This window comes from Perna viridis, chromosome 1 (assembly GCF_037379345.1).
Source record: "Perna viridis isolate PV_CMFRI_1.1 ecotype Kerala chromosome 1, ASM3737934v1, whole genome shotgun sequence".
NCBI classification, from domain to species: Eukaryota; Metazoa; Mollusca; class Bivalvia; order Mytilida; family Mytilidae; genus Perna; species Perna viridis.
Genome location: NC_142445.1, coordinates 54,784,232 through 54,888,912, shown reverse-complemented (window position 1 = coordinate 54,888,912; position 104,681 = coordinate 54,784,232). Strand labels below are relative to the sequence as shown.

Below are 104,681 nucleotides of genomic sequence, written 5' to 3'. Positions count from 1 at the left end.
TACAAAAATCAGACAATAAGTGATCGATCCATGCATTTCAAAACCCACCAACTTTACTTTTATTTCCTATTCAGAATCAGTTACAGACCACATAATCAGTCTTAGTTTTTCATTTGGGGATTGCGCTTTTGAGATAAAATTTATATAGATTGTACATTAAATTAGCACTTTGCAAGAGTTATCGTTCTTGATTTGGTTGATTTTAGTGGGAGGTTAAAATGCATTTTCTCAAAAGTACAGATCTAAATACAGAAAGGACTATTGCCACATGAAAATATATCATCTGATCCATGGGTTTTTCTACACCATGAATCAGTTTACCATAGTCAGTGTCTGAATTTTATATGGACTGGTACTTAATTAATGATGTATTCAGTATTTATCTTCTCGTTCCAGGCGATTATTTCTCAGTTTCAAAGTGACAATAATAACTTGTTTCATAAAAAGAGGAATTTACTACTCTACTCCAGCAGTGCTAGAGGTTGTCTGGCAAGCTATTTTCTGACTTGGTGCCATATCCTAACGTTGGAGTATGGAGGAACGGAATTCCAACCTCATACATCGTAAGAGTAACATTTCACCTGTAATTTAATTCAAATACCGTTCTCCAAACCAGCTTTTATATATTCAAGTACATTTGAATAGCATATTAGCGTTCTATTAAGCAAAAGTAATGCATAATTAAACTTGTTCAAGGCCATTTAGGTGAAAAAAAATAGTAACACCCTCCCCCACCCCCACCCCAAAAAAAAATTTGCCTATCATGCAAATATGAAAGAAAATTATCGTTTACAATGTACATCATACGCAATTTGTACATAGTTTAGATGTACCCATTGTGCATATATAATGAAGATATTAATAACATTTCCTCCATGGCGATAGGCTCTAAAATCTCCGGTCACTGTGACTATAAAATAATTGAAAGGAGAATTTTCATGATTTCAATATTAAAGCCATTCAGTCCGTGAGTAGTTTTCTGATATCATTATTGAAACATGGGTGTCATCCTGGTTTGCATACATTTAATTACCATACTAATTAAATTGTAAAATACACAAAAAAGACAATGGGTTCATACACCTTGAAGACCTATAGTTTGTTTTAAATATGTACAATGAAATGCATAATATTTTTTTTTTACCTGCAGAAAATATATTTTGGCATTCTGTTGAGTTTTGTTTTAGTATTGATTGCGTGTTTTATTTAATTTGTACATTTGTCTTTCATTTCTAATAATCCTATAAAAAACAAGTAAAACATTATTTTTTAATAAATATTTTAATAACAAAATCAACAACACAAGATAAGGGACAAGACAATTCATTTTCAGATAGCTTGAATCACAACAAATAAAATAAATAATTTGCACAAACTAAGAATACATATACAACATTTAAGACCCATTGTATCAGTTGCAGCATTAAAATAAATATAAAATCAGGTTAAATTATCAGAAATGACAAAGCATGAAATATATTACAATGTTTGTATCGTATAAAAGTTCACTAATTAAGATGCAGTAAGGGAGAAGCGGCATCTGCGTACTAGTCTGTCACAGTCATAATCCGCTGCTGATATCTGTCTTTGAGTTGCTGTAGTTGTGTGTTGATGCGTCGGTAAACTGGTCTTTTGGGTGGACGAGCTCCTCCTGCTGAGTACTGGATCACTGTAATTTCTGTCATGGCCTGGGTAGTCTGTAGTAAGTCAATTATCTCGTAGATGTTTGGGTGAGCATGTCGGACTTTTTTCTTGATTTTTTTGTGCTAGCCCTCTAAATGGTTTGTAGTGCGAGGTCCTTCTGTCTGGTAGTGGTTCCATAAAAATCTGTTGTTCTCAACCCAGTGTTCGGCAACGTAGACGGTAAATGTAGTAGTATCGGGTATGTCGTCTGCGTTGTCAATGTCTTGTAGTGCATTGAACCAGACGTTTTCTACTTCATGCTGGGGGACGAGTGGTAGTACTGCAGCCCGTCTTACAAGTTTAGTGGTGTCGGTGTTGTCTTTATAGTAGGTCTGGAGTCCACACTTTTGAGTCTTGCGCCAGATGCATTGCGTGTAGTGGAAGAAACATCCTTTGATGGTCACACCTGGAAATACAGTAGTGGCGGCGTTATTGGTGGCAATCTCGTAGTCGATGAATACAGTCTGAGGCTGAAGTACAAATTGAATGTTGAGTTGGCGAGATATCTCTTTGATGTGGCTGTAGAATCTGATGTAGGTTGTCTGGTCTTTGCCCGGTAGTAAGCCAAATACTAGTGGAAACATGGAACCGTCGATCATAGCATGGATAGTGTATAGTTGATGAAGGGCATGTGTAAAAGGTGCCATCGCAGAATATAGTATCAGCAGCAGCCAGGTGTCTCAGGTTATTGGTAGTTGAAAATATAAGCATGCGTGGGTTGTCATCAGGCAGTAGAAATTGTTCCCCAGCAGTAGTTGTACACCATTTGTCTTGGAGGTTGATGTCTATGGTAGTTTTTGGTAACGCGGGTCTGGTCAGTGATCTCTGGTGGTAAAGTGAAGTTTTAATTGAGTAATATGTAGGTAGCTGCTCTACTATCTGCCTGGTATCGTCGTACCACTCTAGTGTGCGTATTTTCACTGCTTCCTCCTCGTAGATTGTTGGTACGGGTGTGACCTCGGATTTAGATCGGTCTTTCATTGTCTGTATTACCCTCATGACATCAATTTTGGATTGGTTGCTTGGGTGGTTGTGTTGGTATCCACGTTTGACCAGATGGCCATCATGCGTGTTGACTGTAGCAGAACATGTGTTGATGACACATCGCCAATATATGGGTAATCGTGTGTTCTTACAGTTACCCAGGATATTGATAACACCCAGTCTATCACATGTGATGAATGATTGACACACGTATACGTCACCTAGGCTGAAATGGTTTGTTCCTCGAATGCCAACATCCTTTGATCTACTGGCAATTTACCTGTAAAATTTTGTTGGTGTTCAAGGAATAGGTGTCAGTGGTTATCACAACAAAGGTGCATGCTTATCAAAACATTAATACTAATTAACAGATAGGTAAATTACAGGTGACTTATTCAGTTCATATTTCAGATAGTTATTCCAGTTGTTAAAATCTGGGGTTTTTTTTGTTGTTTTTTTTTCTTGCTGTTTCTACTCAAGCATCACAAAATCACAGTAGACTTTTGAATTATTTTTGTAGTCCAATAACTTGAAGATATTTCAATCGAACATTCCAGTTATGTAGGAATACTAGAACTGGAATAGTTACTAAGTATGAAGTTTTTGTTCAATTTAATAAAATATTTGTAATTGCAACACAATGTAAAAAAATCTGTTTTTGCTGTAAGTGGTTTTAGGACTATACTCTTTATTACTATAAATTGATATCACATGAGGCAGAAAATGTAGAAAATAAAAATATATTCATATTAATTAGTTAAAATGTTAGAATCAAATAAGTTCAGAGTTCGGAATAATGTTAAATTTCTTTAATATCTCTGTATATAATTTATACATTTCTGAAATAAAAGTTTAAAAAATGTTAATTTTATTATATTTTTACAAATTTTAATAATTCAATTTTATTATATTCTTACATATTTTTAAAAATCTGCTGTTTTCCATATAAAAAGGTATATTAATTTATATATTAATTAATCTCAACAGTTAAATACTTATAAAACATTTTGATTGTTATAAAAACACATATTGTTATAATATAAACATCTATTGAAATATTTTTGTTGGCATTCAAGGAATAGATAACATAAAATGTTGGCATTCAAGGAAGACACCGCTGAAATTATCCATTTTGTGGAAACGTATATTTTGTTTATTCAGACTATCGAAAAAATAAATGTTAAGGGAATAAATCAATGGTTAATATCTCTATGTTTTATCTCTTGTTTAAAATGTCAATGGAAATCCATTTTTAACTTTTAAAAAAAAATTGGTTATAAGATATAATAAAATGATATACAAAGTTAAGGATTACTCTGAAATTCCTAAAAATCCAATATATAAATTCACAAAACAATTCGATTAAAGACAACAAAAATTTCTCTATCAACTCAAACAGCTTAAATATTTTTTTTTGATTGACTGAATGAGAAAATAATTATAATATCCTTGAAAACCATTAGTTCTTATTTGTTAACTTAGCATTTTTGAATCGGTGGGGGGTATAGGCATGTCAATCATTCATTGTAGTTGCTTCTTTGAAACCTTACAGGCTATTAATATAATGACAACAAATAAAATCAAATTAAAACTGTGACATTTGAAACAAAAGCTACAATATTCTGGAAAAATGAGTGATAATCTGTAATGCTGAACATTTTCTTCTTAATATTTTGTCGTCGTTAGGATATTTGAGCAGAGATATTAAGCATCTATGCTAGACAATGTGATTGATACATAAATACCTTAATAATAAATGCCAGAAACACATTGTGTACAGTTTAAAATATGCTGTAAACGATCAAAGCTTGTTTGGAGAACGGTATGTAAAAAATAGCCCATTTCAGCTAGTGAAATGGGAGAAAACGAAAATATGAAATTTCGAAAATTCCTCACTTTATGAAAAAGTCATTTTTGTCACCATGAAAATGAGGACTAATCGCCTGAAATGAACAGATACGTCGAATAGATTAATAATTGAAAAATCAGTAAGATACTGTATAAAAGAATTGTATCATACAAAATATTAATTTTGAAAAATGACAACAACGTGTGATACAGATTCTGAAAATCCCCCTTTTTACGATTTTATAATAATTGTAACCCCAAAAGGATTATCTAAGAGTCTTAGTTGATCTGATATGTTAGATACATCATTTTCTTAATTATGAATGCCTGAAACATGTTTCACTGTAATGAAAATTTTGTTTGACACTGAGACCAGTTTTCTTGATGTTGGGGTAACATACTTAACTTTTATTTTTTAAATGATTTTACGGTCGGCATTCCAATGGGAACAAATTTTTACGGTCGGCATTCCAATGGGAACAAATTATGCTCCTTTACTAGCTGACCTATTCCTTCACTCTTATGAGGTTGACTTTATAGCTGATCTGATCAGAAAGAAAGAATATTGTTTGGCTAGATCCTTCAATCTCAGTTTCCGCTATATAGATCACGTGTTATCTTTAAACAATCCTAATTTTTGGGATTTGATACATCGCATCTACCCAAAAGAACTTGAGATAAAAGATACTACAGACACTGTGAAGTCAGCCTCATATCTTGACCTACACTTAGAAATCGATGGTAAAGGAAAACTATTGACCAAACTTTACGACAAACGTGATGACTTCATTCAGAATTGTCAACTTTCCTTTCATCTGTGGCAACATCCTTTCGGCTCCTGTGTATGGAGTGTTCATATCACAACTCATACGTTATGCCAGAGCTTGCCGAAACTACGCAGACTTTTTGTATCGCGCTAGAACTCTAACAAATAGGCTTCTGGAACAGGGTTATGTTGCTACAAGATTGAAGTCATCACTACAGAAGTTTTATGGTCGTTATCATGAACTCGTGGATCGTTATGGTGTATCCATCAGCACCATGAAAACTGATTTATTCAACGGGTCATAGTTTTTCTTTCCTCGTTTGTCTACCCCGGACTTGACTTTTTATGAGCAACTCGGCGGGTGTTTCTAGAAAAGCAGAGGACGCTTACCCTACCGGTGCATCTGGTCCATGCTCCCAGTTTTTAGTGGAGTCCGAGTTGCCCATTTACTTTTGTTACTTTGTAATCCCCCGCTTGCGGGGTAGGGCAATTATAGTGATAGGGGTGTCCGTCCTTCCTTCCTTCCGTTACGTAAGGGTTGACCTACATCTTATCCGATCCGTAACTACTACTACGCCACTTACTTGAATTGGACGAAACTTTCAGAGATCTTTCTTTCATATTACCATTGTGTACCTCGAATATAAGGTTTTGATCCAAATTAATTTGGGGGCTTCACACAACAAAAAATGGCCAGGACTTCGCCATTTAAAAAGAATAACCAAGGGATCCAAGACTCTAGCGGAAATTAAAAGAATATTGTCCAGGGACAAAGACAAGTCAAATATGGGGATCCGTCTCCCCGCTACTCCTCCTTTACCGTACCACTGAATGGGATTTAATGAAACTTACTAACAGTCTTTATGAAGTAATGAATATCATATTCATTGTGCACCGTTTTTTGTTTTGTTTTGTATTGTTTTTTTTTCTTTCAAGATTTGGGTCCAAATCAATTTGGTTGTCAAAAGTTGCATGTTATATAAAATGGAAGAGTGGGGTATTAATTAAGTGAACAATGCTTACAGTTCTTCTAGTTTTTACTAGTGATCTGGGGTGTCCATCCTTCATTCCTACCGTCTGTCTTGCAGAGAGATGGTCATCTCTTATCCTTTACTCTTACAGCACTGCATGAAATTCAGTGAAACTCACAGAATATTTACTACATACTGTAATACCCGCTCTGCCACTACTAGTTTAGATTTTGATGCAATAAGTTAGGAGGCTCCACCAATGATCTTTGTAGTAGATTTATTTAACTCCTTGGTTCTACATAACCATGAACTTTGTCATTTATTAATATGGGGAAATGGGGGGACCCATCTCTTAACCATTACTCCTCCTACACCACTGAATGAAATTTAATGAAACTTTCGCATAATTTTATTACATACGCCCATTGTGCATCTATTTAAAAGTTTGGTCATAAATATTTTGGAGGCCATAAGGTGCATGCTATTAAATGGGTGAGTGGTAATATCAAGCTGTTGAGCATTGCTCACAGTTTCTCTAGTTTATTATCAGTTATGGAACTTAAAACACCAATTTCTTTCTTTTTTTTGGGGGGGGGGGAGTATTTCATGTGCTTTAAATATGATTAAACATTTTTATGGGACTGCAAAAATAGCGGTCGTACATGTAATAGCCCAGTCATCGTCATCTGGAGACACTTTGTTTCCGTGAGATAACTTTAGATGTTGTTAATCATTGTTCTGAAACTTTGATATGATTTTTTACTAACCATTAAAGGTAGGTTCCAAATATATTTGGACTTAGTGGCCCCTAATGTTTTTTTTTTTGTTTTTTTTTTAAAGAGGCAAAAAGGGTAAAAATAGGTGTTAATACCCATGCAAAATGTTTTTTTTTCTATTTCTATTCTTTTTTTATTGTGTTCCTTATTTAAAATTGACTTTTTTTTTTGGTCTGGTTTTGAAAATTTTAATTGAATTTATTGTTTTTATTTGTTGTGTCCAAATTTTTAAGTCCGTTAGTTTTTAATTGCATTCTGATGTAAATCACAGATTTTCAGTTCCAGGAGTTTGCATATATAAAACTGAGGTTATTACTACAACTTGTAAATGTACTAGTCTTATTGGTCAAGGGTATTGGTCAATATCCAGATAAAAAATAGAACTATACACCCACTTTAAGTGGGGGAAATAGTAATAAGGATGTCCATTCTCCCTTACCTTTTCCCATTACCTATCAAGTTTGTGAGCATTGCAGTTTTTTTGTTTGTGTTGATTTCACATCTGTTTGGTAAAACAAGTACAGGTAAATGCCTAATGAAACAACAGAACTCAACAATCTTCCATAGTTCTAGGAAAATAGAATGATTTTAGTAGAAATTATAATATTTAATGGTAATACAAATACTGTACCTATATTGATGAAGTAAACTAACATCTCTAGAATCATAAATTTACTATAAAAAAATCAAACATACATCTAATAAACAATATATACATAATAGAAATCAATAAAAAGAGCTGCAGACATTGTATTAAGGTAAACACTGTCTCATTTTAGTTCAAAATGAAAATATGGTAAAGAATACATATATTATGCTTGTTTTATGGTGACTGCTTATGTACCCTGTTAAAAGTAAAAAGTTGAAATGGATTATCTTAAAAGTAAATCATACTTTCTGAATCAGGTACACTCTGAGGTACAGTAACTCATAACTACTAAAATCAATTCAGGAGACAAACCATATGAGACCATCCAGATGGTATAAAATAAAACCATAAATGTATATTGATGAGGCTTACCCTTGATCACCCTGACTACCCTTTATCAGTGTATAGCCTACAACCATTTCATAAACTTTTCTTGATGAATGGACCAATACAACTTGATGTTAAGGAGTGGGACTTTTGAATTTGTATGATCACTATTATCACTGATGTCATGAAAGTGGTCAGTACTGTCTCATATTAAAACTGTAACACAATATATATAATAACAAATAATCAAGTGTAAGTTTTTGTAAGAATCAGGCAAAATGGGAAAAATCAGAAACATGCATGTCAAAAACACACCGATCTGACAATATAATTTCACTCAAGGATGCCTCCTCTATTTGAAAAGACCATTTTAATTTGATATCTGCCTGATTCTTACGAAGACTGACACTAAAAAGAATTGAACCGAATCTAGAGTATGCTTATGATTAACTCCCTTTAATGTCTGCAAATAAGAAGCATAAGTCAGGTAGATTTGGAAATAAGAGAAGTACATCATGGTATAGCTACTTTACAAATATGAATTCATTCTTTCTGTAATGAATTGAAAAAAAAAATAAGTATAATTGTCCTTTTTTTATTTTGATAGAAACATTTGAAAGATTGAAAAAAAAAAAAAAAAAAAAATTGCACACATCAATTAATAGTTATTTTTGGATCAGCTTAATTTGTTAAATCTTGTTATTGTACATCAATTACAGAGAACTGCATTTAAAAATACATGTTCATATCAAATAATTCAGAAAAATATCAACTTTGATTTAAAAACATTGCCCTAATTAAATTGTTCCTTTTCACACTCTTAGAAGACCAGAAATGAAAAAGCTAATAAAAATTAACCGCCTCCACTCCTTTCCCCCTCCCCCCGCCAAAAAAAAGGAAGATAAATGCTTCGACAAAAACATAGATCATATTAACTAAACTGTTTGCAAACTCAGTTACAATGCCAATATAAAAAAAATAGGTCAAACTTTCACATTTTAAAAGCTTAGGAAAATGCTTTAGGACAACAATATATAAAGAATGAAATACAACTGTTCTTTAAATGGAACACAACAAATGTTCAAATCATATTTCATACAAGCACCATTCACACATTAAGCATTGAAGCATCATCTTTAACAAAGCTGACATAAGATATGTAACCATAAATATAGATTTATACAAATACATGTTACAAAGTTCAAGATTAAATATACATTTGATTGATTATTGCATTGTGAACAGTTTTTACCCATAATTTAACATTTATTTATCACCAAATAACATTATCTTCATACTAGAATGGTTTCTCGTTACACTTATCCAGTCATTTCAAGTATATTTAACGGGATATTCTTTTCATTGTTTATTCCATTGGAAGGTTCCCTGTATTTTCATTGTCTCCCATGGTATGCCCGTCTTCATATCCCTGCATAGAATGATATCTCTGTACTACCATTAGCCAATCAACCACATCTTCTATCCTCTGTGGTCCATGATGACCTGTTACTCTTAAGAACCCATCTGTATAAAAATACAAATTTCATCTTACAATAAGCACTATGAAGAAAGGTACACATAGCTGCTGATAGGCAAAGTTAAAACATGACCTGTGAGTTGAAATCAGAGCATGTGCTCCTGTTTGTACAGTAAATAGTAAGTTGATTTGTCATCAAGATAAAACTTGCACATACCTTACAACCCACTACAATGAAGCTACATACAAAATTTTACAAATCACTCACAAGAAGCATTTCCAGGTTCCCTGTAGATGAAGGCAAAATATAACCAAATTAAAAACTTTTTGTGATATTTTAAAAAAAATTAGATTATAGAGAACTGTAAAGGGCAATAAAAATCTCATAAATTTCTTAGTCCATGGTCTATAATATCTATAAAATCATTAGAGCAGTCACTGAGCAGTGCCCTAGAAAACATGAAATATAACACAACACATACTCAATAAAAAAAATCATCACAATATTTTCAATCCTGTGGAATGAGTGACAGGCCCAAGGAGAAAGAAAGTACAACTCTATATCCCCTTGAGCTTTGCCAATACGGGGTAAAATACAATCTTATATATAGAAAACATCTGTCATATAAAACCTGCTTTTCATAAGACTTAGAGATACCATTTCCAAGTGCCTTACCTTCAGGTGCTACTTGTGTATTCCTTCTGACAACATTCCTCAGCCATCCAACAGAGTTATGTGCCAGCAAATCAACAGAACGAGAATCTGAGAAGGCATCATTGTCGTCTTCCTCATTCACATAGTCATGGGCCTGAGCTGTACACACTTTCCCTGTAATGCACAAGTTTTTTTTTTATTGTCATAAATGTTTTAAAACAGCTTTAATATACAATCATACCAAATTAAAATTACTCTTATTATATTAATAAATCAACTTCATTGCAAATTGAATATAATGCAAAGTTATTGAAAACAAAATTTAGACATGTAAAAGAGTAATTTGAAAAAAAAAATTATCACATGTGGTGCAACAGTTTTGTAATCAGTAATCATTCAGTTAAAAATGCTTGTCAGAGAAATAGAAATTTTCATGGAGATATTACTTTCATGATTTGTTGGGTCAAATAATTTGCACGGGTGTAACTAAATTTTCATGGGCAGACATTTTTACATCTGAAACAAATAAAAAAAAAATCATGGGGTTATTTTCAAGATATTGCATGTCCATAAATGTAGCAAAAATAGTTCCAATGTAAACATTTCCCTATTTACATTATACAGGGCTTATATGACTGTACCTTTATATTTACAAGCCATCCGGGCATAAGCAAATATCTTGGTAAACAGATTAAGTGGTGCAGGCGTAGCTGATGTCTTATTCATGTTCCGTATCAGTTTAGCTCGACCAAATTTCCATTCTGTATCTGACTGTTGTTGGATTCTTTGGTATGTATCAGACATCATTGCAATCAACAAGTTAATCAAAACAATTAATGTGATCATCATATATGTCCCAAACACAATTTTTGCTAGGATGAGTACCCATTCTGGGTTCCTATATATGGTTGGTAATGCATCAGGGTCTACAAGTCCAAAAAGAGAGAAGAAAAGCAGTCCAAATGTATCAACAGGAGACATGTAACCAGCATCAGGTTCACCATTTCCAACACCAGTTCCCAATGTTGGGTCTGGATCCTTTGGTGCATATACAGGCTGATAGATGGCTGATAAATGTAATGTAAATCCAAGCATGAATATTAATAATATCACAAGGAATCTGGTCAGATCCTTCAATAAGTCTCTGATGATTATAGCCCATGGACCAAACAAATGGTGGAAAGACAGGAAGTCTAGTAATTGTACGAAGCTCATCAATAAAGCCCAAGCGAGGATTTGATTTCTGATGTATAATAAGACTAACCGAGTGTCATAATCAAAAGCAAATGCAATGACATGTACGAATATTCCAATTGCACTGACCGCTATTGAGATAACCTTGAGCCAACCAAGACCACCTCTATCACCAGGGTTAGTCAATTCCGACACTAGTAAACCTGACAACCATGCTAATAACAACCACTCATACCAGTGAGGAATCAATGATGCTGATTGGTAGATAGGAGTTAATGGATACACTACAGTCAGTGAAAACAAGAACATCAAGTATAGATGGGAAACTAAATATGCCATAAATTTGATTATTGGTATTTTGTTATATTTTTGTTTCAGTGGTAAAGACACAATAATCCACACAATCGGTATAAACAAGAACACAACAAATAACATCACAATTTTCCATGTTGTCCATTTCAGATTTCCCATCCAAACGTCAGATAAATATTTCTGTACCGATGGGTGTGACACAACTTCTTTTTGTTCATGTTCAATCAAAACATCTAAAAATGGAGTCCCATGACTATCTACTGATTTCAGAATCTGGCCTGCACTATTAGAACTAGCAGCAATTGCAGTCAGTTCAGTAGCCATGTTTTCACAATAATCACCTGCTACCATTAAGTCTCTAGATCTTTCTTTCTCTTTGATTGCAAGCAGACGGAAGCTACTAGACATTTTGGCAGCAGTCTCCACTGGAGCAGGTGACAGGAGAATAAATTCTTCTAAGCATTTGTTCTTTGTCAGTTTTCCACAAACCATTAGGTCAAAGACAAACTGAAAAAGTACGGTGCAAAAACACAAGTAACTATTTTACCTTGTAAGATTTGGTATTAATGCTTTTACAACAAAATAACATTCTGTATCTGACTGCTGTTTGATTCTCTGTTAAAGTACTTGGTTATAACCAGATGGATATATACTGCTGTGTTAAATTTCAATACATTTCAAAGATCTTGCAAATACCACTAAACATTAATTAATACTCTCTATGAAGCCCTGGTATGTTGTTATATACAATCAGCATGCATGACCTTTATTCACTTTAATAAAACATTTTTTTAGAATCTTTTAATGTTCACAATAACATAGAGACGAAGGGACTTTATTCTCTCTTTTATCATATAGTTATTGTTGTCATTGTGAAAAACCAACAACAAATTTTATATTGTACTTTGGACAGAGAATTGGGTCATACCTTTTTGTCATCCATTAAATGCTGTGTATTATGGTCCTTTCTCAGTAGATAACTCAGAACTTCTGAGTGATTCATTGCAGCAGCATGACATATGGACACTTTACCATCCTTTGTTTCAAATTTTGGAGAGGCTCCACTTTCTACCAACAATTTGACCACATTCAAATACCCAGCCTTGGCAGAAAAATGCAGTGATGTCCAGCCATTTTTATCACAAGCATTAATGTCCGCTCCCTGACCCAGCAGAAGAGCCACCATGTCAAGGTGGCCATTCGCAGCAGCCAGGTGTAGGGCTGTTCTCCCTCGTTTGTCCTTTAGTTGTAACTGGGATGTAGACTTACTCAGAAGTAGACTTACAACTGAGGTATGTCCTCCCTGGGCTGCCAAGTGCAGTGGAATAGCTCCCTATAGTAGAAAAATTATTTTTTATCTACAGTTTTTTAAACATTTTTAAAAAATCAGCTTTAAATTTCAATGTGAAATAATTTCTTTAAGACCAATGAATATGTATTTCAATACTATTTTGCAAGAAAAATGTGCTTCATACCAATATAAATCAGAAGACAATACCAACATATAATACTGACCTGTGCATTTGTAGATACATCTGCCTGTACACCTGGGGAATTAAGTAACAACCTGACTAGACCTTCATGTCCAGATTGGGCAGCTAAATGTAAAGGAGTTAACCCAGACTGAAAGAAAACATTGAAAACTTTAAAAACATTGAATTTAATTTGCTCCACATTCAAACACTGATTTTAAATTTGACAAATATATTAATTAACCTACCAAAACTTCCAGGGTGTAATAACCTGGTAAAACAAAGAAATAAAGAATCCTAAACCATTTCCATGGGTTGGCTATAAAATACTGAACTGTTCCAGAGGTTAGGCAATACATAACCATTCAAGGAGGTAGACATAGGGTAAGGAACACAACTCTTACAAATCATTGAACATCTGTATTCAGCATTTTACATCAATCTATTGAAAGCATCAAAGTAACTTGGACTGATTTCATTCTATTTCAAATGAAAGCTTGATAGGCTTTTGTGAAATTGAAAATGATACAAACATATCATTGATTTCAAGAATTATTTCCCTTACCTTAGTCTACCCCCTTAAACAAGTACCAGTAAAATCCATTTTAATACATGGGCATGGATTTGTTCTGGCGATGCTCATTCAATAGACATTTTACATATTTATTGAATGAAAGCCATTCTAGCAAGTTTTTCAAAGGGACATAACCCACCAACACCCGACAACCTGGTTGGGGTCTCATTGGGGAAAGGGAAAACAGTTAACATTTTTCCTGGAAACTTAAACTATTTTCACTTCGGTAAGTACCCGAATGGCTTGAAATAAGTTATTTGAAGTATCCAAGTACTTACCATGGTTCTAACAAATTTGATATTTGATTTTGAAGTCTACTGCTGTCCATTGCTCCAAATTGACAGTAAACTAGTCTGTCAGATGACAAATATGTAGAACATTACTCCCCTTTGCTTAAAATCTCAAATAACAAAGCCAAAGTAAGGAATATGAAAAAGGACTATTCAAGATTTTGTTCTGATATTTTATGCATTTGTCTCCACTATCCTTATTTTGTCTTCACCTTTCAATATTCTATCAATCCCAACCATGAATTCCACTGAACAAAACATAAAACTAAGAACATGAGTAAAACTTTTCAAAAGGAGTACTGTATTGTTCCCTTTGTAATCTTTAAGTTAAGTCCAGAAATATGATTCATAGGGTTTAAACAAAGAGTTTAAGGTGCTTCTATAGGTGCTCCAGTTGCAGTATATTGTTGCAAAATTTGAATAGCAGTGTTACAAAACTGTGACTCAAAGATCTGTGTTAAGTCAAATTCTAGTGCATGCAAATTATATTTCAAATTGATCAGCAGTACTTCAAAGAATATAATACCCTGTAATGTTACAAAAATTTCAGGATTAAATTGGAACACTAAAACTGTACATAACCCACATATATAAATATGAAACTATTATAGGTAAATATATCTCAGATTATACTTTAAAATGATTGGGTGCTTAAATATTATTTTCTAGTAGCATTTTAGCAACTAAACAAATGTGCAGCCACTACTGACAAGCATAATATAATATTATCACTTCTATGTATAAATCACAAAATCTTAGAAAGGAACAAATTCTTAAAAATGATACTTAAGGATTTAAGAAACAATATTGTGAAAGGGGAGGGGTGTAGTAGAGAAAATGTGACCCGGTCTTACCTGGACACTATTTAACCATCTTAGAGCAAACTTTTTCTGAAAACAGATTTTCCTCATCAAAAACAAATTCTATGTTTTGTCAGTATCTCATAAATCCAGAAATCCATAAGAGGAACTTAATCATACGGTCATCTCAAAGATTTGTCAAACTTTGGCATTTTACTCAAAAAGTTGGGTTCAGTCCTATGAAATGTTATTGATTTCTGAACTAAAGTGGTCATTGCGGAAACTTGATTGTATGTTTTAAATAAATGTTCTCAGGGCTTGCAATTTCCCTGCAGAAACTGGTCCTAATACTTCACAAATAAATATGGGGAAAACCAAGTTTACCAACTCAATTATAAAGCCTAAAAGTGGTCACATCTCTTGTTAGAAAATAACTGTTTAATAACATTACTTAGGAACTCCACTTAAATTGTTTATAATTGTGGAAAAGGGAGACAATCCTCGTGCATTTCATTAAAAGGTCTCACTAACCACTGCTAACATTTCCATTACTTTACATGTTAAACAAGTAATTTTCAAAATTTCACTGTGAATTCACAGGACAAATGACATCTTAAAGTTGCATACCACTGCGAAGCTTGGAAGAAAAGGCTTTCAAAATCATTATGCTAATGGTACAATGATTGTAGAAATTCTTCACAAAATTTACTTGAATAAATAATACTGAAAATCCACATTTTTACCTTTTCTGCTAACTGACAGCATGGAGGCAAATTACTCGCATATGTAAACAATATTCATACACTTTTGCAGTAAATTACTAGTATGATTTTAAAGTACACATTCTCAGCTTTATTTCGACTACTTTTGATCAGAATACACACAAATAATGCAATTACAATGCATAGATCATAGATCTAGGTTCAGTGTGTTTTTGGTACTACATAGGGAGGGGGGTTGCCATTTGATCCAGAAGTGGTTAGTGAGACCAAAGTTTATGCTAATTGTGTTAGATTCTTATGTTACATCAATAAATGATTATTCTCTCATGGGACATCAATGTATGTCACTTATCACTTGATTGCAAAATCCAATAAGATTTGACCTAAAGAGATGGTTTCACAGTTTTCAGTCATCATTACCAGATCTTATAAGGCAAATTAAGAACTTTAATTTGGTAAAAAAATAGTTTTTATTTTCTACTTTCTTTAAGATAAATTCTTGAAGCAGACAATCCTCCATACTTGTATTCTAGTTGAATGTGATTTGATAGGATTTAGATAAAACCAATATTTACCTCTGACCCAAAATCCTTAAAACCTCCTGTATCCCCTCCAACAGGTGGTTCACTCTTCACAGTAGCTGGAACTTTGGTCAGCATCTCCCTAACGAAATCTACTTGGCCGAAATGAGCTGCTACATGGAGGGCAGATAAACCAGTCTGAAAGACAATAAATAAATGATAATCTACCCACAAAACTATAAAATTGCAATAACTATACATATGTATTAATTTTTCAAAGGTCTTTTTGTTAATCATAAGATAGTTGTATTTTTTTACATACTTTCAAGATGAAAATATACATGAAAAATTGTGAGCAAAGCTCACTTGATGACACCACCCCAACCCCACCCCTAGAAGCCATATAGAAAACCCTATCAGTGATTTACGGCATTCAGACTTAAAAACTAAACAGGAGGTGCACACCAGAATCACCTGATAAAGAATTTGTGAAAGTTTCATCAAATTCCATCAAGTAGTTCAGAGGAGTTGCAGATTTGAAGATGGTTCCCCTTGGTCAAATAATAGTGAGCATGAAGTGAGGTCAACAGCAAAATGTGTGTATGTGAAAAAAGCATTCTTGAGATGGTCCCCAGTGATAGCTATCAACCTAAAAGGAATATGTACAGTAGACAGCAGAAACAGCCATATAATAAAAGTTCTGCACCAAGAAAATCAGAAATTTACACTCCACTGGTTCAATATACAAAAATATATAAGTTTTATTTTTTATTATTACATGTACAAATATACAGTTGTTTTCAATGCATCCCTTTAATATTTTCCTGCTTCATGAAATATTCATGAAAAAGTTTGGGAAAGGTTGCATGCACTGACAAGTGTATTTACACATCTTCGCTGTTCCACTTGCTGTTCAAGAACCTTAACCTGCCTCGGAAAAAACACAGCATTGTTCAAATCAAAGCATAACTTTGATAAAATAGGGAAGGCAATCATATTTGGAATTTCTGTAAAACTGTCAGTTGTGCTTATGTCACAGGTTATGTGTAAAACATTCCCACCATCCATGGAGAACTGTTATCATTCCGGACTATATACATTTTCTGAACTGGATCCGCTTAATCAAAAAATGATATAGCCAGAGTTAAAGGTGAGGGTTCAAGAATGTTGAATCTCTTGGTGCTCGCTTCTACAGGCAATATATATGCATACACCATATTAATGCCCATGGTTTGCATTAGGTAACCCCAAAAGCCATTCAGACAGAAGAACAAAAATAGGAATGGATTTGAAGATGCCCCACCCTCCCTTGGTCAACCAATGATAAAGTCCATTGTTTGCATCAGGAAACCCCAAAAGTCATTCAGATGAAAAAACAAAATAGGAAATGCACAATGGCATCATACACAAGTAATAAAGAATCAATGAAAGTTTTCAGATAGACAAATGGACAGATACCATGATCACTACATACCTCCCTCTTTTCAACCAAGGTGTATTAATATAAGGCTACAGGTATTAATTGATGTTACATCAGATAATTTCAACAAATCTTTACTTCTTTGATCAGAAGAAAAGAATAGTTGATTTGAATAAATCCTCTTTTCATTTTCATACCTTCTTACTGGTGATTCTCAAAGAAACATGACCTTTAAGTACTTCCAAAACACCAACATGACCATGTTTTCCTGCTAAATGAATAGCTGTCATACCATCCTGTCCAAATGTTATAGAATTAGTAAAGGAAGGATGAAAAGATGCTAAATAAATATACTGAATTGTCTAGGAAGGATATAATATGTATGAGTTTCTTGTTAAATTGGCCAGCTGAACTTAAAAAAAGACTTTTTTATTGTTTGACTTAGCTTTCAATTTAAATGACACGAATTATCTCCCTTAACATGACACTGTATCTTTAAAATCAATGTGACAGAAAAATTGGAAGTATTATAGTATACCAACACTATGTAGGCTTTAAATAATCCTTTAAATTAATATACCAGAACAAAAATGAATATTCTTCCTCCCATACTTTTTTCCCTTTAAGCTTAACTGGGCTGTAACAGTTAGACATCTTACACTTACTGCATTCTCATCAACAGCTGATGCCCCTGCTTCCAGTAAAACCTGAATGACCTCTTTGTGACCTCCAGCCGCAGCAAGATGTAACGCTGTAGAATCGTTGGTCTACAAAAGATAAAACACATTCATGATACAAATGTTGAAAAGACAGAAAAAATGTTAAGATTCTTCTAATATTTCTTTTTTTTTATCTGTAATCAGTTAAATCTAAAACCTTTTAGTGAGAGTTAGTTGTGTTGTGAAATTTCAATTTTCTACCATATCACATTTCATTATTATTGAATTTTATGAAAGTGCCAGTAGCGTATTTTATTAAACCACTGATCAGTTTATAAATCTATCATTATGTAGATCCATACCTGCTTCTTTGTACTTCAAAGTTGGAATATGGCATGCATTATTAGTATATAAATGTTGTGAATTTGTATTTTCGTCTATTTTACTTTTAATTTATACTTTACTTCCCGTATTTTGCTAGTGACGTTGTATGTTTGTTACATTGAAGCTGAGGGAGAATGTAAATGACTTTTGTATGCTGTGGACATGTTTTGTCTGCGTGTGATGTTTTTGAATGATTTATGTCCAAATTAACTGTTTATGTATTTGATCTTGATGTTAATGTGAGGATACAACCAAATAAATGTTTATGTTTTTTTCTATATTGGCTTATTCACATGTCACGACCCCTTGACCCGAATGATAATTTTTTACAATGCAACACAACACAATTTTGCAACAATAAACATTATCAGTGGATTATAATTACCCTGTTTCTAGCAGTAGTGACAACTTGCTTGTTGAACCTCATCAGTTCTTTGACAACAGCTACACTACCCTTTGCAGCAGCAATGTGTGCACAAGTCATTCCATTCTAAAAGTAAATCAATTAAACAATTTCAAACTGCAATATCTTTGAATGTAAAAGCCATTTTAAGTACTTCCATTTTTGAACTCAGATTATTCAGACTATAGGTTATTTAATAAATCTTTCTTCACTGATATCCATAAAAGAAAATCCTTATTTATATTTCTACAAATTATTTCCCATAACACCTTGCATAGCAGCTTTTATAGATGAGGAATAAAATAATTTCTAACATTTTTATATGGCATTTCTTGGTAGTTCAGGTCTGGGACAACATGAAGTTTTTTGAAATATTATGTAGATATAAAATTTGAGTTTATTTCTCCTTAAATGTGCTTCCATAGAAAACAAGCATTATCTTTCCTCCTTATCAACAATGCAACAAACAACACAAGGACATAATTTGGACGATTATGGGATGGATAAGTTGGTAAAACAGGAATGAACAGACATGGGGCAGAGGAGGATAGGGGAATGATATTACAGTGAATTCAAACCAAGTTTCTATTTCAAATGATCAATTTGTGAATATCTTTATTGATCCACAGTTACACAAAGAAACAAAATAATGATTTTCATGTTTCCATTTACGTAATATCATAAACAACTGTTAATAATTATTTCCATAATAAGATGGCTTTATAATTTATGAGTTTGGTTTCAGCTGTTGAAATATTGGAATTTCTTATGAATTCACTGTAATTATACACTGACTAAGAATCATCATTTAAAACTTTATCACAATGTTTAAGAATAATTACAAGATTAAAGTGTTTTAATAAGAGAAAAAGTTCAATTCCAATTATAAATATGTTTAAATATTCTATTCTTTCATTCTTAAATAAATATTCTACTGTAAAAATAAAAAAGTAAAACTATTAGCACTTTAAAGTAAACTTTTACATGAAACTAATTGACAAGCCTAGTTTTAAAAGTACATAGTCTAAAATAGCAATGCACATAGTAAAAACTTCTCCAATTAAGCAGCTCTTAAAAAAACTTATGGGGACTATAACATAATGACGTAAACAAAACTGACGTGCAGCATACTTACTTCATCCTATGAAGAAAAATCAATGTCAAAAAATGAGGTTTTTTTTTAATTTTCAAACATAAAATTAAATGAAATTGATACTTTAAAAGTTTGCATTTCATTCTAAAATTGAGTAGAAACCAATAGAAGATTATTTCAGAAAACTAATTTGTCCGTGTTTAATAGCATTGGCTAAAATTATTTCTATACACGGCTATTGAAGAAAGCCATTGATTTACAACTGAAGTTTCTCACTCCAATACCATTAACTATAAATGTCTACATGCTTCAGTAAGGTGTACAAATACAGCTTTCATGTAAATGTTCAATTTGACTGGAACATATAAATCAAATGGTTTGAGGCGAATAATAAAAGCTTCCTTTAAACATTTAAATGCAGTTGTATTTTTCCATTTGATCTTCTAAGTGTTTGACAACTTGCATGACTTTTGTAGTTTGTATTTATCCACAAATCTAAACCCTAAAATGTAAATTTAGCCACTAAACAAAGCATAATTAACCACAATAAAACTCCTTAACTGGTCTTAACCTGATAAAGCAATGGTTAGAAAAAAAACAATAACTCTTAATTATTTAGATTACTATTTGGAAATGTCAAGTCAACATGGCTTCAATCACAAACAACAAAGAAAATCTTGACACATCAAATAAGCATCACTTCTATAAATACCACTTATATTTCAAGTACTTACAGTATTGGCCATGGTAACTAATTCAGGACGATATTTTAGGAAAAGTTTGACCACATCAGAGTGATCATTCTCAGCAGCCAAATGTAAAGGGGTCTGACCATGCTGAAATTGAGAAAAACACAATATAAACATGAAATAATTACATTGTATTCAGGAATTTGTCTTTCAAGTAGTATATGTATGGATATTGCTCCTGCTGTTCTTCAAGAAATTAATACCTCTGAACTTAAATGTATATAAAGTTTCCAGGATCACCCATTTGTCGATTACTAATTAACATACCTGTTAAACTTTGGAACAATTTAAGTGGGAGATTCTTCCCCATTGACACTGTCTAAATTAGGAGATTTTTACTTAAAAGCAATTTCTTATGTAAAAAGTCAATTATTTTGTTATTTTTTTTTTACAGAAACTAAAGTAATTTTCACAAAAAACCTTCCTTAAATGTTACATTTGTATGTGGAAAATTCTAATTTGTTAATTGATTTTGTGGGGGGTGGTTAACAGGTACGTTAGCAAGGTGAACAGAAACTATAAGTGATATTAGCAGTAAGTTATTTTATACTGGGATGTCAACAAAGAACACAAAATAGCAGTCATACCACATCAGTAGCATTAGCATCTGCCTTCATGTTCAGTAATGTACTACACACTTCCATTTGACCACTCTGGGCTGCCATATGTAAAGGAGTTCTTTTGGCCTGCAATTACAGTACAACACTTAGAAGTAAGTAAACATAACTGATTGTGCTACACCAAAAAGCAAATACACATTAAACTTTGGCTTTGAGAATGTTCTTTTCAAAAATAGTTATAAAATGTAATCAAGTTACAGTTAATTCAATCAAAACAGGGGAATATTTCTTAAAAAGTAAATAAAATTTTGTGAGATTTTAAAAGATTTAGTGTTTCATTAATTTCATCCAGAAACCAACAAAATAACAGACTGACGGACAAACAGACGAATATGATAATCACTAAACATCCCTCTCTCATGGAGTAAGGATATAACAAGAGACTGTCAAATTGACAGCAAAGTCCAATTATTTGTTAAAAAAATTCCAGGACTCAAAAAAGTTAATCGCAAAAATTATGAAAAATAAAACACACTTTCCTTTTTTTCTAGAAAAAACATATTTGAGTTTGAAAAGATCCTGTTAAAGGTACAGCACTACCAAGTTTTATCATATTCCTGGCCAGCCACTGACCCCATCCTACATTACTTTATTCATAAAATTTCCTCTTGAAAACCCAATTGAAATCTTTCATTTTCATCTCTCATTTTTGGTCATAATAAAACTACAGGGTCATTTGTCACTGATTTATGTGATGTTACTGTTTAGAAAACATTAATGAATGAAGAATTAAACCAATGACTATATACAGGTATATCATTTAACCATACCAGCGACAGAGCATCAATAGTAGCTCCATGTGTTTCTATTAGAAGTTTGACAAGTTTGTTGTAACCATTCTGTGCTGACAGATGTAGAGGTGTTACTCCCTGTTTAGATTTAGCATTAACAAAAGCTTTGTGCCACAACAAAACATCAGCAACTTGGTCATGTCCATTCTCTGCTGCCAAATGCAACGCTGCTTTGCCATGGTACTGAAGGTAAATTGTCTCATAGTTAAATCAAGACTACAAACTATATTACTACAAAGAAGTGATGACCTTCAGTAAATCTTTATTGTCCTGCTTTAAACCAAGTTACTTTTGAAAATCAGATTTCCGTTGCAAAATACAGCTATGTTTATGGCATGAATATTATATCGTAATAAATCAACATTAAAAAATTTAAAGTTGGGTTTATATGATGTCAGTGTCCATATATTCTTTCAGTGTCTGGTCCCACAGACTATGTTTCCTGCACCAGGTTAATTTGTAAGTCCCAATCGCATGTCCGTCTCCTTTTCGCTGCCATTTCCAAAAACCATGTGCTATTTAACCTTTTAACCTAGCAGTGATGCCACAACAGAGTTGAAATTAATTCAACTTGCTTGCGATGGTCTGCGATTTGCTTAACGATAATGATTCAACAGTATTTCAAGCGTTACCGCACGATGTTGTGCACCATCACATACTTTTGCAGTGGTAAGGTAGTGACTTACCAAGCAATAGAAAAAGTTGCTGCACAGCTCTTCACTATCGAAGTATAAACCCACCTTTACTCTGATGGATAAGTAAAAACCTGTACTTAAAAGGGTCTTACATTTTTGTTGAGTTTTAACATTAAAATGTCCCATAACAAGATTTAATACAAAATTCTGCCAAAAGAGTATGCAGAATATTGAGAAAGTCAAAGGATAGCAACTTGTGGCAAGTCTATTGGTCAAGACTATGTCATTAAACAAAATCTCATGCAACAACACTGGAAGGAAATGTTAATTACTTTTTAAATCTTGTACAAGTTTCCTCTTAAAAAGCCTTAACAATCTGCTTAAATGCAGAACAAAGTACTATTAAAATACACATACTTCATCAAAAACATCTACTCTGGCATGATGCTGTAGTAATATTTTGACAATGTTGATGTGACCCTGTTCACTAGCTACTAACAAGGGAGACCATCCATTCTGTAAAGGAATGACGCTAATATTAAGATAATATATGAAAATGTATCTGAACGTAAATTTTAATACTAATTTCATGATTTGCATACCCATTAACCTTGGGGACAGATCACGTGTGAGATTCTTCTCCAATGACAGTCTCATGTGGGAGATTTTTACATAAAAGATTATTTTTTAGTTAAAAATTCATTCATTAAGTAGCACTCCAAATAAGAATCATGCAAAATGCAATTCATGGTTAGAAAGTCTACATATTTTTATTTTTGATATTTTGTTTAAAAAATTTCATAGTAAACAGAAAGTAACATGCGGCATTTAATATAAACCTTGATCATAGAAAATAAAAAAATGTATAGAATGCACTGTAGAATTCAAAATTAAGGGAGATAACACTGTAAATGACACTAAAATACAATAGAAACTGTTTTGAAATGAATAATTATACATTTCATCAAATAGACCTATAAAGCAACTTATTAACAGAAATGAAAATGTGTAACCTAGTATTTTGGGGTGTATCAAACATTACAGAATACGCATGATTCTTACAAAGACTGCTACTTAAATATTTTTCACAGAAAATATAGTTATCTCAACTAAAATCCTCCCACAAATGTGGGAGGTTCTACTTTTTTAAATACATTTAGAGGAAGTCCTATCCCTCATGTGGAATAGTAAATAGGTAAGAATTTGTTTAAAATCTTTATTTGTTATGACACTGTAACTCAAGACAATTCATTAACTTATATTTGTATCAAATTCTCATTAGTTTAAATTCTTATTTTGTAATAATTCATGACTTGAAGATTCTATCAACAAAACTGGAAAAATTATTTTTAAATAGACAAAAATTAATCAAACAATCCAAATCATTTCATATTCATGGTGTCTAATATTCTGAAGTTTTTTTTTTGTTTTTTGTTTTAGTTTTTAATATGACATCATATACTGGTAATACAGACAAATGAAACAAGAGACAAGGAGATTGGAGGACGCCTTAATTGCTCACCAGGATATATTAAAGGCTATAGTTTGTTTGTTCTTATGATTAGACTTACATAGCCTAGGTAGGTCATTCCATTCAAAATACATTTATAACCCCCTAAAAAGCAAAAAAAAATTTAGTTGGATCTCTGATGAGCAATACTTGTTAAGTCATATACATTTTGTACTGAGTGTTTTTTCTATTTGAAATTATTTTGGAGAAAGAAACCAAAACCAAGAAAAACATTGAAGTTTTTGCCTAGCAATTTAACTTCTAAAGAAAGTTATAATACACATAGATTTTTTAGGGGGCCAAACTCCCAGAACCACATTATTTTTATGATCCTCTAATAGTTAAGAAATAGGTTAAAAATATCAATTTGGAAACTTTAAACCAGTGTTCTGAAAATACCCATGGCTGAAATGTTTGAAACATCATCAAAAAAATGAAGACACCAAAGGATGCTTTTCATTCAATTTGGTTTTAACAACATCACCAAAAGTTATTACAGAAACAAAGTGCTAGCAATAATAGCAATAACTCACATGGACCTTCCTTTGGTCCTGGTGAGCTAAAATAGTTGAATACGTAGAATTTTAAAAAAAATTAAAAAAATGGATACATGCACTGTCAATATTCGATAGTGATAATTAACATGAGTTACATTGACAAACATATTAAATATTCATAAAAACTCTAACTGTTCTTGATTTCTGTGTCTTCAGGGAGCAAGCTTGTTATTCAGGACATTTCTGTTATAAATGTTTTGTGATGCATATCAATATGAAGGAAGTCAATGTTGCAGTACTATGTATACCATTCACTTGTGTGGGTTCATTGATATGTTTACAGTGCAACCAATTAAAGGGGAAAATCAAGATGTATTATACATTTGCTATGAGTTTGACTTTCATGAATTTGTTAAAGAAAATCTGTTCATTTTGACACAGTGTCACTGACTTAAATGGCTTTGTTTTTGTCTCCTGCGCTTAATATTGCCATTTCATTGTGGTTTTTAATAGGCATTTCTGTCTACTTTTACCTAATTTATTGACCCATGCAGGTCTGGGTGTCAAAGGAATAGGCCTGCAGTAGCGCTAAGCTTGTCGTAAAAGGCAACTAAATAGTGTTCAGAACCTTAGCCAGGGGTTAGAGCACTCTGCCCACAGAGCAACTGGGTTGTGTGCCCCAGGTGGTAGAACGGGGTACCCCTGGTGTGTTACATGCTGAGGTTGTCAGGCTATAATACGGGAAACCTGACCGCAAACCATAGTGGTGCACCCTGTTGGGAAAGATGCCACGTTCCTCGCACGTTAAAAAACCCTACTGTGGTATTCTCCTGAGTAGGAACCATAGGGCTCCGCCACAGGATGCTAAATTGCCTGACCCTACCCACCTCTCCCTATTTCCAGTGGCAACGAAAATTTGTCAACCCATTATCCTTGTGTCCCATCCCATTTTTCATTTCATCATCATTTCATGTTCATTTTATCATCCACTTCATGTTCATTGCCTGAATATAGCTGAAATATTGCTGCTCTGGCGTTAATCCCAACAAACAAACAAACAAACAAACCTTATTTATCACATTGGTTTATGTTAAACAATAGATATTGTCATACTGACAATCTGAAATCATTCAATATGTAAAAAACATCTGTTTTAAAGCATATGATATTGCACAATTCCCCTTAAGCCAGTTTAATTTTGGCCTCATTGGATTTAGTTCCATTCACTAAGGTTTTGATTTCATAAGTCAGTTAATTCTGATATGGTGACTCTGATTTGGCTCTGTTTTTTGGTGCTGATTTTGCCAATAAATTGTGATGATTTTATCTTTTATCAATTCTAAGGAGAGGATGCTTATCTTATAGCTTAGCTGGCCGAGTCGTCTAGGGCGCTGGACTTTGTGCAGGCGATGTTGCCATAGATGTCACAGTGGTACAAGTTAGAGTCCCGTGGAGGAACGACAAAAAACTGCATCGCAAATTTGACAGTTCTAACATCGTTGGGAATTTTTCAGACCCTTCTATACGTTTAAATTATATTCCATGTATCAATTTGATCTGATGGAGCAGTGTAGCAAAAATCTGCTCCCTAATGTAATATTAAATGAACGATACTATATTTCATGTCTGCCTAAAATGCAACAATTTTTTCCAACACAGTCGGTATAGTTTCGCTTTTACCCTTTGACCTTAAAGACACTTCCATGGAAACACAAGTCACCTGATCACAATTCTGTTTGCCGATTGCCCAAATACTGATAACTTAGTGGTGTTCGAAAAACTGTATCGAAAATTGAAATTGCCTGCCATGTGTTATTTCCTGAATGAAATGTAGAATATTGTAACTAAAAAGAATAAAATTTTAGTGCATCAGCTATCTTTTTTTAAAGATAGTACTTGTTTTGTATTACCTTATGTAATAAATAGATTGTTGTCCCCTTTCTAGATACCTACAGATAATTTGTCTACAATGCATTTGGTAAGTTGAAAAAGGACTATTTTTTTTTAATAGTTACTGGTTCTCTCAAAATAGGAAATAAATATTCCTTTGATCTTTTCAAATAAAAAAAGCAGGATGAAAAATGTTCAAAACCGCAAAAAAACACATTGTGTACTGTGTCAACCTTAACTTATCAATATTAAAAATTGCAAATGGTATTCTCTTAGAATCTTAATGAATTCTAAAACATAATAAATAACCTTGCATTAATATCCTTGGTAACAATATACAATACTTCATTTGTGTAACATAGTCTGACACATTACTGTGTTTTCATAAATATTCAAGTTGAAACTGTTTGATGAAAATTTTAAGAAATGATTCATGGAATAAATATACAGCAATTTTATCACATTTCTTTTTATTTTTGCTTTCATATTTTATCCTCCATGGAGAAATGAGAATGCTATCATATACAATGTATTACATCTATTCTAATGGGAAATTTATTTGCCAGTTAAAAAAAGGTGATCTTTGATGTTTGTATGTCAAGTGCATTTGGTAATTAAATCATGGATGACACTAATTCAAGGACTACCAGCATTAATATTAAACTGGATCTGATATTAGTAAACTAGATTAACTAAAATCTAAATATACTGAAAAACTTTCTAAAGTAACAAATGTTTTCCAATCAGATCACAACAACAATGCATTCTGAGTCAAAGTGAAATCTGAAAATTTCAGCCCAGATTTAATTTGGATAGGTTTCATTTCTACCAAATTACATCAGTATCTTATCACCACACTTACCAAAAATCCTACTGAGGCTGAACTTAAAATATGTTTAGTAAAGACCCAAAGGTTTCATACAACACTATCATTTCTGCCTAGTAGTTGCTAAGAAATTTTTAACATACACTGTTTATTCATTTAAGTGTAACCATTTGTAAGAATCAGGCAAAATTGCACAGAAATTTTTCAATCAAATGTTAGAAAAAAATAGGTTTTTACAGAGTTATCTGCCCCTGAAATGTTCTTTTTTTAGTGCATTTCAATGAAATAATAACTCAATGCACCAGCATGATATGGAAAATATTGTCTTTTTTCCTTGATTCTAATGGTGCAAATAGTCAAATTACACATTCAAACTGAGGGTTTCTTTTTTCATACCATGTTACACCCATTGCCCGCTTCTTACAAAGACTGACGTACAAGATACCAAATTATATCACTCTGTTGAATGATGAAAATATGACTGAATATTTTAAATGTTTTGTATATTTAATGATCATGTAAATGATTGCAAGTCAATGCATATCAATTATTCTAAAGAATCTATGGAACAGAATGATGAAAAATATTTGTTCTTGAATTGTCACATGAAACTTCTAAATGTTGACCCTTGAACTTGACCCTTTTTTTTTTACCTTTGATTGTTTATTGACAGCTCTCTGGACACCTAAGGCACCAATGTGTTTCACTATTTCCAGCAGTATATCTTCATTCCCTGCCCTTGCACAGTAATGGAGAGGAGTCTCAAATGTCTGGAAGAAACATTGATCATTATAACCATTACCGGTAACTATAAATGCAACATGAAAAAGCAACAGCTGTGCTGAAGCACATTATATGTGGTTTTTTTTTGCATATGAAGTCCTATATTACTGTAGTGAAAAAATTGTAAAAACAATGAAAAATAATGCACACTATGCCTTGCTAGGAATACCCACGCAACCATTTCTGATAAACCTGGAGAAGGGAGACAGATTACAAGTCACTATGCAAAGCAATATATTCAAAATATCTGAACATTCCCTCGAAAAGAAGCTGAGAAATATGTTAAAAAATTTCCATTATGCATCACCTAAAAAATTACTTACTTGCATAGTAACCAGGAAGAAGGTAAGCACAGAACCTGGAAAGGGGAGACACAGTACAAGGCACCATGCAAAAGCTAGGAAATCTATTATGGAAAAGTGTAACAGACAGATGAACAAACTGGTGGATTTACAAGGTAATTACAATATATCCCCAAATCTAATAAAAAGGGAAACTTAATTCAATTAAACAGTGTAATAAAAACACTGAAAATCCCTCAAGGATTTATGAGTTTTTGTAAAATGTGAGAACAGACAGACAGACAAACAACAGTTATACTATTCTCCTTATACATAATACAATATTTAAAAGACAAGTGTACAAAAATGTCAAAGGCAGGAAAAGTGGAAAAGTGCTTTTCGTATGAGTATATCATATCAGACTTTTCCTTTCACAAATTTATACATTGTGGTAAAAACTGGTTTAAGAATCTTTAAGTAATATCATAAAATATGATATTGTAATGTTGGGGGACTTTTGTGATTGTAGTCACCATGTTATTATGTTAGGGTTGTAGTCTTTACCATTATAGAATATTTTCCTTATATTATAACTGCACTGGTAGCATGGCAATATCCTCAAAGGTAGCTAAACAGTAAGGCACTCTGATTCCAACTATCATGAAATGACATACTTGTTTTATAAAGAACATTAGCCATTAAACTTAATGTACTTTTTATTATTGACAAATAGAATAAATATAACAAATAACTATTAATAAAATCCCACCAGAGCATTAGAGAATTATCAGGGAACCCCCTATTTGGCTTGTTTATAAATAGTAAAGATGGCTACTACAGCAGAACAGGATTATTATTCTCGTGAGAACTCTGTCAGGACAGCAGGTCGTTATCAATACTACAATCATATATATATGGGGTACGTATACAGGGAAATTATATATCCTGGTTGTAGATTGCAAAAGACTGTGCCGGAATATTTTGGTTTATAATGTAGGATTCTTAAGTATCAAGCACTGGTAACTGCTCACAGTCTCGGTCTCTTCAGCCAATGTCCTTAGTCTTCCTCAGTGTCCAAGAAGCAGACCATGTTGGGTGTTTTATACTTCCTTGGGAACTCTTCAGGTTACTTATTGGTTGAGTGCCTCCAGTCATGGTAATGGATGCTGTACATGTGCGAAAGTGATGGATGAAGGCTACAGGAAGAGGATGGCTACGCCCAGTGATTTAACCCTACATAGTACAATAAAAGGAAATGGCCTTCACGGAACCTTTTCTGGGGTTACAATATATTCCTTACACATAAAATGGCTAATGAAAAATGGAACAAGAATGGGATGGACTAACTAAAGAGGGGTCCTAACAATGGGGGGAAACAGTGACGAAAAATTTGTACTTATGAACTTTCCCAAAGTACATAATACCGGTAACAAACAATAGCATACACAAATATATAAAATAAGGAAATTGTTAGTGTTTACATCATTCTCATAATTGTTCTACTGAAGCTATAAAGAAAAAAAGAAAAGAGAGTGCTTGAGTGAAACGCAAGGTTATCGAAACCTTTACAAATAGTCTAACAGTGTTACCTTATGTTACACTATCACCATTAAATACTCACATGAGTTATATGCTCAATGTGTTTGTACAATATATCAATTACTACTCACCAGTTTGGTATGTATATTGGTATCCCCATTGTATTCTAGCAGTAATTTGATCATGTCTGTGTCTTCCATGTCATCATGAGCCATATTCTTTGTCAGCTCTGCAGCATAGTGCACTGGAGTTTCCCCTTCCTATAGTAGAAACATTCGTTTCAACAGTAAGAATGTCATTTTTTACTCAATTTGGTTCTTCAGAAAATTAAAGCATAACTTCTGGTTTTTTCTTTACTTTTGGAATTACCAGCTTATCTAACAGAAACAGAAATGGTATTACTATGAATTTTACCTTTTGATTAAGATCCTGAAAATATTCAAAATTTATTAGCATTGTTTTAGTGATGAGAAGACCTATTATTGAATCCATATCAAACACATTAGGCCATCTCTATACTAAAAGCATGGTTTGAGAGAGTTGATGATTCACACTTCTACTAATACTGTATTTATGTAGATATAATTTTATTTCCCTTTTAAACTAACATACCCAGTTTTGTTGATTAACCAGCATTACAGCATCTATTCTTGACCTAGTCTCACTCACAATGCGCAGAAGTTCTTGAGCCACAGATAGGTGGCAGTGCCTGACTGCTACATGCAAAGGGGTCTCACCAATCTGGAAAACAAAACTATATATTAATCTAAAAGAATCTTTAGTTAAAAGTATTTGCAACATAAAATGAAACTTTCTCTATTTCTAAAATGCTCAGAAAATAGACAGGACGATATGGCTGAAATCATGATTCATGGACTTCAATTAGATATGTCTGTTTTATTGACAAATAGTAGTGTGTTGAAAGTATTATTAAATAAATCATTAGAATGTTTCACAAATTAAGAGTAATATTTCTTCCACCTTAGACTGTTGTGTAGGATCTCCCCCTTCCTCCAGTAAGGCTATAACCATTTGTAACTGTCCATGTCTAGCTGCTATGTGCATGGCAGATTCACCATTCTGTTTGAAGATAAAAAAAATTAAAGATGTATCACTGAAACAAAAACACAGTCTGATTCAATTACAACAATGATTTGTAATCATCATAAATTTTCTTTTTTTGCTACTATCAATAATGCAGTACATTTATGAGGAAAGTCGTTATCTATTTTGGTCTGTAACCCGATAGCTGTACACAGAAACATTCAAGACTATAAATACAAAGCAACCTTCACAAGACAGATAAGCATCATATGACAAAAATACTTCACTTGATCCAGAATACTTTTAGTAGGATCAAAACTCTCTGTTAATTTTATGCACAACTACATATTCTGTCATCACTATATAACAGGTTTAATGAAATTCTGTTCAGCAGTTTAAGAGGAGCTGAGATGAAAAAAAGAAGACTGATGGAAGAACAAGTCAAAACATTATACCCTCCACAACTACCGTGTGTGGTGTATAAAAAAAGCAGTCATTTTTTTTTTAAATGTTTTGCCATTTACTTGTAGCATCTGCAGTTCTGGGGGGGGGGTAGGGGCATAATGGTCAACAATAAAACTATGAAATAAAGCCTGTATTTCTGTTTTACCTCTCTTGTAGCATTAACATCAGCTCCACTTTTTAATAACATTTCAGCACATTTCTCACCCTCCCTGGTCCTGGCTGCTATATGAAGAGGAGTTTCCTGAGCCTAAAAATTAACATAAAGTACTTCTAAGCCTCAGAATACAAAATTTTCAAAATGAGTTTTACAGAATTTCTTCACTAAGATTGGTTTGTTGGATTTGAATACCAGAAGTTCTAACTCAATTTAAATCATCAATTGACTTTCTATGAAAATAAGACAAAATTTGCATATCACATTTCTCCAGAAATGTCAAATTTATAAAACAAGTCTGTTTAATCTAACATTTTAAACAAATAACCCATATACCAACTTTAGTAAAATTTCCATTTTTTTTTAAAATGATCCTCTGTTTTGCAAAGTACATGTTACAACCAACTAACATTTGGAACATAATACTTACTTTTCCTCCTTTAAGTTCAACCTGTGCACCAAATCCAAGCAGTGTTTGTACAACTTGTGGCTTACAACACTCCACAGCCAGATGTAAGGCAGTTGATCCATCCTACAGATACATTGTATGTATACATATAGAATTAGTACTGTTGGCTTTTGTAAAAGTATGACACTTTCATTGATAACTTGTTCTTTGTTAATATGAACACATGTCGGTGGCATATTGGTAGTAATATGAGAGCGTCTAAATTTTGAACATGGGAAAACTCAAAATCTGATATTTTTATTATTGAAAGGGCAGCAGTACTGTAGGTACAAACTTAAACAGGGGGAATTATGTTACTGCATACATTCCAATAAATAAATATACAGGTTATTGTACTTGAAACATTTATATTTTTATAAGGAAATGTGACAAATACTGACCTTAGTTTTGGCATCAGGAGTTGCCCCTTTCTGGAGTAATGCTCTCACGACATTGGTATGACCTTTCATAGCTGCCGCGTGTAAACAAATGGCTCCAGACTGTAAATCACAAACAGGTTCATCATCACCAACATTCAAACAACAGTTCTTCATTTTAAACATGGTTAAAATCAAAAGAAACTAAAACAAGGTATATCTCATCACAACCATTCTTCATATACTGACCTTGTGTTAATGCACAAATTTGATACCAAAGAATTTAATGCCTAATTTTCCATAGCTGTACAAGTCCTGAATACAAATGTCTAGATTAACACTAAAAGGTATATTAACCTGATTCTGCCATACAAATTCTTAGTTTATTGACCTTACCTAGCCATCACCATACCTTAGATTTTGTGGTAGAAGAAAAAACAGTTGTAACTTTTATGCTATTTATCTATGGAATTGTACTGGAGCAGTTTGTGATAGTGAATCCCCAAAAACAATAGATTAGCCATGATTTAAAATCACGGAAACACAACTTCAAGTTTCTTAGATTGTTTAATTACAAAACGCAAGAATCAACGAACAAATTTTGGCTGAGAATTCTTTAATATGACCGTTGAACTTCCTCAAATGAACATATTTTTCAATCATAAAAGGTGATGTACATGACCAAATATCAAGCTTACCATTTTACTTATATGTTGTAGAGGCTTGAAAAAAAAACATGAAAAATTCAATTATAGGAGGTCACAGTAGTAGTCAATATACCTTATTTGGCATTTGTAGGGGAACCCCCTTTCTGAGGAAGGTCAAGGTTGTATCTGGGTGGCCATGTGTAGAAGCAATGTGCATCAGGGTGCTGCCGTCTTTGGTCCTGGCAGCAATGGAGGCTTTACATTTGTCTACTAGTAAATCTACAATTGTTGTATGTCCTCTCTCTGCTGCTAAGTGTACTGGCACTCTGTCCATCTGAAAACGAAGAAAAAGTACCTCTTCACTGGAGGAGTCTATGAACTAAGAAAGAACAAGACATTCATTCATTCATGTAGTCTATAACCTAAAAAACATATACAAGATATATCACAGGATACAAGATTTAAAAATCTTAAATGCATTATCAACAATATTCTTTTGTAATAAAGTTCAGATTTTAACCTTCATAATCAAAACTCAATTCATTGATGTTGTTCCATCTTCATTTCCATTGATAATGTCAGATTATAGATTATAAAGACACCTGTACAAACTGAAAAAAATCCATCTCTCAAATATATAATATATCCAATACACACCATATCAGAGAGATTAGGATTTGCTTTCATCTGGTATAGATACTTCACCAACATTTCATCACCTTCCCAGGCACTTATGTGGAGGGCAGTATGTCCGTCATACTGGAAAAAAAAAAACACGAATTCAGCACATATGATATTGTTAACTACTTTTATTGCTTGGTATCAGCTATTGTATTTTTATGGAACTCAAAATAATGGTTCAGTTGTTTCATGAAGTATTGACTTAACTATCTATGCATTAAAAGAACATTTTTGACAAGAGGTCCTGGATTTTTAAAAAAAATGAAGAAGGTATCTGTTATCCAACAAAACTTTAAAATATTTACAAAAGCTTGTAAGCTTAAACGAAAAAGATTTCAGTTTACTGATTCAATGTTGCCCTTTGACATGTAAAGTGCTGAAGAGAGTGAAAAGTATACTACTAGCAGTAGACCTTGGTTGTTAACATACATTTTTGGCATCAATAGATATTCCACTCTCTACCAGCATCCTGACGAGATCAATGTCACGTCTTCTACAAGCAATGTGTAAAACTGTGTCACCATTGTCCTGAATATTGAATGAAAATTACATTGGTTTCAAAATACAGAAAAAAAATGTATATTAACAGCTCTGCTTAAAGCACATATCTGCCCCATATTTTGACCTCTTATTACTCTGAAATGCAAAAAAAAGAAAACCAAGGAACAATCTTTTCTGTAGACACTGTAAGCATACTATTTTTCGTGGTGTACTTATTTTTGCTATTTTCGCAGTGGACATAAAACTGCAAAAAATAGAACCCAAGAAATTGATTTTAAACATAATATAATGCTAATCATTTTTTTAAATTGCAAAAATTGATACCTGCTAATATATTTACTTGACAGAATCTGCAAAAATTAATATGTTTACAGTAATTTAGTAACAAATGTCTAATACTTAAAGTGGCACTGCATTTCATATGTGGCATCTAGATTGACAGACAGGCAGACAGACATTAGCAATACACAATAAAAAAATACAACTTAAAAGAAGGGCATATAAAAACTCTGAGGTTAAATGGATAAGATCAATGGACAGATCACTTAAGCTCATATCACTTACTATCACTTAAGTTCATATCACTTACTCCCATAATTCTATACTATCAGGTTAGTATATATGATACAATCCTAAACTCAAAGAAGTGTAACTAAAACCTTGGAACAGTGACAGTTTCAATCTTCACCACAGAATCACACTTGTTATGCAGGTAAACTCTTTTACGGGTCACAGTAATGTTATGTCGACCAGATTATTATTGTTATTATTATTATAATTATTATTATTATTATTAAAACTTATTATTTTAGCACTATAGGTACTGAGAATTATATCCAACACAGTTAAAATGAAAACTTCTCAAAAGAATACTAAGTTTAAAACAAAAACCATGATTTCAATGTTTAACACTAACTCATGCTGAATCAAGATAATTAAAAAAATAGTATAAAGGTCACACACACCTCATGCTACCAATTTTAGCATGTATTAAGTCAAACTGTGCTAAGGTACATATTTTTTAGTTATCAAATTTCAAAATTACATTAACAGCAATGAGATGCTTATTCTAATACTGTACTGTCTGTTATATATCATATAATATTTAAATATTTAATATTTTACTAATGAAAAGTGTTCAATATTATTGAAATAGGATGGATTTATTTGTTTTATATTTAAAATTGAATAAATTCAGATGTAACAATGTTCACTAAAATCCATTTTATCTAAGCTTCAATTTTCAAAACAAATAAGTTTGTATCATATTGAAATATCAATGAACATATTTTCTTATGATAATAAACCATGGACACAAGCTTTATTAAGTGTTAGTACTTGTAAAAATCTGGCAGTAGGTGAAACATGGTATGAAAAAAAACAACATTTTTTTATATAGTAATTTGACTATTGAAGATTCCCCATATCATGCTGGATCATTGAGTTACAATTTTATTGAAATGCACTGAAAATGAACATTTCAAGGGCAGATAATGCTGCCAAAAACTTCATTTCTCCAAGATTCTATTGAAAAAATTCTGAACAAATCCAATGATGCACAGATCAAATAATGGTCTTTTCAAATAGGGGAAGTATCCTTGAGTGACATTACATTGTCAGATTGATGGGGTCTCAACATGCACGTTTCAGATTTTTTACATGTTGCCCGATTCTTACAGGGACTGACGCTTAATTCTATAACTTTATATATTGTATGCGTATTACATGATGTAAAGATCTCCAAAAACCTAATTAAGAACAGAGAATGAAGTTTGTGATACAGCATTGTATACCTCCCACTGATTTCTGTCAATACGTGCCATTCCTGTCATTTCCGTTTATTATCAATCAAAACTCAATTAATTGCTATATTATTGAATATACATCAATAAAACAATAATAAACAATTACATATTATTTAGGAGTATTAGAATTAAGACAAGTCCCCATTTTTAAACAAGTTGATTAATAAAAACAATATTTGAATACTACATACATCAATTATATAAATGCAATTAAACTTGAGATTTCACAAAGCAATCACCGTAATTCTTAAACACGTCAATAATGGTACTTAACATACACCTCCTGAAATGTGTAACATTCCCATTTTAGCGTGCTTCATGTACGTGTATCGTGTGCTTCGTGTGTGTGTTTCTTGGGATCGTGTATTGTGGGCTTCATGTGCGTGTGCCTTTCGTGTGCGCATTTCGTGCTTCATTCTTCATGTATCGTGCAACTGTTCTGTTTTCTGATTGGATGATAAAAATAGCTCCTAAGGTACATCAATTTTACGGAATATCGTTGTAATTTCGTTTTCTATGCCAAAATCAGTATTCCTTTTACACTGAAAGGATAATATTTTGTCAGGAGTCAATACTTGTAGGAATTAATTGGTTTCAAACATATGAACATTATTTGCACATGTAATAAAATACTGTAAATATCAATTGAATGGCCTTCCGGAATGGTTCAGGGAAAATTTCCTGAACTACCGATACAACTGTTTATGATTTCATGGCGATCATTCCCTAGTGGTAATAGTTAGTCTTTTGAGAACAAAAATTGAGTATATATTACCCCAATTTTATGAAATTTCAATATTTTCATACTCCCAGACCAGTGAAAATGTTTTTACAATGTACCGTGTATGACAAAATGGACATATTTCATATCAACAGTGTAACATTATTTTTTTTAGACTACTAAGATGGTATTGCATTAGTTGAAATGGCTTAATTATTTCAAAATTAAGAGTACTATTTACCAATATTTTATGCAATTTTGGTACTTTTGTCCTCCTGGAACAAGGAAAATGTGTTCCCAATGATCCATATACAACAAATATGGACATTTTTCAAATAAAAATTACTTCCTTTTCATATTTAGAGCAATAAGATAGTATCGCATAAGCAAAAAATACCCTTTTATCTTAAAATTGAGTACATTTTACCCCAACTTTATGAAATTTCAATTTTTTCATACTCAGAGACTAATGAAAATGTTTTTGCAATGTACCATGTACAATAAAATGGACATTTTTCATATCAACAATGCAATATTTTCTTTTTTAGACCAATAAAATGGTATCGCATTAGTTAAAACATCTTAATTATTTAAAAAAAGAGTACTTTTTACCAATACTTTATGAAATTTTGGTATTTTTGTTCTCCTGAAACAAGGAAAATGCTTTCCCCATGATCCATATACGACAGATATGGACTTTTTTTACACATTAAAATGATTCTATTTATTTCATATTCAAAGCAACATGATTGTATTGTAAAAACACTTCATCAGCTAAATATTTTTAGAATTTTTCTTCAATTTTAAAAAAAAAGACTTTCAACATTTTCATACTTCCAGACCAATGAGAATGTTTTTCGCAATATACGATCTATAACAAAAATTAACGTGATTTTATAACAAGACATTAAAAATTGTGTATATCAAATGTGTTTATTAAAGCATAATGCACATTAATGTAAAATTACATGTAAGATGTTAGCAATCAACAAAATACCACGAACATGTACACTGTATATTATGAATTATTATTAGTTTCGTTTAGCAAGTTAGATTTTGAAATATACCAATTACTGAGAAGAATACTTCCAGCGGACACGATCGTACATTTATCGTTGCTTCGTGCAACATGTTTCATGTGGCTTTCGTGTATCATGTGCTTTGTGTGCATGTTTCGTGGGATCATGTTTCTTGTTTCGTGTACTTCTTGTGGGTGGGATTGGGAACGTTACATGCTTCAGGAGGTGTAAGATATACTTGAGTAACTGTACAATATATTTTACTGTATGAAATATAACTCAAATCCAATAAAAAAGCACTGGAGCTACAGACAGATCACATAGGCCAAAAATCTAGCAAAAATAAATTATAGTACATTTATATTTATTTCAAAATATATTAAGCCACAATGGAATAAAAAAAAATAAAACAATAATCCTCACTTTAATAGGTGCACGCATCATCTATTAAAGAATCTAAACATTAGCAAAGTTCTTTTGTCATGTCAATGTGGACTACATTGTTAGTATCCCATAAGATCAGTTAATAAAAAGCTTCGCAGAGTGCAGCATGATATGAACACAGTGGTGGTACCCTGAATAGTTGGAGCAAGTGTGTACACAATACTAGTTCTTGACAGACTTACGAATTAGACTTATAATTCATTATGGATACATCAATTGGTTTGGACACTATTGAAAATTTTTTTTTTTTGGCCCCTTTGACCCCTTATTACTCGAAAACCGTAAGAGATATCTGAATCTGATTTAATAAAATGCAGGCGGGGATTATTATGAGGAATCCAATGAAAAAAAATTTGAAATCGGACCAAAAATAAAAAGTCAATTTTTGGAGTGTTGCCCCTTTAATCTCTTATAATTTAAAAACAGTAAGAGATATCTGAAATCTGATTTAAAAAAAACACCAGCAGGGACTTTTATGTGAAATCTAATAAAAAATATTTTTTTAAATCAAACCAAAAATAAAAAAGTCCATTGTTTGGGGTGTGACCCCTTTGACCCCTTATAATTCCAAAAATGCAAGAGATATCTGAATGTGACTTTAAAAATGCAGACAGAGATTTAAATGAGAATCTAATAAAATAAGAATTTTTGAAATTAGAACAAAAATAAAAAAAGTTGAACTTTGTCCCCTATAACTTGATTATTGCCCAAAACACATAAAATCTGCTGCTACATTAATTTACCAGAATTATATAAGGAACATAAGACAAAAAGAATTAACTAAAATTAAGAAAAAGAAACATGCTACATTGGCTTTAATATAAAACCTATTTTCACCCCTTTTGGCCCCTTTGTCAAAGACGGTAGGGGCCACAAAGGCCAAATTAAATAGGAATCCTTCTTTAGTGGTAAGTAAAATCATATCAAAATTTCAGAACAATTGGTTGACCACAACTAAAGTTATCACATGGAAATGTAGAGTGCCCAGACAACAACAACTGCCGTAACATTATATGATCAAAATTTTTTCACAGTCGTATAAAAAACAAGGATCAAGTTTTCCATTCTGAATTATTTTTACCTAGACTATGGCCATGAAATCAATATAGCTTGAACAATTGTCAATTTTTTTTCTGTTTTACTGTTTTTTCTAAACTTTAAAAACACACCGACATGTTGCCATCAGCATTCTCAGTCACTCAAACTTGAAATATAACTCATTAAGTCATTACAGTTTAGGTTACAAAATTTTTAAAAAAAGGTTCAAAACCAATACAAAAGGGTAACCATATTTAAAACAAAATTTATCCCTCATGCTGTCATTTGTCAATATATAGAATTGTCTTACTTTCCTGCTTAAAATCAATTAAAAGACATTAATTACAGCTTACAAGCAATGCATCAATGTCTTTTATATAAAATCACAAATACGAAAATAGATAAAATAAAAGAGAGTTTCCACATTAAAGCAGGTAGTGTCCACAGGTATTGACAACATATTGATGTGATTTATTTCATTGAGTTTTTGACAAAGAATTGGTGTACACAGCAAGCATCATAAATCTTCTGGCCTATTTTTTTTAATAAAGTTCTGCCAATAAATTGGAAATGAATGGACCTACATTTTTTTCAGTTTATGACTATGAAAAGTATGAAAGCATAATTTGGGCCATCAAAATAAAATGATGTATGAGAGATGAATATGACACATCAAAGTGTAAGTAGACAAGATCTCAATTCTATCAATGCAATGTAATACACATGACTGTATAATTAGTAAGCATTATAGGATTTGTCAAATATAGGCCATGAAATCAAACATAATGGACTAAAGTTTAATTACTGAAATAGGGAAACATTAGTAATCAAAACAGTTCTACAGAGAGGTTAGTCTAATTCTAGAGCAATATCTCTGTAAAAGCCCATGCAATTGATCCATTCAGAGAAAACAAGATGTTAAAACCCATCAGAAGACAGACAACAGAGCATGATGTTATTAAGCCGACCTTGGACCTTTGCTCCAGTGAAATCCAACAATATGTGTAACATTAACTTTTAATAGAAAATTTACCCTGTTTAAAGAAAATTGAAAAACACAATATTGATCAAGTGGAATATGATTCTACTGAAACCTGAATGTGATAACTAAAACTATAAACAAAATATTTAAAACGGTCATCTTATACAAAGCAATTATTTACTGCTACATAAACAATAATTTTCATGCATAAAACTGTTTTCATAACAAAATCTCATTTACTTTAATTTGAATGTCCATTGAAATTTCTCTACAGCATCTGAAGATCTTCTCATATTACACCTAAGAAAATTTACAATATTAGCTAGTTTACATCAAAACAAATATAGCATATGGATTTCCCATACATTTGAAGAACATATCTAACTTTCACACAGGTCCATAATCTATCTGACAGGCCTTATCTGATTTCCAATCACACTTTCAAAGCCCGTAAAATTAACGATATTGGTGCAATGAACATTAACATTGGCAGGAATCAAGATTTCTGTGATTCAGAAAATGTTGTATCACATGTCTCCATCAGAGAAAAAACCATTAGGGTGGGAGATACTCAAAATGCCAAATGGTACAAAACCATTTCAATTATCCTTGAACATGTTTGGGTAGTTACTACATTGGTATAATCATATCGTTTTGATTCACTGGCTTCATTTCTTGCGACTGATTATTTAAAGGTCAATTCTGAAATTTAGAATGTTTTCTGTTTACAAGCACAATGGAAAAATTATGTCTAATTCAGTAAGTTGTCAAGCAATACAAACATAATCAACAAGGGACAACTTCAATTATAAACATTATTCCTACCTTTTAAGCAAAATCCCACCTACTGAAAACTTTTTAACCTATTTTTTCTAACTTATCTACTTTACTCTTACCAATTCAAAAAATGTAATAGATTGAATAAAAAGCTCATACTCTGATCGCCATGAAAATAAAAGAATAGTCCTTCAGGTCCCGTCTTAGATTTATTAATGTAATATGCAGTATAAATTTTGTTCAAATCCATTGGCAAAGGTGGGTATGAAGCCACTTACAAGTCAAATATGAAGTTGTAGGAGTTGTGATTTGTACAGGAAGTTGAAATTGGAAAGCAACCAAAATGGCTCACAACATATGCCCCATCATGTATATAAAGCCACACACCAAATTTCAAATTGATCCACCCATTTGGAGTGGCTATAATTGCATTGAAAATTTGGACAGATGGAAAGGCGATTCCAACATACCAACTACTCATATTTTTAAGGGGATAAGCCTTCCAGTATCAGTTGGTCATTGTTGCTTTCCTAAACTGTTTGACAGATTCATTGCAGTAACCTTTTGTATTAATTTTATTCAAATCTGTTGCATACCAGCTAATATGTGGGGCATCTCCTACATTTCAACTATTTCATGTGAGACTTTGCAAAACATGCTTTTTTGAGCTAAATCTATAAGGTAAATTATTTTTAAAAGTGGGAGACTTTAGCCTCCTATGCAGGAGACACACTCAAATATGGGAGCGTTAACAGGTATGCTGTTGAGAAATGTAGGCTTGAAAGTATACTTACAACACCAAACATTTGGTGAAATTCCAATTTCCAAGGAAGATAACTCTCACTATATTATTTTGTCATTGTTAATTTTCAAATTTATCCAAGAAATTTACGGCAATAATTATCAACCTTTGGTATTAAAATCCTTTGAGAAATGTAGGCCTAAAAGGTGTGTAAGACATACAGCTGCACAGATGTGTAAGACATACAGCGGTACAGATACACAAACCGACAGAGGCACTGCATTTCAAAGTCCTGGAAAAGAACAAATTTCCCAAATGAGTTTAACAAATCAATATACAGACCATTAAACCCCATCCTGATATATAAGTATGTATCACTCCACTATCTCTGCTATCCTGGATTCATAAATATTCACCATGAATGCACACAACACATTCATATAAAACATGAGTTAATGACTCATGAGGTTTCTTCCAAAGTACTTAACTAATTTACATAAAAGTCAGGACTGGTTTCATACTCATCTTTAGCCTTAAAATGAGAATACACTATACAGACAATTATGATGTCATTTATTTACATACCATTAGTGGGAAAATATATAATACCAACTTTCATGAACTGTTGAAAGCTGAAGCACACCACCTTACTGCAGTGATACTCCAATTTCCTATTATTGAGTTAATGACTCATTCTTGTGACACAAGATGAGAGATTTCAATTAATACAAGGGGCATATAAAATGAATCATACATGGTTTTTACACAAAAAAAATGGGCCATTGACCACTGCATCTCTATCTTATTGGGTACTTATTGCAAATGGCCCATGACCTCTCCTAAAATAATCCCAGCACTGGTCTGTCCTTACCTCTTTATGGGCAGACAGCTGTTGTTCAGGTTGCTGTGTTAAAAGTTCTCTACAGACAGAAACATTCCCTACTTCTGCAGCATAGAACAGTGGTATGGCTCCATTCTGTAAAATATTACATGAATCTAAACCAGGATGGTACTCAAACTGTACAGTGCTGATCTACATGTATAATATTAGGCCATAAGATTCAATGCAAAACAGTCATATTTATTCCAGTTTCTGGGGAGCATATGCTGAGCTCACTCTTGCCTATAGAGAGCACATTCTAGGTACATGAAACCAATATCCTATGACCTGTTAGTGCTGGCAATAAACTAAATACCTAATAAATATCTATAAAACTATTGTTTCAATTAAAAAAAAAAATCTTTTTAATAATTTAACAGACAAGTAGCGTTATGAGTAAAAGTTAAGTATGGTACAAACATTCTAATACATTATAAATCAGACATACTCTATCAGTATTAAGTCGAGTTTCTTTCCCCGCTGACTTTAGTAAGTATTGTACCACAGTAACTGCTCCCGAGGTTCTGGCACATGCCATGTGTAATGGCAGCTGATCTTTAGGCTGAAAAAGATAATATACTGGTGTAAATACTGGCCAAATAAAAACCCTTAACATCAATAATGGGACACTAAAGAGTATCCAAGTACATGGAAGTGAAAATATGAAACAAAGACAATCTACATACACAATGTAGCATACAGAATAAAATACATGTACATAAATACTGGAAATATGCAAAAATAACTCAAGTACAAGCAATATGAAGTTATATAAAAACCAGCAGTAACATCAAGTGCTCTGGAAGGGTAAGCATGCCCTGCATTGTCACACTGCAAGTGAGTAAATCTGGTAAGAGTCTAGCTTGGCTACAATAATGTTACTCAATGATATACTTTCAAAACAAAGTTGCAAATAGGTCCCATAAATAACAATGGAGTGATCCACACATAGGCAATTTCATTCAATTTAACCAAGTTACACGATGTAAATAAAGTAAATAATATGAAACTTGTGGAAAATTATCAGAAATAGACAAATTAAAGGTTAATGATAAAAAAATCACCATTACACATGGTCAATACACAACTATGAATACTGAAAATTGATCTTGAACTAGACATAATACAGTGATAAATTATGTGAAAATCAACTAACCCAGAATCAAGAACTCTAGATTACAAAGGAAACGTATCTCTGTCCTATGTCAACCTTACCTAACAGTAGTGTCATAAATAACTTGCAAAAGAGAAAATACCGTTGTGACGGAGTCAAAAACCTAGCTTTTGTAATAGTATGTCAAAGGAACTACATCACTGCAGGTAGTAAGTGCCAAATTCAGTGGGTTGTCAACCAGGTAAGACATGGAAATCTTGGATAAGATATCTCGTCTCGTCTCTTAGGTATATGTCAATGTTTCCATAGAACACCAAAAATTCAGCAAAAATTGTCATTGCTTGCATCCTTAAAAGGTCATAAAGCAGACCAGTACAGTAGATTACAGGAGTATTAAAGAACAAAAGCATGATTATTAGTATATAAAAAAATAAATTTCATTTTAAGATGAAACAGTTTTAAACACATGTATTCATGTTCAATAAGTTCAAGGGATTTTGTCAAATGCACAACTTGCTCATATTAAGGTTTAAAAGAATCTTTTGGATTTACTGGCTTGGCTAGACTGAGAGTATCCCTAACACAAATCTTTTGTTCTGCTAAAAAAGCAATACTTTGACTGTATGTACCTAAACCAAAACAAGGGGCTCCCAGAAGCCCAAATCGCCAACCTGGTTGAATTTTGCCTTTCAAAGGCAATAAATTTAACAAGAAGTTGTCCAACAATTTTGACTCAAGAAATCTTTGGTAGGGCTTATCATAAAGATCATTTCAACAATTGAAAGTTTCTTTTAATCTATCATAGTTTTTATGATATTGACTGAAAACTGTTTAAAAAAGTCCTTTTCCCCTTTCAAGGGCAATAACTCTTACAAGGAGTCATCTGACAACTTTTATCCCTGAAGACTTTTGTAGTCCTAATAATAAGGATAATTTCAGCTATGGAAAGAATTTGGCTAAACCTAAAGGGTTTGGAGATATATGTGAAAAACTACTGTCTGACCCCTATGTTCTATTTTTAGTAATGGCGGCCATGTTTTTCGAGGAATCAAAAATCCACACCCCAGTTGTATGCAGGGTACCCCAAGGAACATTTATACTAAGTTTGGTTCTGATAATCAGTCAAGTAGTTTCAGAGGAGAAGGATTTTGTATAATTGTTAACGACGACAGACTTCAAGTGATGGCAATAGCTCACATGGCCTTCGGCCAGGTGAGCTTAAAATTACAGATAAATGATCTGGTTATGAAAGACATCCTTACAATGCAAATTTTGAAAAACTTAAAAAGTCTAAAATTTCTGAAAAAAAAAATGATCATAAATGTGAGATATGCAGAATTTCAAATGTTACATTTCTATGGTGACATTACATGTTTTTCATCATATCCCTTAGGATTTCATTTAATTTTTCCTAAAGAACAATGCACCTATGATATGATGATCCTATTGATAAAAGAGTGCAGCAACATTTGATACTATTTAGTATTCAATGTACAACTAAACAAGATGTTGCATGGTACATTGTGTCAAGGATATCCCCACTTAACAATTTCAGTCAAACCCAGGAAAGGGAACATGGTACAAAGCAATACATATATTAACATCTACGCATTTCGTCAATTAGAAGCTGAGACAGACAAAACGATTGCAATATATCAGAGTGGGTAAAATATGGTTTAATAAAAAGAACAACTAGTTTTAAATATCTAAAGTACAGCACTTTCACAACAATATGTCTAAAATAAAATTAAGAGAAAAGAAAAAAATGTAATGGAATTCATTAACAGTTCATAACATATATGTTGAACCCATGTTATTAAAATTATCAATAAGATCAAATGCTCTTTATTGCAATAAATATGGATTTCTCAAAATGTCAAAATATTTCAACACAAACAGAGCTTTATTTTAGTTTATAGAACAATTAAATATTAACAGAATACCATAGAAAATAAAACATAACCCTAATAAAATCTAAAATAGAAACCCATGGGAACATAAACACTACAATGTAGTAGATCAAATGCCACATTTACAGACATAAATAATGGTATAACTCTTGCTTTAAACTACTAACAAAAACAACAGAAAATAAGTGCAATTCAGAAAGACCCATGCTCCCTGATGGGTTAAGAACACAGAAGATCTTGTGGGGAAATTTGCCCTATTTTCAACCAGATTTTATTCAACTAAACTTGAGGAAAGACAGCTAACATACTGTTCATTGTATTGAAAGGTAAAAAAGTCATACAAATACTGTAAACATATTAATTTTCAAAGTTGTTAATTTTCCTGGAAAGTGGAGATATTCACTGGTATAAATTTTTCATGGTTTCAAAAAATGATTAGCATCATATAGTGTTAAATTTTTTTTTTTTTTTGAAAACTGTTTTTCACACTTTCTGTCCACTGTGAAAATAGAGAAACTTGTACACTGCAAAAAAACACTTACAGCATTTCATCATAAACTAGAAATACTGAGCAGGTCCACAACAAAGAGAATACCTACAGCTTCAAATGCAGTTAAATGTTCAATTATATCACCTTGGAGTCTTCTGGCAGTAACTTTTCTCCTTTATGCATATCTACATATGATGCCCAACCTTACTATAAAATTAATCAAAATCCCTTGAGTGCTTTAGGAGGAGTTCAGTTTACGGGATTGTAACATGTAAAACCCATCTCCATTTTGAGTACTCCAACAGTAAGTATACTCCTTCATGCACATCTACATACATTGTATGAGGCCCAATCTTCTTTTAAATTTCATCACATTCCCTTGAGCAGTTTATGAGGAGTTGCTCTTACAAGAATTGTGGACAGACAGACAGACAGAGGCAATGATTCCAATATATCACCAAAACTTTGTTTGCAGGGGGTATAAAACAGAACTGTAAAGCTGTATGAAATACTGGTAATCTCAAACAATAAAAAACTGAAAATTGTATCTTTTTTTTGTGTGTTTTCAGAGCCCATATGGCCATGCATACCCTATCAATAAATTCTTTCATTAAAAATTAAGATGTACATGTATATCTAATGAATGTATCTATGTATAATCACAATGCTGATAATTTGTTGATAAATTATGCTTATGTTTCAAGGAAAGCAGCCATTTTCATCCTTTACATATATTTGGGATCAACAAACCTCAATGATGAGATCATAATGTTCTTTTCCACATGCCTTCAAATTGTGTTATTATCATAGCAATAGGACCTGCACAATTCAGCAATATTCCATACAGTTGATTTGGCCTTAAACAGGCCTCACCAGATGTAACCCCATAATTATACATAAATATGAAAAAGCTGCAATTTAAATGCTGGCAATAGTGTAATTTTTTCTTTATTTCCACAATATTTTTAAAATGTATTATTAGAAATTTCAAATGCAGAAACATTTTTGCAAAAAGGGAAATATTTGTACATTGAGGGATAAATAAGGAAAACAATCCTAAAGGATAAGGGTGCACTATACAGTTACATTTAGGCCCACGGTTTCACACACCAAGTTGACCCAGTCAAATTTTGTAAAACTTAAAATTAAAAGTTCAAATTTGGTGGATATATTGCTTAAATGTTGTTAAACATTTATACATAGACAGATGTAATATATGTTATGGTAAACAGGTGTAATTTAAATGAAGAATGTTATCCGGAACGTTTCAGTCCCCTGCCGTATTAGGTTCTCTCCTCAGCATCAGATGGCTGATTTTCAAAATACCTAATTTCGCATGAACTTTTGGAATTGTAAGAGAATGAATCGAAAAAGGTGTTACTATTTTTACCCTTTTCCCACCTACTCCATGCATGTTTTCATCCTGTGCTAGTGTCTAAATGCCTGATATTTTATAAAACAGTATTTGGCTGCTAGTTTTAGGAAAGGCACCCCTGAACTGTACTAAAACTCAGTACCATTTTTTTTTCAGTATGTTACTATGGCTACCGGATTTTATAACAATTATCACTAAATTACTTATAAATGACTTGAACCTCGACACACCAAGGATTACAAAAATATGTACTTTTTTAATGACAAAACACTTGAAATTTCTGTTTGGACTGCCTCAAAACAGCTTTATTTCAACAAAATGAGAAAATTTTCAGAATTGACCAAACCATATAGTACTACCAAAATAATCACAGGCAGAAGATGGACACTCCACTGTACATTGTAGTTGGGATAATGAAACAATTGGAGTAGATGCCCATTTCTGTATCAGGTAGAGAAAAAGCACTTCATTCACAATGTTGTCATAAAAACCTTATGGTTACATTACAGCCAACTGAATGCACATAAAGATGAAGAACTTTTTAAAATTCATCTTAAAGAAAATGTAAACAAGTCACTTGATCAATAGAAATTGCCTACTCATTGGTCAACCATCATATTTCTTTACTATTGAGTCTGTCAATTACTTGATATTTTGATGTTTGTTTTAAATCATATAACTAAATTTAAAGAAATTGATTGAACCAATTCTCACCAAAAGGTAATAGGTAAAAAATTAGAGTATATCATCAAATCATAATAAAAAAACAAATACCAGTTTATTGAACTTAATATTTGATAAATTTCTCACTCCAAAGTAAATAAAATACATCATGCTAAGTCCATTAAAATTATGCTGGATTTTACAAACATGGTCAATGATCCTGCACTAAAGCTCTTTATATAGCAGTAAAATTCATTGTTAAATAGAACATCCTGCATCTATTGAGTGCAACTCAAATAAATACATCATAGATTTTTTAATGCACATGTGAAGTTTCTATAACATCCGAGAGAATCCCCCAGGAGATATAAAATGACTTCTTTTTTAAGTAATTTTCTGGTATTTTTTTTTTTGCTTTCAATGAGATTTCAATTTGGAGTTAATTGAAAAAGTTGTTGAAGTACCAGACTAAAGTCTGAGCAAGATTACTAAATATTTTCATTGATTTACTATGACAACAAAGATACTATCTAGATTTTTGCGCATTGAGAAAGACTCATCAAAATGTAGGTTTTTTTTAATATGGTAACTATTTTACTTCTCAATGCTATTTACAAATGCATTTGTATAATTGTAGGCTTCCATTTAAAGCAAATTAAGTGCCTCCAACTCTCAAGCATTCTACAATAGGCTGTTAAAGTTTTGGAAATCCCATACATATGCAGTTTTATATTCTAAGTTGCCAAGTTGTCTAAAATTTCAGTAATGTGTGGAAAACATTTAAACTACATAATTTTAAGTATTTTTTCAAATATTTGCCTTGTTTCAGAGATTTCAAAGCACTGGGGTCAAAATATAACTACAGTCAAAAGATACATGTACTTAGTCCATGGGTAGATCAAAGAAATACATGTACAGAAAATCTCTTCCAAAATGGGAAAAGCTTTATCAGGTATTAACTGGCCTATATTGATTAAGGTTGACACAAATCAAAAACAAAATTATACAATGAAGTTACAAATGATTTGGCTTTTGTTCCCCAAATTTAAGTTTGAAACTTAAGTTTGAACACAAGAGCTCTGCAAATGGAACCTGAAAAGTAAAAACAGACATACAGTGAAACTTGTCCAAACCAGACCCTCAGAAAATCGGTCTTCCCTTCAAACCAACTGTTTTCAAAAGTCACGGCCAATATACCTTAAAACCTGTGTGTTTTGTCTTCAATAGACCGGCCACCCCTTAAAACCGTACATGGGCCGGTTTTTCACAGTTTTAGTTACATATTTCAAATAAAAACAACATCTCAATTTCGGCCGCCCCCGTTTATTGTTCACCTGTAATAAATGTGTCAACAAAACTGTAAATGATTATGTAATATTATATAATTAATAATTCATTCACTGTCCGGGTTGCAATTCATCAGTGGACAGATGATAATTGAAGAGGACAGTAGTTTAAACAACAAAATTAATCCAGACATTACATTTTGTCACTGGTTGGCTGTTAATTGGTGCTTACACATGTCATACAACCAGGGTCGTTTAATAGTACGATCTTTACGATATTCTAACTGTCAATTAATGTGACCTGTGCCCAAACAAAAACAACAAAGGGGTGAAATTATTAGACTTTGTTGATAGGTAATATACGAAAATACAAATAATTAATTACCATCAATAGCCCTTTGATCTTTAATACTCATTCTTTCAAAACCATGAACATTATTTTGCTGGCAGGACTGTTTGTGAAGTCAAATCATTTACAAATGATGCAAGCTTTGAAATGTAATAAAAGGCCAAAAGTTTAGAATTGGCTTTAAACATGTCTTGACCAACAAACTGACAAGGTGTAGGGTTATAGAAAACATTATTGGAAACAGCTCTTAGAATGCATTGTTGTTTTTCACAAAACCGGCCACCCCTAAAAACAGGCCATTTTTTCTTGTCCCAGTGCTGGCCGGTTTGGAGAAGTTTCACTGTATTTCCATTCATCATTGATCTACATTGAATAGCATGTAAAATAACAAGTACTATCTTTAAAAAGAGATAGCCGACGCAGTAAAATTTGTCCTTTTTACTTATAAATTTCATCAGGAAATAACGAATGGCACGCAATTTCAATTTCCTTTTCCAAACCCCATTAAATTATCAGTATTTGGCCAATCTGGAAACAGAATTTTGATCAGGTGACTTGCGTTTCCATGGAAGAGGGTCTTTAAGGTCAAACGGTAAAAAGCGAAACTATAATGACTGCGTCGGAAAAAACAATGTAGATGCATTGCATAAGAGCCAAAACAATGTAGGACCATCTTTCTAGGATGAAGAACTTTAAGTTAAACTATTAATATGAACATTTTTACAGATAACTTTCTGTAAATGAACTAAAATACTGTTCCAAATCAATGAAATGTATAAAGAAAAAAAACAGCTGAAGTATTAAAATGAACTTTAAAAATTTCTAAACAATCTGAAAGTCAAGATTTTCTCTAAAAGTTTTTCTCAGTTACTCAACTATCAAACAGCTACACAAGAAAAAAATTGATACTTTGTTGAAAATGTAAAAGATTTGAACAAAAATCAATTTGGACACAAATGAAATTGGACCAAGCAGATGTACTGTAAATAAGTTTAGATAAAAGTAACAGAGATCAAACTATGCAATTTTAAAGGAATTAAACTACAAGAATATTATTGTGTATTGAATTCAGAGCAATCTATTTATCGATACCATTTTGATGAAGAAGCAGCAGGAGTAGGCATATCAACATATCATTTCAGATAAAGTAGTGAAATTCAGTGAGAAGGCAATCATCCCACATCACTGAGTTCATATAAACAGCTATGATACATACTTCTAGCATTGAGAGCTAATTTAAGTCAATACAATAAAACAGTATTGGTTTCTAAATATCACAGGAGATGTGTTGATCAGAGCAGCCCAAAACATCTCAAAACAAAAACAATTCTTGTTTGAATGTAAGCCTAACTGCAGGGTTAAACATGAAACCTTAGTATAAGGTCAAACATGTACTCTTAGAGACAAGCTTAGAGACAGAGTAAGTCATGTTGGCTTAGAGACAAACTTAGCGACTTGGTTAGAAATGTAAGCCAAGAGATGTAAGCTTACAGACTGAGTAAGATAAGTAAGCTCAGAGACAGGGTCAGATATGTAAGCTTAGAGACACGGTTATATATGCAAACCTACAGACAGGGTTAAATACGTTAACTTACAGACAAGGTTTGATATTTAACTTTCAGGTCAGGATCATATATTTAAGCTTTAAAGACATGATAAGACATGTAAGTTTTAGAGACAGGATTAGATAAGTAAAATTAGAGACAGGGTCAGATATGTGCACTTTGAGACAAGCTTAAAGTAAGGGCTAGATATAAGAGCTGGGAGGCAGGGTTAGTCATGGCAGTTTAAAGACAAGCTTAGAGACATTGTTAGATATGTAAGCTTAGAGACAGGGTTAGACATATAAGTTATAGAGACAGAGTTAGACATGTAAGCTTAATGACAGGGTTAGATATGTAAGCTTACTGACAGTATAAGATATGTGAGATTACTGACAGGGTTAGATATGTGAGCTTACTGACTGGGTTAGATATGTAAGCTTACTAGCAGGGTTACGTATGTAAGCTTACTGACAGGGTTAAATATGTAAGCTTACTCTGACAATGATGTTAGGCATGTAAGCTTACTGGCAGTGTTAGATATATAAGTTTACTACTCTTACAAAATCCTAGCATAAGGAATTTAAAGGGTTTTTTTTAATGCTTATCTAAGTTAAAGTTTTCATTTGCTCTACGTTGGTTATCAATTCAGAGTCTGTTTTACTATGTCTATACTTCAACATTTAAGGATTAACCTTGATAATGGTTTTCATTATTTTATTATATTTTTAATCAAAACCTAACTTGTTCAACTGGTAGACTTCATTTTGTCTTAAAACTATTTTTTTTATCTAAAATTTCTCTTTTTTTCTTACATCAAGTAAAAGTACACCACCAGTAAACTTAATTTTTGAATTAAAAAAGTCAAGATTTCCAGGGAAAAGTACTGTCAGTTTATGGCAGTGGTAATTGATTCAAAGAAAGTTAATCAAAAGATATGAAAATTTAAAAGGTCAAACTGATAAGAAAAAATTTATTCAGAATAGTTGGGTTGCCTTTAACAATGTCAGCTGCCGACAAGTCCTTTGAAAGAAAGCTGGCATTCTTTCAGCCTCAGTCATTAATATATATATAAAGGTCAGTACGACAATGGGCATCAGCTACTAGGCCATTGTCATGACAAACCTTTAACATGCCACTTCCATCATTCATGCCAATAGTCATTTCTAATCAATGAATGAACATTAAACAGAAATAATGGGAGACTAATTGCTCGTAAAATTTCTGTGTTATTGTGACAGGAAGTTTGTAAATTACAATAATCTTAGACTGATCCTTTAACTTAACCAGGAACCAGTGCACGCAGTACTTTATCAATGATTTCTCTATCATGGTATTACCGATCTAGAAGTTTCATCTCACATTTGTCAAATAGATCTACAAGATTTATGCAAACTGATAAAATAAAATTCCAATTAAATGCAAATTGTTGTGCAATTTTTAAGAGGTACCAATGACACTGTCGATGGTTGTGCAAATAATCAAGAAATTATAACTTCCCAGTAAAATAGCAGCAACATATCCCTCATTCTGGGTTGCTACATAGAAACTGTACAAGGTACAAAACAGACTCCTTGATCGTTTCAGATATTGGTGGTAATTGGTGGACAAAATTACAACAAATAAACAAAATCATATGTTTAAATATATTTGTAGTGTAAAGTAAAATAACAGATTTTATTTGACCAGCCTCAAAGGCATTTAGGAGAACAATTTTAAGCCATCATCATAATAAACCAAAGAGGAAAACAGTAGACTGTATTCCTAAGGCAGTTACTCTACAAAAAATAGGTATATACTAGATTATTATAGTGGTCAAACAGGAACCAGCTCATGACCCAAAAATTTGGAAAATCATACCCTGTCAGTGACATTCAATGGTAAAATGCAAATACTACTATACTGTTATACTTTCATCACTGATTAATTAGGGTTTGTGTTAAACAGAGGGTGATTAGTAGACACTGTGCATGACCAGTTATTTATACATTCCACACAGATAAAATGAATAAAAAGTTTCTTGGAGAACAACAAATGCAGTGGTCAAACCCTGAACAATTGGGAAAGTGTGGACACAATATATGGCACAAAACTTGAAATTCAATTAAAATTTTCAAAGTGAGACCAAAATAATAAAAAAGTCAATTTTTTTAACTGTGGCCCCTTTGACTCCTTATAACCCGAAAACTGTAAGAGATATTTGAAATCGGATTGAAAAATGTAGGCAGGGACTTTCATAAGGTATCCAAAAAAAAACTTTGAAATCGGACCAAAAATCAAAAATCAATTTTTTGGGTGTGGCCCTTTTGACGCTTTTCAACTCGAAATCCATAAAAGATATTTGAAATCTAATGGCAGGGATTTTCATAAGGAATCCAATAAATCAGTAATATGTATTTTTTGGGCCTTAATCAGTCCAAATTTGATCATTGTGGTATATAGTAGAACAATATCAAAGACATTCCTAAGATTTTACCAGAGTTGTGGCGTTCAATTCTATTGAATGCTTCTTTCAGATCCCTTTTTGGTCCTCAATTCTAAAACAGTTGGAGTTATCACCTCCTCAAGTAATACCAACCTTCCTTTTGTAGTGTGTAACCTTTTCATAAAATTTTACAAAAATCAACCAACTAAGACTCAAGTTATTGCACGAAAACAAAGTGTCTATGGACGATGAAGATGGCAGCACCATACGAATGTACCACTGCAAATTTTTTGCAGTCATATAAAAAGTAATCCTGGTATTAACAAGGGTAAAAATTGCATTCTTAATCATGACAGGTAATTTGTGTAAAAAAAACCTATTTTGCAACACACACATACTACAATTTCTAATGGAAATAACACAACCCCCATCCCTATGAGGTACTTACTCCACCAGGGATATTGCATTCAGCTTTCCTGTTGAGCAGTAGTTTGACAATGTCATCCTTGGCAAATGATGCAGCAAAATGAAGACATGTTCTACCATCCTATAAATAGAAATAATACTTTGAAATGCATGTAGATGCTTCCTTTCATGTAGGATCATAATATAATATAAAAGTATCAGAACCATTTCACAAAGTGTGCATTTGAACACAGCGAAACTATACATATCAATTTGAGCTCTCATATTTTTGGCAAACCAAAAAACAAGAGGCTCCCTGGAGCCTAAATCGCTCACCTGGTTGAATTTTGCCTCTCAAGGGCAATAAATTTAACAAGAAGTTGTCCAACAATTTTGACTCACAAAGACTTTGGAAGGACTTATCATAAGATCTTTTCAACAATTGAAAGTTTCTTTTAATCTATCATAGTTTTCAAGATATTGACTGAAAACTGTTAAAAAAGTCATTTTTCCCCTTTCAAGAGCAATAACTCTTACAAAGAGTCATCTGACAACCTTTATCCCTGAAGACTTTGGTAGTACTAATACACATGTAATATGGATCATTTCAGCTATTGAAAGAATTTGGCTAAACCTGACAGTTTTGGATGTATGCGAAAAACCACCGTCTCACCCCTATGTTCTATTTTCAGTAATGGCTGCCATGTATTTTGACGATCAAAAATCCCCACATCATTTTTATGCAGGATACACCAAGGAACATTTGTACCAAGTTTGGTTTCAATTGATCGAATAATGTCAGAGGAGAAGATTTTTTAAAGAAATATTAAAAATAGCAAAAATCGTTGAAAAAGGGCAAAATCTCCAACATGACTCATCAGTTCAAAACCAAAATTTGACCAGAGATAGATCTCATCGTGCTGAACACTTTTATCCACGTCGAAATTTAGCTAAACCTAATGGTTTTGGAGATATATGCAAAAATCTGCTGTCTGACCACTATGTTCTACTTTAAGTAATGGAGGCCATGTTTTTCGATGAATCAAAAATCCCCACATCCGTTCTATGCACGATACCCCAAGGAACATTCATACCAAGTTTGGTTTCAACTGGTCAAGTACTGTCAGAGGAGAAGATTTTTGAAAGAAATAACATTAAAAGTAGCAAAAAACGTTGAAAAAGGGCGACAACTACACAGCTTAGGTCTCACTAACGGCTTCCGGGTCAAATGGTCACTCCCTATGTAGTACAAAAAACACACTGAACCTAGACCTATGCATTGTAAGTGCAGTACTTGTGTGTATTCTGATTAAAAGGAGTCAATATAAAGCTGAGAATGTGTACTTTAAAATCATGTATGTAATTTACTACAAAAGTGTATGAATATTGTTTACATGTGTGAGTAATTTGCCTCCATGCTGTCAGTTAGCAAAAAAGATAAAGATGTCGATTTTCAGTATTTTTTATTCAAGTAAATTTTGTGAAGAATTTCTACAGACATCGTACTATTAGAGTAATGATTTTGAAAGCCTTATTTTCTAGGCTTTGCAATGGTATGCAACTTTAAGGTGTCATTTGTCTTGGGTATTCACAGTGAAACATTGAAAATTACTGGTTTAACATGTAAAGTAATGGAAACATTAGAAGTGTTAGTGAGACCTTAACAGACTGAAACTAAAATTTGACTGCAGATAGATCTCATCATGCTGAACACTTTTATCTATGTCAAAATTTAGCTAAACTTAACAGTTTTGGAGATATATGCAAAAAACTATTGTCTGACCTCGCTGTTCTATTTTTAGTAACAGTGGCCCTGTTTTTCGATGAATAAAAAATCCCAACATCAGTTCTTTGCAGGACACCCCAAGAAACAGTCATACCAAGTCTGGTTCTAATTGGTCAAGTAGTGTCAGAGAAGAAAAGTTTTGTATAATTGTAAACAACAATGACAATGGATGCCAAGTGATGGCAATAGCTCACATGGCCTTTGGTCAAGTGAGCTAAAAAATAAGTGCCTGGAATGCTAGATATTAAGTTGGTTGAAATGGATATTTGATAAAAATAAGCCTTGCCTAATGTTACAAGAAACAAATATTGCTGTTATCAGACCACAAACATTTTAATCAATTCCCCATTCTCAACCAATTTATACATTAAAGAATATTCTCAAACAAGTTTTCTGGCACCATAAGTGTTAATGTAAGAAAAAACAGAAGTTACATGCTCTAAACAAATGATATGTTTTATTGTTTGTTTGTTTGGTTTTTTTTTTATCACTTGTCATTAATTATTAATACTATTTTCCATTTAACAATGGGATTTATGTCAACATTTAAATGCAGAAATTTAATACTGTCTGAACCCTACAAACAATAGCAAAAGAAAGACTGTGTTATTAACTCGGTTACCAGCAATTTATTAGAATGTTTTTTTCAAGTTCATGACAAACTTCACTTTCATCTAGATACAATTCAAGTCACATTAAACTGATGTCACTATACAAATAAAGCTGAACCTTTTACAATTAGCATTGTTTTAATACATCCAATTTAGAACCAGACAAAATGAAGTAGTTGTTAATCAAACAGAATATCCATTGCAAATTTTAATTAAGTCGTTTCAACACCAAACCTTGTCCAAAGCAAATCAAAATACATGTAATCAGAATTTATTTTATCCACAATGAAAATTAAAACACCTTTAAAAAAAAGGGTTTAACCACCCCCCCCCCTAAAGTAACTGCAAGTAAAAAAGGTGTTAAATTGGAGTCTTGCATGAGAACAAACATCAATATGTTGGTTTTCAGAATAGAATAAAATAAAAGGCAAATATTATTATACCTCCAAATAACCATGCAAAATTGATTAAAACTTGTTTTAATGATATGTCAGGGATTTGTTGACAAGCTATCCTTGCTACTGCATGAGAATATGAGAAAATATTTAACTGCTAAAACATTATTCAGAAAATCAGCTAAAACATACAGAAATTTTAGTCAATATTTGAACAAAGTGTAAGTCACAAGACTTTAAATAAATTTGATCAATAGAACAAAATAAATAAGTTAGTCTTATGAATCTTGATAATTTGTTTTGGAAAATGAAATTGCAAATGCACATACATGTATTTGTACATCAGTGTCAACAATTGATATAAATGTACTTCAATTCAAGAGTAGAATAGATAATGGAATATATAAGGCACAAAAAGTTCAAATATGTCCATCTTAATTTTAACTGGTAAGTTAAATGTACATGTAATAAAAAGCTAAAACAAAATTTTTATCCATAAAGATCACCCCATTTCCATTAAAAACCAAGTTTACTCATGTAAGAGCATGAAGCAGATAAAACATTACGCAACATAGTAAATGTTTCCCATTTCTAGAAACACCTGCTGAGTCATGAAACTATGTTGTGTAGAGTAAGGCTATGAAAACAAAATCCAGAAAAAAAAGCAAATTAATTCAAAAGACAAACTCACTACAGTGATCTATAACTGAACAATTTGTCATCTTAATAGAAAGTATGAATTTTAATATGCTACCTTTAATACATCATGTACAGCAGAGTCTGTAAGTTAGTGTAACGAGTGATCATACACTCTGTACAGAAGAGCCTGTAAGTTAGTGTAAATAGTGCACATACATCCTATACAGCAGAGCCTGTAAGTTAGTGTAAATAGTGCACATACATCCTATACAGCAGAGCCTGTAAGTTAGTATAAATAATGCTCATACATCCTGTACAGCAGAGCCTGTAGGTTAGTGTAAATAGTGCTCAAACATTCTGTACAGCAGAGCAGTAAATCAGACAGAACATTATAGGTCTGCAGCACCATGTGTACCAAATTTGACATTTTCTTGGCCTTCATTATTTTCTGCTTCTTTTTTTTTGTTACATACATGTTCTTTATGATGATATTTATTTACTAGTCCTTTATAGAGCCTCGGTTTCAACATATTACTCTTTTCATCTCCCTACTTTACTATTTCTGGGAATTTCAAATTTCTGATTCTGTATTCTGAACTTCCAGATTAATGAAAACATCTTAAATTTATATGCCAATTTCATGCAATGACAAAATTACAAATACATATTGTCAGTAATGCATGCAATATTTGTTGCCATTTACACACATCTATTAATTGTTTTTTTTAAAAGTCAGTCCAACATTTGTACTACATTAAAACATGAAAAAAATATTCAGATTAAATGAAAATATCTGATAATGAATAGCACCTTATCTATTTATTCAAATTCACATTCAGAGACAGCATTAAAGTACAATAAAATTGTATTCATCAAACTGTAAAATACATTATCATTGTGATGAATATTTCAAGGAACATGTGAAGTATTGCATAACATTGTTTCATTTCACTAATTAAAAATATTTATTTTAAAAAATGTATTCTCATATCCAATAAATTTCCAAATCATCCAATTAATCTTCTATATATCTTTCTGATGCTGTCATATAGAGATACATTTAAATAAATATTTAAGCACTTTTCTTATCAGAAAAAATATTGACATGGGGACCTAGCACTCGTACAGCAACCATTTCATCTTTCTATCCGTATAACACATAAACTGGTAAAAACTAGTTTTTATTTAACTTTCAAATTATGAATATGAGTTTTTCCCACAATCTAGAATGTTTACATGAAGAAAATTTTGCCAATTTAACTGTTTAATTTGAATGTCCCTACTGGCAATAACCAAATATTAATCTTGATTGACTTGGAATAATGGAAAAATAATTATGCTTAGTTATCTTAGTTCTACAATGGTCATAAATGCTTCATTAATTCTAAATTAAAAAAAAACAGATACATAATGTCATTGACTTAGAAACAACACTTGTTAATTTTCACTGCTGAAGTCAATAAAATTAATGCAGCGAGATAAAAAATGAAGCCTTGCCATTTATCTCTACCAATACATCAATACGATTGTACAGATAAAAAAACTGGTGCATTCTACAAAAATATGCCCCACTGAGTGTAATTAATCATTAAAGTCCATTTTCTTCTGGTTTGGTCAATTACAGTATACATTTTGTAATCCATACAGAGATACTTGCAGCTTTAGTTTATACAGACAGGGTCATGGCAGTAAAATGTTGCTGAATTTTTGCTAAGAAAGACTAAGAGGATAGTTTAGGTCAAAAATATAAACTTAACTTTGAGCTGTTCAATTTTAATGAAGTTGTCGTTTTGTTTTTCTTAACTTAAAACAATACATTTTAATAAAAAAAAAAATTATTGTTTCTTAAATGGCAAAAGTAGAGTTTAAATTTTTACTCCATTGTTTAAAAAAAAAGACTTACTGTTGTTCAAAATGAAGAAATGGAAAATTTTCATTTGATTTCATCTAAGAACCTTGTATTAAATTCTTCCATATCATTTGATATATATATCTTTTATAAACAGAAAGAATCTGTTCACTGAAGCTTTATGGCTTGGGCCGAACAAACTAAACCATCAAACTAATGGCTCTAAAGAGCTTGAATAGATCATCCGGAAAATGAGAAATCTTATGTCCATATTTATTGTTTAAGCAAAAAAGTGTCTTTCAGCCAATTATGGTTTTCAAGATGTAAGCTAAAACTGCAACCCAAAAATCCTTTTCACAATTCAAAGACAATCACTGTTATAAGCAGTCATGCAACTTCAATCCAAAAGTGCCTTTTGTAGGAATTATCACAAAACTCATTTTATCAATAAAAGTTTTTTTTTCTTCAAATGGTTTCTAAAGTAGCAGTCAAAATATGCAACACAAAACAAAAAAAACTTGAGTTTGCCTTATTAGGGCAATAACTAATAACAACTTTTATTCTATGGAGACTTTTGTAAAGTTTTCCAAACTGAAGAGTTTTTTCTCTCAGTTTTGGATAAATATGTTGAGTTCCTAACTTTATCCTTGCAATCTAAAATTAGAAATGTCTGGTACGTTTTAGGATAGCCAATACAATTAATAAGGATAGCCAATACAAGAGTACAGGTAAACAGTCGAAGAATGCTGATGACTTATTGTGGTTACAATCCAGTTTCAGAGTAGAAGATTTTTTCAAGAAAGCGAACAACAACAGAAAATAATGGACATAAATTTATGACAATAGCTCAAATGAACTTCAGTCCTGGGGATTCAAAAAGGATCATAAAACAAAAGCAATTACACAGAATATATAAAACCAAGGAACCCTTATAAAATTCTCAAAATTTTTATAACTTCAAATATTAAAACAGGAAAAATACTCAGAAAGCAATACTATTCAATACATAATAATGAAAATTTGCTCATTAGAAATGTTTTATAAATACTAAGGACTATATTATTTCTTTTCACTTTTTTCAGAAAAATATTTTCTCTCCATTAGTGCATATAACTCAGTCAATGATATTTTTCCAGATCATATCTTTATCCACCTTAAAAAGGTTACTTTAACTTAGCTACATGTAGTTAAAAATGTTGCCTGTTCTACAGACTTACATTGGGTCCGTTACTTTTCATTTCTAAGCTTAACAAGTACGTGATTCCCCACAATCTGAAAACTTTTTTCTATGTATGACACAAATATACCTTTCTGCCTTTCAATTCAACAACAAACAAAACAAAAGGCCCTTTGTATACTATATTCATATTAAATAGTAACTGGTCATTGATAGAAACATGTGCCTGTGGAATGAACATCAAATGAATACAATTACACAATCAATTTATCATGGTGAAAGGAACATCTTTATAATGTCATTATAAGGTAGATCACAACAACATCAGGTCAACAAGTCCAGATTCATAAATAAGTAAAAGGTTTGACCATAGTCTACAGGTCAGTCGGTACTTATATAAATTGTAACGGAGGTGTTGCTGTTCCTTTATGTTCTAGAAGTCTAGGTATTAACATTCGTCACATGTTATCTTTGTCACTAGAAAATTCAGTCGTCTGACAACTTCTGATTAACTACGCAGTGTAATTTACCAGTAGTTTTTATAATGATATTGGATGAGCTGCTTTCAAATACCTCTTTTAATTAAATTTCTGAAATCATAGCGTTACCGATAATAACATTAGACATTACAGCATTCTGCAAGAGACAGTAGTCAGAATCTAATCACTTGATTAGTTGCTAGGATGGTTTACAAATATTTTTTTAATTGAAACGATTCAGATACAATCACAAAACCTATTAGTTGTATTTGATTGGTTGATTTTTCCGTTGGTGTTTTCAACGTAAATATCTAAGGTTTTTCGTCCATAAAATGGCAATGGAAAAAAAAAAATGGATGTATTAGTAGTGCCATTCTAGTCTTACAGTGAAGCACAGCTAATGTTTGGAAGGCTATGAACCAGAAGCCTTAACAATACTTTTGGGACTGATAACCCATATTCAGCCGAATAAATGAACTTAAAGTAATTATTTCCCGCATAAAAAATAAGTTAAACTCATTTTCCAGCATAGATATTATGTTTTAGTACAAATAATAAGATTAACTCCCACTGAATAAAGATAAGTAAAAGGTAGGCAATTCTGTGTTTTAAAAATGGGTACAAAGAACAAAGTAAATTGAATAAAAAAGACTTTCAGAGCAAAAGTTTTTTTTAAGTAATTTTAAGTCATTTAAAATTTTGAGGAAATGGCAAAAAAAGCTAGAAAAATATTATCTGAAATATGGAAAAAATAATCACAAAATAAAATGGAATTGAGAGCTTTGCAGAATGCAGCATGATACAACCTTTGCAACTGCCTTTAATCCCTGAACACCTAAGAGATAAAAATCTGATAGAAAAAGTGGACAGAATCCAATCAAAAATACAGAAAAGCATTTTCATAAGGAATTCAATTAAAGCATTTTTTTTAAAAAACTGACCAAAAATTAAGAAGTATTTTTGGACATAGCCTACTTGGCCACTTAAAACTTGAAAACCGTAATAGATATCTGAAAACTGATTGAAAAATGCAGGCAGGGATAATCAGGAAGTATCTGATAAAGAAATTTCAAAATCAGACCAAAACAAATTAGAGGATCTAGAGAGCCTGAATAGCTCACCTGGTCAAAAACAATTGTTTTTAAAGCCTTCTAAAGCAGTTTAACTCAAAATTGGACTCTTGATCCTACTGCACTACTGTCTTAAGAATCATTTAATTAATACGGAGCATCTTAGTTTTCCAACTGTTTTTCAAATTATAAAATAAATCTCTCAAGGTCAGTTTTGGTTCTTCAAGGGCAATAACTACAACATTGGGGTCAACAGATCTTTCTGAAAATTTTACATAGGTCTACCCCATCATGCTAACCAATTTTACTCCCTTCCAAATTTTAGCTAAATCTAACTGTTCTTTGTTATTTGCAAAATTCTGCAATTTGACCACTGTGATCTATTTTTTTAAAGTAATTTTTTGTTTTTTTTTTGGCCACGTTTTTCTTCAAATAGGGATCGTTAAAATTTCCCTCAGGAATATTCATGCAAAGTTGATAACAATCTGTCCAGTAATTTCAGAGGACAAGATGTCTTAATTAAAGAGTTATGATGACAACTACGATGGACACAGTGATGGCAATAGCTCAAATGGCCCTTGGGCTAGGTGAGCTAAAAAGTTTATTTTTTGAGGCATGGTCTAATGTTGTACTCCAAACAGGTATCACTAGCCTGTAAAACATTTCTTAAAATTTTAAATAGATCAGATGAGTTTTACTAAAGTTATCGTGAATATACAAAAACTTAGGGATGCCAATGATGACAACAAGGACAAGATGATATCATTATACTTCGAAAACATAATATAATATGGTTGACAAGGTTTAAAAATTTCTTGTTCTTTACTGAATTTTTTTCATAATTATGTTGAAATTAACTGTTCTAGATGGTGTTCTATGATTTGAAATAAAATTTTGATTTTCGAAACTGAAAATCTTTATTTAATATTCCACTCTTCCTAACATTAAATATTTTCAGAATCTCTTACAATCAATACATTGGAAAAAATGTATATTTGGTCACAATTTTTTTAAAATGTATCTATTGTGAAGTGTCCCGTAGAAATCCAATAATATATATCCACTGCGAAAGATTTTAATGAAAATGGAAAAATCCATTTTTAGCCAAATTAAGTGAAATTCAGTAAAAATAGCTCAGTCATTGATCTAGCATCAAAAATGTACAAAATTTCAACTTCAGTCTACCTAATGAAATGTGAAAAAACATGAACTGATAAGGGTGATTTATTACTGCCAGAAACAGCAATAATTTCCTTCATCATTATAAGATAAAATTGATAAACAATCATGCCAAATCTATATCATATTCTACCTAACTTCATAGGAACTTTCCCCTCAAAGATCAATGACCAGTCTTGTCTCTTTATTCAGTGAGTAATCTCAAGCAACAGCACTTTCAAATTATACTGATACAACCACATTTCTGTCCAAATCAATCCTATATAAATATCAAACCTAAATCGTTAATTACTTGGAAATCTGTCAAACTAAACCTGTGTAAACTGAATGTTAAATAAACCAAACACGTTTCTATGCTGAACTCTACAATTTTGGGAAACCTGTCTAAACTGAACCCACACTATAAAGATAATCTGTTTAAAACAATCATGTTATTTTTATTCATATTAAATTTCAATTTCAACCAATGTCTTTTGAATAATTCATCTCAATGGGATAGTACATATTTCTTAAAATCATACATTTATATAACTAAAATCCATTGCTTAAAGTTGCTAAAGAAGCTGTGCTGAACAATTCTAAATATCAACTTTATAAATCTTGGGTGCTTCATTTTGAAGACCTCCAAAATGAAATACCATTCACATCCTCACCAATTTCAATAGTCATATTCAACAATGTTCAATATGATGCATATTTAGACAATTTTTTTTACCCTATTTCCACTAGTTCTCTTAAATTTTTACTTTAAAAAAATGAAAATACATTTTTTGAAGACTAGTTTTACTTTCTAATAACTTGCTGTTTTAGAAAGAATTTCAGCTGGTTTCTTAACATAAAAAAAAATAACATTGAAAAGAATGTTTTTAAGATATCTACACATAAAGAGAATGGATATAGTAAATATTCAAAGAGACAACAACCCCACAGGGATACGGCTCTTTATATAAGCATACTTTTTGACATAAAGCTGCATCAAAGTTTCAATGTTGTGTGTGCATGTCACCATACACTTTTTATTCCACTACATGAACAGTTATCATGTGTATCTTGAGTTGTTTACATAGAAGGTTGTCATGTCCTTGTACATGACTGGGAAATTCCCTTCAGTATCTTTTTTTCTATTCTGATTGGGCAATCAGAATGTTTATCCATCTGCACAGTACCCAGTATGTCACCTGCATATATTAGCAGGAATTTGTTTGAGGACACTGTTAAGTCTAAGGTGCTGAAAAAATCTGGCTTAAACATCAAAGGAAACGCTGCATTTGCTTATTACTTTAACATAAAGCAAATGACAGAGTTTGGTTTGAAGACTAAAAGCATTTTTAATGGTACACAAGAGTAAAAAGAAGCTATAACTAAGGTACAATAAAGGGGAAATCCGTTAACAAGATAACAACAAAACATCTAAAGGGCAATATATAAAATATAGGGAATTCATTGGAACATTAAGAGATACACTGTCATGCAATGGTGAAAACAGGGGGACAGCAAAATGTTTGAAATGGCCTTACTGGAAAACTACATGATGGATTTTGATGAAAATTTAAATTCATTTGTATGTTAAGGCATGGGGAAGGATGGATGGTGTGATGTTTACAGAGTATTATATAATGCCACACCACTTAGTATGGCAGGGTATAAAAAGACCTTGTACAACAGGAATGAACTAAAAACTGTGGGCAGATTGTTGATTGAGACAGATCAGCCAGATGTAGCTTTATAAACACAAATTTAGTACAGACCAACTGAGGTGTTATTTAAAGACAGTATGAGATCAGTCATTGCTCTTCCAATCAAAATTATGGGTAAAAAACTTGACAAAAGATTGTTTAAAACAACATGTAAGAAAAACCTTCAAGTCTGAAAATTGGAGTAAACAACCGAAAGAAAACGTGGCCTTACAAATAAAAGTAAAGTCTTAACTTTTTTCCTTAAAATAGCGGAAGTTCTATTGTTTGACAAGGAAAAATACTTTTCCAATAATGGAACTTTAAAAAATACAATTCTTAATGACACGTTTGTGCATGAGGAAAGGATGTATGTAAACAGTATGATAAAGACTGGCACAAGCCAATCATTTCTCCTGTAAATCAATGCACCCCATATGTATATCATAATGATATAATAGATACCATGGGTAAGTATGTTGGCCATTTAAACATGTTTTATCAATAATCCATTTCTATATATTCCAACTTCCGATAAGAGATAACATGGAAATTATTTCTTAATTTATATGACAGCTTGAAAGTAGAATCAAATGGATATTGTTTTGTCATGCATCAAATACAAGTAAAACGCATTACAATCCAAAGAGAAACACATTTAACTCTATCATCTAAAAAAAAGATAAAAATTTCAATGAATTATCCATTATTCCTGATTACACACCTTGGCAATATATATTTTATCCCTATTGTACCAAAGATAGGCTTTTGTCATGGGACAGAGTTTGAGGTCATCAATTTAAATACAGTAATATACAATAATGTATAAGGGTGTCACGGTAATCCTTAAATGTCAACATCACCATTGTCAATGTTAATTATGCTAGTGGTCCAATTTATAGACCCTGCCATTGATTTTTGTTTATTTATTGTAAAGAAGTATTTTTGAACATCTTAACATATTTTTAAACAATGGACACATCAATTTTCAATTAAGGAAAGCTTGTTAACGATCTAACAAATAACATGTTACAGATACATTGCAAAAGAACAATAGTTTTCATGAACTTTATTTTTAGTATTCATAGAGCTGTCAAGGTACATTTTACAGAAAATGCAAAATTAACATTTGAAACTAAAAATGCTAATGAGCAAATCCACAAATCAAGTCACCATACATTAGCATATTTGAGACCACCATGAAAAATTGATAATCATAAATATTCCAAATCAGGTCAATATTAATGCAGCTTTCAATGACTTACTATTTTTTAGTCCTGTAGTAAAATAAAAAAAAAATAGCCCTGTCTCAATAAAAACATTTCATCTCACTTCTATCTTTTTATTTTTTATCTTATTTAGAACTGATAATTAAATACTTGACTAAAACAGACGATGAATATTAGCCAATTCTTATTTATAGTTCATAACTATAGGTAACTTTCATGACCGAAATAAAATGTCAGATAAAAATATGAACATCTCTTCCCTTTATTGCATAAAAAATTAAATCTAGAACTTCAGATTATTGGGAGAATTTAGCATAACCTGGGAATGACCTTAAAGGTTGTCCTATTGCCTGGGGCATGTTAAACTACCATTTGGACATCAAGTTAAATTATACTATCCCAGAGGACAACCAAATGTTATTCATTTATCAACATTCATTTACTAAAGAACAACCTAGATTTAAATTTGTAAGTAGAATGCCCAATAGGACAAGGTTTATAAAATGTTAACTTCATACACTGCTAACCAAAATTCTGAAAATTCATTTATTATGGAAGGACAAATTGTTAATTAAGAAATAAATCATAGAAACTCCATTGCAATATTTTCCCTGAGCGACAGCGAAGGGTAAAATATCTGCATAAATGGTCAGCCCATGGTAAAACAATCATAAAATGGAATTTCCGTGATTTTGATTCTAACAAGACAAAAGCGGTCCATCTTTTACATTTTCGTGACCTATTACGTTCACCTTAGACATGCATATTTGTCCATATTTGGATGTACCTTTTACGCTAGCTATGTCAGTTTTGGTCTCATACATTATAACACACATGGCACGTGCTACCGAGTAACATAATATATCTTTTCTAAAGCATAACATTTACTATCATTATTAAATATTCAATATGAATTTGATGTTCTGAAATGAATGAAAGCAGCTGATACACATCGGAATGTTATGCGTGTTTGTTTACATGATTTAATTGAACAGTAATTTACAAACACATAAGCCACACCTAATAAGTCACATGCTGCTCATATGGCAATCGAAACTTGATCACAGTTGTGGTCTCAAAGCCTGTTAAGGACATCATATTAGAATAAGGTTACAATTTTGGTGAATTTCATCATCAGGTTTAAAATTTAACTTCATAACAAACCTGAACTTTGATGTTCTACACAAAACTTCAAAACTACCACTACAATGTACAATAAAATGTAAGCACTTTCATAATAAGCATACCTTAGCTCTGTCATTAACTGCTGCTCCTAGTTCTAATAATCTTTCTGCTAATACCAGCTTGTTCTCTCGAACTACTATCATTAAAGGGGTGACTCCAGATTCCTGAGGAGAACAATGATAACATCTATTATTGTACTGAGTTGAAATATGCTTGGTAAGTCAAAAGAGCAGTATATCTTTTAAGTAAAGACCAGCATATGAAATAAAAATCCTGACTCTTATAGGGACAGAACAGTTACTTTTTAAAAAGTTGTATCCCAGCACTTGTTAAGAAGTGTATATACATACACAGAATGAGGGGGGAATCATTCATACTATAAAAAGTAACACAGGAACACTTAATTTTTATCTTAGTAAGTTTTTGTATCAATTTTAAAACTAAGACTTTTTCATTCTTAAATATCAATAATAACAATATTATGTCTTAAAATTGTTTATGTCAACTTTACAAAATAACTTCAACTGTTTTGGTCTTCAAAACTGACTAAGATATTGAGTCAATATTGCCAAAGTATCAGAATTAGTTCAGAAAAAAGTACGTGTAGTAGCATTGTTTAGAATACAGTAATACAATTTGTTTTCCTTAAACTGATTCTGAAAAAAAAATGGAATGTTCTAGACTAGGTAGTATGATGTACAATTAGGTCTTACAGGTCCTTAAGAGAGATATCTAATTGTCTATTGTATGTACATGAATATTACAACCAAGTTTATATTGCAATAATTTAATTTGATTTGTAATAAGCTTTATAATTGGTTGGTTCTCTTTGGGTAAACTGGGTTATTTTGTTACTGTGACATCATTAGTGTTGAATGGTATACAATCCAAAATTCAAGTTATCCTAAGCAAAACTAGAAAAATTACAAGCAATGCTTGCTAACTTGATACCCCCACTCCCCAATTTGATATATGGCGCCTTTTGACCTCCAAATTGATTTGGGTTGAAATTTAAAACAAGAGGCCCCTGAAGCCTGAATTGCTCACCTGGTTGAATTTTGTCTTTCAATTAGCTGAAAACTGTAAAAAAAAAAAACTGTCATTTTTCCCTTTTCAATGACAAGAACTCTTACAAGGAATTGTCTGACAACTTATATCCCTGAAGACTTTTGTAGTCCTAGTAACATGGATCATTTCAGAATTATTGAAAGAATTTGGCTAAACCTAGTGGTTTTGGTGATATATCCAAAAAACTACTGTCTGACCCTTATGTTCTATTTTTAGTAACGGCAGCCATGTTTTTTGACAGATCAAAAATCTCCATACCAGTGCTATGAAGGATACCCTAAGGAACATTCATACCAAGTTTGGTTCCAATTGGTCAAGTAGTGTCAGAGGAGAAGACATTTTAAAGAAATAAGATAAAAAATAGCAAAAATGTTGAAAAGGGGCAATAACTCCAATAGGGCTTCAAGGATTAAAATAAAAATTTAACCACAGATAGATCTCATCATGCTGAACACTTTCCCCCTGCATAATTTAACTAAACCTAATGGTTTTGAAGCTATACTCGAAAAGCTACTGGTTGACCCCTATGTTCTATTTTTTAGTAACGGCGGCCATGTTTTTAGACAGATCAATCCCCACACCACTTCTATGCAGGATACCCCAAGAAACATTCTTATCAAGTTTGGCTCAAATTGGTTAAGTAGTGTCAGAGGAGAAGAGTTTTGAAAAATTGTTAATGACGACAACAGACAACAACAGACGCCAAGTGATAGCAATAGCTCATATGGCCTTAGGCCAGGTGAACTAAAAAGAAGGTGCATAATGGGAATATGCAATAAAGATTCCATGAAAGTTTTTATTAAATTCTATTCAGTGCTGTGGAAGGAGCTACAAGTAAGAAATGGGTACCCCTGTCTTCCCAAATTCATAAAACAAAAAGACGAAGTCCAAGTTTTGACATGTGAAACTTCAAAAATGATTTGTATCTAAAATTAAAGCTGCACAATGGGAATATATAATAAAAATTCAGTGAAAGGTATCCCAATGTCCCCAAATTTATAAATGACACAGTCCATGTCTTGATATGTGGAATCTGTAAATTCATTTGGATCAAAATTTCAAAGTAGGAGATGCTCAATAGGTATGTATGTAATAGATTCTGTGAAAGTTTCCTTAAATTTCATTCAAAGGTGTAGGAAGAGTAAGGGATAAGAAATGGAAACCCCCTGTGTAATGAAAAGGAAGGCAGTAGACTAAAAGAAGGGCAGACAGCCCTTTCAGAATTATATACAAACTTAAATTGGGGGAAATAATATAAGGTTTTGATTACAAATCAATAATTAATATTGATATTTGAATCAATTAAATTCAATTATAAGAAATGTTTCTAATTTTTTAACAAGTCATACAAAATAACCTGGTTTGGCGTATGTACTGCAGCATATCAACCTGTACAAAAATCAGAAACAATTCTTAACTAAAACATTCTGGTTAATTTAGGTTTTTGGAAATAATTATGTAACTTCCTTTAATTGGGCAAGAAGTGTCTTTACGCATATTACAATGATCCCATAAGTCACTTCATACAGTATTTTCTGTTGAATTAAACTTTGATAAAGATACAGTTTAAATGATAAGCATACAGACTAAATCTTTGCAAATTACAAGAAATTTACTAAAACTACAGTGCACTTGGACTTTTGATAGTACCTTTTCTATGCATTTAAGATCTTGTGTTATATTAACATAAGGAACTGTTCTGTTTTTTTTAAACAGTGACATGTACAAAACAATAACCAGATTACGGTGTTTTTTTGGAACTCTATATGAAAGATATTTATATCTAATTTTGGAATCGGCCAAAATCATGTACTATTGAGATAAAGTATTCGTATTTTCTAAAAGTATTATGAAATGTTTCATTTATTTCCAATGTAAAAGGGGTTAATGTGAATGTGAATACTCAATTTCTTTATCATGCCTAATTACAAAAATCTTATCAGTAATCCCATACACTTAAGTTTTCAAGGAAGAAATGTTATATGCAATAAGAAATTAATACAATGTAATTTGCAGAAAATTTGACATTTTTTTACCAGATCTTTCAGTTTCTTGCACTTTTCAGCAAATGTTTGCATGGTTTCTATGGAAAAATATGAGTTGTGGATAAAGTATATTTAGTACATTGTGATGGGCTTTATCAAAACTACTACTGAATATTTATATATACGTGTTCATAGCTGTTTAATAACGTAACCTCGGAAATGAGATTTATATATACATGTTCATAGCTGTTTAATAACGTTACATCGGAAACGAGAAGATTTGTTTAGTAATAAGTGTTATGAGGCAACACACGACCAAAATTTTAGACAGTTCCCTGGAGTTCTCCGATAGTTAATAGTTTCGTGTGACGCATATGAAATGCTTTCATTATGTATGAGTTATATGTAAGTATGCAATTAAGCGTTCACTTGATTTACACCAAATTTAAATTAAGCTGTACGACACACTGCGGTTAGTAAAATGAAAGTAATTTCCCGCCAAACTGTCAATTATCAAATAATTTTAGACTCTAAGACGGACGAAAGGTGCGTTCCGTGCAAGGGGTGATTGGGTATTTTTATGCAGAAAAGGAGTTTTTAAAGAATGCATTCTTACAGATGTTTATTCGATAATAAATAAGTTTTAGTATTATGTTTTGACTTGTGAAATACGAAAAGGGATAAAAGCGATTTAAGATATCTTATTATAACAAAATATTTTCGTAAAATTGTGCTGCATACAAGTTTATATTACAATAATTTATGCACTCTCTGACTAAAGCAGATCTAAGTTTTTGTTTTCCGGAGAAACAAGAGGACGCATCTATAGCAGTGGCAGATTCAAGATTTCAAGTTTGGGAGTAAATCGAATTAAAGGCCGAGCGAAGCGAGGCAATGAAATTATGTGGGGACAATTTGTGAAAAATCACGATTTCATGCAAAAAAGAATTACCGTATCTGCGCCTGTACAGTTACCTACTTAAACTCGTGTTAATATACTCGTTTAAAGAATTGATAAACTGATTATCGCACAAGGTACAAGTAAGTGTCACAATGCAAATACAAACGCTCAGTATAAGCATAGCTATGCGGATACAAGGCTTAAACCTGTAACACCCCCAGTGAAACTATAGATATTTGAAACTAATATTTTTCCCCCGGTCGGACATGACTGTCGTGGTAAATTCGTCATTCGTATTGCAAATGTAAGTCCTATCCACAATTTTCTCAAGGAAAAAATATACCCATCCATTCATTTTGTAAATCTATGCAGTAGCGGATCCAGAAATTCCGAAAAGGGGAACACCATTGACTGACCCGAGGGGACCCACTCCCAACAATATCTCATTTTTTATCATATATCAACCAAACTTATCAAGTATAAGCTCCCTTTTGGATCCGCCTTTTTATGCTGATGAGGTCCCTTCTATCTATACAAAAATTAACATGAACAATAAGCAAGGTAGATACAGGCGGGGTGTGGCGGGCGTGCGCCCCACACTAAACATTGCAAAGCATGGGTTGTCAGGGGTAGAGTTAGGCGGTTTTAGGTTGAAACTTTAATTTCTCGCTAATTTTACCACAAAAGACATCTACATTGCACCCACTCTAGAAGAATATTTCAAAAATTTAACCTCTGATAAAATACGTTGCATGATAATGGAGAAATCCTTCGAAATATATTGATGTAGTACATGGAATTTTTGAATTATTTGTATGTTACATGAACCTGAAAATATAACAAACAAAACTATGAATCACATTCCGTAAGATTAAATAAGTTTTTAAACAATCTTTCATGAAATGAATCAAAATAACATTGTCATTCACTTGACGTTGTGGGTCTCGGTTGGAATTGATACTCTTAAAATGTTGTTTTTCAACCCACTCCTTTGTTTGACAAAACTTTGTGTACTCAACAATTATGCATAAAACAAAAACACAAAAAACAAAAACAAAAACGCTTTCCGATCCTGAGACAAGTGACGTTTTATGGCTACGGGTCTCAAATTCGAAAATGTCATAGTATATTGATGCAAGAACATGAGAAAAAAAGGAATCCGTCTGTGAAAATACCGGACGGCGAAATTGTTTAACTTAATTACGCATCAATACATTAAAACTTAGACATATTTGATGTAGTTCTATGGCCACTGATTAATGTGTTGAAAGAGTCCAACACGAGGATTAAAGGACCTAGAAAACATTCCACGCTTTTTCGCTACCCCCCCCCCCCTCCCAAAAAAAAAAACAAAACAAAACAAAACAAAACAAAACAAAAACAAAAACATTTTGGACACACCGTCTGCGGAGTTTATTTAAGTTCTTATTAATAGAAAGGCAGTTAAAAGATATGCCATATTTTCTTTCATTTTGATATGTTGTATTAATTAATCTAATGTTACATATTATTATAAATCTCACACGTTCTTTTAACTATTGTTGTTATAAAACATGTTTGAGATTGAAGAATTCAATATAAAGATGTTGTACCGCGAAAAAAAAAAAAAAAAAAACAACTACTGAAAAAAAATATTTCAGCCCAGAGAAAGAAAAGATCAAGTGTTGGAGTTGTCTAATACCCGAAGAATGAACGGGGAAAAGTTCCTATAAATATTGTGTACAGAATAAACTTCAATAAATGTGTCCTCTAAGAATAGAGGGTTATTTTCACCGATAAGAGCGTATTTATAAATTTAATTTATATTTCATTTACTATTGTCCTCATTTGTTTAACGAAAAATTGTTTGACCCTACCTCATCCTGTTGTGACAAATCAGAATGGCCCTTTTCTGTAGTCCTCAGTAATTGTTCTAAAAGCATCCATTCTCCTCTCTGACACAGTTGTAATATCCTAAAAGAAGGTTGAACAGTACCTCCAGAACTTACAGAGATATTGTCATCAGAACTTTTGATAGACATACCACTGCCGATACCACTCGAGTTGGTTGCAGTGCTGGTTGTGCTTTCTCCACATCCAGTATTTTCCGCCCCATCACCAGTTTCTGTTTCGTCCTCTGGACTTTTCATTGTAATTGTGTACACAAAACTAAAGCAGAAAAATAATTTTCTGTTTTCTTTTTAAAAAATAATCAGAATTCCACCGTTACATTGTAGTTAATCATTGCTAATACAATATTTGGAAGCATTTAGAATCCATTTAGCTCTTTTATCGAATGAAACTATGTCACCGTGTTATATTAATAAGGCCCTCTATAACTAATTATGGAATGTCCACTTGACATTTTATCTGATGTCCACGTTTCCGCCTTAGCTGTTATCCATTATTTGCTAATTACAACCCTCAAAGTCACGGTATCTGGCCAAAGTCGGAAATTCAAGGATCAGAAGAAATCTCTGAGAAACCAAGTCGGTAAATATTCCTTGATATAAACTCCATAGAACTTAAGCAAACTTTTTGTCTTGAACTAGTTATTACCGATAGTTGTACAACATTTAATTAAAGTTTAGTCGATGGATGATTACGAAATTGCGTCCAGCCAAAAAGCACGGTAAATAATAAAAAAATGAGAAACGAACTCTCCATTTTAACCAATCAGGAGATAATTGGAAAATTGATCAGGAATTACATCCTTTCATGTATATCATAATTTGGTGTATAACCGGAATAGATTTGGCTTAGAAATCTTTTGAAGGGTGTTGTTATAATCAGAATATCCCATATCACTTACTGAAGGAATTGATCTTTTTCCTCTGACTGAATGTACAATGGGTTTCTTGTTCAGTTTATGAACATCAACTATTCAGGCGTTGTTCTACGTATTATGTGGGTCCGGAAACGTTTAATTTCATGCAAGTCTGACTATGCTATGCTTCAGTATACAGTGACACATTTATACTGGTGACAATGCAGTTATCTCATTAGTTAAAGTGACGAGGGATTCACACAATATAGCTCCGCCCTGGTTCCAATGTCATATTTTAAGCGTATATTTAATGTTTAAAAAAATGTATCTGAAAATTCAAATCGTATCTCATAACCACTGAAAAAAATTCATACCTCTGCTTTCATTTTGTCTCTATGTAAAAACAAAAATTAAATTAACCCCAACAACTATGTCTCATTCTTGCCATTCCCCGGATTAAGTACAAATCAATCGAAAGGTCCGACAGATCAACGTTATCCCAAGTCCCTATTATCTGGATACCCGCCTTTACTACAGGGATTTGATCCAAACTACATTGGGTATTATATTAAGTGTCTGTGTATAAAAATGCATTTCTATCTGAATTACTCTCTGAGTGACGATACTCGTCATTCAACGACCATGGGGGTCATTTTCTAATTCACAATTTCCCAGAAACTGCTAAATCAAATTCGATGAAACATTCTTCATCAAATAATGCTTTTTTTCAGCTTTTACTTTTCATTTCCATCTAAATACTTCTAGGAGAGGTACGGGGTATCACCTATGGAGCTTAGCCCACAGTTGTTCCAAAAAATGAATCGCCAGTTGTTTTTTTTTTCTCTTTTAGAAATCACCCTGGATTCACATTCCTTCTATATGGCGTTTTAAATAAATGTTTCTTAAAAACACCCTCGCCGCTTACAGTAGTATTTCCACTCTTCCGCTATATTGCAATAGCCTTCAGATTTGTTTTCTAAGAGAATTTTGTTTTCAATAAAGAAGTTTTTCCCAATCATGGTATAGTTTGAAACGTCAAAAGTAGACCTTCGTTCGTGTTAATAATCTATAAATCGTACTGCTTTCTTTTATTTTTGCGTCAGTTCACTTACTGCAAATACAATTTGTTTCTGGTTAGGAACAAATCTTTTATCTATGTAACAGTTAAAGGGAAGGTGGATAAAATCTGACATTATTCACGATCAAAACCATTGTAAAATTTATAGATCATTTCATAGTCTAGTAAGATGCACATCGAGTTCTCATCACGAAGTATAGGTTTGTGTGTATGTAATGCATAGAAATGTGCATTAATTCCATCTGACTATCACAGGCCATGTTTCTTTCTTGTCTTTGAACTATAAACACAGAAATAATGAAAATTAAATAACACTGAATATGCTTTATTTATTTTAAACGACAAATCACTGGAAAGGTTGGGGAGATAAAACCGAACTTTATGTCCAAGAACTTATTTTATATATATCTATTCAAAAATATCTATTCAAAAATTACATTCAAGACGTGACATTACCCCCCCCCCCCCCCGTATATCATGCAATACTAGATGTGCGTATGTTTTATTGACCAGGAAAAACAGGCTCAGCTGCCATAAATCGTGTCAAACAGCTGCATATGCCCTATAACCAAACATAACGCCTAGTAAGAAAGAATATAAACTCGTGTAAAAAAATGATGGGTTACTGGCCTTGTAGCTTAAATTATCTGAAAGCCGACAACCGTCAAGGTTTTCTCCTCAAACACTACTTCACCAAAAATCTTCGATCTGTCTCTCAATATAACAGTGGGTCCTCATTAGGGGAACAATGGATGCACTAAGCAATACACTTAAGTATTTAATCATCTGATTCTTTAATACAATAGATACTCATTCACACATTTTAATATTAATGAAATCATAGTTACCTTTCCTTAAGTGTTTACTGAGTCATTGGTAAGTCTTTTTGTTACTACTACGGTTAATAGCAAGGGTCTATTATATCTTACAACTCTGACAATAATGTAGTATAGGCAATAAGTTTAATTAGAATCAAATCTATACATCCAATCAATAACCCTCTTTAATAAACTTGTTAAAATGACAGTACAAAAAAGCCAAACAAAAACAAATTTAGGATAGGAGTTTTCGTTAGCATTGCTTGGGAGGGATCATTTGTGAGGATTATAATACAATCTATTATCACCAATATCAAATTATATTTATCAAACCTAAACATTCTTTTTACAAATAAGTACATTTGATTTATCAAATAAAATTATCTAGAAAATATTAACATTGGGAGTACATTATCAGTATGAAAACCCTCGACATGATCTTTAACCAAATTAGACATTACAACATTAAATGTTAGGACCCATTGGCAAATCTGGGGAGGGGTTCCAGCATTTGGGAATTTTGTGTATTTAAGGGACAAAACGTGACCAATAATAGCATTTAACACCCCCCTCTTTCCAAAAAGTTCTGGATCCACGTCTGGGACTTCTAATGAACTCATTTTTAGTCAGTGTAATCCTTTAATGGGGGAAAGTAACATTCTTAATAAAAGATGTATGATTAATTTAACATTCCTGAAGCATCCTCTACTTCAATTCAAGTGTCAACCTTTCATATTACAGAAATCTATTATTCTTTAGCACTGTCTACAAGGTGGAATAATGAATGCAAAAAAATATGAGAACCATATTTTTACAAGGAAGTTCAAAAACATTGTATCGGTTGTATACCCTCAAGACAACACCAATCATATGTAAAATGGGTTTGATGATGTATATTATATATATATAGAGAGATAAATCATAGGGCAAATACAGATGCATATTAAAAAGTATAATATAGAACTACAATAACAATACATCAAAGAGAACTTCCTACATATTATCTTCACAGGTTTTAAGACCTTTCAATTATAATTTTTTTTTTTAAACAATCAAAACTTTTACAAATATTTATGAATCATAGTTTGATCATAAAAGTACAAGACATTGCTTAAATTTTGAAAATGAAAACAAATACTGGGTTCTTTTTTTTTTTTGGGGGGGGGGGGGGGGGGCTATGAAATTTTGTTTTCCAAATTTTGGAGAAAAAATAATATGTCACCTGCAATGTAAAAAAAAATGTTGTCACAGTGTTTTAACCATGTATTGGAAGAAAAAAACTGTTTTCGACTTGTTCGGAAAAAGTTGATTTTCATGGAAATAAAAAAAAATTGCCTAAGAAAAAATCCATAACCCCCTGAAAATCAAATGGTTGCCGAGAAAGAGCACTGGAGACCCAGGATTATTTCCAACAGCATAATCCTTAATAGGTGATTATTTGTATAAAATTGTCAGTCATTTATTACGAAAAAATCTTATCTAGTTAATATTTACAGTTACAGGCATAAAAAGAGCCACGACTCTAAAGCAACAACAGGAATATATGATGACTAGCTAGGGTATTGGAAGCAGCAATTTGATGACATTTTTACTACATTTGTATTATAGACCCCTCAGATATCAGTCAAACTAAGTAAGACTCACCTGAAGACTGCTACCTAATGAAATGAAAATGTACAGTTTTATCATATTTTTGTTTTTATTAGCAAATATTAGCAAAAAATTCATAATCATAAAAACAAGACGCTCTCGAAGAGCCTGAATCGCTCAACTTGCAACCCACACCTATTAACTAAGTAAGTAAAGGTATCATGCTTTGTTACCATGTTTGACAAAAAATTGCTGAAAAAGAGCACATATTGATGAATGCTATAAGTTCAAAAGAGTATCTAAGGCAGTGCAAAATGCTGGAAATGCCTTCAGAGTGTTTTTAGAACCTCTGGACAAAATTTTGGCAGGAGTTCCCACATGCCGTGTTATTCAAGCGGGTCTGAGGGGCATTAGCTCAGTATACATTTGCTGAAAAAAAAAGAACACAAAATTGAAGTTAAACATGGCTATCCAACATTTTCATCATCACCATTCATATTGGAGACTATGTTTACTAAATAAACCAATTATTGTTGAAATCAAAGCAAGTACAAAACATGTGGGAAATGGATGCCCAGAACGATCTTTCATCATCACCATTCAAACACCTAGTTTCCTAAAGGTATCAAACATCATTGAAATATGAGCAGCTGGTGAAAATGGTCACAAAATGGCAGCCATTTTGATTATGACCGCCTGAAAAATTTCAATACTGCCAGTCAACTCAAAATATCTTGTTTTTCTTATGAGTAGTTTTCAATTTCACTGTTCTTCTATAGTTGAGGAAAAAATAGCAAAAAAAGCATATTGAAAATTTATTTTTAGCAATGACTGCCATGCTTTTTGACAGATGAAAAATTTTAAATGATCAGATTGTGGAGGAAACAAAAAAAAATGTCAAATTATTTAAAATTTTGTTGCAATATGTTTCAGAGAGCAGTACACAAGAAAAATGACAAAAAAAATCTGTTTCAGGGGTCATAAATCCTCAGACAGGCATCAAAATATTTTGAAAATTTCAGCGAAGGTTCGCATTCTGATGGTGCACAATATTACCATCTATCAGAATTTTGCCAGATTCAACTGTTTTTGAGTAATTCGCAAAAACTGTATTTCAACCCCTATGTTCTATTTTTAGTAACAACTGGCATATTTTTTCACCAAACAAAAATCCAACAATAATTTTGGGTAGGATACTTCAAAAAACAGCAACACCAACTTTAATTAAATTCTGTACAGTAGATTCTGAGAAGAAGATTTTTGAAAGTAATAACATCAGAAAAACAGCAAACAACTTCCACCAATGGGCAAAAAATTGACAACAGATAGATCTCATCATGCTGAACACTTTTAACCACGTCAGAATTTGGTTAAACCTAATGGTTTTTTTTTAGATATATGCAAAAATCTGCTGTCTGACCTTTATGTTCTATTTTTAGTAACGAATGCCATGTTTTTTGACTGATAGAAATTCTAAATGTTCATTTTGTTCAGAATACCCTAAAAATACAAACTTTCATTGAATTGGGTAAAGTAGTTTTTGAGAAGACTAAAAGGGAAATAACTTCAACATGGATCAACAGATTTTCACCGAAATTACATCACTGATAGATTTCATCATGCAAAACACTTTTACTATTGTCAGAATCTGGTTAAACCTCATGGTTTTGGAGATATATGCAGAAAACTGCTGTCTGACCCCTACATTCTATTTTTAGTAACGGCCGCCAGGTTTTTTTAACAGATCAAAAATCAAAACGGTCATTTGTGAAGGATACCTTGAAAAGCAAACATATTAAGTTTCATCCAAATCCATTCAGTAGTTTCAGAAGAGAAGATGTTTGAAGAATTATTAACGATGACAATGACAACGGACACCAAGTGATGGCAATAGCTCACATGGCCTATGGCTAAAAATGTATTCAAAGGGCTACAAATCAAATGTGTGGTACTGTATTATTTTTCAAATTTGAGATCAGATAAATTTGGTGATATCTATCAGTTTTATTAAACCAACCTATTTGGTACATGTGAAGTCTTTTATTTCTTTAAACGTAGTCAAAATAATACTTATACCAAATTAAAATAATCTGTTGGATACTGTCTGTGATGCTGTAAACCAACTAATTTCCTAGATCCTTATTTTCCCGTTTCAGGATGTCAATTTAATTTTGCTTAAACTTATTATACACACTCTCTAATGCATCTTCCATATCCAGAGACTTAAGCCCCGTTCTCCTTACCAAATATTTACACATTCAGGGATGTCAGTAGTATTTTAAGTAGCAGGGAAAAAAAAGAAAAAAATAGCAAGTAAACTGATGAAAATTTTGCACGTGTTCCATCATTTTTGAAGGGTAGCCGTCAAAAGATGAGCTAGTAACTGTCCAATTTTGCCAGTCGACGGCTTCTATTTACATCCCTGAAATTTGCTCAGGTATGTAAATTGTGTCGTGAGAGTGGGGCTTTGGAGAGACTTATTCATGGTAATTTATTCTTGTGATTTTTTTCTCCTGCGCAAATTTAAGTTAGTTTATAGTATTATAGGTCAATAAAGATGGATAATACTTGACCTTTATAATAATGTAATGATGAGTTTCAATACCAAAACTCCTTGATTTCTGAACACACCTCCATTAGAGATTGATTGATTGATTGATTGATTGTGATTTTATATGTCCCATGGCTGGTATTTCATGTATTTCACAAAAACGTTACCATCAAAATTCCCCCATATTTCAAAGATAAATCCGTACCAATTATTTCATATTCCTATCCAAAATTTTCAATTATAAAAGGCTATTGCAGAATTTCGAGATTGAAGACTTCAAGGCTAAACCACCTGACTGTTCATGCAAAAAACTCTCCATTCAAATATGGTCCTTCAGGTCACGTCGTTACGGGAGATTTAACCATCAACGAAAACGAATCTCTGCGTAATATCCTTTCTAAAGGTCCCAAGTACCGCGAACCACGCTCCATAAATTGGAATTATAACTTTAAAGTTCTTATGGATGCCATAGAGGACTGGAAAATGGTTAAAACGAGAACAAGAAAGCATTGATTCTCTGTCAGAGTGGTTAAAGGTTGTTAGGTCTTTAATTTTGAAACGAATGTTTGTTTGTTTGTTGGGGTTTAACGTCCGAGCAGCAATATTTCAGCTAAATTCATACGATGAACATGAAATTGATGATAAAATGAACATGAAACGATGATGAAATGAAAAAACTTGAAACGAATGAAAGTTTTAAGTAGGTCAATGAGTGCCAATGCTACATCAGTTTTCAAAGACCCCGATGTAACAAAAACATTGTCTGCATGACAAATATGTTGTCGTAATAGCAGACAAAGCCCAAAACAACATGGTTTTTGTCTGCAAAACGTTTTACATCCAATGTTCATTATCAGAGGTAGACGGAGAAAACAATAGCAGTGATAAGACATATACTGGTACCACACTTTCCAATGCAGATATTGTGGAAAACCATAAATCTGCGCTATTCTCTTTTTGGTCTTTCTTCCAGGGACGATGATAGTGATTTACCGTCTATGTACTGGATTCTTAAACTCCACAAGAATCCATACAAACAACGTTTCATAGCTGGATCTGCGAAATATACCACTAAACCTCTCTCAAAACTTTTAACTTCTATAATCACATCTGTCAAAGAGGGTCTGCAGTCTACCAGGGTCTACCACAACACTTGTTACTCCCGTAGTGGTATTAATTCAATGTGAATCCTGAAAAATTCGAAAGATCCTTTGGAGACAATCAGTTCAAGAATCAGGACTATTATCACAATATAAAAGCATTAAAACCTATGATTTTTTAACACTGTATACTGTTCCCCACAATCAGTAAAAATCTGATTTACAAACCAAAAAAGATGGTACACCTAGATACAAAAATATAATTCTTGGTAGATTCCAAATCATCTTCCAAATATATAGAGGAAGATGTTTACAAAATGCTGAAATTTTTAATCAACAACATATTTGTCCAGTGTGGTGGACATGTTTTTCAATAAACGGTCGGCATTCCAATGGGAACAAATTGTGCTCCTTTACTTGCAGACCTATTCCTTCACTCTTATGAGGCTGACTTTATAGCTGATCTGATCCAAAAGAAAGAATATTGTTTGGCTAGATCCTTTGACCTTAGTTTCCGCTATATAGATGACGTATTACCTTTAAACAATCCTAATTTCGGGGATTTGATACACCACATCTACCCCAAAGAACTTGAGATAAAGTATACTACAGACACTGTGAAGTCGGCTTTATATCTTGACCTACACTTAGAAATCTGTAAGGGAAAACTATTGACCAAACTTTACGATAAACGTGATGACTTTTCTTTCAGAATTGTCAATTTTCCTTTCATCTGTGGCAACATCCCTTCAGCACCTGCGTATGGAGTGTTCATATCATATTCAACGTGTCATAGTTTTCCTTTCCTCTTTCGTTTACCCTCGACTTGACATTTTATAAGCAACTTGGCGGGTGTTTCTAGAAAAGCAGAGGATGCTTACCCTACCGGTGCACCTGGTCCATGCTCCCAGTTTTTAGTGGAGTCTGAGTTGCTTATTTGCTTTTGTTACTTTGTATGTATGATTTAAGTTACTTCATGTTCTTTGTTGTGTATGTCTGTTTTCCATGTCTGGTCTTTGTCCCTGGATTACATTCTTTTGATTACCGCTATAACCTTGGTTCCTTTGATTATTCTTTCAGGACAAGAATGTTTGACCAATTGAACAGACCTTGCTTTGTACTAGTCTTACCCGATGAGCCAAACTTTTAATGTGCTAGCTCAATGAAACAAAAGCCTGCAGAGAAGCAAATACCAATTTTAATGACTTTGGTACACTTGATCTGAGCATGCTAATATAAAAAAGACAGAGGTGGTCCATTAGAGGTAGGGATGAACTTGTAATCACTTTTGGTAAAATATTCACGTATAGGTAGCTGCCATATAATACAATAACATCTGGAACTCCAGTCAAAAGACCAGTACTAATGTAAGACAGATATAAATCAGACATTTATGTATCATTACTATGTGCTATCACAGATTCAGTGTCAACATTAGGGCCTAACATTAACTGTTGTTCTATTTTTGATACTTCCAAGTCTCTGGAATGTCTTATAACCTCCTTCATTTCTCTACTTCGGTAATTATAGTCCACTATGTACGGATGTTCCTTACAAATGTAACTGTAAATATGACATAATCGTCCTATATCTTCATTAGTTAGTTTTGTCGGTTTTACATCAGGATTAACCTCTGTAAATTCAAACATCTTTCCTGATAATTCTGGCATATCCGGTGGAAATAGAGTTCTGTAAAGAGAGGAATGATCATAAAAAAAAAAGGTTTGGCAATTTCAATAATTTTATACATAAGTTGGTTTGTTTCAAAATTGCTCACCCTTTGTTTGAAGTTATGAGAATTCCTGCCTTGTAGTTCTAAAATAAACCACCATCATTACAAAACTAGAAACATCACTGATCCTGCCCATACATATCTATATGGCTAAACAAAAAACATATGTGTGAATTTCAACATCTATAAAGCCTTTTACTTGGAAGCAGAAATAAAACTATGAACATTTATAATTCTGTAATTCTAAGCCCCAACCTCATTTTACACCTTTCAAGGGCAACAACCCTAACAAGGAGTTGTCCTACAACTTCAACCCAATGGACATTTGGGAAGACCTAATTGTAGGAATCACTTCACCAATTGGATTATTTTTTTTTTATCTTTTACAGGTATTATTTTCAAGATACTTGCTAAAAACAGAAAAACATCATTTTCACCTTTTTAGAGCAAAAAGTTGTTCTGCAACTTCCACTAAAATATAGAATTTAAAAGAGATATCCGAGCTAAAGAAGGGAGGTCACATTTATTTTCCTGTATCTTTTATAGTTTCTTAGATATAAAAGGAGAATTTAGTGAATAATGACCCCTGTGATAAAAAAAAAAAATAAATACCAATGGTGTCCATGTTTTACACTTGATCCATACAATCAACACAATTTGCAAAGTAGATATCCTAAAGATACTGGTGACTATATTAGGTAATAATTCAACAAGTGCTTTCAGAGAAGAAGATTTTTAAAGATAAGTTAATGATTATGACACACATCTTGACAGAAGCCAGACACCAAGTGATCGCAATAGCTCACATGGCCTTTGGTCAGGTGAGCTTAAAAGTCTTTAACTTACAGTACTTTTCCAAGTAAGACAATTTTTGACAAATAAGTAGATAAGTGAAAGTTTGATAAATGCTTTTGTTGAGTAAAAAGTGCTTGCTTTTAACAGGTTATTGATCGTAAACCACATTTTTTTTTACATTTTTTTAGTAAGTAAAAAATTAAAACATCCTAATAATTGACCTCTTGTCTATTATGCAACTTTTAAAAATAAAAAAAAATGAATTGATATTGAAGGTTTAATCCACTGATCACATAATAATTCTGTAACCCAAACCTCACTTCAACAAAAAGATTTAATAAAAACCATCAAACTCTTCCATGACAATCATACACAAGTACTAATAGCAGAGAATCTAAACATCCCCAATACCGGAAAATAGAGGAAAACAAAAGGAATTTGTTAGGTTCAGCCTACAAATACTTACGCTACATTTTTTCTTGTCATCTTCTGTTTATAATGGAATAAATGCCTACTAACTTTTTCCACCAGTTTAAACGGTTGCTTTATAATAGGTTTAACCAATGGTTCAAATGTTACAACTCCCACGTTAACCTTTGGTGCAGGCACAAAAGCTGAACCTAAAAAAGAATTTCATATACAGTTTACAATAAAGATGGCAGAAAAAAAACCATTAACACTTCAAAACACTATTATCTAAAAGTTGCTTTTAGCTAATAACATTATATATTCAATTTCTCTACTGAGTGCATGTTACTGTAAAAAAAACCCCAATTTTCCTGAATCTTGCATATCTAACCAACATACTAGTATGAGAATTCATATATATTCATTACAACACTTACATAACAAGAGAGCAATAAGGTACACAAACATGATGGCAATTAGACCATAAAACAGGAAAAAATTTGGAAATTAAAGGATTAATTCTACAGAATAAAATGCTTTCAAGGGTGCAGCTTGATACATGTGAACTAATAAAGAGGTCAAACTCAGAACAGTTGTGGTAATTATAGATACAATGTAATACATGCACGGTTCATACAGCTCTTATCTTTGACTGTTGTTGAATGTTTAAAAACATACCTTATAAATGAGAATAAGCAATTTATAAAAAAAGATTTTAAATAAAAAGCTTTGCAGAGCGCAGCATAAGTCAAAATATTTTTCAAAAATAAAAGAGTTTAACAAGGGTAATAAAGACCTTATGCTTTTAATGAAGTTATGTGATCAACTAGAAATACTGTGAGCCCTGTCAAATACCCTCCCCTAAATTCCCACCAAAAAAAGTAAATAAAAAATGCACAAAAAATTTGGCACTTTCATAACAAATGGTCTGTTTTCCACAATTTTTCAACGAATAAACTTCCATGGCCGTTCCTGCCATTTTTTAAAGAGTAAAACTTCATAACACGGAAACATAAAATTTGACATTAATACAAATCAGATGGGAGCTTACTTCAATAGATACGAGCAATTCACTAAAGTTTCATAAAAGTTAGTGAAAGTGTTTTTGAGACATTATGCAAAAACTTGAAAATCCCCCTTCGGCCAGGTGAGCTATTACCGTCATGTGGCGTCCGTCGTCATCTGTCATCGTTGTTAACAATTTTTCAAAACTCTTCTCCTCTGAAACTACTTGACCAATTGGAACCAAACATGGTATGAATGTTCCTTGGGGTATCCCGCATAGAACTGAAGTAGGGATTTTTGATCCATTGAAAAACATGGCCACTGTTACTAAAAATAGAACATAGGGGTCAGACAGTAGTTTTTCACATATATCTCCAAAACGGTTAGGTTTAGCCAAATTTTGACGGGGTAAAAGTTTTCAGCATGATGAAATCTATCTGTGGTCAAATTTTCATTTTAATCTATTAAGCCATGTTGGAGTTATTGCCTTTTTTCAAAGTTTTTTGCTATTTTTAATGTTATTTCTTTCAAAAATCTTCTGCTCTGACAATATTTTACCAATTGAAACAAAACTCAGTATAAGTGTTTCTTGGGGTATTCTGCATAGAATTAAAGTGGGTTTTTTTATCTGTCGAAAAACATGGCCACTGTTACTAAAAATAGAACATAGGGGTCAGACAGTAGTTTTTCGCATACATCTCCAAAACTGTTAGGTTTAGCCAAATTCTTTCAAGAGCTGAAATGATCCTTATTTTTAGGACTACAAAAGTCTTCAAGCATAAAATTTGTCAGATGCCTTCTTAAGAGTTATTGCCCTTGACAGGGGAAAATGAAAGGTTTTTTTTTTTTTTTTTTTTTTTTTTTACAGTTTTCAGCCAATGTCTTGAAAACTATGATAGATTTATACTTTCATTTACTGAAATGATCCTTATGATAAGTCCTATCAAAGTTTTCTTGAGTCAAAATTGTTGGACAACTTCTTGTTTAATTTATTGCCCTTGAAAGGCAAAATTTAACCAGGTGAGCGATTCAGGCTCCACGGAGCCTCTTGCTAAAGTACAAAAATTCATAACATGGAAACATAAAATCTGAAATTTATAAAAATTGAAGGAGAACTTACGTCAATAGATATGATCAATTCACCAAAGTTTCGAAACTAGTAGGTGAAAGTTTTTTTGAGTTATTATCCAAAGTGTTGATGACAGACGGGTGGACAATGGTATACCATAATATGTCCTGTCTTAGTTGGACATATAAAATTAAGAAATACAAGCTGGTAGACCAGACCATATTTTTTCAATATTTTCTATATGTTCAACTAAATTTTACCCAAAAGTTTGGTAGCCCACTTAAAAACTAGTAGCCATGGGCTACTGGGCAACTGTTTATTTTTTTCCCTGAATTAATTTTTTGTGGTATAGCCCACTTTGAGACCCAAAGACTGACAATGTTAAATACCATTTAAAATTTGTTAATAATTTTTAAAACAAAATTTAATAAGAAATAATGTTTTTTTATTAAATTGTCAAAATTGAATGAGAAGTAAACCTTCTACAACAATTAAAGGAACACCTATTTGACTCCTTTTGGACCCTTTTTAACAGAAGAGTAGGGTCATTGACCCCATTGTATATAGCAATCTCACTAGAGCAGCAAGGAACAATTCTTCAAAATTTCATGATATTTGGTTCACTACAACTAAAGTTATTACATGGAAATAAAATAAAAATAACAACATTTATGACAACGAAGAAAACATCATTCCATTTTACGACTGAATTTTTTTATTATTTCATAGGTATCTCCTTTTGGATCCTAGTTCCTAAATGATTAGGACCATAACCTATTAATAAATTAAAGCCCAAAAAATGATGTACATGTATGCTTCTTCATGTGGTACAATTTCATAGAGATTCATACACCTTTACACAAGTTACCTATTGCTCATATATAAAGATGACTACCAATTCCTTGTCATAGTAAAGTTCTTAACCACCAAAACCTATTCCTGTGTGACTGCTGAATGTATGGAAATTTGTGATACAATTTCAAAGATATCCATACACTGTATATAGTTTAATCCTATAAGATACTTATTTCTAGCCCTTTTTAGCTCCAAAATAAAAAAAAGTTAGGGTCAAATCTGTCCTGGTATGGATAATTATAGAACCTTCCCATTGTGTTATGGTCAAATCTCAATCTGACTGTTTTGAGTTTCATTTTATCTATAACTTACCAGGTATCACAAATTTTGTACGAACTTTACACAAATGTTGACACATAACAGACAGACGACAGCGTTCTTTGTCATGAGGTGGTGCTGAAATTCTATGAGCAACTTCCTCTTGAAATGTCAAGGTCAGCCTAACTCTACCTAGACTCCATGGGCCTCTTCTTTCTGACATTGCATGTAAAAGTTTAATTATCAATGGTGTTGACACACTAAAAGGTAGATTTCCAACAATATGTAAGTTAGGAGAATTATCTTCCCAGTCTGTTTTCATATCAGCTGGAAACACTTCAGCCATGTCAAATCTCAAAATATCACCATGGTAAATCACCATTTTTCCACCACTGGCATCACCTAACATCTAAAATTGTATCATCAATATTTTAGAACACTAGTGAAAATGATTCGCTCAACTGGTAAAAAAAAATGTCTTTTGCCTTTGAAGGGCAATAACTCTAGCAAGCTTAGATCTCACTAACCACTTCTGGGTCAAATGCCTCCCCCTATGTAGTACCAAAAACACACTGAACCTAGATCTATGAATTGTAAATGCATTATTTGTGTGTATTCTGATCAAAAGCTGAGAATGTTTACTTTAAAATCGTATTTGTAATTTACTTCAAGAGTGTATGAATATTGTTTACATGTGTGAGTAATTTGGCGCCATGCTGTCAGTTAGAAGAAAAGGTGAAAATTTGGATTTTCAGTATTATTTATCCAAGTAAATTTTGTGAAGAATTTCTCAATCATCGTACCATTAGCATAATGATTTTGAAAGCCTTATTTTCCAAGCTTCACAATGGTATGCAACTTTAAGATGTCATTTGTCCTGGGAATTCACAGTGAAACTTTTAAAATTACTTGTTTAACATGTAAAGTAATGGAAACGTTAGAAGTGATTAGTGACATCTAAGACCTAAAAGACCTTTGGTGAGCCTTGTCATAATGGTAATTTTCTCATCTATCTGTTGTGGTTTTCAAATAATAAGCTAAAAACATTTAAAAAAAAATACCAATTGTTTGGCCTTTCAAGGTCAATAACTCTAATACAAATATTTTATACATTGTAGCTTAAAAGCTTTACAGGGCCTTGCCATAAGGAACACTTCAACGATTGGAAGCTTCCATATTAAAGTAAGCTAAAACCCATAGTCAATATTGGCTTTCAAGGGCAATAACATCAAAAAGAAACTGTCATACAACTCAACTCTATTGGGAATTTTAAAGCCTTTTATAAAGACCATTCTGTCTATTATGATTTTAATATTTTTTAATATATGTAAGCTAATTTTTAAAAAAAGTTAAGGACAACAGACAATGGTGATGACAATAGATCACATACACTACCAGTATTTCTTTTTATTCATACAAGCAAAGATACAACAGTTAACTAACAAAATTCCATGCTTAAAAGAAATGTGCTATTTAACCCTTTCATGGCAGACGAACAGTTATATTTAACTTCTCATGTGGCCATACTGCTCAAAATTATAATTATATTAAAGAGGGAATTTGTCTGAATGTTTAAAAAGTTAGGAACATTATCCCTGTTTTTTTTTTTTTTTTAAGTCATAAATTACCTGTAAACTTGGTATGAAACGTCTGTCTTTTTCTACCACGGCAAGACTTTTCACATCTTGTTCTAAAATGGCTCTAGATATTCCACCAGGGCCAGGACCAATTTCACAGACATGTCCATCTTTAATTGACCCTGCAGCCCTGACTATTTTCCTTGTGAGGTTCATATCCAAAAGAAAATTCTGCGATAATTGTTTTCTGGCTTGTAATTTGTACATCCTTACTATTTCTGATATAGTAGGTAGGGGAGGTAACTTCTTTGGCATGATGATTCTATCTGGAAAAAATTGTCACTATAATCTTGTAACCAACTAAATATAACTGCTGTGGAAGTACTATTGTTCGTGGGGTACCAGTTTCCGTGGTTTTCGTGGGAACGCCAAACCACGAAATTTTGTTACCAACAAAAAGGAGATTTCCATTGATGTGTATACTGAAAACTTCAAAACCACAAATTCAAGAATCCATGAACTTGAGTTTCATCCTTAATACACGAAAAGTAGTATCCACAAATTAAAGTTCTTCCACAGTATATATAAAGTATGTGTATGTAATGACTTACAGGAGGCTCATGGGCTAATGATATATTCCAAGGTGTTCAAACTGGCCACTTATACAGAAAATACATTAATAATGAAAAATGAATGTTCCTAAAAAAATTACAGTAATTTCTGCTATGCAACATTAGATGAAGAAATGTTTATTTGGAATAAAAATTACATAGGTTATATAGTTATATTGTTAAATGTACATGAAAAAGGCATCTTTTATAATTCACATGCAACTTTCAATTTCATTAGTGCAAGTGTTTTGAGTTATTGTGCAAAAAGTGGAAGTATACACACCTGTGTTAAAAATAAATGTCCCTACCTGTTACAAGTAACTTTTGGAACCGTTTATGTGGGAGATTCTTCTTGTGGATACAACTGTTTAGCAAAAACACAAATATATTTAAAAGTCTTTAAAATAATTTTGATTTCCGCTAGAATCTTGGTTCCTTTGATTATTCTTAAAAATGGGATTGGTTTCACCATGCAATTTAGCATACATTGTACCTGCCAACTTACATGATTTAATCATGTTTTCATGATGATCGAAGATGATTGACAATTAGAAAATGAATTGTGATAGGATCTACTAATATTTTACAAAACAGCCAATCATTATCTAAAGATTAATTTCTACTGCAGAATAAATTTGACAATTACTGTCAATTTAACAGGTCTAAAATTTGTAGAACCATGTATGTAAACAAATTATAATATTACCAGTGTTTAACAAAACAAGTTACCTCCCCTACAATCTTCAATTTCTGCAATTTTAACAGTGCAGTATAATTCCAATTTGCTTGTTAAAGAAATACTATTCAATTTAAATAATGATGATTTTTTAAATTTGGTAGCAACATTATTGAATATTTGTTACATTTCTCATAAACCACACCTTATGGTATGCCTTGACATATTCACCATGGTACATATTCTCGTTAATTTTTAATGAAAAAAAGAGATGCCAAAGTTTTCAGACTTAGTAAGACACCTGTTGCTGTGGCCTATGATTGACTCTAATTTGTACATATTCCAATTACATTAAAATCATTAAATTGATAAATATACAGCACAATGTATTTCATAACAGTAGAAATACATTTGTACAATGTATGTGAAAGAAATGTTTTCTAATTAAATATAATAATTTAGAATTATAACTTTAGAATTTCAATTAAATTTGGAAGAATCCACAACAAAAAAAAAGGCTTACAAACATTAATTACACTGCATGCACATGTTCAACTAAAAAAGGGTCCTTTAATACAAAAGTGGTTGTCTCATTCATACATTACAACAGTAAAACCCATACAGTTTGCAAAATATGTCGAGAAAATGTCCTTTCACATATCCCGCCTAATAAACCCCATGGGGATTTTCAGAAGTTGGCAGGTATGATTTAGAGTAACTGTTTCTACTTAGATTTCACATAAAAAGATCCTTGGGAAAAAAAATGGTTAGAGACGGACAGGTGACAGACACAAAATGATGACAATAGTAGGGTGTGCTCATGTCTAAATTGTTTGTTTTGAATAATAGACGTATGGATGATCATAGTAAAAGTGTTTATTTTTACACAAAACTGGTTTGTTTTAATTTTTACCTCGACCCAAGAACCTATTTTCATCACAACATATAAAAATAACTTGGTATGGCATTAACATTTTTAAATAAATTAATGGTCTATCAGCTCCTCTTGTCCAGATTGAAATCAAGGTTGTCCTTAGATAAAAGAATGTTGAAAATGAATAAATTTCGGTTGTCCTCAGTGTAAGTATGATTTAACTTTTACTTGTCGAAATGGTAGTGACACTAGTCCCGGGCAATAGCTTTTGTCAATCACTAGTCTACTGTAGTCATCAAGAGTCTAGCTGTGTAACACAGCTCTATTTTTTTTGTATTTTTGAAGATCATAAAATCAACAACAAAAAAAAAGATCAAGAGCTACAATTTCGCAGCTATCAAGAGTCTAAGTCTGTGATCACAGACAAAGGCTGATGTTTAAATTGTGAGACAGCTTTTAATATTTTCAGTTTTTGCAGCATTTATATATCTAAGAAAGGCTTTCGACACAGTATGGCAAGAAGGTTTATTTTATAAACTTTGTAAAAATAATTTCCCTACCCAAATTTTTAATATATTATATTCAATGTATAGAGACCCTAGTTGCAGAACCAAGTTCAAAGAAGGCTTAGGTAGAACATTTGTATCAAGATGTGGAGTAAAACACGGGGATGTTCTTAGCCCCATTTTATTTAATCTATACATCAATGATCTTGTTACAAATCTAAATGAATCTCAAACTGATCCAGTTGTTCTGGGTGATCTTACTATTAATTCTCTATTATTTTACTGTCCAACAAAAGTCTACAAAAATCTCTAGACATATTAGAAAAATTTTGTTCACCATGGAAACTAAATGTAAACGAACAAAAGTCTAAAATAATGGTCCTCAATTCAAATGGGAAAATCCATTTAAACAGTTTTAAAATCAATACTACCTATATTGAAACTGTAAAAACATACTGCTATCTTGGAATAACTTTTAAATAGCACTGTAATATAAATGTGTCCACAAAACTATTAATGGAAAAGAACCGCAAAGCCTGGTTCAAAATTAAGAAAACCATGGGACTTGTGCTAGTTGTCTATTGGAAAAACTATTTGACTCACTTGTAAGTCCAATTACATTATATGGATGTGAAGTGTGGGGTGCATATTGCAATCTTAATGATACTGGCCCATTTGAACACTTACATATCACATTTATTGAAGAAATTTTAGCAATACATAGTAAAGCAATAAATGTTGCATGCTTAACTAAGCTTAATAGACACCCTATACAAGAAAAAGTAAAAATACTAGCAATAAAATTTTGGGAACATATATCCAATTCAGCGAATACATTGGTAAACAAAATATATACAAATATCCCAGATTCAAATAAATGGATAACAACAATTAAATTATGGATAAAGAAACTTGGATTTGGCTACTTAATAGATATAATAGCAACCAGCAATATCAAAAATGTCTTATCTAATATCAAACAAAGACTCCATGATCAAACCTTACAAAACCAAAATAGTAGTATAAATGAAAGAAATAAATTATCTTTCTATAAAACTATCTATACACAAAACCAAAGGCCTTCCTATATTGATGTCTGCAGATACAAGTCTGATAGGTCAACAATTTGTAAATAAGTGCCCAATCTCTAGCAAAAGAGAAAGTTTGCTATAAAAATATCCCTCAAAATAACAGAAGTTGCACAAAATGTACCACTGGGCAAATAGAAGATGAATTACACATCTTTTTTCATTGCCCAGCCTACAATTCATATAGAAAAGAACTAATTACTAAGCTTAAAAGTAATAATGAAAACTTTAACTCATTAACAGAAAACAAAATACAATTTGTTTTGAATAGCAGCTCAATAATAGTCCTCCAGGCTTTCAATGAATATATCAGTAAACGTCAAGACCACTAACTTTAAATTGTTGAAATAATGAGAATTGAGATGTTAAGACACTCGGTTTTCAAAATAATTAATATCAAACCCCATATATACTGTAATTATTTACAACACTCTTTCTATGATATCTATTTGCACTTTATTTTGTCACCTCTTGCATACTCTTACTACGCTTTTTTTGGCACAAGTGAGTCACCACCGCCGCAAGTTCCTACGTTAATCGAACTTTATCTTTCTTTTTTCTTTCTACTTCTACTTCTACCAGATCGCGACCGCCATCAATTACTGATGATACTGTCACTTTTAGTTGTCAGAAATTTGTTTCTATTATTTGTGTTATGACCATTTACTGTAAATGTATTAGAACAAATAAAAATATCGAAATATTTACTTTCAATACTTACTTTTAAAGATTAACAAATGATCTTTCAAAAAGCAAAGCCGACTCGGGTTCTGATTTAGATTTTTACATTGCCATGGGCGCAGACATCTTGGATTTTGGGGTATGGTCTAAATTGTGTAACCCGTACCCGTACCAACTTTTCCCCGTACCCAAATACTACTTTGCCAATATCTTCATTATTGCTTGATATTTCCAGCTGAAAGTTGACACATATATAAAAAATGACATAATTGTTAGGCTAGAATTAATGATTTTAAAAACGTTCGTTGAAATTGTTTTATTCGATTTTCTGTTTTCAAAAAGGTCTAAAATGTGAAACCCGAAATTTATGGAATATTTGACATTAAAAATTCACAATATTATCAAAATTTTCATTGACAATAAATTAAAATCCCATCAGACTCTGTTTGTGAGATTTAGTTTTTCATTCTTGATAAGATCGTATCCACTCTTTGCTGGTACCAGGAATGACGCTAGGTAGGTACGGAATTCAAACTCAATCAATTCTTTTTCAAAACATTATCTAATCTTTCAAAACTTTATATAAAGTCATAAGGTGAAGATTTAACCTCTTAATAATTTTAGAAAAACGTAAAATTCGGACAAATGAGAAATAGTCAATAAATAGTCAGGTACGATAACTTCCGGCTACACATTTTAGACCTTCTGACTTCTGAAAACCGATTAAACAAGAAATATCAGAAAAAATACACATCATTTCCTTGATTAGAAATGAATTGAAACGGACTTTTCCACACCTCATGCAATTTTCAGTTCTTGACATACCGAAAGAATGAATATTTTAGCAAAACAATATTTGGGTACGAGGAAAAGTTGGTACGGGTACGGGTACGGTAACGAGTTACACATTTTAGAACCTAACGGATTTTGGGTGTACCTATAAACTGTGAAACGAAATTATTCAAAATGAAATAAAGTCGAAATAAACCAAAATAAATCGAAACAGAACATAAAAGATTGATAGAAAAGGAAATGAAACATAAAGTTGCACACATTACTGTGCTAGGCATTTCAACAGTAAATCAACCATTTATCAATTACATAAGTTGATTCACATAATCACTAGTTTATCATGAATAATCTATTACAATTGATAACATTCAAGATTTTAGTACTTCTCTGTCTAAGAATCAGGTAAAATATGTATAAGGTTTGGCACATGAAGGAAAAAACACAGAGATTTTATTGCATTAAAGAAGTATTTATGCGCAATTACCTCCAGAAATAACCATCAAAGTGTTTGTAAAATTTGACTTATTAAGATATTGATAGGCCAAATTTAGTTGAAATGCACTATGGAAAATGGCGGGGAGCATTTTCCCGCACTTTTTCCCTATATAAGCAGTCAAAAAATATCTACGTCACAGATGCTTCAGGATAAAGTTAACCCTTTGACTGCCAGAGTTTTCTCTAAGAGAGTGCCAGACATATTTTCAAAATTGTTTTCCGAGCTGTTGTTCTGTGACGTTTCGTCGTGCAACGATTGTATGGCGTTACAATGCTGCCTCCGATAAGAGGCATCAAGTGGGTGGAATGAATACCACGCACTTGTTTCCCAATTCCCATTTTTAATAATTGCTTTTCCCTTGATTGAAAGTCTGAAAATATTGACAGGGCAGCTAAGCTAAACATTAAACATTAAAAAACAATTACAAAATGTGAACGTAAATGAACAAAAAGCAAACGACACTGTTGACAGGGAATGACCTTTTGAAGGAAATAAAATAAATGCAAAAAAAGATGCTACCTCACTTTACCTACATTTTTGTAGACTTTTATTTTAAATTGTGCACATAAAAAAAAAATTTCCCGGAAAAAAATAACATAAAATTTTAAAATTCACACTATTTTACAATTGATTCAATTTCCAATCCATTTGATATACGGACAAAGACAATACCGATTGTGATTTTTTTTTTCCGGGAACACTTCACTTTTTTGTTTTCGCCAAAAGTGTGATTGTTGGAATAGAGCCGGTTAAGTTTGACAAAAATGAGTGTACAATGGTTAAAAAACTTATCATTTCTATTGCTATCACTTTACTTGTATTATTTTTTTAGAATATAGAATTTACCTACGTTGTTAATTTTATCGACTTATGTGAAGTAAATTATGATCTGTGCATGGAAACCTATATCGGCCACTCTTTTTAATTAAAAAAAACTTCAAGATAATAAGTTGAAAATTCAAGATTCAAGATAAAAAAAAAAGAGCGGCTGATATCGGCCTCCGTATCTGTGTATTCATTGGTATTATTTTTTACTTTATTTTATCACTTTTAACCCCCCACTAAACGACATTGAAACCACCTTGTTTGTACGTCATTCCGTCCGATTATCTCGGCTTCAAATGGATGGGTTTGTTTCAAAATTTGGTGTGGCTTTATAAAGATGTGGCATACATTATAAGTAATTTTGGTTGATCTACGATATCAGCTTTCTGTTCGAGTTTTCCGTGCCCAGAGAAACACAACGCCTGCAGCATTTTTTTTTGGGGGGGGGTGGGATGAAGGGAATAGGACCAGACACGTGGCCTTTGGTTCCATAGATAAAAGTGATAATAGAAAAATATAACAAGAATAAAAAATCAATTTTTTTTCCAGCAACTGATATAAATCAAATAACGGTTCAATTGCCATCTGAAAAGACAAACAATTAATTGGGGATATGAGGTTCATGTTAGTAACGGCTCATATGTTTAAATGAATGCATGTACACTGTTTATTGAATTCATGTAACACCTTGTCTAGCACTAAATTGTATATAAGCATTTCATTAAGATGATGTTACCTTAAATGTTTTAATTCTTATGATAACCTGTACATGTAACAGCATAAGAGAAAAACTTGTTGACGTTAGCCCCCACCCCCTGTCATCCAGCCTAGGTAATTAAAAATATATATAATTGATGAATATAATGACTGGTGAACTACCAAATCTTTCCTTTATGGATCCTCCCCTTTTTGCCTTTCAATGTCACGTTCCGTCGTCACAAAGGCCTTGCTATTGTGACGCTAAGAAAACAACAGGTTTTTGAAAGGCCTGTGGCACAGAACTCGTTAAATAGCTTTTCAGTTGTTTTCTAAATGCAATAAATATATTTGAGGCAAAAAAGACCAAATTTAGAAATATGATGTGCTACGCATTGCCTGATTCTTACACAGAATGATACTTTTAAGTTTTATGAAAAGTGTCATCACGAATTCAGCATCTTTCAAGTCAAAATACCTTTCCCGCTATACTAAACAACCTTTACACAGGTGCTGCAAATACAGATTGCTAAAAAAACGTCTTGCCAAAATAATCCAAATTGGCAAGTTGTCCTCTTTTACCTTCAAGTATTCGAGGTCATCACTCTATTATAACACTATAATGTCAAAATTTTTAGAATGGTTTTCTTGTCCATCAGTACAATTAACAATAATAATTGTTTTTTACAGTGGTAATTAAGTCATTAATGTGACAGGTGTGAAATAATGCCTCAGTTTATATTGTAGATATTATATGGTTTGAAACTCATTAAAGAGCATGCTAAAACAGACTGTCTACATGTACCTTTGCAACTGTCCTTATCAGCTTTATAGTATCAAAATCTCAAATATCAACAAACAGTTCTTGGTATGTTAATATGAATCTCTGTGTACGAGACTTTTTATTTTAACATTATTTTATAACTAATTTCAGATAACCACCTGAATACTGAATACTTTTAAAATTTGTGGTGAGGTAGTTATAAAATATTTGTGATGGGGTTACTATAAACATACATTTACTTACAATTTACAAATTGATCTCTAGATTTAGTTAAGTTTGCCTCGTTTGGTTTTTACTAATATTATTATTAACTCCTGAAATTTCTCACATATCATTTCAGAAATACATGTTATAAAATAAGATAAAACCAAAAAAATCAGATGTAGTGTGGATATTTCCATAAACAAATGTTTGACAGTGTTTGTACTTGACCTTGACATTTCCTTCCTGCAGATGGCAAATCTGGTGGGATTTCATAGTGAGCTGTCCAATTTTTAAAAACAAGAGGGATCCATTGGATCCTAAAAATTTTAGACCAATCAAAAATTTAAGTTGTCTTGGGAAGCTTTTCACTGCTATTTTGAATGATAGACAGTACACTTACTCAAACAAAAACTATATTCTGTAGGAAAATCAATTGGGATTCAGGAAATCATACCCTACTGCAGACAGTTTATTCACATTTGTTTCCTTTCTTGAAATTCTTACAGCAAAAAGGAAAAAAAATTTGGGCCTTTATAGATTTTGGAAAGGCTTTTGTTACAGTATGAAGAGATACACTTTGGTACAAGATATTACTTAGTCATATACATGGTAAAATGTATAATGTTATTCTTAATATGATAATAATAATTCAGCTTTTCATGATAACATAAACCAAACATTTGAACAAGCTATGAAAAATATTAATGAAGGGCCAGCTCAAAATATATTTGATAACAAGATAACTGTAGAGGAAATAGTTAAGGCTATTAAACTATTGAAACTGGAAAAAGTACTTCCACAGATATGATCTCTAACGAAATGTTAAAATATAGTGGGAATACTATTCTCAAACCTCTTGAAAAATTATATAACTTTATTTTCCTCAAAGGAACATTTCCTAAACTATGGAATGAGAGCTTTTTGGTTCTCCTTCATAAATCAGGTAATAAGACTGACCCCTGTAATTATAGGGGAATTTCTATAACTACTATGGAATGAGAGCTTTTTGGTTCTCCTTCATAAATCAGGTAATAAGACTGACCCCTGTAATTATAGGGGAATTTCTATAACTACTATGGAATGAGAGCTTTTTGGTTCTCCTTCATAAATCAGGTAATAAGACTGACCCCTGTAATTATAGGGGAATTTCTATAACTACTATGGAATGAGAGCTTTTTGGTTCTTCTTCATAAATCAGGTAATAAGACTGACCCCTGTAATTATAGGAGAATTTCTATTACTTCTATGGAATGAGAGCTTTGTGGTTCTTCTTCATAAATCAGGTAATAAGACTGACCCCTGTAATTATAGGAGAATTTCTATAACTACTATGGAATGAGAGCTTTGTGGTTCTTCTTCATAAATCAGGTAATAAGACTGACCCCTGTAATTATAGGAGAATTTCTATAACTACTATGGAATGAGAGCTTTTTGGTTCTTCTTCATAAATCAGGTAATAAGACTGACCCCTGTAATTATAGGAGAATTTCTATAACTACTATGGAATGAGAGCTTTTTGATTCTTCTTCATAAATCAGGTAATAAGACTGACCCCTGTAATTATTGGGGAATTTCTATAACTACTATGGAATGAGAGCTTTTTGATTCTTCTTCATAAATCAGGTAATAAGACTGACCCCTGTAATTATAGGGGAATTTCTATAACTACTATGGAATGAGAGCTTTTTGATTCTTCTTCATAAATCAGGTAATAAGACTGACCCCTGTAATTATAGGGGAATTTCTATAACTACTATGGAATGAGAGCTTTTTGGTTCTTCTTCATAAATCAGGTAATAAGACTGACCCCTGTAATTATTGGGGAATTTCTATAACTACTATGGAATGAGAGCTTTTTGATTCTTCTTCATAAATCAGGTAATAAGACTGACCCCTGTAATTATAGGGGAATTTCTATAACTACTATGGAATGAGAGCTTTTTGATTCTTCTTCATAAATCAGGTAATAAGACTGACCCCTGTAATTATAGGGGAATTTCTATAACTACTATGGAATGAGAGCTTTTTGGTTCTTCTTCATAAATCAGGTAATAAGACTGACCCCTGTAATTATTGGGGAATTTCTATAACTTCTATGGAATGAGAGCTTTTTGATTCTTCTTCATAAATCAGGTAATAAGACTGACCCCTGTAATTATAGGAGAATTTCTATAACTACTATGGAATGAGAGCTTTTTGATTCTTCTTCATAAATCAGGTAATAAGACTGACCCCTGTAATTATTGGGGAATTTCTATAACTTCTATGGAATGAGAGCTTTTTGATTCTTCTTCATAAATCAGGTAATAAGACTGACCCCTGTAATTATAGGGGAATTTCTATAACTTCTATGGAATGAGAGCTTTTTGGTTCTTCTTCATAAATCAGGTAATAAGACTGACCCCTGTAATTATAGGAGAATTTCTATAACTTCTATGGAATGAGAGCTTTTTGGTTCTTCTTCATAAATCAGGTAATAAGACTGACCCCTGTAATTATAGGAGAATTTCTATAACTTCTATGGAATGAGAGCTTTTTGGTTCTCCTTCATAAATCAGGTAATAAGACTGACCCCTGTAATTATAGGAGAATTTATATAACTTCTATGGAATGAGAGCTTTTTGGTTCTCCTTCATAAATCAGGTAATAAGACTGACCCCTGTAATTATAGGAGAATTTCTATAACTTCTATGGAATGAGAGCTTTTTGGTTCTTCTTCATAAATCAGGTAATAAGACTGACCCCTGTAATTATAGGAGAATTTCTATAACTTCTATGGAATGAGAGCTTTTTGGTTCTTCTTCATAAATCAGGTAATAAGACTGACCCCTGTAATTATAGGAGAATTTCTATAACTTCTATGGAATGAGAGCTTTTTGGTTCTTCTTCATAAATCAGGTAATAAGACTGACCCCTGTAATTATAGGAGAATTTCTATAACTTCTATGGAATGAGAGCTTTTTGGTTCTTCTTCATAAATCAGGTAATAAGACTGACCCCTGTAATTATAGGAGAATTTCTATAACTTCTATGGAATGAGAGCTTTTTGGTTCTTCTTCATAAATCAGGTAATAAGACTGACCCCTGTAATTATAGGAGAATTTCTATAACTTCTATGGAATGAGAGCTTTTTGGTTCTTCTTCATAAATCAGGTAATAAGACTGACCCCTGTAATTATAGGAGAATTTCTATAACTTCTATGGAATGAGAGCTTTTTGGTTCTTCTTCATAAATCAGGTAATAAGACTGACCCCTGTAATTATAGGAGAATTTCTATAACTTCTATGGAATGAGAGCTTTTTGGTTCTTCTTCATAAATCAGGTAATAAGACTGACCCCTGTAATTATAGGAGAATTTCTATAACTTCTATGGAATGAGAGCTTTTTGGTTCTTCTTCATAAATCAGGTAATAAGACTGACCCCTGTAATTATAGGAGAATTTCTATAACTTCTATGGAATGAGAGCTTTTTGGTTCTTCTTCATAAATCAGGTAATAAGACTGACCCCTGTAATTATAGGAGAATTTCTATAACTTCTATGGAATGAGAGCTTTTTGGTTCTCCTTCATAAATCAGGTAATAAGACTGACCCCTGTAATTATAGGAGAATTTCTATAACTACTATGGAATGAGAGCTTTTTGGTTCTTCTTCATAAATCAGGTAATAAGACTGACCCCTGTAATTATAGGAGAATTTCTATAACTTCTATGGAATGAGAGCTTTTTGGTTCTTCTTCATAAATCAGGTAATAAGACTGACCCCTGTAATTATAGGAGAATTTCTATAACTTCTATGGAATGAGAGCTTTTTGGTTCTTCTTCATAAATCAGGTAATAAGACTGACCCCTGTAATTATAGGAGAATTTCTATAACTTCTATGGAATGAGAGCTTTTTGGTTCTTCTTCATAAATCAGGTAATAAGACTGACCCCTGTAATTATAGGAGAATTTCTATAACTTCTATGGAATGAGAGCTTTTTGGTTCTTCTTCATAAATCAGGTAATAAGACTGACCCCTGTAATTATAGGAGAATTTCTATAACTTCTATGGAATGAGAGCTTTTTGGTTCTCCTTAATAAATCAGGTAATAAGACTGACCCCAGTAATTATAGGAGAATTTCTATAACTTCTATGGAATGAGAGCTTTTTGGTTCTCCTTCATAAATCAGGTAATAAGACTGACCCCTGTAATTATAGGAGATTTTCTATAACTACTATGGAATGAGAGCTTTTTGGTTCTTCTTCATAAATCAGGTAATAAGACTGACCCCTGTAATTATAGGAGAATTTCTATAACTTCTATGGAATGAGAGCTTTTTGGTTCTTCTTCATAAATCAGGTAATAAGACTGACCCCTGTAATTATAGGAGAATTTCTATAACTTCTATGGAATGAGAGCTTTTTGGTTCTTCTTCATAAATCAGGTAATAAGACTGACCCCTGTAATTATAGGAGAATTTCTATAACTTCTATGGAATGAGAGCTTTTTGGTTCTTCTTCATAAATCAGGTAATAAGACTGACCCCTGTAATTATAGGAGAATTTCTATAACTTCTATGGAATGAGAGCTTTTTGGTTCTTCTTCATAAATCAGGTAATAAGACTGACCCCTGTAATTATAGGAGAATTTCTATAACTTCTATGGAATGAGAGCTTTTTGGTTCTCCTTCATAAATCAGGTAATAAGACTGACCCCAGTAATTATAGGAGAATTTCTATAACTTCTATGGAATGAGAGCTTTTTGGTTCTCCTTCATAAATCAGGTAATAAGACTGACCCCTGTAATTATAGGAGATTTTCTATAACTACTATGGAATGAGAGCTTTTTGGTTCTTCTTCATAAATCAGGTAATAAGACTGACCCCTGTAATTATAGGAGAATTTCTATAACTTCTATGGAATGAGAGCTTTTTGGTTCTTCTTCATAAATCAGGTAATAAGACTGACCCCTGTAATTATAGGAGAATTTCTATAACTTCTATGGAATGAGAGCTTTTTGGTTCTTCTTCATAAATCAGGTAATAAGACTGACCCCTGTAATTATAGGAGAATTTCTATAACTTCTATGGAATGAGAGCTTTTTGGTTCTTCTTCATAAATCAGGTAATAAGACTGACCCCTGTAATTATAGGGGAATTTCTATAACTTCTATGGAATGAGAGCTTTTTGGTTCTTCTTCATAAATCAGGTAATAAGACTGACCCCTGTAATTATAGGGGAATTTCTATAACTTCTATGGAATGAGAGCTTTTTGGTTCTTCTTCATAAATCAGGTAATAAGACTGACCCCTGTAATTATAGGGGAATTTCTATAACTTCTATGGAATGAGAGCTTTTTGGTTCTTCTTCATAAATCAGGTAATAAGACTGACCCCTGTAATTATAGGGGAATTTCTATAACTTCTATGGAATGAGAGCTTTTTGGTTCTTCTTCATAAATCAGGTAATAAGACTGACCCCTGTAATTATAGGAGAATTTCTATAACTACTATGGAATGAGAGCTTTTTGATTCTTCTTCATAAATCAGGTAATAAGACTGACCCCTGTAATTATTGGGGAATGTCTATAACTTCTATGGAATGAGAGCTTTTTGATTCTTCTTCATAAATCAGGTAATAAGACTGACCCCTGTAATTATAGGGGAATTTCTATAACTTCTATGGAATGAGAGCTTTTTGATTCTTCTTCATAAATCAGGTAATAAGACTGACCCCTGTAATTATAGGGGAATTTCTATAACTTCTATGGAATGAGAGCTTTTTGATTCTTCTTCATAAATCAGGTAATAAGACTGACCCCTGTAATTATAGGAGAATTTCTATAACTACTATGGAATGAGAGCTTTTTGGTTCTTCTTCATAAATCAGGTAATAAGACTGACCCCTGTAATTATAGGAGAATTTCTATAACTTCTATGGAATGAGAGCTTTTTGGTTCTTCTTCATAAATCAGGTAATAAGACTGACCCCTGTAATTATAGGAGAATTTCTATAACTTCTATGGAATGAGAGCTTTTTGGTTCTTCTTCATAAATCAGGTAATAAGACTGACCCCTGTAATTATAGGAGAATTTCTATAACTTCTATGGAATGAGAGCTTTTTGGTTCTTCTTCATAAATCAGGTAATAAGACTGACCCCTGTAATTATAGGAGAATTTCTATAACTTCTATGGAATGAGAGCTTTTTGGTTCTTCTTCATAAATCAGGTAATAAGACTGACCCCAGTAATTATAGGAGAATTTCTATAACTTCTATGGAATGAGAGCTTTTTGGTTCTTCTTCATAAATCAGGTAATAAGACTGACCCCAGTAATTATAGGAGAATTTCTATAACTTCTATGGAATGAGAGCTTTTTGGTTCTTCTTCATAAATCAGGTAATAAGACTGACCCCAGTAATTATAGGAGAATTTCTATAACTTCTATGGAATGAGAGCTTTTTGGTTCTTCTTCATAAATCAGGTAATAAGACTGACCCCTGTAATTATAGGAGAATTTCTATAACTTCTATGGAATGAGAGCTTTTTGGTTCTTCTTCATAAATCAGGTAATAAGACTGACCCCTGTAATTATAGGAGAATTTCTATAACTTCTATGGAATGAGAGCTTTTTGGTTCTTCTTCATAAATCAGGTAATAAGACTGACCCCTGTAATTATAGGAGAATTTCTATAACTTTTATGGAATGAGAGCTTTTTGGTTCTTCTTCATAAATCAGGTAATAAGACTGACCCCTGTAATTATAGGAGAATTTCTATAACTTCTATGGAATGAGAGCTTTTTGGTTCTTCTTCATAAATCAGGTAATAAGACTGACCCCTGTAATTATAGGAGAATTTCTATAACTTCTATGGAATGAGAGCTTTTCGGTTCTTCTTCATAAATCAGGTAATAAGACTGACCCCTGTAATTATAGGAGAATTTCTATAACTTCTATGGAATGAGAGCTTTTTGGTTCTTCTTCATAAATCAGGTAATAAGACTGACCCCTGTAATTATAGGAGAATTTCTATAACTTCTATGGAATGAGAGCTTTTTGGTTCTCCTTCATAAATCAGGTAATAAGACTGACCCCTGTAATTATAGGAGAATTTCTATAACTACTATGGAATGAGAGCTTTTTGGTTCTTCTTCATAAATCAGGTAATAAGACTGACCCCTGTAATTATAGGAGAATTTCTATAACTTCTATGGAATGAGAGCTTTTTGGTTCTTCTTCATAAATCAGGTAATAAGACTGACCCCAGTAAT

General features: G+C 32.3%; 3 protein-coding genes across 7 annotated transcripts; all 3 read right to left on the bottom strand.

Annotated features, from left to right (window-relative positions):
- Positions 1-1,766: 1,766 nt before the first annotated feature.
- Positions 1,767-2,330, bottom strand: LOC148629426 (uncharacterized). Its single transcript, XM_088575204.1, has one exon. It carries the CDS (start codon positions 2,328-2,330, stop codon positions 1,767-1,769), a length of 564 nt encoding a protein of 187 aa, XP_088431330.1.
- A 5,346-nt stretch (positions 2,331-7,676) lies between these two features.
- On the bottom strand, positions 7,677-74,480 carry LOC148629425 (uncharacterized). Of its 2 annotated transcripts, XM_088550767.1 has the most exons (29): positions 73,467-74,480; positions 67,719-67,820; positions 54,428-54,526; positions 43,275-43,388; positions 42,818-42,922; positions 34,347-34,445; positions 33,894-33,995; positions 33,370-33,570; positions 32,614-32,712; positions 32,195-32,296; positions 31,756-31,857; positions 31,083-31,181; positions 30,714-30,842; positions 30,233-30,361; positions 28,152-28,268; positions 23,193-23,291; positions 22,120-22,323; positions 21,317-21,415; positions 20,715-20,816; positions 18,870-18,974; positions 18,107-18,208; positions 17,639-17,737; positions 16,076-16,219; positions 14,833-14,868; positions 13,158-13,265; positions 12,571-12,975; positions 10,778-12,149; positions 10,158-10,310; positions 7,677-9,528 (listed from the first exon to the last, which is right to left on the bottom strand). In XM_088550767.1, the coding sequence occupies exons 1-29, from the start codon at positions 73,737-73,739 to the stop codon at positions 9,371-9,373; spliced, it is 5,058 nt and encodes a 1,685-aa protein (XP_088406893.1). In that variant the 5' UTR covers positions 73,740-74,480; the 3' UTR covers positions 7,677-9,370. The 2 variants fall into 2 exon arrangements, with proteins under 2 accessions (XP_088406893.1, XP_088406901.1); XM_088550775.1 differs by lacking the exon at positions 14,833-14,868.
- An 8,392-nt stretch (positions 74,481-82,872) lies between these two features.
- LOC148629424 (mitochondrial dimethyladenosine transferase 1-like) lies at positions 82,873-93,810 on the bottom strand. Of its 4 annotated transcripts, none has more exons than XM_088550739.1 (6): positions 93,669-93,807; positions 90,112-90,167; positions 89,244-89,518; positions 87,670-88,024; positions 84,487-84,640; positions 82,873-83,182 (listed from the first exon to the last, which is right to left on the bottom strand). In XM_088550739.1, the coding sequence occupies exons 3-6, from the start codon at positions 89,505-89,507 to the stop codon at positions 82,885-82,887; spliced, it is 1,071 nt and encodes a 356-aa protein (XP_088406865.1). In that variant the 5' UTR covers positions 89,508-89,518; positions 90,112-90,167; positions 93,669-93,807; the 3' UTR covers positions 82,873-82,884. The 4 variants fall into 4 exon arrangements, with proteins under 4 accessions (XP_088406865.1, XP_088406873.1, XP_088406858.1 ...); XM_088550747.1 differs by having other exon boundaries at positions 89,244-89,514; XM_088550732.1 differs by lacking the exon at positions 90,112-90,167 and having other exon boundaries at positions 93,669-93,810.
- Positions 93,811-104,681: the final 10,871 nt, after the last annotated feature.

What these genes read in the sequence shown, in the direction of transcription:
- LOC148629426 (XM_088575204.1), bottom strand. Translation starts at nt 2,330, where the DNA reads ATGGCACCTTTTACACATGCCCTTCATCAACTATACACTATCCATGCT.
- LOC148629425 (XM_088550767.1), bottom strand. Translation starts at nt 73,739, where the DNA reads ATGAAAAGTCCAGAGGACGAAACAGAAACTGGTGATGGGGCGGAAAAT. An exon ending in ATTTGTCACAACAGGATGAG is followed by an intron (nt 67,821 to 73,466) that starts GTAGGGTCAAAC and finishes TGTTCTCCTCAG; the next exon opens with GAATCTGGAGTCACCCCTTT. An exon ending in GAGTAGATGTTTTTGATGAA is followed by an intron (nt 22,324 to 23,192) that starts GTATGTGTATTT and finishes ATTTACCTTCAG; the next exon opens with TACCATGGCAAAGCAGCGTT.
- LOC148629424 (XM_088550732.1), bottom strand. Translation starts at nt 89,507, where the DNA reads ATGCCAAAGAAGTTACCTCCCCTACCTACTATATCAGAAATAGTAAGG. An exon ending in TACAAAATTTGTGATACCTG is followed by an intron (nt 84,641 to 87,669) that starts GTAAGTTATAGA and finishes ATTCTTTTTTAG; the next exon opens with GTTCAGCTTTTGTGCCTGCA. An exon ending in ATGACAAGAAAAAATGTAGC is followed by an intron (nt 83,183 to 84,486) that starts GTAAGTATTTGT and finishes CTCTCTTTACAG; the next exon opens with AACTCTATTTCCACCGGATA.